General features: G+C 34.2%; 5 protein-coding genes across 13 annotated transcripts in view; 3 read left to right on the top strand and 2 right to left on the bottom strand.

The window, feature by feature from the left end:
* Nucleotides 1–9,199: 9,199 nt before the first annotated feature.
* LOC111064319 lies at nt 9,200–22,489 on the top strand. Of its 2 annotated transcripts, none has more exons than XM_022352028.2 (8): nt 9,200–9,478; nt 10,364–10,545; nt 11,585–11,792; nt 12,886–13,046; nt 15,375–15,620; nt 19,068–19,187; nt 20,857–20,999; nt 22,029–22,489. In XM_022352028.2, exons 1-8 carry the CDS (start codon nt 9,364–9,366, stop codon nt 22,120–22,122), a joined length of 1,269 nt encoding a protein of 422 aa, XP_022207720.1. In that variant the 5' UTR covers nt 9,200–9,363; the 3' UTR covers nt 22,123–22,489. The 2 variants fall into 2 exon arrangements, with proteins under 2 accessions (XP_022207720.1, XP_039289652.1); XM_039433718.1 differs by lacking the exon at nt 15,375–15,620 and adding an exon at nt 17,521–17,766 and having other exon boundaries at nt 9,203–9,478.
* Nucleotides 22,490–24,311: 1,822 nt separating this feature from the next.
* Nucleotides 24,312–61,669, bottom strand: LOC111064326 (clusterin-associated protein 1). The gene is made up of 13 exons (XM_039433717.1): nt 61,378–61,669; nt 59,901–60,163; nt 56,574–56,835; nt 55,051–55,169; nt 54,075–54,308; nt 48,789–48,856; nt 35,589–35,791; nt 34,334–34,519; nt 33,051–33,146; nt 32,060–32,277; nt 30,051–30,201; nt 27,472–27,679; nt 24,312–25,091 (listed from the first exon to the last, which is right to left on the bottom strand). The coding sequence occupies exons 2-13, from the start codon at nt 60,152–60,154 to the stop codon at nt 24,859–24,861; spliced, it is 2,232 nt and encodes a 743-aa protein (XP_039289651.1). The 5' UTR covers nt 60,155–60,163; nt 61,378–61,669; the 3' UTR covers nt 24,312–24,858.
* On the top strand, nt 36,726–46,413 carry LOC111064320 (soluble calcium-activated nucleotidase 1). Its single transcript, XM_022352030.2, has 4 exons — nt 36,726–38,022; nt 40,462–40,665; nt 41,938–42,095; nt 44,791–46,413. The coding sequence occupies exons 1-4, from the start codon at nt 37,395–37,397 to the stop codon at nt 45,004–45,006; spliced, it is 1,206 nt and encodes a 401-aa protein (XP_022207722.2). The 5' UTR covers nt 36,726–37,394; the 3' UTR covers nt 45,007–46,413.
* Nucleotides 61,670–70,458: 8,789 nt separating the features above from the next.
* LOC111064321 (BAG domain-containing protein Samui) lies at nt 70,459–109,881 on the bottom strand. 8 transcript variants are annotated; one of them, XM_039433713.1, is made up of 3 exons: nt 109,749–109,881; nt 78,140–78,359; nt 70,459–74,950 (listed from the first exon to the last, which is right to left on the bottom strand). In XM_039433713.1, exons 1-3 carry the CDS (start codon nt 109,779–109,781, stop codon nt 73,857–73,859), a joined length of 1,347 nt encoding a protein of 448 aa, XP_039289647.1. In that variant the 5' UTR covers nt 109,782–109,881; the 3' UTR covers nt 70,459–73,856. The 8 variants fall into 8 exon arrangements, with proteins under 8 accessions (XP_039289647.1, XP_039289649.1, XP_039289644.1 ...); XM_039433715.1 differs by lacking the exon at nt 109,749–109,881 and adding an exon at nt 108,650–109,167; XM_039433710.1 differs by lacking the exon at nt 109,749–109,881 and adding an exon at nt 108,818–109,141.
* LOC120352798 (protodermal factor 1-like) overlaps nt 109,810–119,599 on the top strand; it is an 11,908-nt gene continuing 2,118 nt past the window's right edge. Inside the window, exon 1 of the mRNA XM_039435046.1 lies at nt 109,810–110,112. Within this exon, the coding sequence (XP_039290980.1) occupies nt 109,899–110,112 (214 nt within the window). The 5' untranslated portion in view covers nt 109,810–109,898. The remainder of the gene's footprint in view (nt 110,113–119,599) is intronic.

Raw genomic sequence — 119,599 nt, 5'->3', positions numbered from 1 at the left:
GGAGAAAGAGGAGAAGGAAGAGTATTATGAGAAGGGATGGGGGAAAAGAAGAGAGAGAAGAGATAGAAAAAGAAATGAGATGGAAAGGTGCGGCAAATGTGGTTAGACGGAGAGGAGTATAGATCATCTTTTATAGGGAAGGTAAAGAAGAGGAGAACTTGATGAGGAGGAGGAAAATGAGGATGAGGAGGAGGAGGAAGATGAGGAGGAGGAGCAGGAGAAGGATGAAAAGAAGTAAAAGGAAGAAGAAAGTTGGAGAGAGAAAGACAACAGAGAAAAAAGAAGGCATGAATAGGACCAGGAGGGACTGAAAGTGTATGGGGGGAATTTAATGGGAAAGAAAAAGAGGAAGAAGAATAAAAGGAGAAGGAGTAGTTGTGAAGGAGGAAGAAGAGAGAGAGTGAGAAAGATACAACAGAGAAAACGTGGAGGCATGAGGTGGAACAAGTGAGACAGAAAGAGTGGATAAGAAAAGAAGAGAACACGACTATAGTGAGGTCCATGTTATAATGGCAGTGGAGAATGATAGAACAGTGTTGCCGATTCTCTGCCCTCTGCCTTGCAACTGCCCTCAATAGAGGATAGCTGATACCAGTATATTTCATGTAATATCAACTGTTCATTTTTGTTTAGAATAATCAATTATATTTTGCCAATAAAAAATGTTTACCAATGATGGTTGAGATTCAATATTTTCTTAGTTAATTATATTTCTACTTTGTTGTAAAACGATATAATATAGTACTGTTGAGACTGTACCTGTGCGTCGATATCTTTGCGGTGCTACATGGCACTTCAGGTCGCAATATTTCTACATTGTTGAAAAACGGAGCTAGAAAAGGATAGCACTATCTGCTTTGTCGAATGATAGACAAGGATAGCGAAACCAAAGTTGATCAAATACTGTCACGTGGACCTCACTATAGACTGATATAGTGAGGTCCACGTTATAATGGCAGTGTTTGATTAGCATTGTATTGCTATTCTTGTCTATCATTCAACATTCGGATTGCGCCATCTCTTTCTCGCTTTGCTCAGTTGCCAGATCGTCTTTTAACAAGGTAGAATTAATAATCAATTAACAAAATATTTGATCTAACTTATGAAAATTCATTATGAAATTATTGAAAAATACAGTTTTTTGCTCAATAAAATATAATTGATTATTTTAAACGAGAATGAACAGTTAATATTACATCAATAAACCTTCATCAGCTACCGTCTATAGAAGGCATTGACAAGACAGAGGATCGGCAACGTTGTTCTCCTATCATTCTTCATTGTCATTATAACCATTGTTTATTTTGTCAATTTAAAGTTTGTTTCAACAAATAGTGAGTAGGTTTTTGATTCTGTATTCAAATTTTTTAAATAAGTGCAATATTTCTTAAGTTTTTAATTTATTGTGATACATTCTGTGATTTATTTAGAGTATAAAATCAACCTTCAAAATTCAAAATTTTAAATCATCATTCCTGGACCGAAAATCAAGTGACGAAGCAGTGTGAGATTACATAACCTTATCTTTTGGACAACATTAACATTTTATCAAAATTTTTGGAGAGAATAGTACAGGCTCAGCCTAGTTTTTCCTCCAATGTCATGATTGTATTATGATTATAGTATTTTATACAATAAATGAATGAATGAATGAATGAACCTTGACCTCACTATAGTAAACTCAAATTTAGTTGCCAATTTGACCCTACGTTTTTTTTAATAAGTTTTTGGGGTCAAGCATTAGTTTGGGAAGCATTAATCCATTTTATATGGAATTCTGGCAGTTTAAAGTAAATCTCACTGTGCCAAAAATAGTCAATTACAAATTAAAAAATATAGACGATTTAATGAGAAAACTCAAGCACTTTTCAATGAGAAGCATAGAGATCTTATTCACATAAAAATCTGCCAATTTGAAGTAAATCTGTCTGCGGAAATCTAAATTGTCCAAAATATAGACAATTAATAGGAAAACTCTATAGAAGCACTCTGCAATAAGTCCCATCTATATATATAAAAGCGAAATGGCACTCACTCACTCACTCACTCACTCGCATAACTAAAAATCTACTGGACCAAAAACGTTCAAATTTGGTAGGTATGTTCACTTGGCCCTTTAGAGGCGCACTAAGAAATCTTTTGGCAATATTTCAACTCTAAGAGTTGTTTTTAAGGGTTTAAAGTTCGTCTTTTAGCATGTATATTCTTCTTCTCCCAATCTCTTAATTAGAATTGAAATTTCCATATCATATGTTACTATAGAACTATAATCTAGATAGAGTACCTCTTCGAAACAGTTGTTAACTGACAACTAAATTAATAATTTTGTCAGGTTGGCATTAAGTTGGGTTGATTTTGTTAGGTTGGCACCAAGTTGAAGATTTAAATGCATTTATCGCGGAAAAATTGATTGGACATTGTTACTTCAATCCTGGGAATATTATATTACTAGCCGTCAGGCTCGCTTCGCTCGCCATATCCGTTTAGCCAGACGTTTAGTCTGGACCCCCGACTGGATTGTCCTAATATAATATGATAAAAATGAAAAATGCAGGCGAGCGAAGCGAGCCTGCTGATCTCATTCTTGGACGATCCTGTCGGGGGTCCAGGGGGCGGAGCCCCCTGGCTAGACGGATATGGCGAGCGAAGCGAGCCTGACGGCTAGTCACAAATATAGCAACACGAACTTTACAACTGAAAGTCAAACAGGGTAACTTTTTTCGCAAAAAAACAAACAATTTGCAGCAATTTGAGTCCTTGATTTGAATCAGTTAAACGTTGCAGGCAAATATATATCAACTTGTCACGAGCCAAATTATAGCAGTACTATTCAATAATCTAATCCAGACATCTACAGACAATCTAGCACTATTCAATTTCCTTCAAACTGTATACCTATTTATATTCAGCTGTATGTAGCGATTATCTATCAACTGTATACCTATATATGGCTGCATATAGGGCTGTAGAGTATGTATAACAGTATAAATATAGTTATAGTGACACTGTAATGGTAGCAATGCAATAATGTAATGCAGCAGTGAGTCAGGCAAGCAGCAACATTAGAGCAGTCTTGCATGGTACAAGGCATTAGTCTGTCCTATTCTCAATTTACAGGTGCAACATGCGAGTGAGTGGAAGAGAGAGAGAGTCAGAGATAGTGAGAATTTGTCTCGAAAGATACAGACATATACAGAAAATATGAATGAGAAAAAGAAATAGAGCAAGAGAAAATAATATATGAATACAAAATATGAGAGAGAAAGAGTGACAGAGAGATAGCGGAGAGGAAAGAGAGGGACAGAGATAGTCAGAAGTGGAGAAAAATGAGTCTCAAAAGACACAGACAGATACAGAAAATATGAAAGAGAAAGAGAGTGAGTGACAGAGTGAGATTGAGTACGAAGTGGAGAAAAAGGAGTCTCAAAAGATACAGACGGATACGGAAAATATGAATGAGAAAAAGAGACAGAGAAAGATGAGAGTGAGATGAGGTTGTGGAGCGAGAAGTATGGATAAGAGAAGAGAAGATAGAGAGAGAACGACAAAGATAGCTAGAGTGAGTGCAAGAGAGAAAAATTGAGATAGAGAGAAAGGAATCTCAAACGATATAGACAGAGATACGAATTAGAAAAAGATACAAATCAGAAATGAGAGAATAAGAGGAGGTTGTGGAACAAGGAATATGAATGAAAGAGAAGAAGTTGGAGGGATAGATAGATAGATAGATAATTGCCTTTATTTATCACACTTTAAAAAAATAGTAGTTCTGTGAACAGTAGACCTCACGCCGTATTCTCATCCACAAGTGCCTGATTGAAACTATAGACCTTATAGAAATACAGCAATAGACTCGCTTTTCCACACATCTGTGTAATCAATGATTTATGATGAATAATTTTATAGTCTGATTTTTACTCTAATATTGGCGTGTATGAAGGAGGCTCCTTTTTCCTTTTATATATTATCCTTGAAATGCAAAATTTCCAAAAACCTTGTATATACGTCGACGCGCAATTAAAAAAGGAACATACCTGTCAAATTTCATGAAAATCTATTACCGCGCTTCGCCGTAAATGCGCAACATATGAACATTTGAATATCAAGAGAAATGCCAAACTGTCGACTTGAATCTTAGACCTCACTTCACTCGGTCAATTAATAGTGTTGTGGGTGAAGATGAGGCATTAAGAGTCCCCTCTTCCACTTACACTAAATAGACGAATCGAGAATAAGGAATGGATAGAAAGTAAAGAGAAATCCCATGAGAAAATTTCAAGATATGAAAAGTAAACCTGAATGAGAAAAAGGGACTATTCTAAAAATATTTAGATGGATGAATATTATATAATTTAGAGAGATATAATAGAGAGCAACAATAATAATATGAATGAGAGGAGGACATGAAGAGAAACAGAGGGGCAGAAGAATAGCTATAGACAAAAGAGAATGTGTATGGAATAGAGACATAATACTGGAAACGTGAATAATAGAAAAGAAATGAGCAAGAAATATTAATAACAGGTATACAGCATGGAGTGAGGAATACGAATGATGAAAAGTAAGAAAAGAGAGGGAAGGATTAAAGATGCCTGGAAATAAGAGAGACTCTCAAAGGAAAATGAGGAAGGAAGAAATAGAATAGAGCAAGAATATTGATAAGAGAAAGAAGGAGACATAGAGCGAAAAGAGGTGAAAACGTTTAGCAAAAGTTTAGGGTTGGAGCAAGATTCATGAATGAGAAAAGAGAGATACAACCTGAAAAAATATGTGAGCGAGAAAGATGATAGAACCAGAAACCAGAGTGATAAAGAAAACAAAAACCAGATTTAACGCCACGAGAGACAACTCCTGCTTTTGAGAACAACATAGCAAAAACATTCTATAGTGAGGTCCACGTTATAATAGCGGTATTTGATTAACATTGGTGTTGCTATCCTTGTCTATCATTTGACAAAGCAGATAGCACTACCCTTTTCTAGCTGCACAATGTTGCCATAACGTTTTTCAACAATGTATAAATATTATTATTCAACTAAATATGTAATGTTGATTATAAAAATTTATCATTTTATCATTGAGAAATATATTTTCTTGAGGAATATATGATTGAACATTTCAAACAAAAATGAACATTCAATATTGAACAGTAGAAACACCGGTATCAGTGTTATAGTAGTCAGGGACAAGGCAGAGAATTGGCAACGCTGTTAACCTATCTTTCTCCACTGCCATACTAACGTGGAATTCACTATAGACTCTAGACACATGGCAGACATACCGGCTACTCTCATAAACATTATTACAGAATGTAATAAGTATGTTGCCAACGACAAAAAGTGTATGAATTGGCAGCTCAATTATTTACTCGTTACCATCAGTAGTTACACCTGAATTAGTTATTTCAACACAGGGGGCCGTATTTATAGACTAGTTTCAAGTATGCTTAGTCAAGCACACTGTGGTGGACCAATCAAAACGCTTCTATATCTCTATTATTCTATAATATGAATTATATTTATTACTATTATTAAACGAAAATCCAAATTAAATGTGTAATTCATCCCGAAGACTTCTGCTACTGCAAATATTGACAACAGGGTAAACAGCTAGATGGAAATTCGATGAGCGCTACTATTCAAAAATTATTTGTCAGCCCGGGAATCGAACCCAGTACCTCCCAATTGCCGGTCAGGAATGCTTACCCTTACACCAAACTGACAATCTCTAGATAGCAGCGCTCATTTTATACTAAGCCATAGCGGCCAGCCAGTCTACAGATGAAAACTATCTCAGTAATTTCCATCTGTAGAATTATATATTTAAGGAAGCAATTTTTGAGAAAAACTCTGTAGATAGATAGATTGATTTTTATTTTTCAATTATTCAAGAATAAAATACGAGACAAATCCTAAATGCTTCCATGTTTTTATAAATAAATATTAGAAGTAGCTAGGTAGTTAATGTGAGAGCACTGTAGCAAATGTTTAGATTTTACACGAATAAATTCATGTATTTAAGAATATAAATTAAATTCTTGAATTATCAGTTGATAATGAATGAATGGAATATGGCCTTGAATTGTTATAAAAATTTACGTAAAAAATTGATTAATGAAGTTGTCATGCATTACAATGTAAGTTCTATTCTTATTATCAGTTTTGTTAATTAGATTTCATTTTAATGGTGATTAAAATAACAATTGTATTCAAAGTCAATAAAGATAAATATTGTTAAGTATCAATTTTATATTATAGTACCTAAATTTGAAAATACCATTAATGCAGCTAATACCTAGCCATAAACTACTGGAAGAACGCTGAATTTTTTAGAATTGATTTTTAATATTGAGGGTGTCTTTTTTATATAAATTTACAATTATGTTATGCAGAAAAAGCTACTAGATGGAATGAAGTATTATGTAAGCTAATAAAAATAACCTATATAATTGGCTAGTGTAGGTACTAACTAAATGACTACCACATTTTATTATACAACTCCTACAATAAGATTGTACAATTGAAAAATGATACGTTATCATTATTATCATATGAATGTGCAATTAAGATTTTCTACAAAAACTTATCGAAAAGACGGCCATCTCAGTTGGGCACAGCGATAAATAATAACAGTACGGTAGGTTATATAAACCTACTTAATTCAGACATGCCCCCTTACCACCGTAAGCCTTAAGAGATACCCCCCCCCCCACCGAAATAAATCTGGGGGACTTGTTAATCCAGAAAAATTATAATAAATATGATACTAATTATAATACCGTACTTAGAAACCTAAAATTAGGTAGTAAAATAGCATAAAATAATAATTTCTAATAATGCATTGTAATCACAGATACGGTACCTACTGCACACTGCATGATTGACTTATAAATTTGCGGAGCTACTGCAAAATGTTAAAATTCTATTTTGTTCGCGATGATACGGTACCATAAATATTCATCAGAACAAAACGGCAATTGAATATTCATTCACATGCATCACAAACGCATCGGAGAATGATTTTATTATTCTTTCAGAAAAATCTATAATTGGCATTTGATTGATCATCTACAAAATAATTTATATTTTTTATATTAAATAAGCGTCTGTATTGTTAGACAGAAAATAGCATTAAAGAAGTCAATCAGGAATGCAGAACTTGATTTGATTGCTTAACCTAACTTTAATTGCAAGCACTAAAAACCTTGTGTACGGTTTCTATACAGCAATAAGTAAATACCGCGAAAGATGTCTAGATAACCTAATTTTGGACAATTTTTACATGCGATGCAAAAATGAGTCTCAACTCCATTTGTACAAACCAATACTAAGCAAAGTTTATAAAATATTTGACAATTTCAAGGAAGAGGAAAAAAAGAGAAAGAGCAGCATGGTTTACTTTACAACGTGACTGCAAAATAAATTCAAACTGCGACCAAACTAAAAACATGGCGGAAATCCAAACTGATGTACCTGATCACTTATTTGTTAAAAACTTTTGACTATTGAAAAGATGGAGTAAGGAAAAGGATGAATTAACCAGAACAGAGATTAATCTAAGTTTTTCTTGCGGTTGAACGAGTTGTGAGTCCAGTTCAAAATCGAAATTTAATGCGGTTGGACTTCAATACAAAAATAAAATTAGAGTTAGCAGAGAACACATTTGGGGAGATCGCAATAAAATGATGACAGAAAATAGTTGGATAAATATGTGAGGGGTTGTGATAAGGGGATTTAAATATATTCCTTTTGATGAAATTGTAAGAACAATATCTAATCTAAGTCGTAATAAAGCAATGTTGTTTTGTAAAATGAAAGAACAAAACTGTAAATCTTGAGTGAAACTATACTTGTATTAGCTAAAAATTAAAATGTCTACTCACCAAAACTCTTAACGATAATATTATACTACAACAGTCTTTAATAAACAAAAACTAATTCGTTCAGTAACCTCGAACTCACTCTCACTAAAAACAACACAACTAGGCGTTGAAATTATGGAAGGTTGGAAGATGGAACGTATGGTCGTACAATACAGGTAATTATTGCCAAGAGGGAGCCACTATACAATAAAATGGTTCCAACTTTCCAATCAAATGGCTTCGTGTTTAGTTGACATTTTTGACCGCAGGTAGCAGCACCTTCCAGCCTACTGTCAATGCCTTCTAGAAAAATGGCAGTGAAATCAAGGAATAAGTTAAGCGCGAATAATTTGAAATACAGTTTATTTAATGTGATTTGAAACAGATAAGGTAAAGGATTAAATAAATAAATTTAGTTTATGCATTTTGAGGGATATACCTGTCATAAGGGAGGCTATATTATTGTTTTAGTTGTAAATACATAATCAGTCCAAATCCTAGTAAGGTTTTAAAGAATAAATTGAGAATATTTATTTTATTATTTAAAAAAAGGGAGCTAAATAGCAAGGATATTTATAGAGAAAAAGCTATAATTTAAATGAGATAGGTACGTAAAAAATCAGGTTTAGAATATGTGAAATAAGTCCTGGAATAAAATTTTACTATACTGGAGCTTATAAATGCACAATACATTCAAGCCTTTGTCGAACAAGTTTCTTTGAAATTTGTGTGAGACTAAAATTCGAATCTATTATAATTATTATTTACTTGATAGAAACCAATTAAAATAGAATAAATTGAACTAATATTGAAACTGTGCAGATGGAATACTGCTGTAAAGGGACTAAAGATGAGATCAAAGTTTTTTTATATAAAAAATTGTACAAATTTTGAGAAAGCAAAGAATAAAAATGAGAAATTTTGAAGGAGCACAAATTTTAAATTTTTCATCTCTGTACTTAGAATCGTAACTAACTTAGAGATCACTATTGACTAGTAAGTCAAGCAAAAGTATCTCCTATATACTCCAAGGATATACCGTATTACAGAGTAGCCTACAGCAATAAAAGAGGTCCTGTAAATACTTAAAAAAATATTGTAGAGGTTGAGAATTGTCAGGTTATCACTGTATTTTAATCACAGTTGCAATCAAAAACGGTCTCCCAGTTCAATTCAAGTGGTTGGAATATTTTGTGTGGCATTCTGACACAAAAATGATACAAGTAAATCCTAGGAAATAATAATATTTAAGAGTAAATGATATAAATATTTTAATATCTTGATATTATCTTAAGAGAATCAACCGTATCTATGCTGAGAATTCTTTACAAGCTGATTACTATATATTTTACTTCTAATCACCATGACTACATGAGACTGTTATCATTTTCATCACACACACATAGCAAGCTTGATAGACGAATTGTTTCACACAAAATATCAAGTAATATCGGTCAAAAGTTTAATCCAAATTTCTAATTACTTAGCAGTAACAAATCTGAATGGTTGCAAAAATGGACCCGAACTGCGATGTGGACGCCGAAGATGCCGAGTCCAAGTTTCGAAAAACTCTCCGCCAAATTATTACTTTGGCACCAAAAATCAAATGTCCTCATGGTAAGTTAATCATTCATAAAAACATAGAAGCCAGCAGGATTTCTCAATAAATATTTCTTACAAAAAGTAAGAAAATAAACTGATATTTAAATATTTTAATCAAGATAATAATATAATTATCTTGCAAGCAAGATAACAAAGCTGTATTTACAGGATTTCTAACATAATATTTCTTACAAAAAGTAAGAAAATAAACTGATATTTAAACATTTTAATCAAGATAATAATATAATTATCTTGCAAGCAAGATAACAGAGCTGTATTTTACACCAAAGTTATCAACTAAATGTTTATTTCTTCGTCCTTGTAGATTCTATTAGATTAAACATAACTAATCATACACACATGATTAGCATAATATGTTAATATGTGTTCATCAAGTTCCGTTCAATCATTGAGAAACAATAGCATAAGTGGATATCCCATGGTATAGGGCGTATATGTTGCAACTTTTACTGTTATCTGAAGCCAATTAATGTCGATTTTTACTGTTTTGTTGGGGTTAGAGTGTATGAACGGCACAGTATGAGAGACTACGAGCGTCACACAGCTTTACGGGAAAGAAGTACCTGGACTATCGGCTTGAGATAACAGTAAAAGTTGCAACATAAACGTCCTATACCATGGAATATATACTCACGCTATTGTTTTTCTATGGTTCAATCTAATAAAATCTATAAGGACGGAAAAATAAACATTTAGCTTTGGTGTAAACGCAGTTTAAGCCTCGTGTAATGTAAACAGTACCTTTTACCTTAAGGTACCTTATACCTTCATCCATTACTCACACTACTTGTAGGATTGATGGCGCCATGTCATGAATAAAATAAAATAACAAAAACACTAATTGATCAAGTTTAAATATATTTTTTCTGATTTTCGCAGAACAACAAATAATGCACGAATGGATAGACAGACTGATGCAGCCTCCCTGTTCGGAAGAGGATGTCGAGAGAAGGATGGAATATTCTCGCTACATGGTCTATCAGCTGAAGCGAGGAAAACTCCATACTCCTTTCTTGGAGTCACCCTGCCAGGGAGAGCTAAAGCCTTTAGATGAAATGCTGGTAATTTTCTTTCAAATTATTAAAAAAACCTAGTAAAAGAGTACCTAGCTTGAACATTCTCTAAAACCCGAATAATTTGTGTTTTTTCACTTTCCTTGCTGTATTACCATAGGTGATGAAAGTATTGCTTTCAAAAAAAATTAAGGTACCCTAATTTCAAGTTTTCTATACGTTTCAAGGGAACCTTGAGTCAGTTGAACAACCTATAATAAAAAATTGAGTCAGTTGAATCAGTTGAACAACCTATAATAAATTGAGTCAGTTGAATCAGTTGAACAACCTATAATAAATTGAGTCAGTTGAACAACCTATAACTTAATAAATTGAGTCAGTAATTGAATCAGTTGAACAACCTATAATAAATTGAGTCAGTTGAACCAGTTGAACAACCTATAATAAATTGAGTCAGTTGAACCAGTTGAACAACCTATAATAAATTGAGTCAGTTGAATCATTTGAACAACCTATAATAAATTTTAATTTTTCACTGTGAGTATTTCAATGGTATAACTAATGGAAAATGTCTGGAATATTTCATTAAATTGACTGAATTGTGAACATTTTTTTAAATATCTCAATAATAATTGGATATTTAAGGTTGAAATCGATCGCATTGGACTCAGAATTAAATGCTACATGTAATTTAAATTTAAAATGAGTTTCAAGTAAAAATTCGACTGAGTCACTGTCAATATTGTAGAACCGTTCCATAATTAAATAAAAACACACATACCGGTATGTTGACAAATTCTATAGAGTTTTATTTGGTACAGGACCAAACATGTTTGGTGACATTTCGTCAGCTTGAAATGTGACTTGTGTGGTCACAATACCATGGTCCTGTACCAAATAAAACTCTGTAGAATTTGACAACAAACCGGTATGTGTGTTTTTATTTAATCATGAATTTCAAGTAAAATTTGATCACATTAAGTATAATCTTTCTGTACTTTTTAGCTCTGTAATATTTTACTGAATCTCTGTAATACTTTATACGGTACTGAATTTTTTCTGTAATATTTTTGATTTTGGTTTTTAGGTGTCACCAGACCTATCAGCGGGCCTCACCGACGAGCCCTGTTGCCCCGAGCTATGCTGCCCGCCCGAAAAGGGCAAGAAGGGGGCAAAAAAGGGGCCAGCTGAAGGGGGCGAAGGGCAAGATAGGGCCTCCCAGCAGTCTGGGGGCAAACGGCTTTCACTGGCACAGCAGAGACGGAGAACGTCGTTGAGTGCCTCTGTCGCCAAAGGTACAGTGTCATTTTAAAAACTTTGAATAATGTTATATTATTGAAAATATATAAAAATATTATGTATTGTTTATTAGAGGCTATTAGAGGTATTAGAGGTGGCTATGGTTGTATACTATAATAAATATATTGAAAGTACCATAGTACCGTACTACAGTTACTATATTTAAAAGTCACTATTTTTATACAATAACTGTGTTCTGTGTACAACCTAATATCCACAAGAAGTACTGATCAGGTGCCGTAGTACTAGAAATTATAGTACAGCTACTTTTGAAGATGTTTCTTCAAAGACAACAAATAATACCTTCAAACCCATTTCCTAAGACACTTATTAAATAAAATGGACTATTAAACACATACATTTGATATAGATTTAATAGCCCAACACATTAGATCTAATAGTCTCAGAAACAAGTTCATTATCAGATTTAATAATATATTTTCTCCTCTGCCTTAAATAAAAAATAGTGGGCTGGTTGAAAATAGAAGCGAAATACGGTACATTTGAAATTGAATTAATTTTTTATTTTTAATAATTCACAGACTGAATAAAGGTAGATCTTTAGCAGTGTTGGCAAAACTCCAAATATTGAAAATTGAATAATGTGAAACTTGAATTGAAATATACATAGAATATGTATATGTAATTTTGTGAATTTTGTGTATATGTAATATGTAATTTTGTGAACAAAATTGGAAATAAATTTTGTGTTTCTGCTATGCTTACACAATCATATCAGAGAACCAATACTATCTATTCTTGCTGATACTGAAAATAAATGTTCATACAATAGAACTGTTTTAATGTTTGTGCTAAGTGAAATGTTCATACAATTGAACTTTATAAATGTGAATACAGTAGATGTTAAATTATAGAGAATTTCCTGTGCCCATGGTATATTTTTACATTTCTCTACAATTTAACATTCAGGTAACATTTTTCTCCACCTATTTTTTTTTCCTTATTTCTGATTCATCAAAATTCGTGGGAGGAACAGTTTTGGGTTTTTTCTGTCTGTCCTCACCCAATTATTTTAATGAATAATATTGTGTATATTTGAATAATGAATGAATGAATTGATTGAATCAGGAGCATCAGCCGACGATGGCTGTAAAGTGGACCCGATGGAGGAGAATCGCAAGCGAGTGATGGCCATCATGGATTGTCTCAACTTCGACGAACTCACTCTGGAGGCATTTGTCACTCAAATTTCGCCGCACACCCTCGATAAGGGAAAGACTCTCATGGAGGTAGGCTATATTATATGCACCATAATATAGCAATAATATAATATGCACCAATAATATAGCCTATGATATTAATAAATTGAAGACCACCCTCGATAAGGGAAAGACTCAAATGGAGATACCTATATAATATCATAGAGAAAAGATAGAAAATAGTTATTTGTGCAACTAGTGCGCAAAGTGACAGTTTGCTGCACCGAAAGAAACGTTTACGCCCGAGCCGTAGGCGAGGGCGGAATGGTTTCTTGAGTGCAGCAGAGGAACTTTGCGCACGTATTTCACATTAAATTTTTCTACAGTTACCATTGAATATGAAAAGTGGGTAATTATGGGTGAAATTGCCTGAAATCCATCAAATGTTTGTGTGTGTGTGATGCTGTTATTAATAAAAACCTTAATTTATTTGAAATTGAATAATGTATGTATGTTTGAATGAAGGGGCGGCTGTGTGCTGAATGTGGTGGCTGTCCTCGAACTCGGTGTCCTTGATATTATTATAACGTGCAGTGAGGTATACCACAGTCAATGGGCCATATGAATAAAGCTGAGCATTTGCTCATAATTCTAAAATATGGAGCATTTGCTTCATTTCCTATGAATAAACGTGAGCAAAACCTTTTGCTCATGCTCATCAAAAAAATAGTTTGAGCATTTGCTCAAAATTGTATGAATAAACTAGAGCATTTGCTCAACTTTTGAAGCAAATGCTTCAAAAAAGGTGAGTCTAGCTTATCACCTTTTATAGTAAAATGGCTCAACTAATTCGTATGATGAAGAGGAAACTATAACAGCTACGATCACAACCAATAGTTGAGAACTATAAAACTCTTTTTAGATTCAACCATGATATATAATTATATATCACCATTATTCCTACTGAAGAATAAATACAAAAGCTACCTGTTTTAAAGAGTCATCACAAAATAGGAAATAGGCATTTAAGAAGATGAGAGTGTAGACGATTATAAGAAGGCTATTGATATTATAAGAATATGCTGAAGATTATTATACAGATGACATTTTCTCACGATATTATTCAAAATTCTAAACTCAACTAACCTAAAACTCATAAATAGAAAACAGATCAGACGACGCAAACACAAGCGGTGCACCCTACTTTCATATTTAGCGCTTCCGTGAGCTATAAAAACAAAGTAAGGCTACAAAAGTGAATCAGCTGATGAAAAATCTTTAAAATACGTGAGCATTTGCTCCAGAGTTAAGGAGCATAAGGTAAGAGTATAAGGTAAAGTTTATTCATATCAAAATGAGCAAATGCTTTTTCTTCTACCTTTTGCTCATGAGCAAAACCTTATGCTCAATGCTTTTGCTCATGAGCATTTGCTCTTCTTTTATTCATATGGGCCATTGTTAACAACTTAATTTTGATTTTCCTGCACTGTTGGTCGAAAAAGTTGATTCAATAAATATTTTTTATTTTGCTTCGTCTTCCTTCTATGTTAATATTATTTCATGTGGGATTAGAAGCTGAAAGACAACAAACATTTTATCTCTTGTAGTGACTCTATGATAAATTTTCAGGAAAATATATATTGAAAAATATAGCATCGTGCTTTTGAATGAAACTCACATTACAAAATATAATAGTGATTGAAATTGTCAAAATAATTAGCAAAGCTGAAAAGTGTGTGTGTGTGTGTGTGTGTGTGTGTGTGTGTGTGTGGTGTGTGTGTGTGTGTGTGTGTGTCGTTAACAGGCATTTTGTACAGTCGAACGCTCACAAGTACCTACTAATTAATTCAGTGTTATCATTCAGTAATAATCATTAAGTAAACTCATAAATTAACTGAATAATTCCTATGTTTTATAGATATTTTGAATATTTAACATTTATAACAGTGGACCCTACAGTACTTGCTTGTTGAGGACTCGTTTGAAAACACTATAGTGAGGTCCACGTTATAATGGCAGTGGAGAAAGATAGGAGAACAATGTTGCCGATCCTCTGCCTTGTCAATATCTTCTATAGATGGTGGCTGATACAGGTTTATTGATGTAATATTAACTGTTCGTTCAAGATAATAAATTATATTTTATTAAGCAAGAAATTATATTTTTCAATAGTTTCATAATGAATTTTCATAATTAAGATGAAATATTTTGTTAATTATTAATTCTACATTGTTAAAAGAAGATCTGGCAACAGAGCTAAGCGAGAAAGAGATATCGCTATCCGCTTTGTTGAATGATAGACAATAAGGATAGCAATACCATTGCTAATCGAACACTACCATTATAACGTGAACCTCACTATAGCCCATGCATATCAATATTTGTTTTATTTCAATTCATTTTGTGTAAATTTGGTAGGTAGTAACCCAGGAGCAGATCGACTACAAGCATCAGATCGAGTGCATCTACAGGGCGAAGGAGGAGAAGATAAGCGCCGAACTGGCCCGGGAGCAGGCGGAGATTCCTCACAAATACGAGGTGGCCAGGCAGAAGATGCTGAGCCGAGCTATGGCTGGCTTGAACTACATCAAGTCGGTCTGTCCCTCGTTCCAGTACGAAAAGTGGCAGGCTAATGCTGACTATCTGCGTGATATGTTCAAAGTGGTTAGTATATAAAAAACTAACTAGTGTATAATTTGAACTAGTGTCTAAACTAACTAGTGTATAAAGGTGCGTACAGATATACGCGCCGCGAACATGAGAAATTCACTTTTAATCAGCTGACTATACCTGTATTTTTACAGAAACGGTAAGATACAGATATAAAAAGCTTGTCATCAGCTGATTAAAAGTGAATTGCTCATGTTCGCGGCGCGTAAATCTGTACGCACTTTTATCAACTCAGTGTATAAAAATTAACTAGCGGGTGTTGAAAGTTTCAGATTCTTAATAATGTATCCAAAAATATGATGTTATGAAACAGTTATGCGTACTAGACTGAAACTATTTTGTGTTTATTTGAATGACTAGCTTAGCTAAAGTGTTTGTGAAATTTATTGTAGTCCATGCTTTTTTATGTAGGAAGTGGTCAGTTAATTTTCAAAAAAGTGTTCGTGAAATTTGTAAGCCATGCTTTTTTATTTAGGGATTGGTCTGTTAATTTTCAAAAAAGTGTTTGTGAGATTTGTAAGCCATGCTTTTTTATGTAGGGAGTGGTCAGTTAATTTTCAAAAAAGTGTTTGTGAAATTTGTAAGCCATGCTTTTTTATTTAGGGATTGGTCAGTTAATTTTCAAAAAAGTGTTTGTGAAATTTGTAAGCCATGTTTTTTATGTAGGGAGTGATCAGTTAATTTTCAAAAAAATATTTGTGAAATTTATTGTTTTCTCATGGAGATAAAATTGATTATTCATAATCCATATAGAGTGGAGAGGATGGATTGAATGGGGTTGAAAGAAGCTATATACAAGCTGATCTAACCGGTAGGCTACTCACCTACAAACTGTAGAAAAAATAAATAATTTAAACACTTGAGTTTTGAAAATGGGGTAGTCTAGCTTACTAACAAAATAGGTGAAACAATTTTTAATTACTGTTATGCTCATTATAGGTATTCCTATAATTATGTATGTTATTGTTGACTATTTTGTTGAATATTAAATATGCATAAGCTATCTTTTCTTTATGATATTACTGAGGAAAATAAGGAGACATTATTTATTAAGAAAGAAATACATGTAATAGAATTAGGAGTAGACTGTTGCTTTATAATAATAGAATGGTTGATATGTATTTCATTTTAAGAATAAATTTTTATTATAGACTACTTTAATTCCAGTCAACTTATTCTTCTCATCTGTCACTCTCCTATAATATCTACTTGAGATTTCTCAAAAGTAAGTTCCAATATATCCGTTGGAGACAGGAGAGCACTATCATAAATAGATTTAAAGTAATATTCTACAGGATGAAGGCATCTCTCTACAAGTAAAGTCGTTTATGTGAGCTTTATATAGTGAGATGTTCTTACTCTGTTGTATATCCATACTTTTTCACTGTTAAAATTAAACTTGAATTTTAAAAAACTTTTGAAGTTTTGAAAACATTTTCACTTCAAAAGTTTTTTAAAATTCAAGTTTAGTGAGATGTTCTTACTTTATACTTGAATCCTTCAACGATAGCTGGGATGACCAGACAGACTGTGTCAAGGAAGACGGGGGGCACGTTCCCTCAGATTCTGGTGAGGCCATGTACATCGTTGGGGAATAAAGGCCGCTCCACCAGTCGCTCCTTTATCGTAAAAGTATTTTTTTCAGCATCCTTCTCAGACCTGGGGAGCTGATTAAACAATTTAAAAGCCGTTATGTGGAAGCTCCTTTGAGTCCCTGTCAGTCTGCTACGGAGTATATCCAAGTTCCCTGCACCTCGGGATTGGTGAACACTTCAACAGTCATGCCATTGTATGACATGAACATCTGCAAAATTTTGGTGTATTTTAAAGGTACATATTTTGATGAAAAAAATTTAAAATTTTGATGAAAATTTTCTAATTTTTCCTGTTGCAGGTAGTAACCCAGGAGCAGATAGACTACAAGCATCAGATCGAGTGCATCTACAGGGCGAAGGAGGAGAAGATAAGCGCCGAACTGGCCCGGGAGCAGGCGGAGATTCCTCACAAATACGAGGTGGCCAGGCAGAAGATGCTTAGCCGAGCTATGGCTGGCTTGAACTACATCAAGTCGGTCTGTCCCTCGTTTCAGTACGAAAAGTGGCAGGCTAATGCTGACTATCTGCGAGATATGTTCAAAGTGGTTAGTATATAAAATTAACTAGTGTATAATTTGAACTAGTGTCTAAATTAACTAGTGTTTAATCAACTCAGTGTATTAAAATTAACTAGCGGATGCTGAAAGTTTCAGATTCTTTATGTATAAAAAATATGATGTTATGAAACAGTTATGCGTGCTAGACTCAAACTATTTTGTATTTATTTGAATGAATAGCTCAGCTACACACAAGCCATGCTTTTTTATGTAGGGGACGAGTGGTCAGTTAATTTTCAAAAAATGTTTGCGAAATTTATATTGTTTACTCAAATAGAGCAGTGGGGAGAACAGATTGAATAAGGGTTGAAGGAACGTATACAAGCAAGCTTTGCCTTCGGTCTAATTATTCATCTACAAAAACTATAGAATATAGAACATTTAAACACTAAACGAATTGAATTAGGTAGCCTACTAGTAAATAAGGTAGAACGATTTTTAATTAGAATTCAATGTTCATTATAAATGGTCAATCCTAATCATAATTATAATGTTGTTTACTATATTATTGAATATATACCATGAAGAAAAGATAACATACGCTTTCTTTTTTATCTTATGCTTCATTTTCTCTATGATATTACTGAAACAAATAAAAAAGGCAGTAGGGATGAAATAAAAAGAATATATGTAAATAATAAAATATGCAGGAAATGCTCATGTAATATAAATATTAAGAAGTTTTTATGAAGAAAATACATGCAATAGAAATAAGAGTAGACTGCTGCTTTATAGCACTTATTTTGTCTGTGTTTATAGTAAAAGATGTTGTCCAATAACCATTTAATTTTGAGAATACTAAAGATTTGTATTATTATAGACTACTGTCATTTCATTTAACTTATTCTTCTCATCTGTCACTCTTCTATAATATCTACTTGAGCTTTTCAAATAAAAGTTGTGAATAAATTGAGAAAACCCAAAAAAGAACAACCATATTAAACAATAAGGATATACCATTATTTATTATCATGTAATCCTGTATATTAAATTGTAAGATTTCTATTCTTTACATGAAAACGTGATTATTCAATATCAAATAATACTAATAATTGATATTTTAATTGGAGGGTTATTAATGCCACATTTTTTTATCCTGCTCATGATAATTTAAAATGAGGTGCCTGCATCAATCTTATCAGGAACAAAATTAAACTTTGAATTTAAAAATGTATCTTAAACTAACAATAATTTATTGTGTTCAGTACCTATTACAAACACTATAATTTCATATAAGTTTTATTATAAAAATCTGAGACTTGAATTTGAAAATGTATCCTAATTTTCAGAAACAGCAAGAAGGCAATAGCAAGAAGTCTGGCTCGGGCGCAGCTGATAGCATGGCAGAGTGGGAAAGAAAGAACCTTCAAATGTTGCATGATGTCAATTATGAAGCTGAACGATTAGAGGTAAGTCTAATGTTATTTTATCAGAAAATTAGTAGATTTCTATAATGAACGATTAGAGGTAAACCTAATGTTATTTTATCAGAAAATTAGTAGATTATTATAATGATTTTTTCAAATTAGGCTCCACATATTATAGAATAGATTGCACCTATTCAGTTAGCAGAAATAATTTTGTAATTTTTAGGGTAGAATTAAGTTTTTTGAATAGGCATATTATAAAATAGACTGTATTCATTTGGCAGAAATGATTTTGAATTTTTTAGGGTGGAATCAAGTTTTTAAAATAGGTTTGACACATTGTAAAAATGGTCATTACTTCACAGTAACAAAATGTCCTATTTCACTGTTACCAAATCATGAATAATATTATTTAGCTTCCAAAAAATCAAACTCATCTCTCTTCTGCATCGTCCGTCTCATCATAAATAGTGTGTTTAATTTTCTGATATTTTTGGCTTCAGCCTGTGGTACTTTTCTACAAGTTGTGTAATTCTGAATGATGGAATTAATAAATAATTTATCCACGCACAAGCCTGAATCTCATGTGGGCATCACCTTCAGCAAAAGAAGTTTATGCTCAAAAATCCTATTATTCAATGGTAATAATATAATAATATTCGAGTGACCTGGCTGGCTCAGGTCTGGTGTCAGAGTAGGTCGCAATTGACCAATTTCAGGGCTTGTGACATAACCTAACGACTGCTTTTTAGGCATGTGGGACCGACGGCTTAACGTGTCCATCCGAAACACATTTTAATGGTAAAAGAACAACAGTTCAAATAATAACAACTTACCGGTATTTTATTTTTTCCACTATTTTAATCAAGGATTTGTCACCTGAAAAATGTTTTTTTTTTTTTTTTTTTTTTTAAGATTACGTCCTAAAGACTCCAGTCATGGAGTATAAGACAAGTCATGTTATTACATAATAATTCTAACACTAAGTAGTTCAACCTAGTTTAGGTTTGAAAGGAATTCTTGTACACTATAAAAAGCTCTATCAACTAAATATTTTTTAATTTTTTTTTTGAAAATCTTCAAATCATCATTACTTTTCAATGTATCCTGTGTGTATCCCCAATGTATATGTATCCTGTGAGGTTTTGTTAACTATATCCATATTTGTAATGTCCCAAGCACTGTTCTATTAAACTCTACTACTTGTAAAGTTCTATGTTAAAGTTCTAATTAAGAATTGAATAAAAACACACATATGTTGTCAAATTCTACACAGTTTTATTCGGTACAATTTGACAACATATGTGTGTTTTTATTCAATTAGGAACGGTTCTACAATATTGACAATGATTCAGTCGAATTTTCCAATTAAGAAATTTGTAACAGTGATCAACATACTAGTATTTATGACTATTTCAAGACCTATATAGTGAGATTCCACTTATTTTTTAACGTGAATCTCAATAGAGTACCTACCAGGTATTGATTTATGTTTTCAACAGATACAGTACACTTGAAAATATATCTTCCATAATAATCTGATTCTCTAGTTAGAAAATTGTGACTTGTTGATAATAAAATTGGTGCATTAATCAATAGAATTAGACAAAATTAAAAATATGTTCTTATAGTTTATTATTGTATTTTACTTTAGTTTAAGGCTGTAATCCTTTGAATTTTATTAATTTATACATGTTTTTTGGTGAATTAGGAAGCAAATGCTGACAAAGAGAAACAAATTCAAGAGCTGGTGGCGCAGCAAACTGCCCTTGAACAGGACTTCAGCTGCAAAAAGGCTCAACTCGCCAAGAAAGTGCAGGATCTCGAGTCTGAGAAATTCGGATACTGTATTGCGTAAGTTGAAGTTTCATATTTTTCAAAAACGTCATGAATATTATAGAATAGTGTACAAGGTTCTTTAACGACGAATTGGTAAATGGTCATGAGGCTGATGGGCAACTTTATCCTAACTTTAGCAAGAGTAATATTAAATTACAAAGAGTTTTTAAGTAAATAATTCAATTTCAAATAGATTTATTTGGAAAACGATCTTAGTATTTTCATAAATTGTTCAAGATATGATTGGAAAGAAAATGCAGGAGACAAGGATGAGGTGGTTTGGGCATGTGCAGCGACGGGAGGAGGATTATGTTGGACGAAGAGTGCAGGATTTGGTTTTGGATGGTGTGAGAGGACGAGGTAGACCTAGGATGAGGTGGGGAGATAGAATAGCGGCTGACTTGCGGGAGAGTGGTAGGAGGAGAGAGCAAGCATTGGATAGGGCTTTGTGAAGGAATGCCGACCCCATTTAGATGGGATAAGGCACAGCCAAAGAAGAAGAAGAAGAAGAAGTTCAAGATATGATTTGAGTAGCCTACTGTATATAATTGTTTCATCATAATTATAAAATTCCTCATCATATTGTAAAGAACTAATAAGTACACCCTTTAAATTGTGTTCTTTGGCATTGTCTTATTGAAATGCATATTATATTATTATAAAATGTATCAATATTTTACCATCAATCTACCTTTGTCGGTCAATTTAATAATGTTTTAATGGGAATTAAAATTATGATCACATTATCTTGAAATTGATATTATAGCATCTCGTTCAAAAACTAGATAAAATAAAATGATATTAATTCAACCCAATATTCTTCCATTATTTCCATTATCAGTTCAGTAATAAATTGTTCATTGAATTAGAGTAGTCACTATTTATAATTTTTTCAAAAACTTGATAAAATAATATTAATTTAACCCATTATTCTTCCATCCTTCACTATTAGATCAATAAATACTACCTGAACGGTAAATACGGTCATTTTTCATTGTATTATATTATTAGACACTATTATTTAACGATTTTTTGTTTGAACAGGAATGACGAACGTGACCGTATGATAGAGCATCTACTGAGAACCCTGCAAACTCTTAATGCAACCAAGGCTGAGATGGACGACGATCCATGCTAATTTCCAAAGAAATCGAAATAATTAGAAAAAAATACTCAAAAATTTATTGTACTGATATTCAAGAATTTTCTACACTAATTCATCACATAACTCTTTGGTTTTCAAATTTTCAAAATTATATCAGATTCATTATCAAACAGAGTTTCATTAAAAAAATTCTGGTGTGGAGATACTTTGTTGACAACTAACTTTCTTTTTAGTTTTGGTGCTGTTTTTATTTGAAATTCTGGAATGGACAGCTCAAAATCTACAGTGGGTGTGTTTATTCAAAATGTATATGCAATGTGAGACAATAAATACAGCTTTGTATTTTTGTATGATATTTGTAAACATGAAATAAAAGGTACATATTGGTGCACTTTCTTTATTCAATGTTTTATTGTATATTATCTCTCTATACTATAACATTTGGAGGTGAATTTATAATACCTGAAATATCATTATATAGATTTGACATGGTGAGTCTAGAATAAAGAAAATCTATACAAAATAATAAGGCTGGGTGTACAACTGTTAGTCAAGTCAAGACTAGTCACGTTTAGTCACAATACTTCACATAGTTGCTTATGAAGACATGTCTAATTGCAATGACTAATCAGTGTGAGTTGTGTTACAAGCATGTGATGTATTGAGACGTTTTTTTCACAAAAAATTGATGAAAACCATGGACTAACCATCGTGAAGAAGAAGAAGAAGAAGAATTTTTCACAAAAAATTGATGAAATACATGGACTAACCATCGTGAACCACACTGAGACGAAAATTATCTCAGATTTGGCTTAAATTTGCACCATGGATAAAGCTTGACCTGAGAGATGTCAGTGCCAAATTTGGCACCCCCATCTATACTATACAGAGTGACGAGTTATGAAGCTGCAAACATAAAATTTTAAAATAGTCATATCTCCTGAACGGTAAGGAGTTTTGTAAATATGATTCCAGATTTGTGTTTCTCGCATCATAAACCACGGAGTTTGAGTGGATTTCATTTTTACAAAAAATTGATGAAATACATGGACTAACCATCTTGAACCACACTGAGACGAAAATTATCTCAGATTTGGCTTAAATTTGCACCATATATGAAGCTTGACCTGAGAGATGTCAGTGCCAAATTTGGCACCCCCAGCTACTATATAGGATGAGTTATGGAGCTGCAAACATAAAATTTTCAAATTTTCAAATGGTCATATCTCCTGAACGGTAAGTAATTTAGCAAATATGATTCCAGATTCCTGTTTCCCGCATCAAAAACCATAAGATCACAGACTTTGAGCTATTTTTATTATTCACAAAAAATTGATGAAATCCATGGACTAACTAACCATCGTGAAAAACACAAACAAATTGTATCTAAGATTTGGCTTGAATTTGCACCATATATGAAGCTTGACCTGAGAGATGTCAGGGCCAAATTTGGCACCCCAAGCTGCTATACAGGATGAGTTATGGAGCTGCAAACATAAAATTTTCAAATTTTCAAATGGTCATATGTCTTGAACGGTAAGTAATTCAGCAAATATGATTCCAGATTCGTGTTTCTCGCATCAAAGACCATAAGATCACGAACTTTGAGCGATTTTTATTTTTCACAAAAAATTGATGAAATCCATGGACCATCGTGAAGAAGAAGAAGAAGAAGAAGAAGAAGAAGAAAAATGAAGGAGAAGAAACTTAACTTGTCTTGCCTTGATTAACCGGTGTACGCTCAGCCTAAGAACCTTTTATTACATTTATTGAAAGTCTTAATGCTGAACACACTAGTAGTTCTGTGAACAGTAGACCTCACGCAGTATTCTCATCCACAAGTACCTGATTGAAACTATAGACCTTATGGAAATACAGCAATAGACTGGCTTCTCCACACATCTGTGTAATCACTTGTCAGCTGATTTATGATGAATAATTCTATATTCTGATTTTTACTCTAATATTGGCGTATGAAGGAGGCTCCTTTTTCCTCTTATATTATCCTTAAAATGCAAAATTTCCAAAAACCTTGTATATACGTCGACGCGCAATTAAAAAAGGAACATACCTGTCAAATTTCATGAAAATCTATTACTGCGTTTCGCCGTAAATGCGCAACATATAAAAATATAAACATTAAATATTTTAAACATTTAACATTCAAACATTTGAACATTCAAACATGAAATGCCAAACCGTCGACTTGAATCTTAGACCTCACTTCGCTCGGTCAATGAATTATATTTCTCCTTGATATAGTTATATATCAATTTAGGTAGCCATTGAATATAGAGGTATGCTGTATTGCCATTGAAGAAATATAATATGATAAATATAATGAACTACCAGAATACTTATTCTCAATTATGAAAATTTGCTCTCCAATCACGAAAACATCATATTTTCCTTGTGAATATAATTATATTTCAAAAATAATTGATCATTATTAACAAGTTGAAAGAGTCAATACTATAAAATATACCGGAATGACTTGAATCACAGCTACCTACTACAGAGTGCGGTGGAAATAGAAAACTGGCAACTCGGCCGTCCTTTAATTCCCACCAACTTTATAACGTGAACCTAACTATAATTGTTCCAGTGCTTCAGAAATCATTATCCCCAAAAATCTCTTCACAGAAACCCACTCTCTCCTTTGTGGGTTGTGTGGCAGAGAGGACCCAGAGTCCCAACTCCGCCCTTAATAAAGGCAATTACAAGGTGAGGCATAACAACGAATTTCCAATTTCTAGGAATTTCTTATTCCTAAAAATCGTCATCACTGTGATCGGGCGGCAGATTAGCATTGGACGCGTTTCCGGCCATGAGCAGACCGTCTTCATCGGAGAATGGCTGACTCAGCTCGTCGTCATCATCATCGTCCAATAGCAGGTCGGAATCAGAGTCCAAACTCTGGCTGTCTTCGTCTGCCGCTGTCATGGCGCCGTAGACACGCCTCCTCACGCTACGCCCTGTCATGGGACGACCCAAGTTGTTATCTACGACAAAAAAATACAAAAATCATTATTTTGTTATCTGATACGAGTATACCCCTAGTCTGAGGTTAGAAATTAGTTGTTATAATGAATATTTCAAATCAATCATGATTCCATTATATACATATATATATATAGTGAGGTACACGTTATAATGACAGTGGACAAAGATAGAAGAATAGCGATGCCGATTCTCTGCATTAATTAATCATATTTCTACACTGTCAAAAACATAATTGGGACCGTTGTGGACCTACAAAAGGATAGTACCACCGGCTTTGTCGAATGATAGACAAGGATAGGAAAACCAAAGTTGATCAAATACTGTCATTATAACGTGGACCTCACTATAGTGAGGTCCACGTTATAATGGCAGTGTTTGATTAGCAATGGTACTGCTATCCTTGTCTATCATTCAACAAAGCGGATACAGTAGCGCTATCTCTTTCTCGCTTTGCTCTGTTGCCAGATTGTCTTCCAACAATGTAGAATTAATAATCAATTAACAAAATATTTGATCTAACTTATGAAAATTCATTATGAAATTATTGAAAAATATACGTTATAATGGCAGTGTTTGATTAGCAATGGTACTGCTATCCTTGTCTATCATTCGAGAAAGCGGATAGCTCTATCTCTTTCTCGCTATGCTCTGTTGCCAGATTGTCTTCCAACAATGTAGAATTAATAATATTAATAAAATATTTCATCTTAATTATGAAATTATTGCAAAACATTTCTTGCTTAATGAAATATAATTGATTATTTTAAAAGAGAATGAACAGTTAATATTACATGAATAAAGCTGTACCAGCTACCGTCTATAGAAGGCATTGACAAGACAGAGGATCGGCATCGTTTTTCTCATATCTTTCTCCTCTGCCATTATAACGTGGATCTCACTATATAGGAACTCTAGTGTGGAATGCATTAGCGTTTTCACTAACCAGTTGAACAGTTCTATTTTAAATTACAGTCTCATTTATTTGAGGTAACTTATTGTACAGTTTCAGTCCAATTCGTTTTCATCCACGGCGGCAAAATACACCCAAAATTTATCAACTTTGTTGTCTGATACACTCTGTGGCTGGGATTAGTCCAAACTACAGTTACTATAGGTATAGAAATAAATAAAATATTTATTGTTATTAAGCGACACAGACATTAGACAAAGTCAGAATATTAATACCGTACTAGATTCACAGTCATGATTATAATATACATAGAACAATATTACAAGTGAATTATAATTCGATATTTAGAAAATCTTGTATGAGAAGTTAGTGTTTTCACTAACCAATTGAAAAGTTTATTTTAAATTGATCTGCAGTATCATTTATTAAACTTTGAGGTAACTTATTCTACAGTTATAGTCCAATAATATTATAGCTATTTATTGACTTGGGCCCGTATGCAGATACTCGATTTAAACGGAGAAATGTCAGCTGTTCGTTTAAACCCCGTATGAAACACATTATTATGAATGCAACCATCTACAAGTAAACGTGGTTTAGCGTTAAACGTAGTGCTAGCATATGGCCCTTAGACAGTCTCTGGAATGGTATTCCAGAATATAGGAATTCAGCCTATTCCTATATATTGCTGTGTAACTCACTGGTAGCAGCCGTATAACGTGGACCTCACAATATAGACACTGCTTTAGAAGCATTAAAAATGCAGTTTGACAGTTTGAAATATACAAATATACCAAACAATATTCTAAATGACCAAATCAACTTTTCCTCCCACACTCTGTTTGACAAACTCATTTAAATCCTCCTCAATTAACCGCCAAAACTCCCCTCCACCACCACTCTGACCAAATTTCACCCTCATAACCTTAAATACTTCAGTCTCTGTTTGGCTTGAAAATATGCAATACCAGCACGAAACGGACGTCGCCACATCGAAAAATGTGAGTGTTTTTTCACTTAAAAGTTTTATTAAATACGGTAGTAATAATAATGGTGAAAACAAGATGGATAACCAACAACGCATTAAAAATAAATAAAACTTGTAGTAAATCGAATAGCTACCGAGGGTAGAAGTCTGGTACTTCTAGTACTAATAAATAGAACTCAGTACTAATGCAACTGGTACTAATAGAACTCAATGGTAGAAGTCTGTATAACGTGGACCCCATCACTATAGGGACCACTTTAGAAGCTTTAAAAATAAATCAAACTTATAATAAATCGAATTGAAAATAGATCCAATCTTATAAGAAAATTAATAAATCGAATTGAAAATAGATCAAACTTACAATAGAATTAATAAATTGAATAGCTATCCAACTAACTGGTATAAGTCCGTATAACGTGGACCCCATCACTGTTTTAGAAACATTTAAAATCAATTAAATTTATAATAAATCCCAACTCACTTGTAGCAGTCCTTATCCGCTCGACAACTGGCTTGTCCTGTCCAGCTACTTGCCTGCCAGTTGGCATGGTGCCAGTTAACTTGCCCGTTCCACTGTCTCCAGGTGGCAGTTGGTCTCCATCCATTGTCATCAGATCGACGCCGTTCTCTTCCAAGAGTCGCAGAGCCTCTTCTTCTCGCATCTGGTCTAGCAAGCGTTTAGTGGCCGCCTATACAAAAATTATTGAAATTTCATGAAAATTCTATAGAAAAAATTCAATCAAAGGTGAATATTGGAGGCTGATAGTGAAATATTCCATTCTTATGAAAATTTGATGGAAAAATCATTCAATTCAAGATAAGTGCTGGGGGCTGAGATAGTGAAATATTACATTTTTACTTTCCTTGCCCTATTACCATAGGTAAGGAAAGTATTGCTTTCCGAAAAAAATTAAGGTACCCGAATTTCTAAATTACTAAAGTTTCAAGGTCCCTTGAGTCCAAAAAAATGGTTTTTGGGTATTGGTCTGTATGTGTGTGTGTGTGTGTGTGTGTGTGTGTGTGTGTGGTGTGTGTGTGTGTGTGTGTGTGTGTGTGTGTTGTGTGTGTGTGTGTGTGTGTGTGTGTGTGTGTGGTGTGTGTGTGTGTGTGTGTGTGTGTGTGTGTGTGTGTGTGTGTGTGTGTGTGTATGAGTGTATGTGCGTCTGTGTACACGATATCTCATCACCCAATTAACGGAATGACTTGAAATTTGGAACTTAAGGTCCTTCCCCTATAAGGATCCGACACGAACAATTTCGAACAAATCCAATTCAAGATGGCGGCTAAAATCGCGAAAATGTTGTCAAGAACAGGGTTTTTCGTGATTTTCTCGAAAACGGCTCCAACGATTTTGATCAAATTGATACCTTAAATAGTCATTGATAAGCTCTATCAACTGCCACAAGTCTCATATCTGTAAAAATTTCAGGAGCTCAGCCACATGAATGCAAAGTGTGATTTTAGATTCCCGATTATCAGGCTTCATATAGAATTTAAACAAAAAATTTTAAGTGGAAAAGATTGAGCATAAAAATCTCTACAATTAATGTTCAGTGACATTTTCACCTAAAATTGGAAATAAGCTCGAAATTCGAGTGAATGTGTTTATCCAATAAAGCAAACTGTTGGCAACTGTTGATTCTATTAAATCATTCACTATGAAGAGACAGCAGACTACGTGTGTCTCCAGCGTTATTGTCCTGTCACCAGCTGGCAGATCTTTGAATAGTAGACTTGGAATGCGCGTGTACACTTGCGTCAGGTGATAAATTTTTATAACGGCAAGGAAAGTTGTGTGAGTGCGCCACACCAGATTTTTATAAATATTCGATAAACAGCCCATTTAATTCAAGATAAATACTTCATATTGAATGAAAACGAATTGAAGATTAGTCACATATCATGTGATTTTAGTAGAGTTGATTTCATGTTCTTCAAAATCTCTCATTAGAATTGATACAATATTTTACAGTGTTTGTATTTTTGACAGTCCCTATCATAATATTATGTTATAAATATAATAATTTTCAAGTACCTAAGTTAGTTCTTATTGATGCTTACTCGTCAGTTTATTTTTTTTTTTTTGTTCTAATAATTCTTCCAATTCTTTATTTATTGATTCATACAATAATAAAGTACATCATCAAAATGCTATTCCTCTCCCAAATTTAGATACGGTTACACATAGTCCGAAATAGGTTAAGTCTTGTTGTTGTTCACTTCACAAAATTTTTAGTCTTCAATTATTTTCACAAATTAATAGATTTTTAAATTTAGATGCTTCAAGAACAAACATAGAAGAAATATTCCACATTATTTCCACTAAAGTGAGAAATATTCACATATTAAAGAAATAATTTTGCAGAATCAGAAATATTTCATATTATTATCACTAAAATAGGAAATATTCTCACATATATTAAAGAAATAATTTTGCAGGACCAAAAACCAAACTTAATTTCAAACTTATTTTGTAGACTAAGGCTCAACTCACACTAACGCGACTCAGGTCGAGAAGAGACTCGACTTTAGTCGAGAAGAGACTCGACTCTAGTGGAGAGCATGTGTTTCCAAATGGTGACACTCAGACCAGTCGATTCTAGTCTCCACGACTGTCACCATTTGAAAACACATGCTTTCGACTAGAGTTGAGTCTCTTCTCGACCTGAGTCGCGTAAGTGTGGATTGAGCCAAAGTTTACAAAAAAGTTGAAAGAATTCTTTCATTAATCCTCAAAACCTTGATAAAAGCTTACTATAAAGCTTCCATGGAATCGCTCTATCTATCTCTTAATCTATATGACAAGAGTTGACTTACTCTCGACTAGAGTGTGTTACTGTCGACTAGAGTTGAGTCTCTTCTCGACCTGAGTCGCGTAAGTGTGGATTGAGCCAAAGTTAACAAAAAAGTTAAAAGTATTCTTTAATTAATCCTCAAAACCTTGATAAAAGCTTACTATAAAACTTCTATGGAATCTCTCTATCTATCTCTTAATATATATGACAAGTGATTGACTTATTCATTCTATTTTTTCTCAATTTATATTTTTATTTTAAATACCTGTTTCTGTTGAATGCGTTCTTGTTCTATGCGATCTAGCTCCTCTACCTGTTGTTCTAGGAAGGCGACACATCGGAATCTAGCCATATAGTCCTGGTAAAGCTGTCTCAGCTCTATTTCAAGACGCTCAAACTCCTCCATAAAAGGTGGCCTGTTAACCACAACTTGAATGTTTATCAATTCATAGAAATTAAGATGCATGTAATGTCTATATACGTATAAATAATGATGTTTATATTATTGAAGATTATGAGAATACAATGAAATTAGAACAGTATGTAGGCTTACCCTTTTTTCAATCACAACTTGGATGTGAATATATTGAAAATAGGATACCTATAATGGTTATACAGTATAATATATAGGATGTCTATATAGGTACCTATATGATGTCTATATCATTGAAGAAGATTATAAAAATAGAATGAACATAGTACCCTTTTATGGAAAAACACTTCATACTTCTTTCAAAACCAATAGGGTAATCTTCTTTAAATGATTTAAATTATTCAAAAATTAATTAAAAACACCACGATATACAAACTATATTCAAACTAAAAAATATACTGCACTACGGTACCGTACTGTATTATCTGGAACATTATTGCATCTCCAGGACCTGAAGATGGAATAATCTCTAAAATATATACGGTAGTGAAAAATGATAATAATAATTGTTTAGGGCTATATATGGCTTTACTGATCTACGGTTTGATATTATTTTTAAAGGTGATTGTTTCTTGATCCATTCCGAGCTGCTATGTATTAACACACTTTTTTATGTATTTAAACACGACATGCAGTCAATTATTAAGTAAATAATTGAAAACTTCTACTTACTGCATGACTGAAGTACTTTCGATCGTCTAGCGATCATTTTCAACAGTGTTTTTTTTTATAATTATTATTTACTTAATAATTGACTGAATGTCGTGTTTAAATACACAAAAAGACTATTTTAAACATAGAAATATTAAGAAAAGAAGGTATTAATAAGAAAGTATGCCTAATGAGTACCTACATAGATGCATAGAAATAGAAATATATTATGGTGCCTTTAATTTTAGACCTTATAGATTACAAGTGTTGTGGGTGGAGTTTAGGCAATCAGAGCCCACTCTTTCGATTACCCACTAGAAGGTAAATAGGAGAAAATATAAAAATATAACAAAAAGATTAAATACCGTAATAAATCTGTAATTGATTAATTTGAGGATATAATGAAGATTAAATAATAACCTGGACCTAGATAATATGTCGAGTGGAGAGTATTATTTGCAATTCCTAGTGCATACTTTTACTGAATATTCAAATTCAAAATTTATTTATTTAAATTCACAATATTGGGCTACAATCACAAGCAATAAGATAACAAAAATTTACAGCTCAGTAAGATGGAAAATTGATTAAATGAATACAGGTATTGAATGAAGAAGACTAAGAAATTGTCAAAAAACCACTGATTTATTGATAATTAGAAAGACCGGTTTCGGTTATTACACCATTGTCAATCTCTGATAAACTGAGAAAAAAAAGGGAATACAGGTATGTTTTATCAGGGAAAAAATGTGAATTAAGAATAAACAATAATATTACTTGCTAAATGAAGAAGGAACAATATTAAGCAAATAGAAATAATGCTTTTAAATGAGCATGTTTAAATATGAATGAATACCGTAAAGCATCGCAGTACCTCTACCACATGATCCTATACTGAATTGAAATACATTAACAAACTGAGAAACTGATGGAAATAAATTGTAAGTTACATTATTTGTTCAAATGCTTATTAATAAAAAATTATTATAAAAATATAATCCCAACTAAATGCTGTAAATCACCCCGAAGACTTCTGCTACTGCAAATATTGACAACAGGGTAAACAGCTAGATGGAAATTCGATGAGCTGTTTACCCTGTTGTCAATATTTGCAGTAGTTTCGGGGTGATTTACAGCATTTAATTGGGATTTTCGTTTTATAATAAGTATGGAAAATAAGCTCTGCCAACCTGACTTTCTTGAGAGTCTGCAACCGTTTCTGATTGCGTTCTAGCTCAGCATGTCTCTTTTCAATTTTGGCGTCCAGACTGGCTTCTGTGCCGGCTATGTTCTCAATCAGCGCTCTTGTGTTGGTCACACTGTCTTGTGCGGCCACTATTGCCTCTCTTAGCCCTTTTTCAATGCTGCCAACCTCCAATTGGTTGGCCACACAGGCGTTGCGAGTTTCCTAGAATAAAAACAGTAGATAGTTGAGTTGAAAAATGTCTATATGTATCGTTCTACTAGTGGTTTCCAAACAGATAATTATGAGTTGGAAAGAGTTACTCTATTATTTTACAAGTGTTTTTCCATTATTTCCCTGCAAAAAACAGCTTAGAGCATCGTTCCATATTACATGGATAAACACAAGTTGACCACACTGCCTTGTGATTATATATAGTGCTATTACAGAGAAAATATAGCAGAAGTATAGATACGGTATTTCATGCTAAAGGTTCCAAATTTCAAGCCGATGACTGTCGACTACTGTCTATTATTACTGTTTTGGCCGGGTGAGAATGTAAGAACGACGGCACAGTATTAGAGACTACCAGTGTCAAATAGCTTCATGGAAAAGAACTACTAGGACTATTGACTTGAGTCAAAACAGTGAAATTTGGAACATAAATGCCCTATTAATACCATGTGATATCTTCTCATGCTATATTTTTTCCATGGTATCACAACAGTCAGACATGAATATTTTGGCTGCAAATACTGACTTAAATATGAGAAAAATAGCGTATGATAGATATTTTAAATCTGTTATTCTGTAAGAAATTTATTACCTTATGAGTTAATAACAGTAAATATATTTCTATCTCCATCTTCTCATGCTATATTATTTTTATCTATGGTGCTATTAAATCAGGTATGACGTTATAAAATGATAATGCACATAATCTCATCAGTTCTAAAAATAAGCAAAGCAAACAGTATGAAGATCAAGTAATTGCTCACCCTTAATTGAACTTCTTTGCCGAGCAGTTCATACAAAACAGCTCCTTTGCCAGTAATATGGGAGGCTAGTTCTCGTGTTAGTTTCAAATCTTGAATCTGAAATGAATAATTCATTGACTTAAATATGACAACCAATTAGATGGCGAACCTGCCGAAAGATATCGTTGTCACAGTGAGTAATTAATTCATTTATGTAAAATATCTGACTGCTAGTCGTTTTTTCTAATAGCAAAAAGTGATTTAATAATAAGCAGTTCGTGATGGAAAACAACATTGAAGAATAATTCATTGTAGAAATATAGAAATAATTTCCAAAGAAGACACAAATATATTTCAAAGATGAATGCTCTGGATTGAATAGAAATCAATTATGCAGTACCCTATACATGTCTATTGTCTATTCAAAGCTTGCAATATTATAATAACAGGGATTTTGGTCCCACGATATGTGTCAACTTTTCATCTAGCTTCAATTATATTACTATAGAATCAAGAAGTCTAATCCTACAGTGTCAAATAGATATTTTGTGTTGTTATACAGGTGATATTGTGGTAAATATCCCACAGCATTCCTGACTGGCGATTGGGAGGTACCGGGTTCGATTCCCGGGCTGGCAACTAATTTTTGGATAGTAGTTCTCATCGAATTTCCATCTAGCTGTTAACCCTGTTGTCAATGTCTGCAGTAGCAGAAGTCTTCGGGGTGATGTACAGCATTTATTTAGAATTTTTGTTAAATAATAGTTATATATTAATTAGCATCTGAATAAATGAATTCTCTATTTAATTCCATCTGTAAATATCCGATTTAAATGAGAACGATAATAGTGTAAAAACAGATAGAGTATCTCAAATTGTTCTAATAAACCAGTGGTCTCACAATAACGGTATCAAGTCGTTTTTATTCAAGTCAAATCAATTAGCTATCTGAAAATTAGAAAACTCTAACTGATAATAATTATTCTCAAGCTTAGAGTTTGAGATCTCTAAGCTTGGAGATGTAGCAAATGAGAAGATGAATTAAAGATACTAGGATAATAATTAGGAGAAAAATATAGAGGGGTTGTAGAGGTCAAAACTGTTTGAATTGAAGAGGAATAATAGCTTTTACAAAAATAGTTCACAGTAATAGGTACATGCTTCCAATAAAGTAGTAGGTTATTGTTTAATATTGTATGATATAATATTATAGAGTACATAAATACATTATGGATAATGCATAAAAACAATTTGAAGATAATATTTAAACAAACTTTTTTTCATTTTTCTATTATATTACTCACCCTGCTAGCAACATCTAGAGCAGCATTGCTGCCAATTTCATTAGAATCATTGCCATCCTTGCTAATAGAGGCTGTATTCCTCAAAGCATCACACAGCACTGTTGTGATTTTTAGCATTTCCTTTATGGCATAACCGTCAGATTGATACAACTTTCTGGTGTTCAGTTTTATGCCACATTTTATTGCCTGAAATACAGAAAATATTTTTAAATTAACACAAAATAATTGGAAAGGATGTTTGAGTTGAAAATAAACATTAATAAGACAACAGTAATTTATAATATCTTCAGAATGAAATGTAACTTGATATATTATTTTTATCATGAAATAAAGGTTTGCTGAGGAAAATAAACCATTGCTTGGAACCTATCAATGGAACTTGAAATATCTGACAAGGTTATCTTATTTACTCTCTCAACTATTGGTAGAGAGTTAGTGGGAAGGATATTTTAAACATTCTTTCCGAAGAATGGACATCGATATGTCCAAAGCTCCGCCAATTCATGTAGATGCATAACAATATTATCCATAGTTATACCAAATTGCTTTTTCCATAATATCATATAAAGTTCAATAATTATTTTCTTAGTCTATATTATGTAAATTCATTTATAATTTTGCTGTATTGTAAGCTATTGTATATAAGTATATAAGCCAGTATATATTGTAATCTACATAAAGTACTCCATCAATCAACTATAATGACAATCGTAGTCTATAATGACTAGTAAAACGCTTGAATAATACAATAAAATGAGATAATGAATGTGTCTCTTAAAAATAGGTTTCATTATGGGAATAAAAGGCTTTCATAAAATGCATCCATTAAATTTATTGTTCTCATTTCTGGTTTCAGCTTTATTGCTTTTATGGACTTTCTGTGAGCGATTATTAATTATTTGATAAATATCAAGTCACGAAAATACATTATCACTTCCAGTGAGCATGAATAGGGCTTTTATTGAAAAAATATTTTTACCAACATATTTCATAATTTCAGTAACAAGAAATATCTACTTGGACTCTCAGCTTGGGTTAACAGTAAAATTTGGAACATAAGCGCCCTGAAATATGGAATATCTTCTTATGCTATATTTTATCTATATTAATGGGCTCCATATATTTATTGAATTGAATAACTGCCTTTATTTTCATAGAGAGCGAAGTTAGGGCGCATTCGGCCCTCTCTTACACTTAACTCATTCATATATTCACACTTAACTTATTCATATATTTTATTACATTTAATACTCACAAGAAACTGTGCAACAGAACGAATCAACATGACGCGGTCCTGCTCTGTATCATAGGCCGAATGAATTTGCATTTCAGCATCTGGCTCAAATCTTTTTGACAACCAGATGACAATTTCTGCCACTAGAGAAAAATTCGGAGTGCGAAAGTTTTCCATGGAAATCAGTCTTGGGTAGCCGAGGGTGCGCATCATTTCTGTGAAATCTGGAAAATGGAAAACTTATTTTACAAAAATACAAAAGATATTATTTTGATTAATAATATATAATATATGGGCATCATTTCTGTGAAGTCTGAAAAATCGAAAATTTGTTCATCAAAAAATTATTTTATTTTGATAAACATCAATTCAGTATACTGTATTTTGAAAAATAAAACTTTATTGCTATGAAATAGCAAAATGAAGGACTACCGGTGTATGAATAACAGACAATTAATAATATATTTTCAACATACTCTAGTATGAATAACTGTACTCACTTCTCAAGTCCCTGTACGACATTTTTGTAGAGAGATATTAATTATAGGTACTTATTTGTTGTAGTTTTGATTGTGCCAAATAAGCTATTCAAAAAAACACAATAAATCACATCTATTTGTCTCTACCGTTCCCGGTATTAAATAATAATTTTATAAGTGTAATAGATCTCCATAAACCAGAAAGAAGCTCGATTAACAATAGATGATTGAATTTTATTTAGAAAAATGTAAGATTGGTCAAGTGAGAATTTATTGATTAGAAAACTGAAAAGGAAATATAGTAAGTTGATTATATTTTAAATCACTGAAGCACAGCTTTAATTCATAGTTCTGAGTTGAATTATGTGTGATAAGTAGTTAATTTAGTGCAAAAACAATGTTTATAGCATACAAATTACAAAATAAACCCATAAATCAGAAATAGCTGTTATTTGTATTTTCGCGGTAACCATGGAAACAATCAAAACAAAAAAATACCAATTCACACTAAGGAAGTTGTTCCACATTGGTAGCTTTATATTTTGAATTGTAATTGAAAATATGCCATAGATTTTCTCAAAATGAATAAATTCAAACATTGAATAATTTTTTAACAGTGAATTGATTTCAATTAGTATATTTTATGAACAACTCATCGAATACAAACAGCTGACACAGTGAGCCGCTGCCTGCAGTCTTCTTTGAGGTTATAATTTGAGATTTAAAACATTTTCAAATATTTTCTCTAAATTTTAACAGTGTTGATAATCAAAAATATACTTGAATTTGATAAAATTAAAAAAATAAAAATTCCAGTTCTTTAGATTTGTAGATTTGATGTTGTGGTACACACACTGGCCTTGAAAATTCTAAATTTTGTTCAAGTGGATTTGAAGTGTTTTGTGAACGAACATACGAAGTTTGGTTGTGGTTATGTCATTACTTGTGTTGAAGTCATGGCCATGTAATCAGACAATAATTATCTCATGTAATTATTAGTGAAGAACATAATCATAATAATCTTTGTTTGATTGTTAGGCTAGTTCCTTTTCAGCTTTTGCAAAGATAACTAGTTTGTTCAGCAATGAAAGCCTTTGCTCAGTTCACATCAGTATATTCTACGCAAATATATTGTTACACGTCAGCTGCTTTATGATTGAAAGGTTCGATTTAATAAGAAAATATTTATTTTACGAATAATTATGATGTTTGTCAATTTTGCTCGGTGATATTAGTAGTATTTGTACAATGGACTTGAAATATTATTATGATGGAATTTGTACCTGATGGTAAAGGTTAAGTGTTGTGTTTATTTTTTCTCATCAAATTGATGTAATTACAAATAAATATGTCTTCGAGAGATTGGAGAAAAGCATTGCGTTCTCCTCCGGCCTATAGGGTGGGTAACAGAACTTTTAAAATTCAAACACAATACGTTACAATGATAGCAATCGTGGGTGTAATTGTGATTATACTTTTATATACGTCGGTGTCATCGAGAAGTGCAGAGACCCTAGTTACATATGGGTTAAACAACGAAATGAGTAGAGACGCGCACATTAAGTACTCATCCTGTGTTAATAATGTGATATACAACTCAACCTACCCTCTGACTTTACCCGCGCCGACCCTGCATGGCATCAAGTACCGTATCGGCATCATTAGTGATATGGATAAGTTGTCGAAAAGTCCAGATGAACCTTACACCTGGATCAGTCACTACCGTAAAGGATATCTCACTTGGAATCGGTCAATGACCCCTGCCATTTCTATTTTTTGGGATGAAGGACCTCCGAAAATTCTGAAGACAAAGTACAGTGAAAAAGGAAGAGGCATGGAGCTGTCAGAACTGATTGTATTCAATGGAAAACTGTTGAGTTTTGATGATAGAACTGGAATTGTTTATGAAATCGACGATGATGGAAAGTCTATTCCTTGGGTTATACTTATAGACGGCAACGGACACACTGATAAAGGTAAGATTCAACTTTTTAATATCAATTATGTCATTATTGACCGAGCGAAGTGAGGTCTAAGATTCAAGTCGACGGTTTGGCATTTCTCTTAATGTTTTTATGTTGCGCATTTACGGCGAAACGCTGTAATAGATTTTCATGAAATTTGACAGGTATGCTCCTTCTTTAATTGCGCGTCGACCTATATACAAGGTTTTTGAAAATTTTACATTTCAAGGATAATATAGAAGGAAAAAGGAGCCTCCTTCATACGCCAATATTAGAGTAAAAATCAGACTATAGAATTCCTATTCATCATAAATCAGCTGTCTAGTGGACTATAATAATACCCGTTCAAAAACATCGAACATCTTCAAAATGTATCTTTCCATCAACGTTAGTAGACAGTTGACTATAATACTACCCGTTCAAAAACATCGAACATTTTGAAAATATATCTTTCCATCAACGTTGTAGACAGTTGCAGCCAGACCTGATAACAGCGCTCACACTTACATTCCGGGACGACACGTCACGGTACGATAGGACAGAAAGCTCTATATTTATTTAGGATTTTTCTAGACATTTTTACTTGATAAATTTTTATTATTTTTTGAGAAAACATAACAACAGGTCAATGTAACTTACTGAACGCGAGGTCTACTGGCCACAGAACTACTAGTTCAAAAAGTACTCCTAAGGTCTAAGCCACATGAAGTGTTTTGCACTGGTGAAGAACGATTTGCCCTGACCTGCTCTGCCGACTCGTCCGCCTGAAAAAATGCTTCATGTGGCTTGCACCTTAATTTTTTATTATAGTCCAATTAGAACTGTTGGGAATTATCACTGATACTGTTGTGTTATGGGGAGCGTCTATTTTGCTCGTATAGATTATCCCATAAGAAATAACGCATCCTGGCGAAAAAGTCTACGGGCCGGTTTCCAAGCTCGGGATTTGGCTAAGTTCTAGACTTAAAACAGCTGGAGTAAGGAAATTGGATTTCCGAAACGGGGCTTAGTCGTAGTCATTGTCAAAGTCACGTTTGAATTAAATTTCAAAAAAACTATAAAATTAATCACAACATAAAATAAAGAGAAAATAGTGTAAAGTTTCAGCTATTTTGAATTATTTAGAAATGTTTAATTTCGTCAAGGAAAAACGTTTCCAATTATAGAAATAAGGAAAAACGTTTCCAATTATAGAAATGAATAAAAACTGCGACTATGCCCCGTTTTGGAAAGCTAATTTTCTAACTCCAGCTGTTTAAAGTCTAGAACATAGCTAAGTCTCGAGCTCGGAAACCGGCCCTAAGACGTCCTTTTAGTTGTGGCCTTAGGGTCAAAATATAGTGGAGCGTTGATGGTGGAGTGTAGAGGGGGGGAGGTAGCTGAGTGATAACATTGAAAGTGCGCGTGAGACTCAGACCATGCATGATCACGCGTGCAGAGCAGAAAATAATTATTTGTGCAACTAGTGCGCAAAGTGAAAGTTTGCTGCACCGAAAGAAAAGTTTATGCACGAGCCGTAGGCGAGGGCGGAATGGTTTCTTGAGTGCAGCAGAGGAACTTTGCTCACGTATTTCACATTAAATTTTTCCTACAGTTACCATTGAATATGAGAAGTGGTTGATTATGGGTAAAATGATGGCTGAAATTTATCAAATGTTTGTCTGTATAATTTTTTTATTAATAATAACAACATTAATTTATTTTAAACTTGATAATCCAATTGAAAATTAATAATCAATAATTTATTCAAATTAAAAATTAAATTAATCCAATTAATTTGACATTTTGAGTAAATCTTGATTTCTAAATAATTTTTCAATCAATCAATTTATGAATGAAAAAAATATTATTTGAAATAATGAATAATTAATAATATTCAAAATGTACAATTTAATGAGTTCTCATTTCCATTATTTGAAAAAATATAGATAGAACAAATTCGCATACAAAATACACGCTAACAATGTCAACAGCTGATTGGGATGGCTGCAAGATAATACGCAGTATTAAGTATTAAGAGTACGCAAAGTAATACTTTGTGCACTAGAGCGGAAAAGTGATTCTTTGCGTTCTGTAATCAGTGCAGGAATGGTCACTTTTCAAAGTAACTGTAGGAAAAAAATATGAAAGATCCCTAGAAACGCGTGCACTTGCTGGTAGCGTTCAATGTGAGCAGCTACATGCAATTTACAACATTCCAATTGCACTTTCCAGATGCTGTTTTCGGCTCATGCATGATTTGACGTGCACTTTCACATACACGCATTCAATGTGTTCGCACGCTAACTGGATTTTGTCATATTTTTACAATTTAATAATCTTGTTTAGCATGGTTTTCAGGCATCAAAATTATATGGAAAACAGTGAAAGACGGCTAGAGTGGGCATTCCTCACATTTGTTCATCTCTCTCCTTTTTTCCAAATTTCTCTATTTTCTGTTGTGTTTTGCAGGCTTCAAGAGCGAGTGGGCAACAGTGAAAGACGGCTGGCTGTACGTGGGTGGTATGGGCAAGGAGTGGACCACTGCATCGGGCCAGTTTGTGAATACCCACCCGATGTGGGTGAAACGCATTTCGCCACTCGGATTTATCGAGCATGAGGATTGGCACAACCGATATATCCAGTTACGGGCGTTGGTTGATGTACACTTCCCAGGTAAATAAAACAATTGACTGAGAAATATTTGAAAATTAGTATAACTAATTTGTCTAACTAAAGTAGGTTTCAAAATAAATCTTTTAATTTGAAATAGGCTACAATAGGTACCGTACAGGTGGAGAAATATTTTTTAATTTAAAATAGGCTACAATAATACCATGCAGGTGGAGAAAATTTTTTGGGTGGAAATCTTCTACTGGAAACTGTTAGCTTTGTTTGAATGACGTAATTTTAAACACAATCTCGTAGAGGAAAGGAAAACTGAATGGGAGATGTGTAGTGAGATTCATTGCAAACTGTCGGCTCCAAAATGAATGAATCAATTTCAAATAGTCTACAATCTGATAGTTGAAACTAAATTTGGTACTCACTTTCTTGGTAAGGGCTACTCGTATTTACATAAGAATATTGAAAGTACCCTGTTTTGAACTTCGTTCTATTTCTCACAACATGTTTCAACTATTAATAATGGAATAATTGTCAATAATATTTTATTAATAGTCAACACACGTTGTGAGAAATAGAATAAAGGTGAAAACGGAGTACTGAGTATGAGTAAAAAATATTACGTTATGAGGCAGTAATGGGATTTTGTTCCTGGTGCGCCCAAATATGTATATTTTTTAATTGACCGAGTGAAGTGAGGTCTAAGATTCAAGTCGACGGTTTGGCATTTCTCTTAATGTTTAAATGTTTATATGTTGCGCATTTACGGCGAAACGCGGTAATAGATTTTCATGAAATTTGACAGGTATGTTCCTTTTTAAATTGCGCGTCGACGTATATACAAGGTTTTTGGAAATTTTGCGTTTCAAGGATAATATAAAAGAAAAATGGAGCCTCCTTCATACGCCAATATTAGAGTAAAAATCAGACTATAGAATAATTCATTATAAATCAGCTGTCTAGTGGACTATAATACTACCTGTTCAAAAACATCGAACATCTTGAAAATGTATCTTTCCATCAACATTAGTAGACTTTGACTATAATACTGCCCGTTCAAAAACATCGAACATCTTGAAAATGCACCTTGTAGACAGTTGCAGCCAGACCTAATAACAGCGCTCACACTCACATTCCGGGACAACACGTCACGGTACGATAGGACAGAAAGCTCTATGTTTATTTAGGATTTTTTCTAGACATTTTAAATTGATGAATTATCTATTAATTTTTGAGAAAACATAACAACAGGTCAATGTAACTTACTTAGCGCGAGGTCTACTGTTCATAGAACTGCTAGTAAATATTTATCTACATTTGCAGGTTACATGATCCACGAATCAGGCGTGTGGAGTCCAATTCACAAGAAATGGTTCTTCTTGCCTCGGCGCATGTCCAAAGAGAAATACGATGAGAACATTGACGAACGCATGGCTACCAACATTATGATCATAGCTGATGAGAATTTCACCAATTTTGAGGTGAGATTGACTGAAATTTTTAGTTAGAAAGCCTTAGTGAGGTCCACGTTATAATGACGGTGTATGATAAACTTTGGTGTTGCTATCCTTGTCTATCATTCGACAAAGCGGATAGCGCTATCTTTTACTAGCTCCGCAACGGTGCCACAATCAGTTTTTAACAATGTTGAAATATAATTAATCAACACAATATTTTATCTCAATTATGAAAATTTATACTTTAATCATTGAAAAATAATTTTCTTGACGGATAAAATATGATTGATTATTCAAAACAAGAATAAGCTGTTAATATTACATCAGTCACACCGGTATCAGTTGTTATCCTCTATACAAGGCAGTGGCAAGGCAGAGAATTTGCAATGCTATTCTTTTATCTTTCTTCACTGCCATTATAATTTGGAGAGCCCATTATATCGGGAGACATCTGTGTGGCGTGTTGGCTTAGGACAATAATTAAGTAAGGTAAATGATAGAGATTGAAATTTACATTTTTATTTCAATGAAACAAGATTTTACAATAAATAATATTTTAAGTCTCGTTATTAGTAGCCTACTATATTCTGGTAATCGAAATTTTTGTCATAAAATTTGAAGGAAGAAGCCATTTGAACTGGTCTAGTGCTGATTCATGTGTCTTGTGTCCAGTGAAAAGCAGAGCAGTGGAAATGAGTGAAACCCACCTGTGTAGTACAGTCATAAGCAGTGTACTAATAATATTAGAATTTGAATAGGAGACCCTATGGAGGATTCTCTTGTATGAAGTATTTATTAGTATTATAGGACAGAAAAAAGTTGCTCATTAGTCCCTAGACTAGATAGCAATCTATCGTTGAATAAAAAAAATAAATAAAATTTGAAGTTCGTTGAAGTTTCTGTGTTTATTGATTTGAATTTGCAAGCTAGTGTTATCATAAAAATCCTTGAAATAATTATTTCTATTCATGAACTGAACCGTGAAGCCTTGTCTTTGATTGCAAGGCATGAATTCAGGAAGTAAGTCATTTTCATTTGAAGAGCTCAAAGTTGGTTGTCTTGTTTCAAATAAGTGATAATTTTTTCATTTATTTTATTATTTAATATCACAGAAATCCTTGAACCAGTATTCCATTTTCGTTAGTAGGATAGAAAGAATGAAGCGCTTTACTTCTGAAATTCAGTGAAAAGCTTGAAAAGTCTTGCTTTAATTCCCAAATTTACACCGGTTGTATTTCAATCTCAGCATAGCTTCTTATCTTGCTTTTTTCTCGACACTTAAACACGTTGAGATATGAGAGCTATTTAAAGTCAGTAAATGGAAATCAAAGCTGTGGACTTGCATCACATTGCTTTACATGTGTGTATTACATGATGTTGACAAAGAAATTTGGACCACTCAAAGATATTCATACTATCACTTAATGAATGGACTTTATGGTTCATTCAAGATTTCAAATAACGTTCAATTTAGTAGTATTATCATAGAGAAACGATAGCATAAGTAGATATCCCATGGTATAGGGCGTTTATGTCGCAACTTTTACTGTTATCCCTAGCCGATAATTCACGTAGTTCTTTCCTATACAGCTGTGTGACGCTTGTAGTCTCTCAAATTGTGCCGTTCTTACACTATCACCCCAACAAAACAGTAAAAATTGACAATAATCGACAGTTATCTGCTTGAGATAACAGTAAAAGTTGCGACATAAATTCCCTATACCATGGGATATCTACTTACGCTATTGTTTCTCTATGGTATTATTGACCTGATAAACTATTCTAATTGATGTTTCACAAATTATTATCGAGTTTAATCATTCAATAGAGCAGTTATCATAATCTTGAATGGTTCAGTTTGCAAGATTTTCTCAACAATTATTAATTCAAAGTCTAGATAGTTGTAAACAGCTTTCTCTACTATTGATAACAATAATGTGATTGAGGAAAGATGTTTCATTATCTTTCTTTTTCCTTCCTGAATTATTCCTTCTTCTCTTTTTCGTAGGTATCGTTCTAGTTTCCTGAAGTTTTTTCTTTTTTACATCAGATTCGCGAATTGAAGATTTGTGTCAACTGAAATAAGTTGAGATAGGATTATGATTGAGTTTTACGTGAACATTTCAAGGTTGTACTAAGAAACTCTAATATTATAGTGAGGTCCACGTTATAATAGCAGTAGAGAAAGTTAGAACAGAATTGCCGATTATAGAGATACCTGTATATCTGATGTTATATTTATTTATTTATACATTGATAGATACAATACCATTCTCAACTATGAATGATTGGGGAAGGAACAACAGGCTTAAAGCCAAAAACTGTTCCTTTCCCGAATTTGGATAGAAAGTGTCCAAAAGTAGGTTAGGTTTATCACTTCAATTTATTAACTGTTCATTCTCGTTTAAAATGATTTATTATATTTTATTTGTCAAGAAAATATAATTTTAATGATTAAATAATACATTTTTATTATTAAGTTTGAATATTTTCTTACTTATATTTCTACGTTGTTGAAAACGATCTAGCAACGTTGCGGAGCTGAAGGATAGCGCTATCTGCTTTGTCGGATGATAGACAAGGATAGCAACACCAATATTAATCAAATACTGCCATTATAACGTGGACCTCACTATAGAAACAAATTTTGATAGAAATAGTTATGTTTTACACTTTCTACTTTTATTCTAATTTGTTTTTTTAATTATTTTTGTTGCAGGTAAAGCACATAGGTCACGTGATTCCCACACACGGCTTCAGCAGTTTCAAATTCATTCCGGGCTCCAACGACCAGGCAATAGTGGCCTTGAAATCCGAGGAGGACCAGGGCAAAATTGCCACCTACATTATGGCATTCACAATTCAGGGAGAAATTCTATATCCTGAAACTAAGATATCGGATAGTATGAAATTCGAAGGCATTGAGTTTGTTTGAAGCTCTTCAATTTTCCAAATGAAAGTGATATGAAAAGCATCGATTTTTGGTGATGCTAGGAACTGTTTGATTTTGTATCTTAGAGAAAAGATAGCATAAAAAGATATCCCATGGTATAGGGTATGTTCCAAAGTTCACAGAAAGCAGAGCTAGATGATAGAGTGCTGCTGGATGGCTTCGACAGTTGAGCTAGATAATAGAGTGCTGCCATAGAGAAAATATAGCACAAGTCGATAACCAATGGTATAGGACCTTTATGATCAAAAGTTCACTGTTAACTCAAGCCGATAGTCCACGTAGTTCTTTATCGTGAAGCTATGTGACGCTGATAGTCTCTCATACTGTGCCGTTCTCAACTTAACAAAACAGTAATAATAGACTGTAGTCGACAGTAATCGGCTGGTAGTCTCTCATACTGTGCCGTTCTTACACTCTCAACTTAACAAAACAGTAATAATAGCCTGTAGACGAAAGTAATCGGCTTGAAATTTAGAACATAAACACCCTTTACTATGGGATATCTTCTTATACTATTTATTTTCTCTACGGTGATATTAAGGTGCGTACAGACGTGAGTGCCACGAACACGTGCATTTCGCTTTTCATCAGCTGATGCTATGCGTATTATATCTGTGTTTGTTTAGAAACAGTGAGACAGAGTTAAGCATGTCATCAGCTTATGAAAAGCGCTGTACGCGTCTTCCTGGCGCTTAAGTCTGTACGCACCGTTATCAATTTCCTATGAAAACGATATTGAAGGCTTAGATTTTGTTTGATTTTTGTATCAGAATCTAATTCTCTGTCGGGAGATTTACTTTAAACTGCGAGCATGTTGGTTGAATGGGAACATTGGTGCTATCATAGAGAAACATTAGCGTAAGTAGATATCCCATGGTATAGGGCGTTTATGTCGCAACTTTTACTGTTATCTCAAGCCGATTACTGTCGATTATTGTAGATTTTTACTGTTTTGACTGGATAAGAGTTTATGAACAGCACAATATGAGAGACTACCAGCGTCATGAAGCTTCACAGGAAAGAACTACGTGGACTATCAGCTTGAGATAACAGTAAAAGTTGCGACATAAACACCCTATACCATGGGATATCTACTTATGCTATTGTTTCTCTATGGTGATATTCATAAGGAAAGTTTACAGTTAAAAGTAAAATTTAAAAAGTAAAAGTTAAATTTTCCTCATATCTGGAAACGAAATTATCAGACAGTGAATGCATTTTGAAAGCTTTGAATTAGTGAAAAATTGTAGATTTTCTATGAAGGTGATATTAAAAGCATCGATTTTGTATGATGCTTGGAAGTGTTTGATTTTGTATGTAGGTGCTAAGATAAATTTAGTGTTTGTATAAATCAAAAGTTGTTGGTTTATAAAGTAATGTGTTACTGAATTGGTGTGTTCTGATTTTTATTCCTGACACTATGGTCCGTATGCAGATACACGGTTTAAACGGAGAAATGTCAGCTGATCGTTTAAACCCCGTATGAAACTCATTCGTTACCTGTTCGTTTAAACCACGGTATATAGAAAAAGACGGTAGATGTCACGCGCATGTTTGTGCTAAATTTCCGGTGTAGCTGACGTCATTTTATAATATCCAATCATCTGTTTTTAATAAATAAGTTTCATAAATTGCCAATAGTTGTTAAAAACCTCGGTTGGTGGCGATGACGCAATCTAGCTGGCTGGCCACTGCGCACACATTTCATGACCCCTACCGTTTTCATCTAAATACCGTGGTTTAAACCATGTATGAAATACATTATGATAAATGCAACAATAACTAAGAGCACAGTATACATACAGTACGGAAACTTGGCTATACCCTGTCGCCAAAATCCGCCATCTTGTTAGGAAGAGCCGCATCGTAATAGTATTGATGGTAGGTTCGGATCACTTTAATGATCCGGATCAATTGATCTCGTTCACTGCCACGAGTCAATCAGAAGACCAGGATTGGAACTTCCCAAGGTCACGTGACGTGTTTAGTATTGGGGTCATGTAAAAAGCATTGGTTAGATAGGCGTTTGATTACAAGTTTCCATTCTGTATCTATTCTGTGCTAAGCGTATTGGTTGTATGGGAAGTAGAGATGTTATTCTATGGTTCAAACCTTAGACCAGTTAATAGAATAGACACGCTGGGAAGTCTAGCCTCTGAAGCCAACATCTACTGCCATATCGCCAAATCGTGACGTCATCATCGGATAGAAAACTTTCAGATTGTGTCTATTTCAGAAGGATGTAAATTATTATTCATTAAAATGGTAAGCTCCCGCTGGAATAGACACAATCTGCTATGGAAAACAATGTAAACAAACTCTACAGAAAAGTTTTCTATCCGATGCTGACGTCACGATTTGGCGATATGGCAGTAGATGTTGGCTTCATCGACTTTCAGTATGAATATACAATGGGCCGTGTCTATTCTACAACTGGTCTAAGGTTCAAACACTAAAGAATGATAGTACTTGATGAGAGGAACAATAATATGTCATCACATTGGCGAAATTCTCTCCTATTCTTGAGTTATAAGCATTTGAAGATGAGTGATTTCTCTGATCTGTCAGTGAGGAAAGATTTTATGTTTGAGTGAATAACTCAGCCTGTATTGTAGCGAAACGTCTCATATTATAGCACAACACTTGTCAGGTCAACCTCTATCCATAGCCCGGATATCAACCAAATCTGGGAGATTTGCATTCTTCAGAAATCCATGAATAAAAAAACATCAAGTATTTTTACTTTCCTTGCCCTATTACCATAGGTAAGGAAAGTATTGCTTTCCGAAAAAAAATTAAGGTATCGCAATTTCTATACATTTCAAGGTCCCCTGAGTCCAAAAAAGTGGTTTTTGGGTATTGGCCTGTATGTGTGTGTGTGTGTATGAGTGTATGTGCGTCTGTGTACACGATATCTCATCTTCCAATTAACGGAATGACTTGAAATTTGGAACTTAAGTTCCTTATAATATAAGGGTCCGACACGAACAACTTCGATCAAATGCGATTCAAGATGGCGGCTAAAATGGCGAAAATGTTGTCAAAAACAGGGTTTTTCACGATTTTCTTGAAAACGGCTCCAACGATTTTTATCAAAGTTATACCTCAAATAGTCATTGATAAGCTCTATCAACTGCCACAAGTTCCATATTTGTAGAAATTTCAGGAGCTCCACCCCATCTATGCAAAGTTTGATTTTAGATTCTCAATTATCAGGCTTCATATACAATTTAAACAGAAAATTTCGAGTGGAAAAGATTAAGCATGAGAATCTCTACAATTAATGTTCAGTAACATTTTCACTTAAAATTAAAAATAAGCTCGAAATTCGAGAAAATGTGATTATCCAATTGCAAACTGTTGGCAACTGTTGATTCTATTAAATGATTCACTATGAAGAGATAGCAGACCTCGTGTGTCTCCAGCGTTATTGCCCTGTCACCAGCTGGCTCAAATCTTTGAATAGTAGACTTCAGATGCGCGGGAACACTAGCGTCAGGTGATCAATTTTCATAACGGCAAGGAAAGTTGTGTGAGTGCGCAACACCAGATTTTTGCAAAAATGGTCAGAAATTAAAATCGCTCAAACTCTCAGAAATGATAGTAGGTACTTGACGAAAGAAACAATAATATGTCATCACATTGGCGAAATTCGCCCCTATTCTTGTGGGAATGACAATATATTCAATTTAGTTCCAAGTATGTAGAGGTTCTACAACTAATTTCTTTTACAATACTATCAATATTATTGATGAAGATCTTACCAAATTTTTGACAAAGGTCTAATCCAAGCTCCAGCTCCCATACCTCCCACACTGCCGTACAAGTAGTCCTGAAATTAAAATTTAATACAACAAAGTTCAAGCACTCATCAATCAATGATAATACTGAATCACTATGATAAGATTCACTACAAAATGTCAGTATTTCTCATACAGTATGTAGCATCAATTCTGGCAGTCTAAATTCTGAATAAAAATTACCATTAAACTATTTAAGTATTACATTAAAATATTTTGAATAACTAGTAGTTCTGTGGACAGTAGACCTCACGCAGTATCTCATCCACAAGTACCTGATTGAAACTATAGAAATACAGCAATAGACTGGCTTCTCTACACATCTGTGTAATCACTTGTCAGCTGATTTATGATGAATAATATTCTATAGTCTGATTTTTACTCTAATATTGGCGTATGAAGGAGGCTCCTTTTTCCTTTTATATTATCTCTGAAATGCAAAATTTCCAAAAGCCTTGTATATACGTCGACGCGCAATTTAAAAAGGAACATACCTGTCAAATTTCATGAGAATCTATTACCGTCTTTTGCCGTAAATGCGCAACATATAAACATTAAGAGAAATGCCAAACCGTCGACTTGAATCTTAGACCTCACTTCGTTCGGTCAACTAAGAAATTGTCATAAACCACAGATTTATTGATACTTAGAAAGACCGGTTTCGGTTGTTACACCATTGTCAATTTCAGAGATTATCTCTGTAATGGTGTAACAACCGAAACCGGTCTTTCTAAGTATCAATAAATCTGTGGTTTTTGACAATTTCTTAGTTGACCGAACGAAGTGAGGTCTAAGATTCTAAGTATCAATAAATCTGTGGTTTTTGACAATAATTTCTTAGTATATTTATTTAATATGAATAATTACTACAATATCAACTTCTCAACTACACAAAAAGTTGAAATATTTTACTGTATTATCAATTTTAGGGGTTTGAGATTGATGTTGTGCACTATTATGGAGTTTATTATTTTTTAGGTGCTCTCCAAACCACTGCAACTGCTAAGCTAGTTTTACACACACAACAGTGACAGTGAAAATATAATTGCCATAAGTTCCAATGGTAGACCTGTTATTCACAAATTCAAATTCATTTATTTGCCATAAAATAATACAGATTGATAAAATAAATATTCTAACTTACAAAATGGCACTACCGGCAAAGAAAACTTGCGCGCCGGCAGTGAGTCGAACAACTAGGTACAGCAAACATGTCAATAGAAAGAGAAAGAGCTTATTCAAACCACTAGAATAACTAAAATTATGGAAATCAGGTCATATCTCAATACTTACAAACGATAAGACAAAGTAACAAAATCACAAGCAAATGACAAACTTAAGAAGACCAATTCAAGGAATCCATGACAATTTTTTTTTTAATTTATAACACAAGAATGAAACACTACATAATGGATATAGATAATTTAAAATAAGCATTTATCCTAATCCAATCATGGATTATAAATTAATATATACAATAGGCTACTCACTCTGCCGGACTGAATGGGAATAATAGACTAGGTAGTCCAATATATTAGAACTAGTGGGAATTATAATATAATATTAACATTTTGCACAGAGATGTAGTGGAATTTCTCCATATTAAGGTGGACTCAATCACCATTTTTGACCGAACGAAGTGAGGTCTAAGATTCAAGTCGACGGTTTGGCATTTCTCTTAATGTGTAAATATTTATATGTTGCGCATTTACGGCGAAACGCGGTAATAGATTTTCATTAAATTTGACAGGTATGTTCCTTTGCGCGACAACGTATATACAAGGTTTTTGGAAAATTTTCAAGGATAATATAAAAGGAAAAAGGAGCCTCCTTCATACGCCAATATTAGAATAAAAATCAGACTATAGAATTATTATTCATCATAAATCAGCTGACAAGTGATTACACAGATGTGTGGAGAAGCCAGTCTATTACTGTATTAGTATAAGGTCTATAGTTTCAATCAAAGACCTTGAAGAGGTATGCATCTTTAAGCTGGGTCTACACCAAAGTTATTAACAAAATGTTAATAACTTAATCCTTATAGATTCTATTAGATTGAACGCAAGTTGACAAACACATATGTTCATCATGTGTATGATAAGTTATGTTCAATCTAATATAATCTATAAGGATTGAGTTATTAACATTTTGTTAATAAATTTGGTCTAATCGCAGCTTTAAGGTCTTTGGTTTCAATATTTTGTTTTGCAGTCATAGTATTATTATGCGTGTCCATCAGTATCAATATTCTCACATTCGAAAAAACTAAGTTAATAGGTGATTAAAAATAATCAAATGAACTAAATAATGTTGAAGAAATTATAATATTTTTGATTGAAAAAAATTAATTCTCATTAGATGGAAAGATTATCACGGAACTGGATGGATGAATATTATATAAATTCTGGAATATAAATATATTCTATTCATTGTTTAAATTAACATAAATATTAATAAATTATGGAATACAAATTCAAACGTGAACTGATTTTGTTAACATTTAAAACAGTTGACATCAGGTACTTGTGGATGAGAATACTGCGTGAGGTCTACTGTTCACAGAACTACTAGTTAAATAGACTCAAATGAATTTTGTGGAATTGACAAAATCTTTTTATTCCACCTTATAATAATATTCATTGTCACTTGTGAGCGAATCCAGCTTGATTGGATGAGGTATTCAATCATTTGTTTCTATTCAGAATACTTAATTACATTTATGAATTTTTATAATACCTTCACTATAGTTTTAGGTGTGTTCCACTCCACTCTCACCCATAAATTTTATTCCAACACCCAGATGTGTCCCTTGTAGCTGGCTGTGAACTTGTCGCCAGGAGACAACAAAATTGTCGCTCTACTACTTATTTGACTCTACGCTACATTTTTAGACCTCCAAGTCACACTCACCCATATATTAGACTCCAACGTCCCTTGTAGCCGGCCTTGACACTAGACGCCTGGCGAAAACTGGGCGGGCGATCGGCGACAACAAAATTGTCGCTCCTACTACTTATTTGACTCTACGCTATATTTATTCCAACGACCAGGTAAGCCCTTTGTAGCCCGCTTTAACACTTATCACCTGGCGACAACTGTGTAATCGATCGGCGACAACAAAATTGTCGCTCTACTACTCATTTGACTCTAAGCTACATTTTCAGACCTCCACGCCATACTCACCCATACATTCGACTCCAACGCCCAGATGAGTCCTTTGTAGCCGGCTGTGACACTTGTAGCCTGGCGACAACTGGGCGGGCGATCAGCGACAACGAAATTGTCGCTTTGGAAGGGCGTGGCCACGTTCCACGCGTGAATGACGTTGTCGCCCTGGTTGCGGAAAAAGAGGTTTGTACCCAGGTCATCATCACTTCCCACGAAAACCATGCGGCTGGGTTTCGGACCCACTTGCGACACTGAGGCAAACGTTTTGCCCTCGCTGGGTTGGAGAAAAGGATTGGAATTTAAAAATATTATTCAAGATAATAACGAGCGGAGTGTGGAATAAGTTTCGACTCGACCGAATTTGCTTTTGTCTATTTAATATATGTCTTATCTCTTATTACATATATTTATTGATATGATGTTTCAAATGATACTGTTGTAATACCATTATGAGATAAAATAGGTAGGTACTAAGACAATCATTGTGCTATTTCTCATTCCAAAATTAGGTGATGACACAGACAAAAATACATAAGATAAAATTTCATGATATTTTGCATTCATTTTTGAATTACGTGACGATGTATGTATGAGATTTTTTTAATTTCTGCATTTTTAATTATAATACTGTATAGAAGGAAAAAGAAATGCTTCTACCATGATATTACTCACTTTTTCTCTGTAGGGCTACTATGGGCTAACTGAAATTTATTTATTTGTTGCCAAAAAGAAAACAAACAAAAATTAACTCATACACATACATACATACACGAGCAAAAATAAAAATGAAATGTTTATTATACAATATTACACATAATACATGAGAGCAGAAAAAAACAATGATAAAATTTCTAGACATCACCAGCAAAAAGAAAAATCTTTGCCCGCTGGTGAGAGCTGCTTACAAAAAATCCTTAAAATAACTAGAAATTGAAACGAAAAGCTTTATAACAAAAGTAGAGACACAAAATATATTTTAAATCAATATAATCTAAAAATGTGTGTTTTTTTAATGAATTGAAAGTGATTCAATAAGATATAAAGAAAGTGTACTTGATTAACTGTTTGAACTATTATTTCTTAAATTACAACTGTTGATTGTTAAAGCTATAGGATTTTTTTATATTATTCTATCTATCTATGATGAAACCATAGAGAAAAAATAGCATAAGTAGATATCCCATGGTATAGGGTGTTTATGCTTCAAACTACAATGTTAATTTATGCCGATAACCCTACTAGTTATTTTTCGTGAAGCTATGTGACTCAGGTAGTTGCTCCTACTGTGCCGTTCTTAGACTCTCACCCTAACAAAACAGTAATCGGCTTGAGTTGACAAAAATCTGCTTGAAATTTGGAACATAAAGGACCCATAGACCATGGGATATCTTTTTATGCTATATACAGAGTGATTAAAAAAGAATACCACAACTTAGAAAATCTGTATTTAATCAAGGAAACATAATAGAAACTGGGTTGTAAATCAAAATGAAGAGTATTAAATTAAGTTTTTCCCCACTAGAAAGCAAGTTCACAAATGTTCAATGTGACCCCCTCCAGACACTCGAGTGATATCAATACGATACTCGAACTCGTTGCACACCCTCAGTATCATATCGGGCGTAACAGTTTGTATAGCTGCTGTTATTTCTTGTTTGAGCTCCTCAATGTTAGCTGGTAGAGGCGGTCGATACACCTTATCTTTAACGTTGCCCCATAGAAAAAAATCTCAGGGGGTGAGGTCAGGGCTTCTTGGAGGCCAGTGATGAAGTGCTCTGTCTCGAGCTGCTTAGCAGCCGATCTATTCGGCAGTAAAACTTCAGAGTTTCCTCAAATCGATGACAAATAGTGCTTTACTCTCCGTTTATTCTTTGCACAGTTATCAATTTTCAAAGTTGTGGTATTCTTTTTGAATCACGGTGTATTTTCTCGATGCTTTTATTTTGTTCCTAACGTACTAGTTTCGTCTAACTTGGCACTAATCATAGGTTTGACAAGTGAAAATTTTTTTATTGTATAATTATATCTATTCATTTCATTCTATACTGTATTATTGCATTTATTCATGGTGAAACCCACCTCAGATCCTTAGCAGAAGCGCTAAACACATTCTGGCCGCTGAGGTAGGTGAAGAACAACCTGGCCTTCTGCTCACTGCCGCAAACTGGCCCACAAATATCCCCACCCCTTGTGATCATCAGATGCAACACATCAGGTCGGCAGGCTGAGTTGCGCAGGCACAGTAGAGGTGGTAACTGCACTCTGAATCCTCGACTGTCGCTAGTCATGGCTCCGTTGTAGACTAGTAGTGACCTGTAATATATTGAAATCCACGTTATAATGGCAGTATATGATCAACATTAACTTGTCAATATTACATCAAATATACCGGTATCATATCAGCTATCCTCTATAGAAGGTTGAGAAGGTAGAGAATCGGCAACGTTGTTCTCATATCTCCACTGCCATTATAACATGGACCTCAGCACTACAGTTAAATCAGTTGATTTAAAAACATCCTTGTGCTAAATAAACAGTGCCCCAAAAACCTCGTATTTTCGTTAGCATATTGATAATATCTCTGGGATAATATAGAATTATTATAATATTTTGCGATAATGTAGAATTCGGTTAACCTCTAGTAAGGTCCACGCTATAATGGCAGTATTTAATTAACATTGTTGTTACCGTACTCTCCATGTCTATCATTCGAAAAAGCAAATAGCGTTATCCTTTTCTAGCTTCGCAACTCCTGAATGAACAGTTAATATAAGGTAGGTACCGTACATCTGTTTTACTGGTATCAGCTATCCTCTATAGAAGGCAGTGGCAAGGCAGAGAGTCGACAACGCTCTTCTCCTATCTTTCTCCATTGCCTTGTAATGTGGACCTCACTATACCGGTATATTATACAATTGCTGTTGGTATAATATTCTGAAACGATTATTGTATTTAATTGTAGTACTCATATTATTTATTCATTGATAATAGGCATATTCAATTCAGAATAAATAATTGGAAGCCAGAATAAAGTTCATTTTTCTCTACACTTTACCTGGTTCCAGCGTCACTCACAAATAGATTGGTGCTTTCTCCAGCGGTGGCGTCGGCCACTATGAATTGGAGACGACTTTCGGGGCAGACCATGTCTGAGAGGTCGATCACTTTTGCTACCTGTCAAATTAATTTATATAAATAAGTTATTGAAAAAATACAAAATGAATACCTATTATTAGAAAATATATTAAAAAAATGAAAAATTTTACAGTTAAAACACTGTAAAGCAGCGTTTACACCAAAGTTATTAACAAAATGTTGGTTATTAACTTGATTATTATAGATTCTATAAGATTGAACGGAACTTGACAAACACATATGTTCATCATGTGTATGATAAGTTATGTTCAATCTAATAGAATCTATAAGGATTAAGCTATTAACATTTTGTTAATAACTTTGGTGTAAACCCAGCTTAAGAAGTGGAAAAGCTTGATGGAAAATTCTGTATTTATAGATAACTATATTTAGATCATTAAAAAGAATATTATTAGAAAATAGATAGCCTATAGATCTATAGCCTATATATTAGAGCTGCAAATGACAAAAAATTCACAGCCAATACCGCTAGTTCCCTGGAAAACCCTATCTCAAGATCAGTAGGAGAGCACACTGAAGGCCACAGGAAAGCCTCCAAATCTAGAAAATTAACCCCCCTGTGAGAAGAGACAAGTTTCATATAGAACAACTCTGTATAGTTTTATGGAAAACTTTTATGCAGTAAAGGCTTCTGATGACATGATAACAAAGGAATAATATTATAATGGAAACACTGAAATAAATGTAGAAATTACATGTGAAGAGCTATACCTTAATCAAAGCAAGTTTACAATTCTTCAGTTTTATGTTGCAAAGGGTTCACATTAATGAATTACATAGTATAAAAGGAATAATTATAATGGAAACACTGAAATAAATGTAGAAATTACATGTGAAGAGCTATACTTTCCTCAAATCAAGTGGTCAATTCTTTTGTTTTTTGCTGCAAAAGGTTCAAGTTAATGAATAAATAGTATAGAAGGATTTAGTTCCAATTTTTTATGCAGTAAAGGCACATGCAATTATTCTACAACAAAAGAATAATTAAGATGGAAACACGAAAATAATGTATAAATTACATTATATGTGAAGAGCGCTATCTTCCTCAAAGCAAGTGCTCAATTCTGCAAAGGGTTCAAGTTAATTCTTCTGTTTTTTTTTTGCTGCAAACAGTTCAAGTTAATGAATAACATAGTATAGTATGATTTAGTTCCAATTGATTTTTAATTCAATTGAGTCCAGGCTACATTGTACTAACTTATGATAAGTTCGAATGGATCAAGAAACCATCATCTTCAAATATATCTAATCTATAAGAATAAGAATATTTTTATTGCCGTTGAACAAACTTAATTGTAATAGGTTACGTCAAACAAATAGGTAATTACCTTTGAGTTTACTATGAACTAGATCTGAGTAGGCTATGCTGTATAATCTTTGTCATCTCAGATGCTCTCAAATATCTTGATTTATTGAAAATACCTTTCTATTAGTGATATGTATGCCGAAAATCCTAGGAGGAGCAATTTTCTGCGGTTTTACGAGTGTGTTTATCTCGCCCGTGTCGAGAACCCATAGCATGAGGTTTCTGTGATCTAGGTAGATGTCGACCGCATTCACAATGCTGGCATAGGTATCCTTGGTGTGCTCCAGCCAGCTGGGAAATGGGTAGATTTCTGTGTCGAACCTGTTAGATGAGGTCAGAAGAACATAGCCCAGGCTGAAGGGTATACCTGGTCTGTATCTGTCGAATAAAATATCAAATCAAATGCTTTATCCACTTTATAGTCAAACGTTTCTAACAATATAAAGTCTAGTCAAATATCAGTTTAATAAATTCATTTCATTGACATAAATCAATATATTGTACAATAACATAAAATATGAGTATAATATTTAATTATTTATCAAACGAAAATCCAAATTAAATGCTGTAATTCACCCCGAAGACTTCTGCTACTGCAAATATTGACAACACGGTAAACAGCTAGATGGAAATTCGATCAGCACTACTATTCAAAAATTATCTGTCAGCCCGGGAATCGAACCCAGTTTCTCCTAATTGCCGGTCAGGAATAATGATTACTCTTACACCAAACTGACAATCTCTAGTTAGCAGCGCTCATTTTATATGAAGCCATAACGGCCAGCCAGTCTACAGATAAAAATTACTGAGATATTGCAATTATTCAAATGCTAATGAATTAATAATTATTATTAAACGAAAATCCAAATTAAATGCTGTAGTTCATTAGCATTTAATAATTGCAATATCTCAATAATTTCCATCTCTAGACTGGCTGGCCGCTATGGCTTCATATAAAAATGAGCGCTGCTAACCAGAGACTGTCAGTTTGGTGTAAGGGTAAGCATTCCTGACCAGTAATTAGGAGAAGCTGGGTTCGATTCCCGGGTTGAAAAATAATTTTTGAATAGTATAGTGCTCATTGAATTTCCATCTAGCTGTCTACCCTGTTGTCAATATTTGCAGTAGCAGAAGTCTTCGGGGTAAATTACAGTACAGGATTAATTTGGATTTTCGTTTAATAATAATTATTAATTCATTAGCATTTGAATAATTGCAATATCTCAGTAATTTCCATCTCTAGTATAATATTTTTTATAGAAATTTATATCCTCTTTATACTATAAGCATTCCTGACCAGTAATTAGGAGAAGCTGGGTTCGATTCCCGGGCTGTCAAATCATTTTTGAATAGTAGTGCTCATTGAATTTCCATTTAACTGTTTACCTTGTTGTCAATATTTGCAGTAGCAGAAGTCTTCGGGGTGAATTAAAGTACAGCATTAATTTGGATTTTCGTTTTATAATAATTATTAATTCACTAGCATTTGAATAATTGCAATATCTCAGTAATTTCCATCTCTAGTATAATATTTTTTATAGAAATTAATATCCTCTTTATCATTTTTTTATACAAACGCTAGACTTGACTTGAAAATGGCATAAGTGTTTATATAAGAAAGTATAAATAGGGTACTAGCCTAGTAATTTCTATAATAATAAAACAATTCATGTAGCCATATTAAAATATTTTATGAGTGAAATAATTATGTATATGTATGAATTTGCTTAGAATTATCACACTAATTATAGTAAACAATAGTATCTCTTTTCTGTATAGGGCTGCTACTTTTTATAGAAATATAAATGAAAATCTCAGTACCCTTTTTGGATTATTCAATCACAACATGTTTCGGACATTGATGCCATTTTCAAGTAATTGAAGTAAAATCATAAAAAGTAAATCATTTGTGATTAAATAATTCAAAAAGGGTACGGTACTGAGATTTTTCTTTTTCTTTCTATTTCTAAGCTATAGTACTCTATTTAATGGTAAAGTGACGATTTTGAAGGATAAATAAGCTTAAACGCTGTAGTTTTTCTTGATATTTGTTGCTATTTTGATCAAGAATAGAGGTAAATGTTTATCCTTTCTCAGTAAATAAAAAGGTGATATTTATTTGTGAATATTTTTATCGTGGCATAGTTCAAGTAGTAATTCTTTCAATTGCGAAGGATCTATTTCATATAAATAACAAATATTTCAATCTCAAACAAAATTGAAATAAATTGAAGATGAATGCATAATCCAAACGCTCTACTCAAAATTATTCTGTCTAGATACCTCGCTGGGTACCGCGTAACTGCTGGTTATTATTCCTTGCTTAAAAATGCTGAAAATTTCCAGTTCATCAAGTTCAAAACTCTTTATTAATCTATTTTAGGTACGTACTCAATAAACACTTGGCATTTTCTTGTTAATCGTGGAGCTTATAAAACTTCTTAAACTATTAACCAAGGAAAAGTGAAAAAGCACTGCTGTGTCTGTCACATCTCCATTTTGTGTAAAATTATAAAAAATAATTCCCAAACAATAATAAATCAGTACGAATGCTATAACTGTACTCAAAATTTTATGTTTTTCAGATACTCTGCCATATTTTTGGATTTATTTCATAAAAATCTGATGTGGCGCACTCACACAACTTTCCTTGCCGTTATGAAAATTGATCACCTGACGCTGGTGATAGATCAATAACGCTGGAAACACGCGAGGTCTGCTATCTCTTCGTAGTGAATGATTTAATAGAACCAACAGTTTGCAATTTAATAAACACATTTTCTCGGATTTCAAGCTTATTTTCAATTTTAGGTGGAAATGTTACTGAACATTAATTGCAGAGATTTTCATGCTCAATCTTTTCCACTTGAATTTTTTGGTTTAAATTGTACAGTATATTAAGGCTGATAATTGAGAATCTAAAATCAAACTTTGCATAGATGGGGCAAAGCTCCTGAAATTTCTACAGATATAGGACTTGTTGTAGTTGATAGAGCTTATCAATGACTATTTCTATGAATTACTATAGGTATGAATTTGATCAAAATCGTTGGAGCCGTTGTCGAGAAAATCGCGAAAAACCCTGTTTTTGACTATATTTTCGCCATTTTAGCTGCCATCTTGGATTGCATTTGATCGAAATTGTTCGTGTCGGATCCTTATAGGGGAAGGACCTTAAGTTCCAAATTTCAAGTCATTCCGTTAATTGGGAGATGAGATATCGTGCACACATAGACGCACATACACTCATACACACACACACACACACACACACACACACACACACACACACACACATACAGACCAATACCCAAAAACCACTTTTTTGGACTCAGGGGACCTTGAAACGTACAGAAATTTGGAAATTGTGGTACCTTAATTTTTTTCGGAAAGCAATACTTTCCTTACCTATGGTAATAGGGCAAGGAAAGTAAAATACCAACCTAGGGAACGTCAAGAACGCCTGTGTTCTCCACATCTGCATCCTAACTGGAATGATGGCACTTTCATCGTAAGGCTCGGAGTAGGCGTTGACTGAGTGGTTGACAGCCTGGTTCTCAGACCACTGGATGTTCTTCCAAGACATCATCAGGGTCAGGTCTTGCATGGCTGGAGTGCACTTTTCTGCATCCCCAGATAATACACTCACACAAGTGGATAGCAGTGCAGTTATTGTCCAGTAAAGAACGATGGACATATCTTTACTCTGTAATAACAAATACTTTGTGCAATATTTTATTCAGGTCTTGCATGGCTGGAGTGCACTTTTCTGCATCCCCAGAAGCACTTACAAAAGTGCATAGCAGTGCAATTGTCCAGTAGGGTGCAATGAACATGTTTATTCTGTAATAACAGTTGGTGATTTTATTTTTTATTTAATTTGTGAAATAGTTACTATTTTTCTCAGATGAATATTATCAAACCTTGCATAGCTGGAGTGCACTTTTCTGCATCCCCAGATGCACTTAAAAAAGTGCATAGTAGTGCAATACTCCAGTAGGGGATAATGGACATATTTCTATACTCTGTAATAACAAATAATTTGTGCAATATTTTATTCAGATTATCATTAGGGTGAGGCCTTGCATGTTTGGAGTGCACTTTTCTGCACTCACAGAAGTCTATAGCAGAGCAATATTATTGTCCAGTAGGGTGCAATTTACATATTTATTCTGTAATGACAGTTAGTAATATTATATTATTATTTTAGCCTAAATAAGTTAGGTACCTTTAATGTTCAACTATGTTTTGATTTAATGGTGGAAATAATCATCAAAGCCATTTAATTTGTCCTTCATACTATCTGAGGGTAATTAAATAAATGTTATGTATACAGACAAGTAGAGAGATGTTCTTATATTAATTGTATCAATATTATCATATTTCAGAAGCAATAAATGAGAAATACAAGTATTTATATGATAATATATACTTGAAGTTGCTTTCCATGACGAAACACTATATAATAACTTTGTTGAAGTTCTGACACTGTGTTACTAGTAAATATTTGAAAAAACACTTACTTTTGATTGGAGTCTTAAGGAATGCATTTAGTCTTGAGGAATGCATTTCACTCCTGAAGAGGAGCTTCATCAGCCTCTGATGAAGGCTGATGAAGCTCCTCTTCAGGAGTGAAATGCATTCCTCAAGACTCCAATCAAAAGTAAGTATTTTTTCAAATATTTACTAGTAACACAGTGTCAGAACTTCAACAAAGTTATAATATATACTTTGAGTAATAATTTTCTACATTTAAAATCTTCCTGAATTATAATTTATTAAAATGAATATAGAAAAGTATTCTTTCTTCCTTTATCTATATCTATCACTTTTGCTAGTGACAAATAAATAGATACGTAAATAAATAAATAATAAGTAAATACATAATAAGGAATACAAACAGTAATTCAGCTCACTTACCTTTATTGTTTCAATCACTGCTCAATTTTTCCATTGTTTTAGATATATTAATTGGATTCAAATTATTATATTTTATCTATAAACTGTCAACTTGAATTATTCATTGTTTTGCTTGAACATTGAAAGCATTTATGTATAAAGAAATCCTCCTTTATAGCCTGATGCAATTTCGAATAAAAGATAAACACAATTTTAAAAGAAGATGTACGGCTTTTAAGTATTTTTTCTGTATTTCTAAAATCTTATAAATTTTAAACTTGAAAACAATAGCAGACAAATAAAAATGATAGTATAATATTTTTTAATAAATGCTGATTATTCTATGTTTTTCTGATCATTTGGTACATTTTAAAAGACATTTATCCAGCTGTTATTATCTATGTGCCTTTTTTAGCACTGCTTGAAAAGCCACCAGAAGATAGATTACTCCAACGTTAGTAGACAGACTAGATAGATAGACAACTAGTAGATAGAATGTCTACTAACTTTTAGATTACTCCTCTTCTTTTCTATTTAATCTACCATATCATGGAAAATACTTACTTTTATTTCTAGTACAACTGAAAATGTAGAAGCACAGTGTTTCAGTACTTTTATTATTCCATGACCTTCACACACATAGGTTTACCGTATTTTTAGCAACAAACATTAAAAATGCATAGCTTCTTATGAAACACAGCAATACATACAACTAACACATTTGAAAATAATTCTTCTATAAAGGAGCTTAGTTTACTGTTTTAACGTTCCTGATTTGGATATTTACTCATTAATAAACTCTTTACAATAATCATTCTTTACATTAATAAATTCTTCTTCTCCTAGATATTGCTATTGTTAAATTGAATATTAATATTTATTCATCTCTTATTTATTATCTCTCTATTCCGGTTGTGTGTTAAAGTGGAAGGATATTATTGTATATCCTTTTTAGAGATTTGACAATTATCTGTTGAAACTCCGCCGATTTAGGCATAATTTATTAGTTTCATTACAATATCGATTATCAAATTCAATTTAATCTAATTCTGGTTAATATTGTTCCATACTTCGTTGAATAATTAGCTAAGTTATACTGACATTTATTGCAAATTAGTGTATAAGCCAAAATAATAGGCCTATTAACTTAATCTATTAAAAAACTCTAGTCTGATTCTAACATGAAAATTTACTAATCTAAGCACATACAAGCCTAACACTAATGTGGGGCATATTCTCACCAAAATATATTTGTGGAATCCAAGGAATTTCCATTGCTATGGCTTGTGATGACCCAATTTTGTCACTCAATCATCAACCACAAAGAGTTATGCAACAATTTGTGCCAAGAAATGTCTTCCAATTTATATATAATTTGGTATTTTAGTAATAAAACACCACATATCTCCACATACTTCGAATAAAATATATAAATATGTAGATAATAGCACATCATGAAGTAATGATAATTGAGTAAAAAAAATAAATATGTAAATAATAGCACATCATGAAGTAATGATAATTGAGTAAAAAAAATAAATATGTAAATAATAGCACATCATGAAGTAATGATACTTGAGTAAAATAAATAAATACCGTATGTAAATAATAGCACATCATGAAGTAATGATACTTGAGTAAAATATAAATCTGTAAATAATAGCACATCATGAAGTAATGATAATTGAGTAAAATATATAAATCTGTAAATAATAGCACATCATGAAGTAATGATAATTGAGTAAAATATATAAATCTGTAAATAATAGCACGTCATGAAGTAATGATACTTGAGTAAAATAAATAAATCTGTTAATAATAGCACATCATGAAGTAATGATAATAGAGTAAAATATATAAATCTGTAAATAATAGCACATCATGAAGTAATGATACTTGAGTAAAATAAATAAAAATGTAAATAATAGCACATCATGAAGTAATGATACTTGAGTAAAATAAATAAATACCGTATGTAAATAATAGCACATCATGAAGTAATGATACTTGAGTAAAATAAATAAATATGTAAATAATAGCACATCATGAAGTAATGATACTTGAGTAAAATAAATAAATATGTAAATAATAGCACATCATGAAGTAATGATACTTGAGTAAAATAAATAAATATGTAAATAATAGCACATCATGAAGTAATGAGGTATTTATTACAATATGTTTCTTTATTAAATTGACTGTTAAAATATATATGAAATCAGGGCTACTTATTTTTATTTATAAAATATAATTATACTACCCATTGAAAATAATACAATATTAAATAACCTGAAGATGGTTTGAACTCTGGAACTATAGTTGTTATGATTTACATTCTTAATCTATTATTTTATTATTTTCAAAGAGTACTATAATTCTATTCTATAAATATATTTACTGTATTTATATTGATCATGACAATATAAGCAAATAACAATACTGACAGAATGAGCTATGAAAAATATTTGCCAAAATATTAATCTAAATCAAACCAATATCTGTGAGCTGTGAGACAATATTTAAAACAAATAAATAAAACTGATTTATTGAATTTGAGACAATATTTCTAAACCAAATTGACAGAACTATGTCACGCCCACAGTGCTACTTCAACAATAAGTTATTTAATCTGTCAGCATTCCTATAGTGAGGTCCACGTTATAATGGCAGTGTTTGATTAGCAATGGTATTGCTATCCTTGTCTATCATCTAACAAAGCGAATAACGCTATCTCTTTCTCGCTTTGCTCTGTTGACAGATCGTCTTTCAATCATTGATATGTCCAAAGCTCCGCCAATTTATGTAGATGCATAACAATATAATTATTATCTATAGTTATTATATTACAAATTGCTTTTTCATATCATATACAGTTCAATAATTATTTTCTTAGTCTATATCATGTAAATTCATCTATAATTTTGCTGTATTGTAAGCTATTGTATATAAGTGTATAAGACAGTATATATTGTAATCTACATAAATAAAGTACTCAATCAATCAATCAATCAATCAAACAATGTAGAATTAATAATTAACCAACAAAATATTTTATCTTTATTATGATGATTCATTAAAAAATATAATTGATTATTTTTAACGAGAATGAACAGTTAATATTAAATCAATAACCGTCTATAGAAGATAGAGGATCGGAAGCATTGTTCTCCTATCTTTTTCCACTGCCATTAAAAAGAGTAACATCAGCAATACTTTCCACTCAAACATGCAATATGTTGACAATTCAAAGTGAATATCACTGTCTTAGAGAATATTCTAGATTATTTCTGAAGCAGTGGCGGCTTGCTTGGAAATATAAGTGGGTCAACAGTGTGGGAAGCAGAACTATATTATCACTATTTAAATTGTCATCATTATTTGAATTTGAGTCAATTATAGAAGAAGCTAACAGTTCATTGCTGGGTTTATCAGAGATTGACAATGGTGTAATAACCGAAACCGGCCTTTCTAAGTATCAATAAATCTGTGGTTTTTTGACAATTTCTTATTCTTTTTCATTCAATATGAATAATTACCACAACTTCTCAACTACACAAAAAACAGTTCACTGCTATAGTGAAGTCCACGTTATAATGGCAGTATTTGATTAGAATTGTTGTTGCTATCCTTGTCTATCATTCGACAAAAAAGATAGCACTATCCTTTTCTAGCTCTGCAACGGTGCCAGATCGTTTTTCAACAATGAAGAAATAAAAGATTCAATCGCAGTTATGAAAATTCATTATTTGGTGATTGGAAAATATTTTATCTTAACGAATAAACATAATTGATCATTTTTAAGAACAATTAACAGCTAATTAATTAACACCTCATTCTTTTTTGAAACTTTTATTTGTAAAAATTTGGGAGAAGACAGTTTTGGGCTATGCCTGTTGTCTTCTCCCAACCATATTATAATATCGGGGCACCGAGCTTCGCTCGTTATTTTTATTTATTGATAAACAGAACCATATAGCCTACTATAGATAGAGTAAAGTAAGCCATGACAGAACACAATATTCTCTAAAATGATCGTATTTATATTTTACAGCTGGCTATACGTCAGCTTATGAATTTCGGGGATCCGATATTTTGATTTTCCACAGAATCACTCGCTCACTTTTTAATATCCACAGCCGACGAAAGTCTCAGCTGTTTCAGCCAAGGATGAATATTATCCTTTTTATGTCGTTCAGCGAGTTTTCCCAAGGAAGGGATCTAGTGCAATAGAATTTTTATATCATAAAGCTACTATATTCCAAATTTCGTGAAAATCGTTAGAGCCGTTTTCGAGATCCGTTGAACATAAATAACCAGATATAAAAATATAAACAGATTTACAGAAATTGCTCGCTTAATATATAATAGGATTGTAATTATGATTTGTGATTGTCAATGAAATAAATACTAGTAGTTCTGTGAACAGTAGACCTCACGCAGTATTCTCATCCACAAGTACCTGATTGAAACTATAGACCTTATGGAAATACAGCAATAGACTGGCTTCTCCACACATCTGTGTAATCACTTGTCAGCTGATTTATCTATATATATAAAAGCGAAATGGCACTCACTCACTCACTCGCATAACTAAAAATCTACCGGACCAAAAATGTTCTTATTTGGTAGGTATGTTCAGTTGGCCCTTTAGAGGCGCACTAAGAAATCTTTTGGCAATATTTCAACTCTAAAGGTTGTTTTTAAGGGTTTAAAGTTCGTCTTTTAGCATGTATATTCTTCTTCTCCCAATCTCTTAATTAGAATTGAAATTTCCATATCATATGTTACTATAGAACTATAATCTAGATAGAGTACCTCTTCGAAACAGTTGTTAACTGGCAACTAAATTAATAATTTTGTCAGGTTGGCATTAAGTTGAGTTGATTTTGTTAGGTTGGCACCAAGTTGAAGATTTAAATGCATTTATCGCGGAAAAATTGATTGGGCACTGCTACTTCAATCCTGGGAATATTATATTACTAGCCGTCAGGCTCGCTTCGCTCGCCATATCTGTTTAGCCAGACGTTTAGTCTGGACCCCCGACTGGATTGTCCTAATATGATAAAAATGAAAAAATGCAGGCGAGCGAAGCGAGCCTGCTGATCTCATTCTTGGACGATCCAGTCGGGGGTCCAGGGGGCGGAGCCCCCTGGCTAGACGGATATGGCGAGCGAAGCGAGCCTGACGGCTAGTGATGAATAATTCTATAGTCTGATTTTTACTCTAATATTGGCGTATGAAGGAGGCTCCTTTCTCCTTTCATATTATCCTTGAAATGCAAACTTTCCAAAAATCTTATATATACGTCGACGCGCAATTAAAAAAGGAACATACCTGTCAAATTTCATGAAAATCTATCATCGCGTTTCGCCGTAAATGCGCAACATAAAAACATTTAAACATATTAAGAGAAATGCCAAACCGTAGACTTGAATCTTAGACCTCACTTCGCTCGGTCAATTACATCAGATATACCGCTATCAGCTATCTTCTATGGAAGGTAGTGGCTACAGTTACTATATTGTAAACATATATTATAGAATAAATATACTTTTTAATTATTTATTTTGTATCTGCATATATATATATATATATATATATATATATATATATATATATATATATATATATAATATATATATATATATAATAGGATTTTACAGTGATTCACCGTCTTCCTTCTTTTAGTCGAGACCTCCATCTTTGCCTATCCTCCCATTCACCATCCCTTAAATTCCGGGCCTCCATAGCCTCATCCACCTCATTTCTCCATGATCTTTTAGGTCTTCCTCTTTTCCTTCGCCCAATTGGACTCCAATCAGTCACCATCCCTATCCATTTGCTAGCACTCGCCCTTCTAGCATGGCCATACCACATCAACCTTTTATCCTCAATCAACTTTATAATATCCCATTCCACTTTCATTCTCCTTCTTATCTCCTCGTTTGTCACTCTGTCCATTCTGGTAAGCCCGCAGCATCTCCTCCAGTAATCCATCTCAACAGCTCTCATCTTATCTCTTGCTCTCTTGTTTGTCACCCAAACCTCTGCCCCATACGTAATTATACTTCTGACGATTGCATTGAATATTCTATGTTTATTTTTCCTATGAATATCCTTACTCCATATGATTGGGTGCAACTGTCGAATACAACTCCTGGTTTGGGCCAACCTAATCTTTATCTCCTCGTCTGTATCGCCATTTTTCATGATGGTAAATCCCAGGTACTTAAATTTATCTCTCCCTTTGTATCTGCATATAGTAACATAAACATCTCTCATATAGTAACTGTAGCCTAGTATTAGCAAGGCAGAGACTCGGCAATGCTGTTCTCCTATCTTTCGCAACTGCCATTATAACGTGGACCTCACTATATTATCATTGTAGTGTCACCTAACTTTTCACTGTCACCATTGGTTGAATGTATAGTGTTGGTTGTTATTTACGAGGTATACTGCCAGTTTCAAGTGCGAATTTAACAGCAGCAATCTATTAATGTTCAGAAAGTGTCTGTCAAGGTCACTCCAACTCAAATTGTTGCAAATTTTGTAAACGTTTTTTTTATTTGTTAATGGAACGGCGCTGTCTTCAAATTGCACTACTTACCATTCACTTAAAATTGTCAGCTTCTGTTTGAATGGGAAGCTTAGTTTTTATTATTATAAGGAACACCAACGCTGGTTACACACTGGGCGGTCTCTGCCGCGGCGGCGAAACTGTCGTCGCCGCCTCGAAAAAGAGTCGAGCTTACACATTCAACGGCAAAATTACCGCCAAACATCGAGTGGCAAAATTACCGCCACGTATGATCGATCAGTAGCCAAAATAGATCTTGAAAAAATATGAAAATGAAAAATTCTTTATTAGGCGGAGTTAGGACTTTTAAGTCCTCTCTACCACTCAACCTCAACCTCTTCTTGTAGTTCTTCATCGCAAATGTGTTGTGACTTCTCTGTTTCATGAGTGTTCAGTTAATTGTATTTTGCACATTTTGTTCCACAAAACTGGCCTCTGTTCTAACAAAGATATTAACAACTCACTGTCTATTAATTCACTCATTTTTTCCCACTCGTCAACCACAAACACTTAAAACAATAAATAAATGTTATAAACAACTCACAAATTTTACAACAAGACACTAATTAATAGGCTGATTTTCAAAGACCTCTTACTTGGAGCAACTGGGAAAGACGACTGATCAGCGGCGACGGTAGACAACCGCCAAATGTGTAAACGCCCATTTGGTCACGTACGCCACTGCGTGGACAAGAGCGGCAAAAACACCGCCAGCCGCAGTGGCAGTGGACGGCTGCACAGCTGCCGCCAACGGCAATATTGCCGCGCGGCGATTCTGCCACCCAGTGTGTAAGCTTCCATTCAAGTCTATAGACTACTGCTCGAACGGCGGCGACGGCGAAATTAACGCCGCGGCAGAAACCGCCCAATGTGTAACCAGCGTAAGGCCCGGTTGAAGCTGGTTGAATTTTAATAGTGATTAATTTCACGAGAGCCAATCAGAGAAGGCGTCTTTGAAAATACGCCTTGTCTGATTGGTTCTAAAATTTAACCGGCTTTTGTGCAACCGGCACTAACAGTCTAAAGCTAATGTTACTAGTAAGGTCCACGTTATAATGGCAGTGGAGAATGATAAAACAGGAATGCCTTCTTTAGAGGATAGGTGATACCAGTATATCTGATCTAAAATCAACTTATTATAACTACTTGTTTAAAATACTAAATTGTATTTTATTCGCCAAGAAAATAGATCTTTCAATGAATAAATTTTCATGATTGAGATTGAATATTTTGTAAACCATTTATATTTCTATATTGTTGAAATCGATTTGGCAACTTTGTGTAGCCAGTAATGAATAGCGCTATCTGCTTTGAGGGTTAAGTGAAAGAGAGGGCCGACTGCGCCCTAACTTCGCCCTCCCAGGTATAAAATAAAGGCAGTCATTCTATTCTATTCTTTGTCGAATGATAGACAAGGATAGCAGCACCAATGTCAATCAAATACTACCATTATAACGTGGACCTCACTATAGCAAGGTCCAAGTTATAATGACAGTTGGGAAATATTATTTATTCGTAGATTATTTACAGGAAATATTCATTAGAATATTGAAATTATAACATCATATTTTCTACTCTGAACTTATGATGTTGATGTATTTTGTAATAAATTATGATCAGTTAAACTCTAGACTTTTTTCATGAAAAAGTCTAAGGCTCAACTCACACTCACGCGACTCAGGTCGAGTAGAGACTGGACTCTAGTGGAGAGCATGTGTTTCCAAATGGTGACACTCAGACCAGTCGATTCTAGTCTTCGCGACTGTCACCATTTTAAAACACATGTACTCAACTATACTGGAGGAGTAATCGATACTGGATTATATCTAGTACGCTCAGTTCTCACGAATAACCTGTAGTTGAGAAGTTGATATTGTGGTAATTATTCATATTGAATGAAAAAGACTAAGAAATTATCAAAAAACACAGATTTATTGATACTTAGAAAGACCGGTTTCGGAGTTTATCAGAGATTGAAAATGGTGTAATAACCAAAACCAGTCTTTCTAAGTATCAATAAATCTGTGGTTTTTGACAATTTCTTAGTCTTTTTCATTCAACACTCGACTATAGTCGAGTCTCTTCTCGACCTGAGTCGCGTAGTGTGAGTTGAGCCTAAAGGAAAAGGAAAAGACCACTCTACACTAGACAAGAATAGTGTGACGAACTATGTGATAAGTATTCATGTCTAGTGTATGGTAGCCTTTCACCTATAACTATCACAGGACATCTAAATTTTGATGAAGAATTTCTCCCTTCAAACTATTTACCCTCAACTCACACTTACGCGACTCAGGTCGAGATTCGCCTCGACTCTAGTCGAGAGCATGTGTTTTCAAATGGTGACATTCGCGGAGACTAGAATCGACTGGTCTGAATGTCACCATTTGGAAACACATGCTCTCGACTAGAGTCGAGGCGAATCTCGACCTGAGTCGCGTAAGTGTGAGTTGAGCCATAGACTTCTTCCTATTGTACATCTACTATTACAGTACCAGACCTGGTTCAAAGTGAAAACCCTCAAGTAATCATATTATAATTATATTTTATTATACACTATCTGAGTTAACAAAATAGTTTACATGAAAACATTAAATATGGCGCGCATAGATACACAAATATATTCATGTCAACAGTTCAAATTATGTTTCAGTCATTTACATAATTATAAAGTCTTTGGTTATACGAGCTATTCTCCAGAACTTAGGCTCTAAACTCAAAACAATATATAACTATAATTATTATCATAGTTGTATTATAATTATTATAAGTGTAATCAATTATAGATGAATATCAACCAACTGAAATTTTTAGATGCTCGTTTATATAATTTGAAAATAATAATTAATAATTTATTACGATCAATAATAGTTAAATTAGGCCTTTACTAAAATAATTTGTTGGACGGTTAGTTACTGAATGAATTTTGATTAAACGATAACTCAATGAAAAAATCAAGTAGTAAAAGAGAACAGTAAAGATAAAATAATACAGAGAATTTTAGATGAAATATACTTGACAAGAAATAGTATACAATTATTGTAAAGTTGAATTTCATTACAAATATGATACAGTAATCGTGAAAGTCATACATTAATAAGAATTTGAAATGCAAAAAAGAATAATAATGAATGTCACCAATTATATAAATGATTCATCATCAATACATTAATGTTTTTGAAAGCATGATTAATCTTTTAGTAATTTCTAAACGGGGTTTAATTAGTTTGAATACTTTCAAACTTTTGAGTAACAAAAATGTGCTTAATATAAAGCAAATAGATAATATCAAAGTCATTTGAATAAAGGCTATTTCAACTAACAAAATAGTATAATTGACACCATAAATGATCAATTAATATAGGCCTGTCATCAAACTATATTAATGCATTTAAACTAAGATATTTCTCAGCTAACCAAGCATCTCTTAGGATAGATAATAATGATAAAATAATACCAAATTTCAGATTTCTGTCAAAATGAGAATAACAGGATAATGATAAATGATATAATAATGATAATACCAAATTTCAGATTTCTGTCAAAATTTCTTTCAAATTTCAGCTTTTCTGTCAGAAGGATCTATTTCTAACAGATTAACATTGAGAAATAAAATAGTACAACATTTCAGATTTTCAAGATGAAGGCATTTAACATCTTTATGAGTCTCAAAACTGCTACAATTATTACAAATCATAATAAATTTCAAAATGGCGACGATAATTGACATCATCTGCCGAAAATATCAATTACCCCGGTGCAATTAGTGAAAGCTAATTAAAGCACTTAGTTTGGCAACCGATGACTATCTAGTGATAGCTTTCAGTTGGCAATAGTGCAAAGTTTTTTCTACAATCATCGCAAATTGCACAAGACTTTCTAAGTTCAAATGACAACTTCAAAAAGTTTCTGCCATTCCAGAGATTCTAGAGAAGAATATAAACGTAGTCTACTAGAGATAAGCATCAAGTGATTTAAAATGAAAGAGAAGAAAACAAATAATATGGATAACTGTTGTTACAATTTTTAACAAAATTGAAGATATAAGTAGATTGAAGATATAAGCATCAAGTAATTTAAAATGAAAGTGAAGAAAACAATTATGGTGAACAGTTGTAACACTTTGAAGAAGATAACGAAAAATTGAGAGAAATATCAGTAGAAGTCAATTCGTTAAAAAAATCAATATTGTTCTATGTTAGCTATACATTTTTATACGGTTAACGATCTTTCAGCTTTATGAGGTGTTCGAAGTTATAATAATTTGGACAGATTATCTTAAAACACTTGACAATAATTGAAACTTCTAGTAACATTTTTAAATGAAATATTTCAGTTGAAAATTGAGTAGAATATCTTGAAACATTTGAAAATTGAGAAACTCTCTGTATAATTTTTAAATACAATGTTTATTTGGAAGGAAAAAATCCAAATATTCTTGACTGATTATAAAAAAGCACAAAAGTGTAATCCTCAGGAAATGCTACAATATAATATTACTATTGACATTATATATGAGCTTATATCTGAGATCAAAAATGATAAAAACTGTATCCTTCTATAGCAAGCTTAATTTTACAAAATTTCCAAATATAAAGCTACCCTTCAAAATACACAAAAGACAGCTGGCTATATGTATAATACTTTTCTAAAATTTTTAGCATCGATATCATGTAATTTTCTCAGCTTTACAATCTACATTAGAATATCCTTTCAATAAGACACTACAATTTCGGACAACTGTTAATAATTTATCAATATAATTATTCTCATTCATCTAATATTATACTAGACACTTTCAAAAATATTCAATAGAACATGAACAACGATTTCATACTATTTATGTTATTTTATTATGCAAAAGTATTATGTAATCTGCAAAAGTTTATTCAACAGACTGAATATGCATCAGCTAGAAAATTTGAATTGTAACATTGTAATATTTTTATAGCCATTTAGTACTTAATTCCAAAATTTACTGACCTCATAATACTAGTCCAATCTTGAGATCTTCATACAAAAATATTTCTTTCCGGTAGTCATGAATTTAGAATTATGAAAACTGAAAATTTACTATGATAAAATAATAAATGAACGTACCAGAAGGTATAAATTATCAGTAATTGGATTCCAAAATGAATATTTTTCAATAGGAAAAAAGTCATCAGTTATTAGACAGTTACAATAAAAACTATAAAGAATTCCTACAATACTGTAATAAAATTTGTAAAATTTTTATAAATATTAACTTGACCAAAACGTGGTGTGGATTATTCTAAATTGGTTTCCATCTGATATTTATGTAAACACCTTACATAAATTATCATAAATGTCATTAGGAAGACAATCTATAATGATACTGTTACATAGTAGTATGTATTTCAAATTGAATTTGAAGAAACTAAGTATCTATTATTGCAAGTTAGTTCCGATAAGATGTATTTTACAACAAATTTCATTGTTATAAATTGATCAGTAACAAAAGGAAAGTTGCCACAATACTGTAACAAAATGTATCCAATTTCCTTTTTCAAATAATCGCATCAACTGCGGTTGAATATATATATCATTACAACACATCACACAATATAATACAATCAGGAAATATTACAAACCATAGAAAAATTCGCCAAACAAGTTTCCAATCAACACAAAGTATAATAACCTTTCAATAGAAAATTAGTTGACAATAAGGGCGAGACCATATTAAGCGTTTTTTAGTCGGCAGGGCAGGAGAAAGCTCTCCGATCAGGTCTGAAAAAAAACACCTCTTTGGTGCTCTGAAAAACGCCTAATATGGTCTCTCCCTATCAACAAAAACTAGAGTTTGCAACATAGGAAAAAAACGTAGTTTGTACAGTAGATACAGTCTTGAACGAACAAAAATAACCACCACAGGTCTCACTATCACAAGCCCCACCCTCTAGCACTTGATCTCGTTGGGATTATCCTGCGAATCAGTCTTAGGCACTTTCTCCACGGGACCCTCTTCTTTCGGGGGTGAAACTGACCCCCCAGCACCCCCTGTCGCCTCCTCCACCTTCTCCTCCTCTCCTCCCTCTTTCACCACCTCATCCTCCCCTTTGATATCCACATCCATCTTCTGCTGATCAACCTTCGACTCCAACAAGCTGATACATTTCTGCACCGAATTGATAGCTTCCTTCCTGACTGCCCTGATATTCTCCTTACCTTCAGTGCTGATATTGTCCAACTTCAACAGATTCCTCGTCAACATTTCGTCCAAATAGATGAACTCCTTGTCGGCACGTGTTTTCCCACTGAACGCTTCAATCTGCTGCCTCAGAGCGTCCACCTCCTTCTGAATCAACTGCACCTTGTAGATGGGATCATTCACATCAACCTTGGGCTGTTCTGGCTGTTGTTGTTGCTGCTGCTGCTGTTGTTGTGGAACCCCAGAATCGGTCTGATCACGAGGCCGAGGCATCTGTTGTTGAGGTGGAGGAGGAGGAGACGCAGACTGTTGTTGGAACTGTTGTTGAAACCCTTGTGAAGAAGGCTTCCTCTGCGGCTGGAACTGGTGGGAAGTTGTAAACTGTTGTTGCGGTTGTTGCCACTGTTGTTGTTGTTGAGGTTGAGGCACACTGTTATACTCCTGGTCAACATTTTTGGGCAAAATCGGCTCATCCCGTCCCTCGACAAAGATCGGAATATGTCGAACGGTGGAGGTCTTATGCTGAGGTTGCTGCTGCATATTGGGGCTTTGTTGTGGTTTGCTGCTGGGTGGAACCGGCGGTTTACTGTCGGCCGCAGTCTGCCCCGTGGCAGGGTTTACAGGGTTGATCTCGATTTTGGAAACGAACCTGTGTGGGGTTGGTGTACGGTTGCTGTCGGGAGGCGCTGACATGGATCGCTGGTTCCGCACCTCACTGGCCGCCTGGCTGTTGATGTCGGGCACTGTGTTCCGCAGACCGTGCTGGCTCAAGCCGGAACCCCCTGACGCCTCCTCCCCACTCTGTGACGGCTCCTCGTGACCTTGGGACGACGTGTCAGCTGCTGTAAATCAATCAAACAATCAATCAATCAGTCACTTTATTCAATACATATACTGAATATTTTACATAAAGCGTCATTTATATTGAATAACAATAATGATTGTGAAACATTAAACACAGAAAAAAGCAACACAAGAAAGAAACAATAAGGGATAGGATAAGGGCTAAAAAAAGTTGAGATTTAGATGAGAAATACATACATACATACATAAAAAAGGAGTGATCCGTGGTCTAGTGGATAAGAGTGCTTGCGTAGCAGCATAGATATCCCGGGTTCGAACCCTCTCATTACCAGAAGTTTTTTAACCAGATCACTCCCGTGTTATCGGATGGGCACGTTAAACTGTCGGCCCCGGCTGAAGTATGACAGTCGTGAGGCCCATTGACGGCTTAAATTATATATTCAGGCGGTGGGACCTTCCCGAAAGGGACTTTTTAGGACTAAAAAAGTACAGTCTAATAGAGTTAGAAATTTATAGTTTTGAAGAAGTTTATTTTGGTAAATGAAGAATACCTTGGCTGTTGGGTCCAATCCACATGAAACGTTTTTTACTTTCCTTGCCCTACTACCATAGGTAAGGAAAGTATTGCTTTCCAAAAAAAATTAAGGTACCCCAATTTCAAATTTTCTATACGTTTCAAGGTCCCCTGAGTCCAAAAACATGATTTTTGGGTGTTGGTCTGTGTGTGTGTATGTGTGTATGTGTGTGTGTGTGTATGTCTGTGAACACGATAACTCCATTCCTAATTAACCGATCGACTTGAAATTTTAAACTTAAGGTCCCTATACCATGAGGACCCGACAATAAGAAATTCAATAAAATTCAATTCAAGATGGCGGAAAAAATGGCGGATAATTACTAAAAAACCATGTTTTTCACGTTTTTCTCGAAAATGGCTCTAACGATTTTCTTCAAATTTATATCATGGATAGCTATTTATAAGCCCTATCAACTGGCATAAGTCTCATTTCTGGGGAAATTTCAGGAGCTCCGTAATATTCTTGAGAAAAATGGCGGATAATGACTAAAAATCCATGTTTTTCACCGTTTTCTCGAAAACGGCTCCAACGATTTTCTTCAAATTTATACCATGGATAGCTATTTATAAGCCCTATCATCTGGCATAAGTCTCATTTCTGGGAAAATTTCAGGAGCTCCGTAATATTCTTGAGAAAAATGGCGGATAATGACTAAAAATCCATGTTTTTCACCGTTTTCTCGAAAACGGCTCCAACGATTTTCTTCAAATTTATACCATGGATAGCTATTTATAAGCCCTATCATCTGGCATAAGTCTCATTTCTGGGAAAATTTCAGGAGCTCCGTATATTCTTGAGAAAAATGGCGGATAATGACTAAAAATCCATGTTTTTCACCGTTTTCTCGAAAACGGCTCCAACGATTTTCTTCAAATTTATACCATGGATAGCTATTTATAAGCACTATCAACTGGCATGAGTCTCATTTCTGGGAAAATTCCATGAGCTCCGTAATATTCTTGAGAAAAATGGCGGATAATGACCAAAAAACCAGGGTTTTCACGGTTTTCTCGAAAATGGCTTTAACGATTTTCTTCAAATTTAAACCATGGATAGCTATTCATAAGCCCTATCAAATGACATGAGTTCTTTCCTTGGAAAATTGCAGGAGCTCCGTAATATTCTTGAGAAAAATGGCGGATAATTACTGAAAAACCATGTTTTTCACGATTTCTCAAAAATAACTTGACCGATTTTTTTCAAATTCATACCCTGTATAGTTATTTATCACTCTATCAACTGGCATTAGTTCCTTTCTGGGAAACCAATGGGGGGTCCACCCCATCCTTGGAAATGGACTTAGTAACCTCCTTCTCGTGCATGAGGTAGGTAGGTAGCGCAGTTCATAAAAAGAACACATAGTCGAGATATTTCATCTGTAGAACAGCTGTTTTGACGACTTTAAAAAAATGACGACTAAAAAAATCATCGAATTTCACATTCACACAAAGAAAAAGTACTTTGAAAACAATTATATATACACCATATACAGAAGTCTGATCGTAGTTTCAAATATGAGCAAGGAAAGTTGTGTGAGTGTACCACACCAGATTTTTAGACTGGTGACAGGTACCTCATGAATTCTATTCCCATATATGCGGGCTTTAATTGTTTTTCTCTTTTATGTTCCCTTATAATAAAAACATTTGTTTGTATATCTGGTATGATGATTGTGAACATTGGATTAGAGGTCGGGAATCAGCTGATAATCAGCCAATCAGAGAGCTTCCTTTCCTGCCGACTCTTCCGCCGCCAGTGCAGAAACAAACGCTTCATGTGGCTTGGCCCTAACAGCCAATGTATTCTCAGTCTACCCGATAAAATTATTCAAAACTATAAATTTCCAATTCTTCTATGTTCCCTTATAATAAAATCATTTCTATTTCTGGTATGATGATTGTGAACACCTGGTTTTGCCACCCTTTCCAACCCTTCTATGTTCCCTTATAATAAAATCATTTCTATATCTGGTATGATGATTGTGAACACCTGATGACTGCCTGGTTTTTAATCTTTCTTACAATAGATAGATATTTTCAGTATGTGTAGGGTTATGAAAATTTATTTTAAAAAATTATAAAATGAGGGTTTTAATGATTATTAATACAACATTGTGTTCTGCAACTAACAATAGATTGTATTTCTGCAAAAAACAAAGTTTTTTTATCAATAGTATCCATTTTATAAGACAAAAACAAAGTGGGGGTCCATATTACCACCTCCTCCTCTACATTATCAAAATGAAAGGTAGCGGAAAAATAAGGTAACCTTGCGCTATCCCTCTTCCAAATTTAGATAAGCATAGTACGAAATAGGTTGGGTGCCGGCTGTACAAAAGCCAGTTAAATTTTAATCGTGATTAATTTCACGAGAACCAATCAGAGAAGGTTTTTCAGAAGAGAAGCTTCGATTGGTTCTCATGAAATCAAGGCTTATGTGTTACCGGGCCTGAGTATTGTGTTTAAATCAGCTGTTGTCGACTAACATTGAGCTGCACAAAAGCCGGTTAAATTTCAATCGTGATTAATTTCACGAGAACCAATCAGAGAAGGTTTTTCAGAAGAGAAGCTTCGATTGGTTCTCATGAAATTAAGGCTTATGTGTTACCGGGCCTGAGTATTGTGTTTAAATCAGCTGTTGTCGACTGACCTTGAGCTTGACCTTCAAAGAAGGGTCGATCACGTGACGAGCTGCGTGCACCCCCACTCCACTTTCCGCCTCGCAAATCGGACACCCAGCCCGGTGGCGAACGCAGGTGGTCGGCGAATTCCGGGTGCCGGTTGGCCAAATCCTCCAGATGCGATCTCAGATCTGAGCTGCGGCCACGTGTTGAAGGAGGCAGGTCATCGTCATCACTGAACATGTGTCTCTGCAACACAACATTAGTTTCAAATTTATTCATTCTTCATTCATAGAATAATGTACGTCATCGAAATTATCAATATTTAGGTTAGGTTAGGTTAGGTTAGGTTGGGTAAGGACTATGTGTAACTTTAAATATGGGAGAGGAATAGCACAAATTTACCTCATTTTTTTCACTCCCTATCATCCTGATGATGTACTTATTGTATAAATCAATAAAGAATAAATAATCTTTGTGTGGCTTGGCCATTAGGAAATGAAAAAATGACAAGAAGCCTTGTTACTCAAGCTTATACACTCATTTATTCTTTTATTGATTGATACAATAAGTAAATCAACAAAATGATATGGAGAGAAAAAATATAGAGACCTTGTGCTAGTCCTCTCCCAAATTTAGATAAAGTTACACATAGTCCGTAATAGGTTAAGTCTTGTAGTTGTTCACTTCACAAAATTTTCAGTCCTTAATTATTTTCACAAAGTAGATTTTTAAATTTAGATGTTTCAAAACCAGACATAGAAGAAATATTTCACATAATTATCACTAGAATAGGAAATATTCTAATAAATTCTTTTTTCATGCGTTTTCAGAAGAGTCGAAAGGGCAGGAAGCTCTTCTATTGGCTGATTCTCGAACGCCAAACCAATCAGCCAATCGGAGAGCTTTCTGCCCTGCCGACTCGTCTGAAAACGCTACGTGTGGCTTGGCCCTAGAGATGGATGATATTTTTTTCAAATACAAATAGAACCTGTATTTATGTGAGCGTCATTGTATCCCCAACACAAGTCTCGCTGGCAGTCATCAGTTTTGTTAAATATTTACGAATAATTTTGTAAAAACTACCAGACTACTAAAACCCATCAGTTTACAGTTCACACGAGTTCAATTCAATACAAGAGAACAAGATTCCTACTCTACATAATACTAGTAGTTCTATGAATAGTAGACCTCACGCAGTATTCTCATCCACAAGTACCAAGACCACAAGTTCTATAGACCTTATGGAAATACAGCAATAGACTGGCTTCTCCACACATCTGTGTAATCACTTGTCAGCTGATTTATGGTGAATAATTCTATAGTCTGATTTTTACTCTAATATTGGCGTATGAAGGAGGCTCCTTTTTCCTTTTATATTATTATCCTTGAAATGCAAAATTTCCAAAAACCTTGTATATACGTCGACGCGCAATTAAAAAAGAACATACCTGTCAAATTTCATGAAAATCTATTACCGCGTTTCGCCGTAAATGCGCAACATATAAACATTCAAACATTTAAACATTAAGAGAAATGCCAAACCGTCGACTTGAATCTAAAGGTGCGTACAGACTTTCGCTCTGCTCCGCAACCGAACGTCACTCCAGCAGAGCGATTGATGATCGACCGGCGAGCAACAGTGGTTCGACCGGGGAACGCGAGAAGATCTAACATCTTCCGTAACGTTCATGATGGGTACGTGGGCGGAGCGACTGTGGTTCGATGGTGGTACCAGGGCGGTACGAGGGAGGAGCGTGCTCGGTGCGGGTTGGAAGCGCGAATATGTGTACGCAGCTTTAGACCTCACTTCGCTCGGTCAATTAAGTAGCATACAGAGTTACAGACTTGAACACCACGAAAACACGCATTTCACTTTTAATCAGCTGATGCTATGCTTATTATATCTATATCTGTACAGAAACAGTAAGATACAGATATAATAAGCTTAGCTTCAGCTGATGAAAAGTAAAATGCGCCTGTTCGTGGCACATAAGCCTGTACGCACCTAAATACATCTACAAACCCGCATTCAACTCATTTACTTCAACACCTGATAAAAATAGTGGATTTTGTCGCAACAGGGAAAACCATGTATGACACATTGGGAAGTCACAGAAGACACAAAATGAGACAAGGAGAAACAGAAGACGATGGCGAAGAAGAAGAAGATAAAGAGAAAAATATCAGTAACAGGGTAAGTTGAGAAGAACAGGGTGGAGAGAAGATGCATCATTTCAAATATTGATGCAAGTCATAGAGTGAGGAGGGAACAGAAGACGGCCATGCAGAAGGAAGAAAAGAAGGCGGAGAAAGAGAGAGATAAGTAAAAAAGAGAGATAAATAGAAGGCTTAGTGAAGAAGATGAAAAGGGGTGGAGAAGACACTATTTCAAACATTTATGCAAGTCATAGAGAGGGAAAGAGCAAAAAGATTAGGAATAAGAAAAAACAAGTAGGAGAAGATGGAGAGGAAGAGGAGGAGGAGGAAGAAGAAGAAGAAGAAGAAGAAGAAGAAGAAGAAGAAGAAGAAGAAGAAGAAGAAGAAGAAAAAGTAGTGTGGAGGAGAAGAAAGAGAAGAAGACGTGAAGTTGGAGAGAAAAGCAGTGTTGTATTTGGAATGCTACTTATAGACGGATTAGCACATACTGCTGCGGACTGAGAGTGCAGAATTGGATATAGGCCAAGCAAGCTCTCTGTCATAGCACAGCACAGCACAGCACAGCACAGCATACATCTTCCTTGTACCATTTACACTCTTTCCTTCACTTTCACACTCTATTTCAGACAAAGTGAACAGAAAACATCCGAAAATAGCTAGAAGTATAGGAAATATAATATAAAATACAGTACAGTGTATTCCAATATCTTCAAGTAGAGAGTAACTAACAAAAATAGGAAAAGTGAACAAAAAAAAAAATCGAAAATACCTAGAAATATAGAAAATATAATATGAATACTGTACAGTGTGTCCAACATCTTCAAGTAGAGAGAAACTAACAAAAAAATAGAAAAAGTGAACAGAAAAGAGTCGAAAATAGCTAGAAATATAGAAAATATAATATAAAATACAGTACAGTGTATTCCAATATCTTCAAGTAGAGAGTAACTAATAAAAAATAGAAAAAGTGAACAGAAAACATCCGAAAATAGCTAGAAGTATAGAAAATATAATATAAAATACAGTACAGTGTATTCCAATATCTTCAAGTAAAGAGTAACTAATAAAAAATAGAAAAAGTGAACAGAAAACATCCGAAAATAGATAGAAGTATAGAAAATATAATATAAAATACAGTACAGTGTATTCCAATATCTTCAAGTAGAGAGTAACTAATAAAAAATAGAAAAAGTGAACAGAAAAAAGTCGAAAATAGCTAGAAATATAGAAAATATCATATAAAATACTGTACAGTGTATTCCAATATCTTCAAGTAGATAGAAACTAACAAAAAAATAGAAAAAGTGAACAGAAAAGAATCGAAAATAGCTAGAAATATATAATTGACCAAGCGAAGTGAGGTCTAAGATTCAAGTCGACGGTTTGGCATTTCTCTTAGCCAAAGCTTAAACTGAATTTAATCAGCTGGTGGCTTAAGCTCAAAATGTAACACAATATAACAAACGAGACTTGATACTGATTTAATCCAGTTTAAAATGAAATTTAGTTTAAACTGCCACTGTGCAAACATGCCACTGCGCATGTACGGCGAAACGCGGTAATAGATTTTCATGAAATTTGACAGGTATATTCCTTTTTTAATTGCGCGTCGACGTGTATACAAGGTTTTTGGAAATTTTGCATTTCAAGGATAATATAAAAGGAAAAAGGAGCCTCCTCCATAAGCCAATATTAGAGTAAAAATCAGACTATAGAATTATTATTCATCATAAATCAGCTGACAAGTGATTACACTGATGTGTGGAGAAGCCAGTCTATTGCTGTATCTCCATAAGGTCTATAGTTTCAATCAGGTAGTTGTGGATGAGAATACTGCGTGAGGTCTACTGTTCACAGAACTACTAGTATATAATATTGTACAGTGTACCCAAACATCTTCAAGTGAATAACAAAAGAGAATATAGAATAACTGGAGAAAATAAGGAGTCCTGAGCACTAATCTAATTGGTCCATAAAAATGATACGACAAATTACATAATGTTGATACATCAATGTTAATTATTAGAGTTCAACCCTTGACCCTACATTGAGGTCCAAGTTATGATGGGAGGTTTTGATTAACAATGGTGTTGCTATCCTTGTCTATCATTCGACAAAGCAGACAGTGCTATCTCTCTCTAGCTCCGCAGCTTTGTCAAATATAATTCATCAACAAAATATCTAATCTCAATCATGAAAATTTATTATTCAATCATTGATAACTTGTAGTTCTGTGAACAGTAGACCTCACGCAGTATTCTCATCCACAAGTACCTGATTGAAACTATAGACCTTATGGAAATACAGTAATAGACTGGCTTCTCCACACATCTGTGTAATCACTTGTCAGCTGATTTATGGTGAATAATTCTATAGTCTGATTTTTACTCTAATATTGGCGTATGAAGGAGGCTCCTTTTTCCTTTTATATTATCCTTGAAATGCAAAATTTCCAAAAACCTTGTATATACGTCGACGCGCAATTAAAAAAAGGCACATACCTGTCAAATTTCATGAAAATCTATTACCGCGTATCGCCGTAAATGCGCAACATAGAAACATTTAAACATTAAGAGATTAATGCCAAACCGTCGACTTGAATTTTAGACCTCACTTCGCTCGGTTAACAATTTTTTCTCGACAAATAAAATGTAATTGATTATTTCAAACAAGAATCAACAGTTAATATTACATCAGATATACCGTTATCCTCTATGGCAGTGTCAATGCAGAGAATCAGCAACGTTGTTCTTCCATCCTTCTCCACTGCCATTATAACGTGGACCTCACTATAATTCAACACCAGTTTGACATCAGAATTTCAATGAACTACCTCAGAAGCCCCACACAAAATATGCAAAAACAGCATGTCACCAACTACCGTATTTATTGAGCAGAGCTTCCTACTTTTAAACGAGTGCTTCCTGTATTAGGAGAACCGACAAGCTGACTATAGTGAGTCAGCATTGGCTGAATGGACAGCGTTGATGTTATACCCATAAGGAATTCTGGCAGTTTACAATGAATCTCTGACTATGGACTATTATGTAAGCAACCAACGTTGACACAAGAAAGGCCATAGTACACCAACCACAGTCAAGGCTCCATGATTCTCTCTCTGTCACAGACACACACACTCTCTCTCTCTCTGTCGTTTGTGAAAGAAAAGCAATCGGATGACTCATTCATTCATGAATGCCCAAACTCAGGTGTAGCCAGCATACTACACAAGTCACATGTCAGCCTACACTCCAGCACTGCACTGCAATGAGACCGATTATAGAAATGAGACTATGTAGAAAATGGTGAAATTAAAAATATTCTCGAAAAAGACTGAACTTAGGTGAATGATCAATACAAGGATAGAAGCCGATTGAGACACAATAATTTTATAACTTTGTTGAAGTTCTGACACTGTGTTACTAGTAAATATTTGAAAAAACACTTACTCTTGTTGGAGTCTTGAGGAATGCATTTCACTCCTGAAGAGGAGCTTCATCAGCCTGACACCAGGGGCGCTTGCTCTTATGGGTTGGACTGTGTGGCCAAAATGTGGGAAAATATTACATTTGATTTGAAGTTAAGTTGATCATTTAATAAGTTGGATTTGTCATAGTGGAGGTGTTTGAAAATTTCGTATTGTTCTAGTGTGTTGAGTCTCTGGCTTTTTTGAAGAATGTGTAGAATTTCGATATCTGTATGTATGCTTTTGTGATTGTGTCCTGTGGCTATTAAATGTTCTGCATATGTAGATTCTGAATTTGAATTTACTGCTTTTATGTGCTCATTGTATCTTATTTTGAAGCTACGGCCGGTCTGTCCGATATAGAATTTTGGGCATGTATTACATTTTGGCCACACAGTCCAACCCATAAGAGCAAGCGCCCCTGGTGTCAGGCTGATGAAGCTCCTCTTCAGGAGTGAAATGCATTCCTCAAGACTCCAATCAAAAGTAAGTGTTTTTTCAAATATTTACTAGTAACACAGTGTCAGAACTTCAACAAAGTTATTATATAGTGTTTCGTCATGGAGAGCAACTTCAATAATTTTATGTTGAAGGACTTGAAAGTGAAAGTAATGAGATTATTAACAAGGAGATTGATTTAGTTTGTTCCTGGCAAGATTATGAATGGTTCCCTCAGACACCTAACCAGGACACACAATTACATGGTACAATCTAGTAGACGACTTCAACATTTCAACAAAATAAGAATAGTATTGCAATATAAAGGTGCGTACAGATTTATGCGCCGCGAACATGAGCAATGCACTTTTAATCAGCTGATGCCAAGCTTTTTATATCTGTATCTTACCGTTTCAGTAAAAATACAGATATAATCAGCTGATTAAAAGTGAATTGCTCATGTTCGCGGCGCGTATATCTGGACGCACCTTAATGGAAGAAATAAAAACAATATTTATAAATTATAGTTATTTTCCTGTCCATGAAAATCATGATAGGAAGCCAGGATTCTCAGGAGTTTTCAGACGAGTCAGCAGGGCAGAAAGCTCTCTCATTGGCCGATTATCAGCTGAGTCTCGAACGCCAACCTAATCAGCCAATCGGAGAGTTTCCTGCCCTGCCGACTCGTCTGTAAACGCCCGAAAAACGCTTCGTGTGGCTTGGCCAGAAGGGCGAGGAAATGGAGGACAGAAAATATTGATAAACTTAAACAGAAAACTGGAAGGAAAATAAGATGACGAAGAAAAAATAGCGCTAACATTAGCAAAAAGTGGTGAAAAGGTATTACACGACTGATAAGATTACTATAGAAATGATCTTGTACCATGAGGTTATTAGATAGATGAAGCAAGGAATATAAAATGAAGATGAAGACAAATAAGAAGAATAAAAATGAAGAAGCAGAAGAGGAAGAGGAGAAATAAGAGGGACGAAGACGAATAAGAGAAGCAGAAATTGAATAGATCAGCAGTAACTACTCACTTGCAATGCAGTTGTGTGCCCTATTGGAGGAGAGACAGCAGCAATTGCTAGCATAGCATAGCATTGTGTTGGCAGACTTGGCTCTATTGCTATTTGCATAATGAATGGAGGCAGGACATGTAATGTACGTACTATTATTATGTGCTGCTATGTATATATGCTGAGGAGGAGTATAATATAATATATATGCTGAGGAGGAGCTTTCAATGTAGACCGCACCATCTACGGTTATCGAATGAGGTGTGTCATGGTGGTGGAGGTGAACGAGGAGGAGTTGAGGAGGTGAAGGAGAGGAGGAGGAGGAGGTGAAGGAGAGGAGGAGGAGGATCAGGAGGAGGAGAATCTTGAGAAGGACGATGAGGCAGGGGGAAGAAGCTTTTGGAGGATGTGGAGGGAAGGAGGTTGATGATGAAGAAGAAGAAGAAAAAGAAGGAGGAGGAGGAGAAGGAGAAGGAGGAGAAAAAGAAGAAGAAGAGGAGGGGTGAAATGAAATATCGAGTGACCTGGCTGTCTCACGTCTGGTGTCCAAAGTTTTCAGGTCGCAACTGATCAATTTCAGTGCCTCTGACATGACCTAACGACTGCTTTTTAGGCAGCCGGGACCGACGCCTTAACGTGTCCATCCGAAACACGGGATTGGCCCGAGAAAACTATCTCATCCGGGCCCCTCTGGATTACAAAGCTAGCATCTAATCCACTCGACTACGGCCACTCCAGAGGAGGGGTGAATGAGGAGGTAGAGATGGAGGAGGAAGAGGAGATGGTGGAAGAAGAAGAGGAGGAGGAGGAGGAGACGAAGATAAAGAGGATGAAGTAAAAGAACGAGATCGATCGATTGATTATAAGATTATTGATATTAAAGAGCGGATTTAGGACTGTAGGTCCTCTCTGCCACACAACTAAACTTATTTAGTCTATGTGTAGTACTAGAAACGAATTCTCAAAGCAAGATGAATGACATTAACAAGCATTAGCCAAGTTGAAGCACTTGATAACAAGATGGATTGACCAAGAGTGACATCTCAATTGAATGATGCCTTAATTCGTTTGATTCTTGACCTTTCAAAGGATGACATTTCTTCACACCAAAGCCGGACTCATTTCTCCAGTCTTTAGAATGATATTTTCGACAATGTATCAAATGAGTGTTTATACGAAATACGTACTAGTAGGACATAAAATATATATATTATACTGTTCTAGCTAGAGAATATACAAAATCGATCAATTGAATGATTTTCATTAATTTCAACAAGACAGACACCGATCAAGAAGGTCGAAGTTTGCCCTGAGAGCTACAACCAAAAATCTGGTGTGGCGCACTCACACAACTTTCCTTGCCGTTATGAAAATTGATCACCTGACGCTAGTGTTCCCGCGCATCTCAAAGCTACTATTCGAAGATTTTAGTCAGCTGGTGACAGGGCAATAACGCTGAAGACACACATGAGGTCTGCTGTCTCTTCATAGTGAATGATTCAATAGAATCAACGATAGTTTGCAATTGAATAATCATATTTTCTCGAATTTAAAGCTTATTTTCAATTTTAGGTGAAAATGTTACTGAACATTAATTGTAGAGATTTTCATGCTCAATCTACTCCACTTGATTTTTTTTTAAATTGTATCTGAAGCCTGATAATTGGGAATCTAAAATCGAACTTTGCATAGATGGGGCGGAGCTCCTGAAATTTTTACAGATATGGGACTTGTGGCAGTTGATAGTGCTTATTGATGACTATTTTAGGAATGAATTTGATCAAAATCGTTGGAGCCGTTTCCGAGAAAATCACGAAAAACCCTGTTTTTGGCAACATTTTCGCCATTTTAGCCGCCATCTTTAATTGCATTTGATCGAAATTGTTCGTGTCGGATCCTTATAGTGAAAGGACCTTAAGTTCCAAATTTCAAGTCATTCCGTTAATTGGGAGATGAGATATCGTGTACACAGACGCACATACACTCATACACACACATACAGACCAATAACCAAAAATAACTTTTTTGGACTCAGGGGACCTTGGAACATATAGAAATTTAGAAAATTGGGGTACCTTAATTTTTTTCGGAAAGCAATACTTTCCTTACCTATGGTAATAGGGCAAGGAAAGTAACAAACACAATCATAGAAATATCAATCTAGTGTTTAAAGCATACATGTCTAAATTCTTGTGACAGAAAAAAATATAACAACAACCTTTTCTAAATCACTAAAAAATGAGGAAATTTTGCTGAAATTCAAATGCTGGTAATGTATGAGGTAGAACTAGAAAGAGAAAGAGCCAATGAAAGAGAAAAAATGCCTTAGTAGATAAAATAAGAACAGAGTGAACTCGTAAAATATTACAGCTTTTTATCCACATTCAATCCAAAACAACGTAAAATCCACCTCACAATTCAAAAAAACAGAATGAGTTGTTCATTTTGTCTCTTCAAAGCGTATTTGTACCAACCCAGAATAATCCAACTTCACAATTAATTTCACTTCAGGTCCAAAGTCATTGTTTTCACATCAAAAACGTTTGCACAATCACCTTCTCTCTCTCCCATCCATTCATATTATTGTCGTTCGCTTTCATTCTCTTACTTCAAATTATTATCCTTCCCTCACACTGCCTCACTTTGTTATAATATCCTTCCCTCTCACTTTCTCCCTTCATATTATTATTATCCTTCCCTCTCTTTAAATCATTATCCTTCTCTTTCACTTTCTTCCTTCATATTATCATCCTTCCCTTTCACACTCATTCCCTCAATTTATTATTATCAGCAAGATCCTTCTTCACAATGCAATATTAGGTGACAAAATAACTTCATCTCTGTTAATCCTTTTATATTGCTGTATTATCATTCCATCTCACTTTCTCCCTTCATATTATCATCCTTCCCTTTCACTTACTCCCTTATTATTACCACCAACAAGATCCTTCTTCACAATACACAATTAGGTAACACAATAACTTCATCTCTCTTCCTTTCTTGTTATTATTATCCTCTCCTCTCACTTACTCCCTTCATTTCATTATCAAGCAACATATTTTGATATGAGTGACATGCAAGTAACTACGAAGTAAGCCACTTGGCGCGGTTCGGCCATTTTTGAGCCAGCAGCTATTTTTGCTTTTGACAATAAATATTCGCGCGCTGTGTAAATTACAATATTTGACTTTTACACACTCATACCAACTATAAATATAATAAACAGATAAGCACTTGATGTTTATTCAAAACAACACTGGATTCATAAAAATCTTTGGAAGAAACTGAAAAGAATACTGAGGTTTGGAGACAAAGAAGACTATAATTGTGGAGGCGGAGGAAGACTTGAATAGGGTTAATGAATTGAAGGATCAAGGTCCAGTTGCAAAAAACCGGTTAAATTTTAACCGAGATTAACTTAGCAATCAGAGAAGGCGTTTTTGAAAAGACGGCATCTCTGATTGGTTCTCGAGGAATTAATCACGGTTAAAATTTAACCGGCTTTTTTGCAACCGGGCCTAGAGGTGCGTACAGATATACGCGCCGCCAACATGAGCAATTCACTTTTAATCAGCTGATTATGTTTGTATTTTTTACAGAAACGGTAAGATATAGATATAAAAAGCTTGGCATCAGCTGATTAAAAGTGAATTGCTCATGTTCGCGGCTCGTAAATCTGTACGCACCTTAAGAATGACAAAGAATGTCATATCTGTAGCAATAACAAACGGGTGAAGGGTAAAGCATTAAGAAAATAATTTATCATAAGAATATTCATTTTAAAAAATAATGTTGTTTCAAGAGATGAACCACAGTTGAGAGATGAAGATTTGTGGACTTGTAATTGGACATAAAAAATTCTGCTCTCCAAGCACTGTTTCTAGAACACTCATTGAATCTAATGGACCATTAAACCTATGAATTTAATGCTTTATTAGATTTGAAAAGTGTCATAGAAACTACAACAGTGTAACAACCAATATCTCTTTGTCAATACACATTTGTAACAACTCTCATATCCTACATTAAGGTTGTATCCAACTCTTCCCCAATTTTTATCATTTTTTTGCAAAAAAATCCTCCAAACCACACATGAAATATCAACCGGAAATCATCGAAATCACAGACCACAATTTAAAATCAGACTTAAAGTTGCTTCTAATGTTGAAACAGGCCACAAAAGGTAGCTACTGCCTTATAAGGCAATGCCAGGCTTATTTAGGCTTATAGCAGACGACCTCCCTACTCAACACCAGTAGTAGTACATTACAGTGCAATTCACTTCAAACGTTCAGCATCGGTTGAATGAGAAGCCATTGATGCTGTTAACAAGGAATTCTGACAGTAAATCTTACTTCAACATAATTATCATTTCAACGTCTGACCACTTCAACATAGCATTCAAGATTAAGTAGGGAACATTAATTACAGTAATCATGTAGAAAATAAGGAGTCATAAGTAGTTAAACGAAATGTTCTCTTCAATGAATTGAGGTAAAATTAGAGGTGAGTAGCATGAAATAGTGAACACAAATCACAATAATAAATGATCTTCAAATTGGTATAATTATTCAGGTAAGTGATCAGTTCACATTATTTCACATTTCTTGTATTCAGAAAGAGACAGAATACAGGAAGAATTTTCTAAAAGTGAATTTAGAAGAGTTAGACTCAACTTTCAAGGTTCAGTTTCTGGTACAAGTCGTGGTCTACTCTACTCTACTAGCTCGAGACTGTTTTCATTAGCATAGTAGTGGTAGAGTGAGAAGCGGTGGTGGGGGAAGGCAAGTGATAGAGAACTATCCCACGGTGCTATCCCACTCTACTTTACTAAAAACTAGTACTCTACCATGAACGTTTTCATTGGGAGAGTTCACAAGATAGTTAGTACTTGCCCAGGGAACTCTACCACTAAGACTCAACTCCCACTTTCGCGACTCAGGTCGAGAAGAGACTCGACTCTAGTCGAGAGCATGTTTTTTCAAATGACTACGTCGCAGAGACTAGAGTCAACTGGTCTGAGTGTCACCATTTCGAAACACATGCTCTCGACTAGAGTCGAGTCTCTTCTCGACCTGAGTCGCGAAAGTGGGAGTTGAGCCTTAGTGGTAGAGTTCCCTGGGCAAGTACTAACTATCTTGTGAACTCTCCCAATGAAAACGTTCAAGGTAGGGTACTAGTTTTTAGTAAAGTAGAGTGGGATAGCACCGTGGGATAGTACTCTATCACTTACCTTCCCCCACCACCGCTTCTCACTCTACTCTACCACTACTATGCAAATGAAAACAGACTCGAGCTAGTAGAGTAGAGTAGACCACGGCTTGCACCAGAAACTGAACCTTGAAAGTGGGTTCCGAATCACTGGCAAGTGATTTTGAAGCTCGAGCGCTGGCCGCAAGCATTATTTACCACTACAATTCCTTTACAAGCATTTGGAACATAGAAAAGGAAACTTATCTAATCAGTGATTATACATACTCTGACCGTTGAGCTGACCATTTACCAAGTAAATTGATTTCACAATCCTATTGTTTAGAGCAGGACAGACATAATGCACAATCCTGTTGTATTGCTTAATATGGTAATGTTAATATTGATTAGAATGTTAACATTGATTAGAACAAGTGAGATGTAATGAGTCAGACAGCTTATCCTGGAATTTATAAGTATTCCAAACACCACAAATACTGGATGATTCAGTTCTGTACTAAGAACAGAACAAAGATAATACAATTTAAATGGATAATTACAATGTTCTGCAATACAGAACCTGTAGATCTGCCAAACAAGAGGAAATTTACAAGAAAAGTATTTATCAGTGTTCGATTTTCAGCCTCATATCAAGACTCTCAAATTCAAAAGGCTGAGTTGACCCGCTAAATTTGACTATATTATGACATCTTGCTACAATTAGGATTGGATACAAATAGAATTCCCCATTATAAGAAGAATGGATAAAATAGAACTAACCTTTTCTTACTCACGAACAGATCCATGTGTCCACGGACAGGTCCATGTGAGTACAGTTTCAATTATTTTGTGAAATAGTTTAAACATAGATATAATTTTCTTTAAATTAGTACATTTACTTATGTTTTATAAGTCTTTTTTTGTGAAACAATAAATCAAATCAATCAATCCTTTTCTACTGAAAAGGACAGTGCGCTTTCTACCGTTTCCATTAGAATATTTGTGATTTTGCCTACAAACAAGATATTCACAATTAAAATAACTTTGGACTTAATCGAGGTGGACTAATAGCGGTGGACTTTTGTAAAATTTTCAACAAAAAATATTGTACAATTTCCACGTTTCACCCCATCATAACACTTCTGAATACTTTGAAATACCTTTCGAGATACAAGGGTTGTTCAAAATTAGTGGTGAACTCTGCAGAAATTTTAATGGTTTCAGTTTCACAGCTCACCTGAAAATCATCGAAATCTCTGACGTCATCATTGAACCCTCTGACGTCACCACCGAAATCCATGACGTCATCACCGAAATAGTACGCCTTGGGCGGCATAGCAGAAGATCCACCACCATCCATCATTAACGGAGAAGAAGCATCCATCACACCAACACTAGCATAGATTCACACAGATTTCCACCGACAAAAATCACCACAGCTCCAAAAAATTGTCTCGAAACTTATTTTAATCTCCTTATAATTTTAGTATTTCCCCAATGGTACTCCAAACTCAAACTTTTTGAATTTTATCAATAGTGCTTTAAAGAAAGTATCCTAAATACCGGTTCAATCTTTCTAAACTCTCGAATTCTCCCCAAAATATTCCTAAACAAGTCTTACAACATGAAATTTCACCACAACTTCTAAAAATTCTCAATTTCTATTTAAAATACTTTCAAAAGTTCTGGTGGAGTCCGTAACACTGTCACACTTCAGAGTGTTGGAAAATAATCAAAATTTTCGTGTAATTTAGTATTTTTCGTCTAATTACTTTAGTCTAAAATTATACACAATACTCCATTCATTTCTACAATCCATCTGAGATAAGTCTGTCTACCCTGTGTATTTGCCACCAATTCTAAGTACTCAGGTCCAAGGAAAAACTACCACACTCTCTTCAATTAGCTCCACACAATTCCAACTCTTGCTAAGAAAGAAATAAGTCACTTTACTGTCCAAATATTTCAAAACCCTCGATTCGAAGAAATCTCCACACAATCCAAACTCTCACTGAGGAGAAAATAAGTCACTAAACTGTTCAAATACTTCAAAACCCTCAACACGATTCCAAGAAAACTCGTTTCAGAAAACGTCACCGAACAAACTTGAGCGAAAAATCTCGCTTCGCTGTGAAATACGTCACTAGGGCTAGCACCACACAGTCCGAATAAAAAACTGCGACTGAAATTCAATTCACTTTCAAAAGCGCCGTTCAAGCACTGCCAAACAACTGAAAGATATTTCGCGCGACTTGTAGCAATATCTTCGGTACACAACAGTCAAGGAAAACAAGTCACTTCTTTAAATATAATCATTCACCCTCCTAGTCACACTCACTCTCTCTCACACACACAAACATTCTCTCTTTCTTTCTCTCTCCCTCAGTGTTGGGAACCACCTCACCACTCAAACACTCTCATTCAATCTCTCACAAACATTCTCTCTCTCTGTTTGGAACCACCACACAGACACACCTTGAAACCTCGCACACACACTCTCTAACACACACACACACACACACACACACACACACACACACACACACACACACACACACACACACACACACACCTTCCCACGCACGATCCGCCGATTTGAAAAACACCACCTTCAAATATTCTACAGTAAGATTCATCTAAAAATGGCAGCATTGATTGATAGGGGAAGCATTGATGGTGTTCATAAACAATGCTGACTCACTTGTACACAACATTTCTAGAACAATCTACGCACACACCGAACTATAGTGAGGTTCACGTTATAATGGCAGTATTTGGTTAACATTGGTGTTGCTATCCTTGTCTATCATTCGACAAAGCAGATAGCGCTATCCTTTTCTACCTCCACAACGTTCCAGATCGTTTTCAACAATGTAGAAGTATCCCTAATTGATTACAAAATATTCAGTCTCAATAATATGAAAATGTTTTATTAAATCATTGAAAAATTTAATTTCTTGACAAATAATGGAAAATTTCAAACAAGAGTGAACAGTTGATATCACACCAGACCGCTATCAGCTACCGTCTATAGAAGGCAGTGGCAAGGCAGAGGAATCGGCAACGCTGCTCTCCTATCCTTCTCCACTGCCATTATAACGTGGACCTCACTGCAAACACGAAGCCCACTTGTGGGCCAAGTCCGGACGGAAGTCAAGTTTTGTGTTATGATGTGAGAGCAAGGCATCCATCTCCACATAAGGAGAGACTAGTCTCTTCCAAAACACTCGAGATCTTTACATCTCGTTCAGATACAATTTTCGGTGACTACCCACATGTGGATAGTGTTTTACAGGATAAACAGAAATCCGTTGGCCTAGGACTTGTGTTTCATAACAAATTTGGTCGTCGTAGTATCTAGATAACATCCTACTATAATAAAGTTACAATCTGATGACCCATAAGTAAGTTATCAATTTGGTATTATTTGTTTACCAATAAGTCAGAAGTGACTCATGAAGTAGTGTTCATGGAAATAATTGAATCGGTCTGAAGAGAAAGGGAACATGTCAAAAATCAGAATTTTTCAGGGGAGAGAAAAACTGAATACATATAAAATTATTGATAATTTCAACATTGCTTTTGTCATTAGGGTGCAAACTCTTTTGAGACAACAATTTTAATCCCGTATAAGCACTTATATAAGATTCACCCCTTAAAATTGAGTTTTTTGTTAACTTCCTTTCACTTATGATGATATTATAAATTATCACTCTTCAACTATTACAATAAACACCTCAACCGAAAGCAATCTAACCTTAAAACTGTCTTTATTTTTGACCTAGAAGGGCGAAGTCGGCCCTCTCTTACACTTAACCCTCCGATACAATCAGTGATAATGGCACTGACAATGCAGTGAATCGGCAACTGTTCTCCTATCTTCCTCTACTGCCATTACAACGTGGACCTCGCTATAATTGCATCACAAGGGACCAAAACTAGATTCAATTCAACAAGAGACAAGTACATAAATGGCAAAAATCAAGATCCACAATTCCAAGAAGAACAGTTCAGTGTTCAGTCAGCAGGCAGCAGCCACCTCCTACTCAACGCAATTGACACAAGTGACACGTCTATATATAGGTATAGCTCGCTACCCACATCCTACATACAACCACTCTCTCAACAACTAAACATAGATATAATATTAGAGAGACCAGCAACTTATTTCAAATTTATTGAATTAAATACGTCATAGTTCAGACAAGCGCCAGAAAATATAGACAGCTGCAATATAGATATCGATTAAACCATAGACTAACTAAACTATAACTGGTTAGATCTGTGATTAAACCTATAGTGAGGTCCACGTTATAATGGCAGTGGAGAAAGATAGGAGAACAGCGTTGACGATTCTCTGCCTTCTATAATGGAGAGCTGATACAGGTATATCTGACGTAATATTAACTGTTAATTCTTGTTTGAAATAATTAATTCTGTTTCATTCATCTAGAATAGTTATTTGTGCAACTAGTGCGCAAAGTGACAGTTTGCTGCACCGAAAGAAACGTTTACGCCCGAGCCGTAGGCGAGGGCGGAATAGTTTCTTGAGTGCAGCAGAGGAACTTTGCGCACGTATTTCACATTAAGTTTTTCCTACAGTTACCATTGAATATGAAAAGTGGGTAATTATGTGTAAAATTGCCTGAAATGCATCAAATGTTTTTCTGTGTAATTTTATTATTGATAAAAACCTTAATCCTAAAATCCTAAAGTCCTCGTTGTCCTTGGTTATAATATATAATGAATAATAATTAGCGCGTTGTGCTTGGTTGCACCTCTGCTCACTATAGCAGCCACAGCAGTCACTGTTACCAACTTCATTTTGATTTTGCTGCACTGTTGCTCCATATAACCTACTAAGTATTTTGCGATGCCATGTTGCAAATCTGGAGTGCAGAAAAATTTTTCCCGCACTAGAGCGGAAAAGTGATTCTTTGCGTTCTGTAATCAGTGCAGCAATGGCCACTTTTAACGTAACTGTAGGAAAAATATATTTTCCTACAGTTACCTTGAAAAGTGACCATTCCTGCACTGATTACAGAACGCAAAGAATAACTTTTCCGTTCTAGTGCTTAAAGTATTACTTTGCGTACTCTCAATACTTTGTCTTTATCTTTATCTGTACTCTTAATCTTGCAGCCATCCCAATCATCTGTTGACATTGTTGGCGTGTATTTTGAATGCGAATTTGTTCGATCTATATTTTTTCTGATTTTCAAATAAATAAAAATGATAACTCATTGAATTATACATTTTGAATATTATTCATTATTTCAAATAATATATTTTTCATTCATAAATTGATTGGTTGAAAATTATTTAGAAACTAAGATTTACTCAAAATTATTCAAATTTTCAAATTAATTGGATCAATTTAATTTTTAATTTGAATAAATTATCGATTATTAATTTTCAATTGGATTATCAAGTTTAAAATAAATTAAAGTTGTTATTAATAACAAAATTATACAGTCAAACATTTGATGGATTTCAGCCATCATTTTACCCATAATCAACCACTTCTCATATTCAATGGTAACTGTAGGAAGAATTTAATGTGAAATACGATCGCAAAGTTCCTCTGCTGCACTCAAGAAACCATTCCGGTTAAACGTTTAAACTCCACTCAAGTAAACGTTTCTTTCGGTGCAGCAAACTGTCACTTTGCGCACTAGTTGCACAAATAACTATTTCAATGACTGAATAATACATTTTTACTATTGAGATTGAATATTTTGGTTATTGAATATATTTCTGCATTAAAGAATGGTCTAGCAACGCTATGGATCTAGCAAAGGATAACGCTATCTGCTTTGTCGAATGATAGACAAGGATAGCAACACCAATGTCAATCAAATACTGCCATTATAACGTGGACGTTACAATAGATTTAATTTTTGCTGAGGGTGATACCCACATGAGCTTTAGGCTTGTGCGTGGGTAATGAGACCGATGACGATGACAGATGAGTGGACCAACAGCTTTAGGTGGGCTCCAAACCACCGGGAATCCATTTTTAGACTCATGAATAATGATATATCTAGAGAAGTCGGCTCTAATACAAGTGGTGCCCCCTCTACTGAATAGGACAATGAATCTAGTAGGAAAGATGAATGAAATGAATTTGAGAATGGATTAGAATGGATAAATAAATAAGTAAATAAGTCAGTGCTGGAGAGGACGATGAATATAACCAAAAGCGCAAACTATGACTAAAGTTAACTCATCATTCCAATATAGTCTACTAACTTAATCATTTTGTACCAGACTTAACGATATTCTAATATAAATCTACAGGAAATTTACCTTTTCGTATAGATTTGGCAAATAAATGTGCATAAAACATCATCAGAAGTTGTAAGAATATCAGGAACAACATTCCTCGACCAATCATTGTGTTATCACAAGTAATGATAACAACCACCAGATTAACACAAAAATACTACACTAATTCACACTATAATACACTAGAAAACACGTAAAATTTTGCGAAAAATATACACAACACAGCAAGTGACTGATTGAATTAGAAACTATGAGTATTCAATGAATGAAATCAATGGCAAAATCAATCAATATTGAAGTTTGCAAACGATCAATCAAAGGTTTGATTAGAGGTTACTAATTTCCACACTATGGAACGATTTCCACCAATACCAACCTAAAAAACAAAAATCCCAAATTTGAAAAAAGCTACAAGTAGATCTATGAAGTAATAAATTACATTTAAATCCTCTTCAAATGTAAAACCTCTCACTTGATATTTTCATTTTTACAGACTTGAATGAAATTATTTATATATTTGTTATGAATGGAGAAATAAAATTACCATACTATCATAATATTCAGCTCAATGGAAGCTCGATACACGACTGTAATAATTGGCACAACTGTATTAGCACACTGCACATGCGCAGAACAAAGACACGAGATGCGAAAACACGTGTGTTATCATTAGTCTGACAAGGACAATATTGGTGATGATTACAGAATATTGACGTAATTCAGAGGAAGGGAGAGAGAGTGAGAGCGAGAGAGCGAATTGAATTGAATAATTTACTTTATTAGTGGCGGAGTTGGGACTGTAAGTCCTCTCTGCCATACAACCCTAAATGGTTGAAAGAGTGAGAGAGAGAGTGCTAGAAGGGTACAAAGAGAGACAGATAGAGACTGAGAAAGAGAGAGGGATTAGAGTTCTTTATTCATGTATGTTACAATATATACTGGCTAAAAAGTGACAGAATGAGAGAGAAAAGTATGAGAGAGAGAGAGAGAAAGAGTGTGTGTGTGAGAGAAAGAGAAAGAGAGACAGATAGACAGAGAGAGACTGAGAAATAAAGTGAGAGATATCAAAATATGAAGAGGAGATGGAGAAGAAAAGAAGAACATCAAGTAGAGGAGAAAAAGACAGGAGTAGACGAATAGAGATAAGAAGAGAGAGAGATAGCAAGGAAAAGTGAGATGAAATTAATGAGAGGTTGTGACACATTTTGCGGCCTACTGATCTCTCAATCAGCTGATGAGACAATCTCAAGGTCAATGCTAACCGGAAATATTATATTGAAAAAACACAAAAAACAGCTGTTCTGAGCACGACAATATTTATTAGTGAACCTAATTTTATTAGTGAGAGAATGAAGCAAAGAATATCATCATATGCAAAGGACATTAATTTCAAAAATCCAAACTGAACAACTAATAAGGCAACAACGATAAACTGTAATTTAATTCATGAAATCCATCTAAATGTATACAACATTTGCACGGAATTTGCAGTGAAGGCTATTCAGAAGCAATAAAGTAGTGGATCAAAAACAGATTAATCGACCTAGAACCTAGAACAGACCTACAGAAAGGACGCCTCTCTAGTACTAGTAGTTCTGTGAACAGTAGACCTCACGCAGTATTCTCATACACAAGTACCTGATTGAAACTATAGACCTTATGGAAATACAGCAATAGACTGGCTTCTCCACACATCTATGTAATCACTTGTCAGCTGATTTATGATGAATAATTCTATAGTCTGATTTTTACTCAAATATTGGCGTATGAAGGAGGCTCCTTTATCCTTTTATATTATCCTTGAAATGCTAAATTTCCCAAAAACCTTATATATACGTCGACGCGCAATCAAAAAAGGAACATACCTGTCAAATTTCATGAAAATCTATTACCGCGTTTCGCCGTAAACATATAAACATTCAAACATTAAGAGAAATGTCAAACCGTCGACGTGAATCTTAGATCTCACTTCGCTCGGTCAATTAATATCTCAGCACCCTATACAGTCATCCTATCTACTAAGTTTATAAGTTATTAGGCTCTAAAACGAACCTACAAACATAAATTCATTTAGCTGACAGAGACAACACCCACCAACGTCCAAATTTATGCTACAAGAAAAACATAAAATGTTGTACAAAAATGTAAGAAAATAGTATTTTGTTTATCACATTATAAAACACCCACCAATCTTCAACTCAAACTACAAAAAAAACAAGGAATTTAAAACTGAAATGAATGAGAAATACCATTTTGTTTACTAGAACTAAGACACTATTCAACAAAGAATGACTAAATTTGACCAAGTTTACGACCGGATGGATTTCAGTGTCAAAAATCAAAATTCACAACTACTACTCTAGATTTAGACGACAAGGAAGCATACAAATGTACTCTAATAATTCACATCTTTGAGTCAATGTCACACAAACAAACCTACACATGTGAACAAACGAAAACACTCATATTTTGAAAACCTTGGAGCAGTCAAAGGATTCTACCAGATCAAGATGTGTGAAAAGGAGGATATGTGAAACAAAGAGAGACGTTAAGGAACAACGATGAAGGAACAGAAAGAGAGGAAAATGGAAAGATATAAATAAATCCTGTTAAACATGAGGATGTGAAACAAGGAGAGAAGTTAAGGAACAACGAAGAAGGAACAGAAAGAGAGGAAAATGGAAAGGATTGGATGAATCCTGTTGAATAGGATAGTTAACATGAAATAAATATGACAGGAAGATAAAAACAATAGACAGAGAGAAAAATTGAAGATCACGATGCATGAGATTGTAAGAAGCACAAAGAAGGTTGAATATTTATAATGCAAATATAGAATAAGCATAATATTGGTTACTAAATCACAGTGGGGAAAACCAAAAGAATATAAAAAAAGCAGAGAAGAAGATTGATATAAGAGTAGGAGGGCGTAAGAAAAAGAGTAATGGAATAACAGTAAAAGGGAGAAATAAATCAGTAAAAATCTATTACAATAGAAGAGTGATAAAAATTTTAGAAAGGAAATGTATGAGATGAGGAACATCAGTATAATATTATGTAGATTGTTGAGGTATGATGAAAAGAAGGAGAGGGAGAAAAAGACGATGGAGAAGAAGGGTGAGGTGAAGGAGAATGGGGAGGTGATAGAAGGAGAAGAAGAAAGAGAAAAAAATGAAGACGAAACAAGAGAAGGATGAGGCGAAAAAGGAAAAGATGAAGAAAATTTAGGAGAAACAGGATAGAGGGAGAAGGAAAAGGGCAAGAAAAGGAGAAGAACAAGGAAAAGGAGAAGGAGAAAGAATGTAAGGGGAAAGGAGTAAAATGTATGAGATGTGAGAGCAAAGCAAGAAAGAAAGAGGAGTGCATGGAGAAGAAGGATAAGAGTATATAAAAAAGCAAAAGGTGATAAAGAAGCAATAAATTAATGAACAATTTGAGAAGGGAAAAGATAGAACGAGATAATGAAATCTTAGAGAATAGAAAAATACTACAAAATTAAAAAGAGACAATCGGGAAACTTGAAACAAGAAAGTAAACAGAGACTGAGAGACAATGATAACAACGGAGACGAATAAAGAGTACACAGAGGAGAAGAAGAAGCAGGAGACAGAAAGTGGGAAGAAAAACAAGAAGCAGAAGAAAGAAAACGGATGGAAAGGTGAAGCTGAAGATAGAAAACGAAAAGATCAAGAATAAGCAGAAGAAAACGGAAAGAAGATGAAGCATAGAATAAAGAAAGAAAGAGTATCCGCCCTCTCAACTCAGCTGATCGTTATTCAATTTATTTTTAGCTCAAAATTTTATTCGCAATATCCTGGCGCCTTGCTCAGCTTATTTACATAGAAATAAAACCAACTATATTATAATATACAGATATACAGGCTTTAAATCAAACAGCCTAACAGTGCATAAGTCCAGTTAAATACAGATATACAGGCTTCAGATTAAACAGCCTAACAGTGCATAAGTCCAGTTAAATACAGATATACAGGCTTCAGATTAAACAGCCTAACAGTGCATAAGTCCAGTAAATACAGATATACAGGCTTTGGATTAAACAGTTCAACAGTGTATATATAGTCTAGCTAAATACAGATATACAGGCTATAGATTAAAGGGCCTAGGAGTGCATATAGTCCAGCAAAAACAGATATACAATTTATCAGAAGAAACAGTTTAGCTTCAGCTGAATACACACAGTGCATAAAATCAAACTATATAAAGATATACTGGGAAATAAAACAGCCTACTCTCATAGTTAGCCTATAAACCGTAAAAGAGCCTAAGATTTGTAGTAAGCCTTGACAAAGGCCAAGGACCTTAAACTGCCTTACATCCAATAGAATTTACTACATCAGGAAACGGGAACATGTGCATCTCAAATTTCATTCGACACTGGAATAAGGAGCGATACTTCAGACTATAGTGAGGTCCACGTTATAATGGCAGTGGAGAAAGATAGGAGACCAGCGGTGCCGATTCTCTGCCATGCCACTGCCTTCTATAGGGAATAGCTGATACCGGTATATCTGATCATAGAGAAACAATAGCGTAAGTAGATATCCCATGGTATAGGGCGTTTATGTCGCAACTTTTACTGTTATCTCAAGCCGATTACTGTCGATTATTGTCGATTTTTACTGTTTTGACCGGGTAAGAGTGTATGAACGGCACACTATGAGAGCCTACCAGCGTCATAAAGCTTCACGGGAAAGAGCTATGTGGACTATCGGCTTGAGATAACAGTAAAAATTGCGACATAAACGCCTTATATCATGGGATATCTACTTATTGTTTCTCTATGATCTGATGTAATATTAAATGTTAATTCTTGTTTAAAGTGATCAAATATATTTTTTTGACAAATAAAATATATTTGATTTGATATATCAATGATTTAATAATGAAATTTCATGATTGAGATTGAATATTTTGTAAATTAATCATATTTCTACACTGTTGACATACGATCAGCCAACATTGCAGAGCTGGAAAAGGATAGCGCTATCTGCTTTGTCGAATGATAGACAAGGATATCAACACCAATGTTAATAAAATACTACCATTATAACGTGGACCCCACTATAATAGTGAACCAATGATTTTTTGCAACACTTAGCGACTGCAGTGTGTAGTAAATCAGGTAGATTAGATCGACAGTAATTGGCGGAAAACTGTGTGGGGTGGGGGTGAGTTTTGAGGGTTGGGAGGGGTAACCATTGTTTAGAACAGGGCAGGAGGGCGGTGAGGAGAAGCGGGGTGTATGGAGGAGGGTAGGAGAGCCGATCTCATTTAGTAAAGTTCAAGGATTTGTTAGCTAGATGCGGCACTGACTACAGTCAAGTGGTTGAACAAAGAGAGAAGAATCTGTGACAGTGAGAGAGAGAGAGACATTGATTGATTGCCTTTATTGAGAGCGGAGTTAGGACTACAGGTCCTCTATGCCACACAACCCTTTACATTTCATACAAATAATACTATAAATATCAGAATCGAGAAAGAGAGAGAGAGAGAGAGAGATAGAGTGATACATAGAAACAGTGAGAGAATGGAGGTTAAAGTAAGATTAAGAGAGAGAAAGGAATCAATGGAAAGAAAATGGTTAAGACGAAAGGGTAGTAATGAATCAATGAAAGACAAATACTAGAAGACGAGAAGTGAAATGGAGAAGAAAAGAATAGAAGGATTGTATTCTATCAAAGATAAGTGAGAAAGAAAATTAAGAGAGAAGAAGAGTAATGGGAAGTGGAGGAAGAAGAACAATGAGAAATGAAATGATAAGAAAAGGAGTAAGGAAAATGAAAATGAGAGGAAGAGGCAGAATGATAAATATAATATAATGATAAATAAGGAATATAAGGTGAACTAACAACGTGAAAGAAACATGTACAATAAGAATAGTTTTAGAGAGGGTTTTATAGAGAAGTAAGAGCAATGAAAGTAAAATGGGAGAAGAGAAAAAAGAGAAAAATTAAAAAGGGAACAAGAGAAGGATAGAGAACTGAAGAAGAAAGAAAGAAGGAAACAATGAGAGACGGATACAGGAGAAAATAGAGAAACAGAAAGAGATGATAGAAAGAAAGAAACCAAAAATTGAAGGTACAAGAAAAAATAAGAAGCCAAGAGAGAACGTAAATACTGTAATGCAATAGAATACAAGTGGATCAAGAATACGTTTAGAGAAAATTAGCGATAGAGAGAGATAATGAGTTGGGAAAAAGATAAGAGAGGGAGTGAGAAAATGCAGGGGTGAGAGGAAGAGACAGAAAGAAAGAGCAAGAGAGAAAGAAACAACTAGCGTCTACCCTGTCTAATCAATTACTAGAAAACATTGCCATTTACTACCCTTGCCTTTTCACCTTTATTACATAAGAAAGCCAACAGTCACATCACATCCTATTAGGGTCTACTACAATGCATAACAACCTATTCCACAAAAAAGTCTCAATTTAGTGAACGTTGGATTTTTGACAACGTTTCAAGTCTATTCAATTATTTCACACAATTTCAAATTCACAAATTCCACCGAATCTCCTATGGTGTGAGGTCCACGTTATAATGGCAATATTTGTTAAAAATTGGTGTTGCTATTCTTGTCTATCATTCGACAAAGCAGATGGCGCTATTCTTTTCTAGCTCCGAAACGAAACGTTAATCAGTCCAGTTGTTCAGACGTGATGATGCGTGATTCGTGACTTTCCTATCCCCTACATGTAGGCTATAAGAGGATTCTCTCCTTTATTATGTACTGTAGATAGATAGATAAAGGAGATTAGCCTACAGCATATTACAGAACTCAACATCTAGTAGGATATTATCAAAATATTTAGCATAATATTTCAGTGCGTGATGAGGAGTGTCAAAAATGTTAACAACTACACTATAGTGAGGCAGTGTTGATTAGCAATGGTATTGCTATCCTTGTCTTTCATTCAACAAAGCGGATAGCGCTATATCTTTCTCGCTTTGCTCTGTTGCCACATCGTCTTTCAACAATGTAGAATTAATAATTGATTAACAAAATATTTCATCTTAATTATGTAAATTCATTATGAAATTATTGAAAAATGTGACCTACTGCTTAATAAAATATAAATGATTATTTTAAATGAGAATGAACAGTTAATATTACATCAATAAACCTACATCAGCTACCGTCTATAGAAGTCAGGAATTGACAAGACAGAGGTTCGGCAACGTTGTTCTCCTATTTTATTTATTTATTCATTTATTGTATAAAATACTATAATCATAATACAATTATGACATTGGAGGAAAAACTAGGCTGAGCCTGTACTATTTTTCTCTCCAAAAATTTTGATAAAATGTTGATGTTGTCCAATAGATAAGGTTATATATAATCTTACACTGCTTTGTCACTTGATTTTCGGTCCAGGAATGATGATTTAAAGTTTTGAATTTCGAAGGTTGATTTTATACTCTAAATAAATCACAGAATGTATCACAATAAATTAAAAACTTAAGAAATATTGCACTTATTTAAAAAATTTGAATACAGAATCAAAAACCTACTCACTATTTGTTATTTACAAATCTTTCTCCACTGCTATTATAACGTGGACCTCACTATAAAATCTACTTTACACTGACAGCACCTCTAATGATTATCATCATTGTTGCCCATTCAACGAATGATGAAATTTAACAGTGAACAGTGAGACTATGTTGCTATTTGCGTTGAAACGACCAAGTCTATGTTAACCTTGATTGCGTCAGGTTTTATGCAAATGACCACATTTTCAAAGGAAAACACAATGTATGGGAAAACAAATAATACAGAACCGTATGTAAATGTAAAGAACAGATTTATGAAAATGTGTAAAACGTTTCCAATGCCACACATATTATTGGAGTTTTTCACTTTATCTATTAATAAACAGAAGTCCACGTTATAATGGCAGTATTTGATTAACATTGGTGTTGCCATCCTTGTCTATCACTCGCGCTTCGCGCTCGGTAGGGGGCCTCGCCCCCTGCACCCCCAGTAGGGTGGGTTAGCAGCCTCCGCGCTTCGCGCTCCAGCTGGGAGGCAGGCTTCGCCCGCCCAATTACCTTTTATGGCTGTACAGTGTTGGGTAGCATCTCGATCATGAAAAAGTAATATTTAATCTTTTTGTGTAGTTGAGAATTTGATATTGTGGTAATTATTCATATTAAATAAAAATACTAAGAAATTGTCAAAAACCACAGATTAATTAATACTTAGAAAGACCGGTTTTCGGTTGTTACTCCATTGTCAATCTCTAATAAACTCAGTTTTATTATTGACAATTTCTTAGTATTTTTATTTAATAATACAGTATTTAATCATTGAAAAATAAGAAAGTCGACGAAGTGTATTGAAAACTTTCAATTTTAAATTATGCTGTCTTCATAATTAAAAATTGATAATTATTTTTGCAGCTAAAATTCGCAAATCATATCAAAGAAACCATGTAAAACAAGTGAAGAAAGTAGATGGGCCATTTAGAAGCCACCAACATGCAGCCTCAAAATTATAAATTCAAATTATCACATGGCTCGACTTTCACTCCATTTTAGCCCACATTATAGTTCCAGTCGCCCACCAACCACATCAGGTATAGGAAGATTAAACTAACAATAAAAAAGATTTAAGTGTTGCAAAAATGTTGAAAAGAAATTGCAGTAAAAAACAGACAAAAACGTCTAAACTTTAATGTTATTCAAACGTTTGTTGAAATTGTTACCTTTCACACACAATTCGTAGATGGTGCCACAAAGAGACCGAAACGAATGAGAGAAAATGGAGAGGGAGAGAGAGATAGATTCAAAATTGCACGAATAAAAATCAGACTGAAACCCACACAATTTGACAGAAATGAAAAAGAAGTGTAGAGAATTTAAGTAACAAGTTGTTGGAGACTACCAACGCTATTGGTGTCATTCAGAATTAAAACAATTTTTGAGATAGAGTTTAAAAGAATTTGAAAGGTTTGCCACGTGCGAAACGATTTGGAGAGGAAGAGGAGTAGGAGAGAGAGAGAGTAGACCAACAAGAGAGAAAGACTAAACGGGGCGAGATAGAAGAGATCGAAAGATGAGAAAGGACTGATGAGAAAGATTGAAAAAAAGGATGAATATGGAGATGTGAGAAGTTGGTAGAAGAAGAAGACGAGCTGAGAAAAAATATGATAAGGAAGAAAAGTAGAAGGGAATTGAAGAATAGGTGGTGGACAGGTGGAAAAACATTAAGAACAGGTGAAAAAGAGTTGTGGATAAAATCAAGAATAAAAGAAAGATGAAGGTTAGGAGAAGAGAAGCGGAGTGGAGAGAGCAAGAAAAGATGGAAGAGGAAGAGGAGAAAGAAGATAATAAGAGAAAGTGATAGATAATCGTGGAAAATTAATTAAAAAAGAAGAGAAAACGAAAACGAAACAGGAAGAGATAGAGTAAGGATGAGGACAAGAAGAAGAATATAAAAGGTGATGAAGGATGGAAGAGAAAGGCAATCAAATAGATGGAAGAGGTGAAGGGTGTGGGTAGAAAGAGAGGAATGAGGAGAAATATTAAGAGGTGACAAAGAAGAAAGTGGAGAAGAAGAGGGAAGAAGAAAGAGGAGTAGAAAGAAGAAAAATAAAAGAGAAGATGAGAAGATAGAGGAGAAGGAAAAATTGAGAGGAGAAGACGGAAGGGGAAAATAATTATACTGAAAAAGTACTGGTGAGGGAATAAATATTATCCAAGAATGTGATGCAGAGGTAGAAGAGATGAGAGAATACCTTGGAAAATTGAAAATGAATTCAGAATATTAAAATTGATAAAAATAAAGTAAGTACAATAAAGCAAAACACAATTAAATTGAAGTAGAGGCGACGTTTTTTCAGTAGTTTTGGAGGTGATATAGTGGCTACTTTTTCTACTTAATTGAAAGACTAGATATTGTCAAAACCACAGAATTATAAAAAATCAAGGCACCGTTTTCAGTTTCTACATCTCTATGATGATCATTATCAATCTCTGGTAAACTCTTAAAAGAAATGTTCTTGAAGGTGAAAGATCTAGTAAAAACAGGAGCACATAACACATTATGTGTCCTCAGAAAAAACAATGGGCTCTAAATAAAAAATAAGAAACCTCAAGAAAAAATGGAAAACAAAAATGAAACGAACAATTATTGAAAAGGCAGTAGTTCTGTGGGTGAACGAGGGAGCCCCTCCTTCAATGTGGGCCACATATACAGCTGGCAGAATAATGCAAAGCAGGCATACCATAACAAGGCTTGCCACACCCAACAGCCGCTCAACAAATGACACAATAATTATGCACCGAAACCAAACAACTTATCCAATTTAGAATTCCAAAAAAATTATTCTCTCACAAAAATAAACAACTTAGAAAACAAGTGAAACACTTTGGTATGAAGATACGCCGGTCGCCACCTTTCATAGTTCTTACGCGTTGAACTGTCGGTCCCGGCTGAAGTATGGACAGTCTTAAGGCCAATTGAGAGCTCAAATTATATATTCAGACCAGAACCTTTTTGTAGGAGACTCCACACAAACAAAAATGCAGTAACTGATTATAGCCTATTTCTTCATTAAGCTATTAAGGTGTAGGCATTTCATTTGCTAATTCTGGGTGCATCAAATCATTTTCAGTTAATATTCACAAACATTTTGTTAGTAAGCTGAGATAGATATGAGCTCAGATCATAGCACTAGATGAGTTCTATTCAAGAAAGCACACAGTTCGTAGCTAAAGCTTTGATTATTTGAAAAGAAAAACATGTTTTTTTCTAAAATCTATATCAATGATGAGAGTGGGATTTGAATAGTTAGTTGACAACTCTATCTGAATAGTTGTGTCAAGTAAAAAATAACTTTCTTCAAGTGGTTCTTTCTTGGAAAAATATTTAAATGATCAATGTTTTGGAAACAAATGACTACTAAACCATTTCAAATATATTGTTGCTTTCCCATCTTATTGTCAATATTAGGAGATTTTTGGGGACCTCAAACACTTTAATTCAATTCAATTTTCTTTCCATCCATGACCAGTCTTTACTCTGGATTGATTTCGTCATACGATTTCATCAAATTATGACCTGACCTGAACTCTCTATACCTCAACTATAATACCGGTACCTTGTCAAATAATTCTAGACATCTAAACCAGACAGTTTGTTTGGGTTGATGTATGTACCTAGACCTAGTTTGCAATCAATCTCTTGAGTGTTATCATAGAATAAACATGGGAACCTTGTGCATGATTTTTCTATAGTTGATTCAGAATGCTAAGCTTATTTTACACATACTAAGAATATGCAATAGGCTACCTATTGACAAAAAACACTAAAGTTGTAATGAAAAAGAAAACCATTACACATTTCAGAACACCTCTAGCTGAAAAATATTATTGTTCTATGAGTTTTAAAGTACGGTACACACTAAAAAGTGTGTACAGTATTGTACGGTTAGTGCTACTAAATAAGAAATTAACACCCTTCCAAGATAGACCACATGCTCCAGTTACTTAAAACAGATATTGCGCTAAATCTAATTGATAATTAGGCTTGTTGTTAATTAAATTGGTTACACTGGCAGCTCAAATTCCATTGTCTAAGCATTCAATTAGCTAATGCATAAGGTGCCAAACATAGAGTAATACCAATAATATTGATCAATTGAGAGGTTAAATTAGGTTTATCTGGCAATGTGTGCTATGTTGTCGATTATATAGGTATTGAATAATTGATAAGATTATTATTCATTTGTTTTTGAATAGATTATTAATCTGTTGTTAGATAAAGGTGCATGTAAGTGTTGAGTACCGTACCTAATAATGTCAAGGTTAAAGTATTTGCTAGGTGCGGTACTGAAATAGGTTGTACTTGAATCTGATTTGGATCATGTGTAACAAGTAAATTGATTTGAAACAATTAAAGGAAAGTGAAATGAAGTCTAAAATGAAGATTCCGCATGTGATTATGACTCACCTGAACAAAACCAGCATGGAAGGCAATTTTTCAAACGCAACAAAACACACAATAATGACAACACTAGTGCTTGCAAGTCTCAGTTTCAGTCAAAAAGCAGCAAAATACATGAATCAATGTTTATTTCATTCAGTTATACAACACTTTTTAACTCACAATCCTACTTACTCTAGAAAAAGCAGAGCTCGCCGGTGTAAATCCCCAATTTGGGTTAGAATCGAAAAACATCTTCCTATCCTTATCTAGCTCCTGGCGTAATTCTTGAAATACCTCGTCCCCAGATTTACCTCGAATTCGATCACTTAACCGCGTCCTAGGTCGTTCACGAAACATATCAATACGTGAATCACGAATGAATTAATTTTCGTTTGAAAACACTTCACGCAATACTATAAACACTCAACAATCGCCTTGATCTAGAATGTTCTAGAGAGAAACTGAGAACTGAGCAACTGAGAAGAAATTTCAATGCAAATCCTTGTGTTTAATTTTAGTTCATCAATCGACACGAATTGCAGATGGCAGCACAGTACGGTGACACAAATTCAAAACTGATTGTAGATGGCAGCACCTTACAGGCAATAAAATTCTCAAAATCCTATGAGTTATGTCAAATTTTATCGTTTATTCCAAAATTCACTAGATAAAACTACAATTAATTAATTTTATAGATTAATAAAAATGTAGAAGATGTTAAATTACATTAATTTTTCGAGTTGAACATCCAATTGTCTCTGTAATGTCGTAAAATCTGAATCAAATTTCAGAGCTATACACTATTTTTAATTTCAAATCTCCCGGGAACAAATACGGCTGCCAATTTTATTCTTGGTTATATATTTTGAGAATTGATAAAAAATATATTTTGATATACTTTTAAAAATGAAAAAAATCAAAATATGCAATCAATCATCCAAAATCGACTTTTAATATGATTTTTTCGACCTATATAAAAATATTAGCAGACAAGAACCTATCATGCATTTATCACATTATGTCTTTAAATAAGTATATTCTACATTATTGTCTATTTTATTTCTTGAATTATGAATAAATCTTCCGGATCTCAAGGGTTGTCAAAAAACAAATTTCTGCTTACCAATTTTGCAGCTGTGCTGGTGCCATTTGCCATTATCTTCCGGTTTAGGAAGCAGAATCCTAGAGTAGGAACGCATGAGGGACTTGAACCAGTGAAACATTATTATTTTTAGTGGTAAATTGTTTGACAATAGATTATTAGTTATAAATAATGGCAAACACCGGACCTCCCGATTCGTGGGAACAGCAAGCCGATGCCGCTGCTGACGATAACGCAGAAGCAAACGATATGTCGGCAAAGTTTTTCACGTTAAACGTTAACGCAGCCGAATTTGTGCCTTCGTTCAACTTTACACCTCCTTCACAAACTGACTCCAAGCCACCTGTAGAAACTGCTGAAAATGCAGAAACGCCGGTGACGAATGGTCAGTAATTCATCAAATTTGTATACAGTTTCAGTCATTGTTCTCTCACTATGGCCAATTACATGTCAGTGTTGAATGTAGGTTAGGATTCTGAGTCATAGTACTAAAGCCATGGTTTTTGATTGCATTGTTTCTTCTGCCAAATTTATGGACTTTGGAACTCTATTCTCACATCATCATAGAAAATGTGTGGTTTCATCAATTTCTCTTTGATCGAAATGTTGATTTGACTCTGTAATACGGTATTGACTTATCACAGTATAAATTAATGTCTGAAAAATTTAGTTCTTATTCAACTTTGTGTTCAAATGCTTGTCATTCATCTGTATAATTATTCTAATACAGTTTGACAAGTATTAGATAACCTGTTGTCTGTTGATTACTATTGATTATCAAATGATTAAACTTGTTCATTAAAATAGCGTACCGTTCTGTGTTATCATGTTACATTGTTGTACATATCTTAATCTCTGTTTACAACTTGGACAGATGTTTACTATTTGAACAATACAACAAACTGAATAATAAAAAATTTCCTCTTTCTAAAGAAAATTACTATCTTGGTGAACAAATTTTAAATTGAAATAACTGCCTGACATGTAAGATTTATTGAGTTTATGACTCATACAAATCGTGTTTTTGTATTGGCTGTTTTTACACTTATCGATTGTTGATCGTCACTCAGAATTGTTCTCTGATTGGTTAATGGCTAATTCTCAACAATATCTGAATATCTTAGCCAATCAGGTGTTCATTCAGAGTGTATGTCGACAATCGGAACAATAGGTTGAATGTCCAATTCCTAATGCCGCATCTACATTTCGGCCGAATAAAGGCCAATGTCGATGTTATGTAAAGAACATTGAATGCCCTTTGGTATGGTGGTTTGCCACCGCTTGCCTTCATTAAGCACTGGTCACATTGCAGGATTGGCCAGCGAATGTGCCAAAATGCTGAGGCGATGACTTTATCAACGGCTGTAGTCTATTACTGTACATAGCCTATAATTTAATTGTCTACTATAGCAGTTGAAACAGCGTTGTAACAGTCGCGGCTTGGAAATAGAACCTTGAATATGAAATTCCCTAGTGGCGTCTCAAAATACAAGTTAGAGCTATAGCACATAACCTATAAATTTATTAGATTCGATGACTCACGGATATCTTTTTGTTGTATGAACGTTATGGCGGCAGATGAAATAGAAATGTTTGCTACTATCTTGTTTTGACGATAGGTATCCAATGAATCATTGAATCTAATTGATTTATTGGTTATATGCTCTAGCCGCGTCGGCTCTAACCACGCGTTTGTAGACGCGCGTCTCGAGTCGCTGCTAAAGAATTGCACCTTTCATTTAAAAACTGTCAATATAAGTATTTTAGGTCCATAATGTGATCACATAGACCACAAGGACACGTCAGAAAACGGTCACGGCGAAGGTCGTACGACAGTTCAGTCAGTTTTGGTTTTTAACTAAGTAAGAAAATTATAATTTATTTCATAAAGGAATTCAATTTATTGTTAATAGCTTATCGGTACCGCACCTAAAAATCAATTCAATGTGGCATTAAAGGAATACTGAAACAAATTCCATAGTTTCAAGCCCTCTTGCTGTTATAGGTTTATAGTAAATTGGCCAAAAGAATCAATGAATAAGGGGATAATATTTGGCTTTCCTAAAAAGTTGATTAATGAAATGTGATGGTCACTGTAGGTATATTGTCATTGTATAGTCACTTAAAAATTGTAATTTAATTACTGAAAAAGATTGAGGCAACTTTATAACTAATAAAAATATTGTTGAATAATTGTGGATATACTATTGTCACTAAGATGTACTCCACTTACAAAAACTGATGGGTAAAATGCTTCCTTTTCTATCAACAGTTTCTAACAATGTTTACTCTGTTAAACATACTTTTTCGTCCCAAAAAAACATTAAAATTTACTCCAAATATTTTGGAAGAACGTTCCACATGTATTGGCCACTAGCCAATTCACAGAGCTTAGGAGTTGCATAAGGATGAGGGGCTTATTATCAAGAGAATCGGACTCAAGTCAGGATTCAAATATTTAAGTTATAATGAGGAGGATTCTCCATCAAATTTTCAGTAAGGATTTTGATCAAATACTAATTTCCATTATATTCCATTAATTTCCATTCTAATATTCAACTTACATAATAGTAATAATTAGCTATTACAAAACCGTAATAACTTTGAGAAAGACATTGATGCTAATACTACCATATATTTGAAACCCTATTTACTTGATCAGCCTTATAGCCTTCCTATAGTGAGGTCCACGTTATAATGGCAGTGGAGAAAGATAGGAGAACAATGTTGCCGAACCTCAGTTTTGTCAATGTCTTTTATAGACGGCAGCTGACAGGTTTATTAATGTAATATTCATTTATGTAATGTTCATTCTCGTTTAAAATAATTAATTATATTTTTAAGAAATAAATTCTATTTTTTCATTAATTGCATAATTGCATCTATTAATTATTAATTCATAATTTTATTATTAATTCATTAATTCATCTATTAATTCATAATTGAATAATTGCTTCTATTTACTTGATTAGATAATTAATTGAAATAGGCCTATTAATTAATAATTAATAATTAATATGAATTATTCTATCAATTAGTAATTCTACATTGTTAAAAGACGATCTGGAAACAGAGCAAAGCGAGAAAGAATGGTGCTAACCGCTTTGATGCTTGATAGACAAGGACAGAAACATTATTGTCAACATTATTTAGTTTTTTAGTTCTGGGTAATTAGTTTTATTTCATTTGCTTGTTATATGATTGTGTTTGATTTATTAACCTTTATTGGTTACGTTGTTTATTTTGGAAATAAAGAATTGAATTGTACACTGCCATTATATCGTGGACCTCACTATAGATTTCATATAATTGTTGCTATAGTGAGGTTCACGTTATAATGGCAGTGTTTGATTAGCAATGGTATTGCTATCCTTGTCTATTATTCAACAAAGCGGGTAGCACCATCTCTTTCTCGCTTTGCTCTGTTGCCAGATCGTCTTTTAACAATGTAGAATAAATAATTAACAAAATATTTCATCAAAATTATGAAAATTCATTTTGATAATTATTGAAAAATATAATTTCTTGCTTAATAAAATATAATTTTTTATTTTAAACGAGAATGAACAGTTAATATTACATCAATAAACCTGTATCAGCTACCGTCTATAGAAGGCATTGTCAAGGCAGAGGTCGGCAACGTTTTTCTCCTATCTTTCTCCACTTCCATTATAACGTGCACCTCACTATTGTAGTAGTATATGATTCAGTGTTATTGACATCGATGTTTTTTTCGTAATTTAATAATAATGATGCTTGTGGGCTATTTTCGGTTTCCAGAGTTACTCTTGTAGTCTATAGAAAACAATTCACAGTAGGCTAAGTTTTGCTATGCATTGCCAATTCACTAAAAAAAATTAATTCGGCTCGTTGTCACAGCATAGTGACACTTTTTTGAACATGAGAATTTTTTCAAATGGGTGATAATTTTGTACTGAAATGGGAGGTGATAGTAGTTCAACTCGATTGTCTTCTATCCTATGCACTTGCATTAAACTGGATTCGCATACACCGGAGACAGTGAACAGTGAAAATATAATTCTCATAAGTTCTTATGGAATTATTCACACTCGCCCGGCCGGGCTGAGTGTGAGTAGTCCAATTAGAATCCGTGAGAATTATATTCTCACTGTCACTGTAAGTTGTGTGCGATTCCAGCTTTATCCAATAAATAACTCGAACTTGCATCCAACTGTGTTTTTTAGGGTATTATGTACTAACAGTAATTGAATAATGCATGATTATTAGGTCATCGACCCATAAGTACACATATTGATATTTTGTCATGTGTCAATCTTTTGAAGTGATAAAATATAAGACTGATCACGCGAACTTGAACCTGGCTGAATAGAGTTGAGTTGATCAGTTTTGTTTGTAATATCATTGAAAGCAAGAGAGTAGCGTTTGGGGGTGGCGTTAGTATCTTATCGATCAGATTAGTTAAGATAGATATAAGAGAATCTCTAAGTATCATAGATTGACCTTGTATGAAGAAAAACCTAGTTATATTGGTAGAAAGATTTACCAAGTATTACCAATTCGGTTGCGGGGAAATATTAAGGATGAAGGAGTTTAAACGAAGTTTGAAATTATTTCTAAAGGAGGAGTGCTTTTATAGTCTGAAGGACTATTTTGACTACTGTAATAGAGTCAAAGACAAATAGTAATTATATACTATAGTGAGGTCCACTTTATAATGGCAGTGGATAAAGATAGGAGAATAGCGATGCCGATTCTCTCTATTAATTAATTATATTTCTACACCGTCAAAAACATAATTGGCATCGTTGTGGACCTAGATAAGGTAGTACCACCGGCTTTGTCGAATGATAGACAAGGATAGCAAAACCAAAGTTGAAAAAATACTGTCATAACGTGAACCTCACTATAGATATAAAATTCATGTAAACATTAATGGTGTCTTGCTTTTGCTAGCACTTTGACTTGTCTGACGCCGTTGAGGCCAACCAGACGTAATATACATCGATCCATCTATGATGGATGCGCCTGCTAAACTGAGTTCACCAGAGCTAAATAATGGTGTAACAACCGAAACCGGTATCTCGATTTTATTAAATCTGTGGTTGGACAATCTGCAGTCTTTTTATTCAGTCCGCTAAATATCACTAGTTTAGAAGCGTTTCCTGGTGGTTTGGAACCCACCAAAGCTGTAGGTTCATCATAATCGTCATAATCCTTCCTATTAAAAACGCACAAGTCTGGAGTTTAGGTGGCATCACCCTCAGTAAAAAACGATAGAAATCTAAGTACTCTTTTTTTGTTTACTTATTCTAAAAAATGGTACTTAGATTTTCATTTTTATTTCTATTCAAGAGTAGCCTAACGAAAGAAGTCAAAGAATCATAGATATTGTCGGTGAAGTAATATTTACTGATCATTCTTGCTTAAAATAATTGCATTTTATTCCTCGAGAGAATCTATTTTTCAATGGTTAAATAATAAATTCTTAATTGAGATTAAGTTGAATTATATTTAGACTACATTGTTAGAAAACGATCTGGAACCATTGCGGAGCTAGAAAAGGATAGCGCTCTCTGCGTTGTTGACTGATAGACAAGGATAGCAACATCTATGTTAATCAAATACTGTCATTATAACGTGGACCTCAGTACAGTATCAATTATCTTGCAACGCAACATCTTATCATTGTTTGTCGTCCAGTTTTGTATCAAGTCTCTTGCAACACAACAACGATGCTCAACCCACTTTTGTATCACGTTTCTTGCAACACAACAACGATGCTCAACCCACTTTTGTATCAAGTTTCTTGCAACACAACAACGATGCTCAACCAACTTTTGTATCAAGTCTCTTGCAACACAACAACGATACTCAACCCACTCTTGTATCAAGTTTCTTGCAACACAACAACGATACTCAAACCACTGATAACAAAGAGGTTATCAACGTTTGAACGGTGTCAAACTGACAATCTAGTTTTTTCCAATCGTTCTATGTCGACTCACTGCTAGAAAATGTTTAGGAGTGAAAGATTGTGAAGATTCTGTTTTAGTTTGTAGAAAATTCACGTTAAATGTGTGAGAAGAATTGTTGTTCTACCGGTACAGTATAGACTGAGTTGAAGCTCACTTGAGTTTTTTGTTTTTTACCATCAAGGTAACTCAACTACTGCCACGGCCGCTGTATGTGATGTAGAGTTACCAGATATAACTGGTTGTGAATTTCCTCCTCCTACTCCTTCACTCTCTCCCACCTTCTCCTTCCGCTCTCCCACCTTCTCCTTCCTCGTTCCACCACTTCCTCTCTACATTTTCCTTCTTCCTCTCTCTTATGTCCACGTTGTCCGTTTCTATGTGAAAGTTAACTGTAACTTGTTGAGCCGTTCTCAATAGGTGGATCGCAACATACCTTTCTGAAACTGCTGTCTTTAAGTACAAGTTTTCACGCGAAACTAGTTGAAATTTCAAAGTTTTCTAGTTATTTATTGTGGTTTTAATAGAGACATGCGGCCTCCGAAACAACGTGGTAATTTGATTGTGTTTAAACTAGGCTAGTTTTGAGAAGTGTGGTTGGTTGATGAATTGAGGTTAACTCATCTCGTGGTTGGGGTTTTGGTTTGGGGTGGATTTTGCAGGGTAGTATTGTGGTTTAGGGTTGTGTTTCTAGGTTTTCTTCAGTGTTTTCCATTGTTTATTGTTTGAAAAATTGTGGATTCTTGTTTTTGGTTGAAAAAGTGCTGTTTCATTGATGAGCTGTTAACAGACGTTTTGTGAATTAGGTTATTTTTCAAAGGGTTATATATACATCTATCCATGTCTTTGAAGACATATGTTGTCAGCTATTTGATATTTTTCCATGTTCTTCCAGTATTTTATGCAAGCAGCTTTACTTGAAAATGACTAAAATAAGTTTAAACATGCTGTGTATTAATAACATATGAAAAGGACTCTTGACGATTTTTATAGCCTATAATTTTAATAATGCAGTAGCCTTTGATGAAAAATTGGATAGCTCATGAAGGATATAATTTATCAGTATATTATCAGTTTTTGATAACTGATAATAAATCTTTCTATTCTACTGTTAATTTTCAATTAGGATATTACTTTGTAAATTAATGAACAATATCTTGGTAGTATTTATCACTTACTTGAACAATTAACAACAAATCAATTCACTCTCTCAGTTAATTCATACACATAAATTTAAATCAATCAGTTAAATCAATTACACCTAAAAATAGTGTTATTGCTTTGATATGAATTTTTTAAAAAATAATATGAATTGAAAATTAGTAAGCTATTAAATTTATAAATTCCTTTGTTCATTCAATATTTTTAACTGTAAGTCACAGTTTTTTTTTTTTGGCTTAACGCACTGTCTCCCTGGTTTTATTTGGTTGTTTTCGTGAGATCTCTTCATTTTTGGCTCTTTTTATCACAAGTTACCTAATACCATAGAGAAACAATAGCGTAAGTAGATATCCCATGATATAGGGCGTTAATGTCGCAACTTTTATTGTTATCTCAAGCCGATAGTCCACGTATTTCTTTCCCAAAAAGCTGTGTGACGCTGTTAGTCTCTCATATTGTGCCGTTCATACACTCACCCGGCCAAAACAGTAAAAATCTACAATAATCGATAGTAATCGACTTGAGATAACAGTAAACGTTGCGATATAAACGCCCTATACCATGGCATATCTACTTACCGTACGCTATTGTTTCTCTATGCTAATACTCAATCGTTTGGTCCAACTCAAGACCTCAACTTTTATTCATTTGAATATTTTAAATAGTCCAACTTTCCATCTGTTGTTCAGTTAAATAGTCCAACTTTTCCAGTTGGTCAAATAGTCCATCTTTATTACTACAATTTGTCCAAATAATTAATAGTTTTGAAATTACCCATAAATAGTGTAGTTTTGAATAGCAAGCTGTTGAAATTGTTGAGTAATGCATTGTTGGATGTCACATTTCCGCTGATAGTGTGAATGATGTTGAATTGAACTCAATTCCAGATTTGGGTTATTGGATTTGTGATTACTTAGGCTGGTTATGAAAACAATGCCTGTGATGACTAATGTCGAATTTTTTTCACAATCTATCATAGTTTATTACCTTAAATGATGACAATAATTGTCTATGACTTTTATTTATTTTTTCTCAATCTTGTATAGGGAATATTTTTTCCTACAGTTACGTTGAAAAGTGGCCATTGCTGCACTGATTACAGAACGCAAAGAATCACTTTTCCGCTCTAGTGCGGGAAAAATTTTTCTGCACTCCAGATTTGCAACATGGCAACGCAAAATACTTAGTAGGTTATATGGAGCAACAGTGCAGCAAAATCAAAATGAAGTTGGTAACAGTGACTGCTGTGGCTGCTATAGTGAGCAGAGGTGCAACCAAGCACAACGCGCTAATTATTATTCATTATATATTATAACCAAGGACAACGAGGACTTTAGGATTTTAGGATTAAGGTTTTTATCAATAATAAAATTACACAGAAAAACATTTGATGCATTTCAGGCAATTTTACCCATAATTACCCACTTTTCATATTCAATGGTAACTGTAGGAAAAACTTAATGTGAAATACGTGCGCAAAGTTCCTCTGCTGCACTCAAGAAACCATTCCGCCCTCGCCTACGGCTCGGGCGTAAACGTTTCTTTCGGTGCAGCAAACTGTCACTTTGCGCACTAGTTGCACAAATAACTATTCAGTAGCTCTTGATTTCAAATTTCGACTCCATTGAAGATAAATTTGTCTTGCATAGAGAAATTACTTTCAGTATCTCATAATTTCACACTAGTGAATTGATGAATTTTATTATTGGCTTCTCAGTTATAATAAGGATACAAGTTGCAATATTGCATTATTGATCCATTGTATTGACTGAGCTGGCCGAGGAGCCACTATTTTAAAACTGTTTTATTCATTGACTGAGCTGGCTGAGGAGCCACTATTCTAGAATATTTTAAAAACCTTTGACACAGTCTGTCTGGTACCCCCAGTCAAGGACGAAGACATCAAGTATCAAGTTGTATTCATAAGGTGTCATGATAATTAGGTAGGCTAGTTCTATTTCAAAATTGTTGGGGCTCTGGTAAGCATAGTATATTTCTATGATAATGCCAGAGTGAAAATGGGTCTGTTATGATAAAATTAATTAATAAGTCTAGTATAAAAGCAAGACAGTAAATGGGAGAGAATGAGTTTAATATGGGCCAATGAACAGTAAACTCGGAGTAAACATGGTATTATCTCTTTTTGCTTTTTGACATATATCTAAAGGACTCGCCACACCAAGCTCGCCAGTACCGCCGAGGTAGTACCGCTGGTGGTAGTTTTCTCGGCTGAGCACGCCACACCGAAAAACGTCCGCTAGCGGTAGTCTCCGAGTAGTGAGTCTAGTAGTGGGGGGAGGGAGTCCAACTACAGTGTGGGAGTGAGACGTACTAGTTGCGTTGTGCTGCAAGGAGGAACGCCGAATGAGTCATCACTCTGTGCGCATGCGCTACCTCTTCGAATCGCCTGCCATGTATTCAGGTTGAGTGCGCCACACTGAGCTCGCTTTGTCCGCCGTACTACCTCTCAGCGAAGTTTTGTTGAATCGCCTAGCAGGCGGTCGTAGGTGGTAGTGCGCCGTACTACCGCCGCGGTAGCGAGCTCGGTGTGGCGCGATCAACCTGAATACATGGCTAGCGATTTTTAAAACTTCGCTACCGCCGCGGTAGCGAGCTTGGTGTGGCGTGCCCTTAATAGAGAGATCTAGTCTCTTTATTGGATCTAGAGTACTGAATTTAGCAGGTACATACATTAGTCAATTTGAAGACAGAACCTGGTGCTCTATGTTCAGACTAGTCCTTGTATCAATAGACTTT

Source organism: Nilaparvata lugens, chromosome 8 (assembly GCF_014356525.2).
Source record: "Nilaparvata lugens isolate BPH chromosome 8, ASM1435652v1, whole genome shotgun sequence".
NCBI classification, from domain to species: Eukaryota; Metazoa; Arthropoda; class Insecta; order Hemiptera; family Delphacidae; genus Nilaparvata; species Nilaparvata lugens.
Note: the sequence above shows the minus strand (reverse complement) of the source record. Positions and strands in the feature narration are given on the sequence as shown.

What these genes read in the sequence shown, in the direction of transcription:
- LOC111064319 (XM_022352028.2), top strand. Translation starts at nt 9,364, where the DNA reads ATGGTTGCAAAAATGGACCCGAACTGCGATGTGGACGCCGAAGATGCC. An exon ending in AGCCTTTAGATGAAATGCTG is followed by an intron (nt 10,546 to 11,584) that starts GTAATTTTCTTT and finishes TTTGGTTTTTAG; the next exon opens with GTGTCACCAGACCTATCAGC. An exon ending in ATGAAGCTGAACGATTAGAG is followed by an intron (nt 19,188 to 20,856) that starts GTAAGTCTAATG and finishes TTGGTGAATTAG; the next exon opens with GAAGCAAATGCTGACAAAGA.
- LOC111064320 (XM_022352030.2), top strand. Translation starts at nt 37,395, where the DNA reads ATGTCTTCGAGAGATTGGAGAAAAGCATTGCGTTCTCCTCCGGCCTAT. An exon ending in CAACGGACACACTGATAAAG is followed by an intron (nt 38,023 to 40,461) that starts GTAAGATTCAAC and finishes TGTGTTTTGCAG; the next exon opens with GCTTCAAGAGCGAGTGGGCA. An exon ending in AGAATTTCACCAATTTTGAG is followed by an intron (nt 42,096 to 44,790) that starts GTGAGATTGACT and finishes TTTTTGTTGCAG; the next exon opens with GTAAAGCACATAGGTCACGT.
- LOC111064326 (XM_039433717.1), bottom strand. Translation starts at nt 60,154, where the DNA reads ATGTCCATCGTTCTTTACTGGACAATAACTGCACTGCTATCCACTTGT. An exon ending in GCTTCTGCTAAGGATCTGAG is followed by an intron (nt 48,857 to 54,074) that starts GTGGGTTTCACC and finishes TTTTAATTTCAG; the next exon opens with GACTACTTGTACGGCAGTGT. An exon ending in AGACCTTTGTCAAAAATTTG is followed by an intron (nt 35,792 to 48,788) that starts GTAAGATCTTCA and finishes TCCATTTTCCAG; the next exon opens with ATTTCACAGAAATGATGCGC.
- LOC111064321 (XM_039433710.1), bottom strand. Translation starts at nt 108,982, where the DNA reads ATGTTTCGTGAACGACCTAGGACGCGGTTAAGTGATCGAATTCGAGGT. An exon ending in CGAGCTCTGCTTTTTCTAGA is followed by an intron (nt 78,360 to 108,817) that starts GTAAGTAGGATT and finishes GTTGTGTTGCAG; the next exon opens with AGACACATGTTCAGTGATGA. An exon ending in CTTTGAAGGTCAAGCTCAAG is followed by an intron (nt 74,951 to 78,139) that starts GTCAGTCGACAA and finishes ATTGATTTACAG; the next exon opens with CAGCTGACACGTCGTCCCAA.